This window comes from Oncorhynchus gorbuscha, linkage group LG01 (assembly GCF_021184085.1).
Source record: "Oncorhynchus gorbuscha isolate QuinsamMale2020 ecotype Even-year linkage group LG01, OgorEven_v1.0, whole genome shotgun sequence".
NCBI classification, from domain to species: domain Eukaryota; kingdom Metazoa; phylum Chordata; class Actinopteri; order Salmoniformes; family Salmonidae; genus Oncorhynchus; species Oncorhynchus gorbuscha.
Genome location: NC_060173.1, coordinates 34,046,660 through 34,168,555, shown reverse-complemented (window position 1 = coordinate 34,168,555; position 121,896 = coordinate 34,046,660). Strand labels below are relative to the sequence as shown.

The window sequence follows — 121,896 nt, the reverse complement described above, 5'->3', positions numbered from 1 at the left end:
GATTGGCCATTACTCTGATTAAAGGAGGTACAAGATATTCTACATATGACGGTTTGCCAATGGCATGAAGATGAAATAGTAGTCAAGTGAAAAGTACAGCTTGACAAATAACATGCCAGCAGATGAGATAGTTTAAGTGCAAAAGGTAAATAGCATTGAGCTGTCTTTTCCTGAAGGTCCCCTTTACTCCCACAGTAATGCTACTTAACAAGTATAGGGCAGACTGAGCTACAGCTATAGAGCTGAGGGAGTTAATAGAACCAGTCATTATTATGTCACCTTGTTGTAATATGCTTCCCCCCTCGCCAGCTCCCAAGCAAACACTCTCACAGCTGTGCATATACATGTAAATAAGTGTATATGCATAAGTGTCTGTAGACGTGTCTTATGTATCTTTCTCTCTCCAATGAAGGTTGCTGTTTATTTATGTAATATGAATATACAAATGTGCCAAATCCAGTTCTTGTTCAGATCCATTCTGAATCCCATGTTTATACTGTAGAAAACCTTCTGTACAAAACAATATACAATATTGTTTCTCTCTGATAGTCCCTTGTAACTGGTGCCATTAAACTATTCAAATTTCAAATAAACATTGAATAAACATTTTAAAATGGTCTTCTTGTGGTTTATGGCTCTTCAATGCAAATTACACTTTTTTCTTATTTTTTTAAAGCTCAGATTATATAGTGCCATCTACAGGGAACATTACACATTCCATGCTTTTGGGTAAATGGAAGTACAGTATTAAGGGCGTGGTTCAAAACAAATCAACACAATTTCCCATGTTTACCTTTTCCAGAAAACAGTTTAAAGCAGTATCACATTTAGGAATAATTTATGAGCCTTTATTAAAAGTGGAAAACTTCACGTCAGAATGGATAAGAAATACTGCTAAAGAAGCAAACAAACAGTGATAATCCAGTGAAAAAAAATGAAGACTATTGAAGACGCTGTACAGAAACACACATTCGTCAGTTAAAATGAAACAAGTAAATCATTTATAAGTAAATTGGAATCAAATTGAACCCCAGTCTCAAATCCTCTACTAACTAGGAGTTTCCTTGCTACTCCAAAATCCCTCTGTTAGACTCCAGGTATGGCCAGGAGTTATACTCCTACAGTACAGAGAAGGCTGGTTTGAGGAATGGCCGGCTGTTTGTTTGTGGTGTGGGGAGGGCCATAAAGCCGGGCCTCCTCCCCACTGGGCCTGCTGCTGAAGGCCTTGAGCCCCGCCCTGCTGCTGACGCACGCCCTGCTGCTGACGCACGCCCTGCTGCTGACCCCCGGCCTTTAGATCCACCTCTGGAGTTGGACCCTGTCCACGACCCATTGTTGCTGTACTTCCTACACCAAGAGACAGGAGTACAGAGAATGAAACGGGTAAATGTAGATGCCAGATAGTATTCGGAATCAAAGTCTGGCATGAAATAACTCAAATATACAGTTGCAAGTACACTGCTAAAAAAAATAAAGGGAACACTTAAACAACACAATGTAACTCCAAGTCAAATCAAACTGTCCACTTAGGAAGCAACACTGATTGACAATAAATTTCACATGCTGTTGTGCAAATGGAATAGACAACAGGTGGAAATTATAGGCAATTAGCAAGACACCCCCAATAAAGGAGTGGTTCTGCAGGTGGTAACCACAGACCACTTCTCAGTTCCTACGCTTTCCTGGCTGATGTTTTGGTCACTTTTGAATGCTGGCGGTGCTTTCACTCTAGTGGTAGCATGAGACGGAGACTACAACCCACACAAGTGGCTCAGGTAGTGCAGCTCATTCAGGATGGAGCATCAATACGAGCTGTGGCAAGAAGGTTTGCTGTGTCTGTTAGCGTAGTGTCCAGAGCATGGAGGCGCTACCAGGAGACAGGCCAGTACATCAGGAGACGTGGAGGAGGCCGTAGGAGGGCAACAACCCAGCAGCAGGACCTCTACCTCCGCCTTTGTGCAAGGAGGAGGAGCACTGCAAAATGACCTCCAGCAGGCCACAAATGTGCATGCGTCTGCTCAAACGGTCAGAAACAGACTCCATGAGGGTGGTATGAGGGCCTGACGTCCACAGGTGGGGGTTGTGCTTACAGCCAACACCATGCAGGACGTTTGGCATTTGCCAGAGAACACCAAGATTGTGGACAGGTCTTTTATACTGATAACAAGTTCAAACAGGTGCCATTAATACAGTTAACGAGTGGAGGACAGAGGAGCATCTTGAAGAAGTTACAGGTCTGTGAGATCCAGAAATCTTGCTTGTTTGTAGGTGACCAAATACTTTTTCCCACCATAATTTGCAAATAAATTCATAAAAAAATCACACAATGTGATTTTCTAGATTTTTTTCTCATTTTGTCTCACAGTTGAAGTGTACCTATGATGAAATGTACAGGCCTCTCATCTTTTTAAGTGGGAGAACTTGCACAATTGGTGGCTGACTAAATACTTTTTTGCCCCACTGTATGTAAAAAAAAAGTATTTAATACAAATATTTCATTCATTCAGATCTAGGATGTGTTATTTTAGTGTTCCCTTTGTTTTTTTGAGCAGTGTATATAGAATATCGCTAGAATTCATTTGAAAAAACACAAAAACACAAGTACAGTTGAAGTCGGAAGTTTACATAAACTGAATTTAAAGGTGTTTGGCTAAGGTGTTTCACAATTCCTGACATTTAATCCTAGTTACAATTCCCTGTTTTTAGGTCAGTTAGGATCACCACTTTATTTTAAGAATGTGAAATGTCAGAATAATAGTAGAGTGATTCATTTCAGCTTTTATTTCTTTCATCACATTTCCAGTGGGTCAGAGGTTTACATACACTCAAATAGTACTTGGTAGCATTGCCTTAATTGTTTAACTTCTTGCGACGAGCCATCCCGGATCCGGGATCGTGAATACAGCCTCAAGCTCATTACCATAACGCAACGTTAACTATTCATGAAAATCGCAAATGAAATGAAATCAATATGCTAGCTCTCCAGATGAACGTGGTACCTTCAGGCGTTTGGAAATTGCTCCCAAGGATGAACCAGTCTTGTGGAGGTCTACATTGTTTTTTTCTGAGGTCTTGGCTGATTTATTTTGATTTTCTCATGATGTCAATCAAAGAGGCACTGAGTTTGAAGGTAGGCCTTAAAATACATCCACAGGTACACCTCCAATTGACTCAAATGATGTGAATTAGCTTATCAGAATCTTCTAAAGCCATGACATTTTCTGGAATTTTCCAAGCTAAAAGGCACAGTCAACTTAGTGTATGTAAACTTCTGACTCACTGGAATTGTGTTACAGTGAATTACATGTGAAATAATCTGTATGTAAACAATTGTTGGAAAATGACTTGTGTCATACACAAAGTAGATATCCTAACAGACTTTCGACAAATTTCTTGTTAACAAACTATAGTTTTGGCGTAGGTGAAAAATAAGTTTTAATGACTCCAACCTAAGTGTATGTAAACTTATGACTTCATCTGTGTGTGTATATATATTAATTACACACACAAACAGTACCAGTCAAAGTTTGGACACACCTTCTCATTCCAGGGTTTTCTCTATTTTTTAAACTATTTTCTACATTGTAGAATAATAGTGAAGACATTAAAACTGAAATAACACATGGAATCATGTAGTAACCAAAAAAAGTGTTAAAAAAATAAAATTTAAAAAAAGACATTTTAGTAGCCACCCTTTGCCTTGATGACAGCTTTGCACACTCTTGGCATTCACATGGGGACCGCCACTGGAAAGGAAGACCCAGAGTTACTTCTGCTGCAGAGGAGAAGTTCATTGGAGTTACCAGCCTCAGAAATTGCAGGCCAAATAAATGCTTCAGAGTTCAAGTAAAAGACACATCTCAACATCAACTGTTCGGAGGAGACTGAGTGAAATCAGGCCTTCATGGTCTTTGCTGCAAAGTAAACACTACAAAAGGGCACCAATAAAATAAAATACTTGCCTGGGTCAAGAAACCCGGGCAATGGACATCAGACCGGTGGAAATCTGTCCTTTGGTCTGATGAGTCCAAATGTGAGATTTGTGGCTCCAACTGTTAAGTACATGTATTAAGTATCCCTATCACGGCGCCATCACTCTTATTAGTATGCCTGCGCGGGGTTGCCATTACCTGAGTGCAATGGCAACCATGTATTGTGGAAATAGGGTTTAGTAAACGTTGTTTAACTGGAACCTAGTTGTGTCATTTTAAGTTTGTCATCTATATTATTCTACATAAAATAGTAAAATAAAGAAAATAGTAAAATAAAGAAAAAGCCTTGAATGAGTAGATGTCCAAACTTTTGACTGGTACTATATATATAAAATGTAATCCTTTTTAGATGTAATTTTAAGGCAGCAAAATGTGAAGACTGTACTCATAAGCAGGTGTGTAAACTTTCACTCGTCACTGTATATGACTGAATATAAGATTTGACATTTGACACATAACACTAACCCTTTAGAGTTGGAGTTTGTATATCCTTTTCTCTTTTTGGATTTCTTGAAGGCGGAGGCCTTTTTCCTTTTCGCTCCTCTGCCGTTGTTACTGTTGAAATAACTGGAAGATCCAGCATCGTCCTCATAACAGTCCTCCTCGTCGTCTCCGCGGCCTCTGCTTGTGTCTATCCATGCCATAGTGGAGCTTCCTTCAGTGGTGTCAGACTGCTCCTCCACTGCAGAGGGGTTCAGTCAGACAGACACATGTTAACACAAACAAACTACACTACAGGTCCAACACAGCAGGGCACAGATATCACTGAGTAGGAACATGAACATATGAAATCCAGTATTATCGAGTTGTATAGGACATGCTTTCCCCAGTATGGTCACTCACCAGGTAGCTTCCACTCAGAGTATTTCTGCAGAAGAGCGATGACATCTGCTCCATACTTCTCCAGTTTGTCCTCCGTCACACCATCAATCGTCAGCAGCACATCCGGGTCGGCCGAGAGAGTCTCTGGGAGAAGGAAACAGTTTTAGAACAACGACTGGTTATTGGAAGTCTACCAATATAATGTTAGGTAAACACTTGCTTGGTCTAGAAAGGAATATGAACATGAATGAAATACAACTAGACTAAAAAGTGGTGTATGCTCTCAGCACTCACCGGCTATCTTCTTCAGGGTGGCAGTGGAGAAGATGTTGTAATAGTGAATGCCAAAGACTTTGCCCAAACTCTTGCACAGATCAGTGAGCTCCTGCAGACACTTCTGGACCATCTCCTCGCTCTTGGAGACATCCTTGGCCACAGCAGTTTTGTGCTTCCTGATGCTGGAGGCACTCTCGGTCTCATAGAACTCCACCTAGGACAAGGAAAAATAACTGTCCCCATTTCTACTGCAGGGATCTCACAAACATAACTAAATATGTGAAGCTAATAACGAATGAAGAACACGTTCACAACAGTTGTTGACGTATCGAATGAGAACTAAGTTTATGGACCAATATAATAAGCTCACCTGCATGTGTCCCCCGAGGACATTGATGGCTTTGGGTCCAGCAGAGATGTAGGCCACTGCCTGGCTGTTGGCTGTGATGTACAGGTCCTCCACCAGAAGGTGATCCAGAACCAGCTTCTTGAACAGCCGGTCAGCGTTGTGTTTGGAGTAAGCCTTTCCCATCGCAAACATCCCTGACTGGACACGGGCGGTTTTAGCACCTGTCAGAAAGCATTGTTGAGTTTCTCTCAGAAACACTAAACATACAGTAATTTTTAATCATTCAATTAAGTGGTGCTCTAATTTACTGGTTACCCAAGAAAATGTCCACCAACATGTTCAGAGTCAGTCGGTTTTGGTTCGCAGATTTGCTGTATCTGGAGCCAACTTTTTCACAATTCTCCTGGACAAATCTCACAATCTTCTTCACATCTTCAGTCACGTTTCTTGCTTTGTATTGCTGAAAGTGAAAAATAACAACCAGTTTGACTAAATAGAAACATTTCAAATTCAAACATGAAACATTATAACCACATAGCTGTAAAAATACTGCAGTGAAATAGAACAAGTGCTGAGTCAAGGAAAAGGTTAATAGTAATAATGGGTTTATTATCAAGGGTTAACTCTTACATTGGGTCTGGCACAGTTATCACATATGACATCAGGGTGTTCCTTGCAGAAGCCTGGGTTGAACTTGTGCTCTCCAAAGTAAGCCAGCAACTGTATCCTTCGGCAGTCCATCACGTTCTCACAGAAATGTACCATACTGTGCAGATTGTTCAAGTGAGTGGCTTTGGTATGGTGGTTTCCATCTTTGTCCACTGTGATCAAAACAGAGTGGACATTTTCTCAATATCACTTTCACACTTTGACATACAGGATTTTAGACATCATCCATAGAGCTTTCCATACCTAAATGAAATGTTCCAATACGTGATATATAACCCATACAAAATCGCAGACTATTATTTGTAAGTCTATATAGTCAAAATTCAGATTTGTACTGGTGAGGATTCTCTTGATGCGGATGACGTCAGAGTAGGAGTAGAAGAGGATGCAGTGAGAGATCTCTCCGTCCCTGCCTGCTCTGCCTGACTCCTGGTAGTAGCCCTCTACTGACTTGGGGAGACTGGCGTGGATCACATAGCGCACATCAGGCTTGTCGATGCCCATGCCGAAGGCTATGGTGGCACACATGACCTGGAGGACAGGGATACAACATTAACTCTGGGTTAATGATAGCTCAAGTAGTATGAAGGTGGTTAGTGACATTAACGTGTAAACATCTGTTAAAAATCACCTCACCTGGCAGCCATCCTGATTGATCCATTTGGTCTGCACATATTCTCTGTCTTTGTCATTGATGCCTGCATGGTAGGCTAGCGCTAATATACCAGCTCTCTGAAGACTGGCAGCCATGTTGTCACAGTCATTACGGGACAGGCAGTACACAATGCCAGAATCACCTATACACAAGGAGTAAAAACCAGTCATGATCCCAGTCCTCAAAACACTTCATTCCACTAGCATTAAAAACCTCTGACCAAGTGAGGGAGAACACGAACGTGGATAATTCTTCTTGATCCAGTCAATGCAGTCCTCATCTACCTTCTTGGGTTTCTTGGGTAACACAGCATATTTGAGGTTGTTTCTGTTGAAGCTCATGGTAAACCTGAAAGAGAAATGACACCATGAGGAACATTCATACAAACAGCTGCTGTATGTTTGCATACAACAATACTACAACTGCACTGGTGTTTTTTCCCAGGTAAGGCACATCTTAGAGCACATACACCTGAGGCTGGGTCATCTGCAACTGATTGAGGATGTCCTTCTGGACACGGGGGGTGGCAGTGGCGGTCAGGGCCATGATCGGCACTTTGGGGAACTTCTGCCGCAGCTCGTACATCCGCTTATAGTCTGGCCGGAAGTCATGGCCCCACTGAGAGAAACAACAGGGCATCAGGTTCATCGCCTCCCTCTAACACCTAACATTAGACCAGATAAGGCATCACATATAGGAACCTACCTGACTGACACAGTGAGCCTCATCAATGACAAAGCGTGCTAGAAGACCTCTCTCATACAGGTTCTGAAGGGCACTGATCATCCTGCCACTCGCACACACCTGGAGGAAAACAGATAGAAAAACATGTCTGAATATAGCATTTCCCATTAGAAGAGGTTGATAACAGCATTACTGGTTAAATTATTTAGTTCTTACCTTTTCAGGAGTTGCATAGAGCAATTTAATTATGGGGTCCTTCTTGGACAGCTGCAAGTAGATCCTGGCTGCTTCACTGTCAGTCTTCTCACCAGACAAACTTGTGGCGGGAATCTAAAAACATGCAAGGATATTTAAAACACATTCTAAGCATAGGGTGGCAAGAATGTGTACATTTCATACTTCACACTGTGAGCAGTATGTAGAAAACTTACATCCAGTGTAGTGAGTTTCTGGACCTGGTCTACAATAAGTGATTTCAGTGGTGAGATGACCACAGTGACTCCTGCACACACACAGGCCGGCAGCTGGTAGCAAAGACTTTTACCCCCTCCTGAAAAACAGGAAATAACAAAACACATCCAGCACATTATCTAATCAACATTTTCTGTTCATACCTACTAAATATTACATATCTGCAAAGTCAGTTTGGGTTATTTGAATCAATGCATTAAAAGGCACTTGTTGTATACTACAATATTACAATTGGCATTGATTCCCCACTCACCTGTTGGCATCAGGACAAATGTGTCTTGACCTAACAACGTAGCATTAATGGCTTCCAACTGATTGAATCGGAACTGATGGAGACCAAAGCGCTTGTGGAAAATCTTCATCATCTCTGGACAGTGGGGGAAGTTGAAGCCTCTGAAGCGATCGTGAGCAGGGTTTCTGTATGTGGGCTCTGCAAATTATTAGATAAACATGTGTCTGTCTGAGCTACAGACCAAGTAATCCATGTAAGAAAAACTAAAAAACATTTGTTTAGTAGAAGGAATAATCCAATCTCAAGGCTGCCCTATAATGAATGTACTTGCCAGGAGAGGTGATTTTAGGAGGCTTGGCCACAGGAGCTGGTGTAGCTGGTTTCTTCTGCCATGTTGATGTACTTGGTCCTCCCTCACGCACCGCTTTAGAGATAGAACTCAAGTCCTGCCTTGACGCTGAGGAGCTTGGGGGTTCAAAGTAGTCAGTGATATCTGAATCATTGAAGTCATCTATGTCAAAGTCATCAATGAAGAAATCGTCTGGCTCCGTAACTGCTGGGGCTTGTGCCACAGAGGCTTGTGTACCGCTCTCCCCAGTCATTTGTACAGCAGCTGCCGGGCTCTTCAGTGAGAAGAAATTTGACTGAGCCACATCACAAATTTGTTTTTTGAAGATACCGTAATTCAATGGAGAGTCACAATTACTTTGGCCTGTTGTGGATGCTTTCTTCTTGTCTCTAGTGAAAATAGGATTTTCCTGAGTGCTGGGTCTCCAAGAGATGCCTGGAGTCTGAACATTGATCATACAGTCAGAGTCCTCAAAAATACTACTGTCGTAGTCCACAGATATGACTGAGGACCTCCTGAAGGGAAGGGCTTTCATGGAAGAATCTCCTTTACCCTTGGGCAGGCAAGTGGTGGAAGACATGACACTTGGAGTAGCAAAGGAAAAAGTAGTCTTTTCACCGAATCTGGATTCCAAGACAGTGCTGTCTGGCTGTTGTGTCCTTGAAGATGTGTCACTGCTGCCAGTAGCAATTATCCTTTTCCTGATGGTAAAAAGGGTGATATGACTAACAGATTAATAGATGTCACAGTAGAACTACAGCTGAAAATTAATCTACAGTAGTTGTCCCATATAAAATAGCTCAGATTAAATTAATTACCTATGAGCGCGCTGCAGTAAGAGCTCTGTCCCACAGGACAGGCCTAATAGTTCATGATCAGGGATGGAATCCACCAGAGCACAGATGGACTCCATGATACTCAAGAGCTGATCTTCAGACTTTGGATTGGTGACTAAAGGGACAAATAAAACGAGGACTTAATACAAGAGAATTATATGCAATGTTCACTGGAATTATAAAAACATACCAAAACATCTGGCTTAAACATAAGCCATGTTATTCACCTTTTCTTTCTTTGAGAGGACCATCAGACACTCTTTGCAGGCTCGACACTGACCCTCTTGTTGATTCAGGAATGATGTCTTTACGGACTGCAGACTTCAATCTGTTGTGATCATAAACAACGCTTACCAAGTAGATACAGTGCCTTCAGAAAGTATTCATACCCCTCGACTTATTCCACATTTTGCTGTGTTACAGCCTGAATTCAACATGGATTTTATTTTCTCACCCATCATCTACACACAATACCCTATGAAAAAGTGAAAACATATTTTCAGAAATGTTTGCTAATTTATATAAAAATTAAATACAGAAATCTATTTACATAAGTATTCACACCCCTTTACTATGACTCCAAATTGAGCTCAGTTACATCCAATTACCATTGACCATCCTTGATGGACTCCAATCAAGTTGTAGTGACACCTGTGGCTCATTCAATTGTTTGGACATTATTTAGAAAGAAACACCTGTCTATATAAGGACCCACAGTATCACAGAGCAGAAACTATACCATGAAGTCCAAAGAACTGTCCGTAGATCTCCAAGACAGAATTGTGATGAGGCATATATCTGAGGAAGGGTATAAAACTATTTCTAGAGTGGTGAAAGTTTCCAAGAAGATAGTGGTTTCCATCACTGGGAAATTAAATATGGAAGTACCCAGGCTCTGCCAAGAGCTGGCTGTCTGACCAAAATGAGCAACTGGGCAAGAAGGACCTTGGTCAGGGAGGTGACCAAGAACCCAATCTGCCAGAAGCAGAACAGTCTCTACAGCACTTAACCAATCTGGGCTTTACGGGAGAGTGACCAGACGGAAGTCACTCCTGAGAAAAAGCAAATGACAGCACACCTGGAGTTTGCAAAAAGGCACATGAAAGAAAGAGCATAAGGCAAAAGATTGTGGTCTGATGAGACAAAAATATAACCATTTGACCTGAATGCAAAGCACAATGTCTGGAGAAAGACAGGTGATGAGATGTGCCTGGTTAACACCATCCATACCGTGTAGCATGGTGTTTTCAGAATCATGCTATGTGGATGCTTTTCAGCGGCAGGGACTGGGAGACTTGTAAGGATAGAGCGATGAATGGAGCCAAATACAGGCAAATCCTTGATGAGAACCTGTTTCAGAGTACAAACCACCTCAGTGGGGCGAAGATTTACATTCAAACAGGACAATGACCCCAAGCATACTTTATTTTTTATTTCACCTTTATTTAACCAGGTAGGATAGTTGAGAACAAGTTCTCATTTGCAACTGCGACCTGGCCAAGATAAAGCATAGCAGTGTGAACAGACAACAGAGTTACACATGGAGTAAACAATTAACAAGTCAATAACACAGTAGAAAAAAGGGGAGTCTATATACAATGTGTGCAAAAGGCATGAGGAGGTAGGTGAATAATTACAATTTTGCAGATTAACACTGGAGTGATAAATGATCAGATGGTCATGTACAGGTAGAGATATTGGTGTGCAAAAGAGCAGAAAAGTAAATAAATATAAACAGTGTGGGGATGAGGTAGGTGAAAATGGGTGGGCTATTTACCAATAGACTATGTACAGCTGCAGCTATTGGTTAGCAGCTCAGATAGCTGATGTTTGAAGTTGGTGAGGGAGATGAAAGTCTCCAACTTCAGCTATTTTTGCAATTCTTTCCAGTCACAGGCAGCAGAGTACTGGAACGAAAGGCGGCCAAATGAGGTGTTGGCTTTAGGGATGATCAGTGAGATACACCTGCTGGAGCGCGTGCTACGGATGGGTGTTGCCATCGTGACCAGTGAACTGAGATAAGGCGGAGCTTTACCTAGCATGGACTTGTAGATGACCTGGAGCCAGTGGGTCTGGCGACGAATATGTAGCGAGGGCCAGCCGACTAGATTATACAAGTCGCAGTGGTGGGTGGTATAAGGTGCTTTAGTGACAAAACGGATGGCACTGTGATAAACTGCATCCAGTTTGCTGAGTAGAGTGTTGGAAGCAATTTTGTAGATGACATCGCCGAAGTCGAGGATCGGTAGGATAGTCAGTTTTACTAGGGTAAGCTTGGCGGCGTGAGTGAAGGAGGCTTTGTTGCGGAATAGAAAGCCGATTCTTGATTTGATTTTTGATTGGATATGTTTGATATGAGTCTGGAAGGAGAGTTTGCAGTCTACATTAACATTTTACATTGAAGTCATTTAGCAGACGCTCTTATCCAGAGCGACTTACAAATTGGTGCATTCACCTTATGACATCCAGTGGAACAGTCACTTTACAATAGTGCATCTAAATCTTAAAGGGGGGGTGAGAGGGATTACTTATCCTATCCTAGGTATTCCTTAAAGAGGTGGGGTTTCAGGTGTCTCCGGAAGGTGGTGATTGACTCCGCTGTCCTGGCGTCGTGAGGGAGTTTGTTCCACCATTGTGGGGCCAGAGCAGCGAACAGTTTTGACTGGGCTGAGCTGGAGCTGTACTTCCTCAGTGGTAGGGAGGCGAGCAGGCCAGAGGTGGATGAACGCAGTGCCCTTGTTTGGGTGTAGGGCCTGATCAGAGCCTGGAGGTACTGAGGTGCCGTTCCGCTCACAGCTCCGTAGGCAAGCACCATGCTCTTGTAGCGGATGCGAGCTTCAACTGGAAGCCAGTGGAGAGAACGGAGGAGCGGGGTGACGTGAGAGAACTTGGGAAGGTTGAACACCAGACGGGCTGCGGCGTTCTGGATGAGTTGAAGAGGTTTAATGGCACAGGCAGGGAGCCCAGCCAACAGCGAGTTGCAGTAATCCAGACGGGAGATGACAAGTGCCTGGATTAGGACCTGCGCCGCTTCCTGTCTGAGGCAGGGTCGTACTCTGCGGATGTTGTAGAGCATGAACCTACAGGAACGGGCCACCGCCTTGATGTTGGTTGAGAACGACAGGGTGTTGTCCAGGATCACGCCAAGGTTCTTAGCGCTCTGGGAGGAGGACACAATGGAGTTGTCAACCGTGATGGCGAGATCATGGAACGGGCAGTCCTTCCCCGGGAGGAAGAGCAGCTCCGTCTTTCCGAGGTTCAGCTTGAGGTGGTGATCCGTCATCCACACTGATATGTCTGCCAGACATGCAGAGATGCGATTCGCCACCTGGTCATCAGAAGGGGGAAAGGAGAAGATTAATTGTGTGTCGTCAGCATAGCAATGATAGGAGAGACCATGTGAGGTTATGACAGAGCCAAGTGACTTGGTGTATAGCGAGAATAGGAGAGGGCCTAGAACAGAGCCCTGGGGGACACCAGTGGTGAGAGCGCGTGGTGAGGAGACAGATTCTCGCCACGCCACCTGGTAGGAGCGACCTGTCAGGTAGGACGCAATCCAAGCGCGGGCCGCGCCGGAGATGCCCAACTCGGAGAGGGTGGAAAGGAGGATCTGATGGTTCACAGTATCGAAGGCAGACGATAGATCTAGAAGGATGAGAGCAGAGGAGAGAGAGTTAACTTTAGCAGTGCGGAGCGCCTCCGTGATACAGAGGAGAGCAGTCTCAGTTGAATGACTAGTCTTGAAACCTGACTGATTTGGATCAAGAAGGTCATTCAGAGAGAGATAGCGGGAGAGCTGGCCAAGGACGGCACGTTCAAGAGTTTTGGAGAGAAAAGAAAGGGATACTGGTCTGTAATTGTTGACATCGGAGGGATCGAGTGTAGGTTTTTTCAGAAGGGGTGCAACTCTCGCTCTCTTGAAGACGGAAGGGACGTAGCCAGCGGTCAGGGATGAGTTGATGAGCGAGGTGAGGTAAGGGAGAAGGTCTCCGGAAATGGTCTGGAGAAGAGAGGAGGGGATAGGGTCAAGCGGGCAGGTTGTTGGGCGGCCGGCCGTCACAAGACGCGAGATTTCATCTGGAGAGAGAGGGGAGAAAGAGGTCAGAGCACAGGGTAGGGCAGTGTGAGCAGAACCAGCGGTGTCGTTTGACTTAGCAAACGAGGATCGGATGTCGTCGACCTTCTTTTCAAAATGGTTGACGAAGTCATCTGCAGAGAGGGAGGAGGGGGGGGGAGGGGGAGGAGGATTCAGGAGGGAAGAGAAGGTGGCAAAGAGCTTCCTAGGGTTAGAGGCAGATGCTTGGAATTTAGCGTGGTAGAAAGTGGCTTTAGCAGCAGAGACAGAGGAGGAAAATGTAGAGAGGAGGGAGTGAAAGGAAGCCAGGTCCGCAGGGAGGCGAGTTTTCCTCCATTTCCGCTCGGCTGCCCGGAGCCCTGTTATGTGAGCTCGCAATGAGTCATCGAGCCACGGAGCAGGAGGGGAGGACCGAGCCGGCCTGGAGGATAGGGGACATAGAGTCAAAGGATGCAGAGAGGGAGGAGAGGAGGGTTGAGGAGGCAGAATCGGGAGATAGGTTGGAGAAGGTTTGAGCAGAGGGAAGAGATGATAGGATGGAAGAGGAGAGAGTAGCGGGGGAGAGAGAGCGAAGGTTGGGACGGCGCGATACCATCCGAGTAGGGGCAGTGTGGGAGGTGTTGGATGAGAGCGAGAGGGAAAAGGATACAAGGTAGTGGTCGGAGACTTGGAGGGGATTGCAATGAGGTTAGTGGAAGAACAGCATCTAGTAAAGATGAGGTCGAGCATATTGCCTGCCTTGTGAGTAGGGGGGAAGGTGAGAGGGTGAGGTCAAAAGAGGAGAGGAGTGGAAAGAAGGAGGCAGAGAGGAATGAGACAAAGGTAGACGTGGGGAGGTTAAAGTCGCCCAGAACTGTGAGAGGTGAACCGTCCTCAGGAAAGGAGCTTATCAAGGCATCAAGCTCGTTGATGAACTCTCCGAGGGAACCTGGAGGGCGATAAATGATAAGGATGTTAGTCTAGCCAGACACCTAAGTACTTATAGATGTCCACATATTCAAGGTCGGAACCATCCAGGGTGGTGATGCTAGTCGGGCATGCGGGTGCAGGCAGCGATCTGTTGAAAAGCATGCATTTGGCTTTACTAGCGTTTAAGAGCAGTTGGAGGCCACGGAAGGAGTGTTGTATGGCATTGAAGCTCATTTGGAGGTTAGATAGCACAGTGTCCAGTGACGGGCCGAAAGTATATAGAATGGTGTCGTCTGCGTAGAGGTGGATCAGGGAATCGCCCGCAGCAAGAGCAACATCATTGATATATACAGAGAAAAGAGTCGGCCCGAGAATTGAACCCTGTGGCACCCCCATAGAGATTGCCAGAGGACCGGACAGCATGCCCTCCGATTTGACACACTGAACTCTGTCTGCAAAGTAATTGGTGAACCAGGCAAGGCAGTCATCCGAAAAACCGAGGCTACTGAGTCTGCCGATAAGAATATGGTGATTGACAGAGTCGAAAGCCTTGGCAAGGTCGATGAAGACGGCTGCACAGTACTGTCTTTTATCGATGGCGGTTATGATATCGTTTAGTACCTTGAGTGTGGCTGAGGTGCACCCGTGACCGGCTCGGAAACCAGATTGTACAGCGGAGAAGGTACGGTGGGATTCGAGATGGTCAGTGACCTGTTTGTTGACTTGGCTTTCGAAGACCTTAGATAGGCAGGGCAGGATGGATATAGGTCTGTCACAGTTTGGGTCCAGGGTGTCTCCCCCTTTGAAGAGGGGGATGACTGCGGCAGCTCTCCAATCCTTGGGGATCTCAGACGATATGAAAGAGAGGTTGAACAGCCAAACCAATGCTGGAATGGCTTCAGAACAAGGATATGAAGGTTCTTGAGTGGCACAGCCAAAGCCAAGACTTGAATCCCACTGAACATCTGTGGAAAGATTTGAAGATTGCTGATCACCGCCACTCCCCATCAAACTTAACAGCGCTTGAGAAAATATGCAAGGAAGAATGGGAGAAGATCTCCAAATCCAGATGTGCAAAGCTGATAGACATTTCCAAGACGACTCAAAGCTGAAATCGCCACCAAAGGTGCTTCTACAAAGTATTGACTCAGGGGTGTGAGAACTGTATTTCATGTTCGATACATTTACAAAAATGTATAAAACATGTTTTCACATTGCCCAGGGATGCAAATTGGTGAGGGGCCCAAAAAGGTGACACTTTTCTTGAGCACTAAAACATGCAAAAACGTCCCTGCTAGGGGGAAATGCAGGTTAACCCTGGTGTTGTTTTAAGTGTCAAAAATGACCCGCCACAATGTTTAACAGCAGAGAAAACCCCCAAGTGATCTTTTTTTCCAACTTGAAATGAGATGATGTTTCTTAGAGTGACCCCAACATTAGAAAAAGTAAAACATCGTCTTTGTTCATATTTCCATGAAAGCTGTACACCACCAGGGTACAAAGATTGTCTTAGGGTCATTAATGACCCGGTAGTTCTAAAATAATTTACTCACCATAAAAACACACATGATAAGAAATTGAGATTATGCTACTGATTTAACTCAGCCAGCAGGTAATGAAGAAGATCACCATGGTTGGCAGTTAGAAAGAACAAACCTGAGCTCCCCCCTGCACGCCTCGCAACAAGGAGGAGAGAGGGCTTCTCACCAAAATTTGCCTTCACCACCACTCCAGTTTCTTACCTCCCAAAGAGGAACAAGTATGTGGTCCTCCTGAGCACACTGCACAAACAGCTTAGATCAGTGATCGTGAGGACAGGAAGCCAGCCATAATCCTGGACTACAACCACAACAAAGGAGAAGTGGACAACCTGGACAAGATGATTGGAACTTACAGCTGCAGGAGGATGACTAACTGCTGGCCCCTGGTCATCTTCCATAACACCATTGATGTCTCCTCATACAATGCCTTCATGATATGGAACAAGTTCAACCTTACCTGGATGTCTGATAAGTGGACAAGAGGAGGGTGTTCCTGGAGCAGCTGGGAAAGGCACTTGTAACCCCACACATTCAAAGAAGGGAGCACCTCCCCGCACAGCAGCCTCTGCAGTGCTTGTGAAAGATGTTCATGGGGCTGAATCCTGTCCTGATCCACCTGAGGCTGCAGCCAAATTCTGCCCCCCAAAGAAGGACTGTAAAATAAATACTATTTCCTGCACGTGAGAAATACATATGTAAAGTCCATGCACACACACTTGCATACTGTCCTACATGTGCTAATTAGAGTTGATTGATTTTTTTTATGTTCTTCATGTTTTTGTTTTGTATCTATTATCTTAGTTTATTGTTGTTGTTTATACACCTTGTGGGTGGGGGCAATGGTTTTTAAAAAATGGAAGAAGACTAGTATTTTGTAGTTGAATTCCTCATTTTACTGTATAAGACAATATCACTGTTGCCAAAAACGTTCAAGAGTTATTGTTCCCCATCAATAAAATGCATTCAAAACTTATTTCTGCACATTTCTGCTACAAAAGTGCTATCTCTTTCTAAAAGATGTATGTTTAGACCTATGCAGTACCTCAAACAATAATAATCCTCTACTTTAGTAAAGAAAACAATTATGACAGGTGTGTTGTAACAGAAATGAGTGGTGTCCACTGATTAAATGTAGTCTTTCTGCATTGTGAAGAGGGAAAACCCCAATATTCACAAAGTGTGTGATGAATGATAGGTTGCTTCTTCATGCAAAATAGATTTGGGGTTTAAAATTAAATTAAGCTGCTTTATTTTAGGGGTTTAGAGAAGGCGGGTCATTTTTGACCCTTAGGACAAGGGGAGTATACAGAATGTTAAAACTATTTAAACAACAAAGAATATGATTAGTCTGTAAAAAAAAGTGGCTAATGTGAACCTAACTCACAGCTAAAAAATGTAAAGAAAGCAAGCCAATGTTATTTGTTGCATAGACTTTACTGCAAATGACACACAAGTCTTGAGAAAAAAACTATACCTGAATATTGCAGTTAGCCATGACAGCCTTTATAATAGAATGCTTGTGACCCTCAAAGTCTGCTGCCTCAGTTTGTATGATGGAAATGTGCATATACTCCATGTTACAGATACAGGTATCCTGTATCTGTATCTGTATCTGTATCTGTATCTGTATCTGTATCTGTATCTGTATCTGTATCTGTGTGTGTGTGTGTGTGTGTGTGTGTGTGTGTGTGTGTGTGTGTGTGTGTGTGTGTGTGTGTGTGTGTGTGTGTATCCTGTGTTATTTTCTCTCTTTCTCCCCTCACAGGTGAAAATCATCACTCCCCAATCAGTCAACAATCAATCATCAATCAGAAGACACACCTCCTCCTGTTTCATACCCAATCACAGTTCCTTTCCCTTGGTTTAAAAACCCCATCGATTGTTTGCTCTAGAGCTCAATCTCTCTGTAAATGGCATGTCTGTAGGTCTGTGTTTCACTCTCTCGTTTTGTTTGAGCACCTCCATAGCACTTTGTCATCACCTGTGAGTATTGTTTTGGTTATGGTGTTTGATTGCTGGTGGGAAAAGGGGAAACCAAGACAAGTCGCCCATGGGCATACACTAGCCGTAGGTAGACTTAAATACAGTAGTTAGAACTGGGCGGACCACCCACTGTATTTTTGATTAGTTAGTTAGCTATTGTTAAAGTAGGCTAGTCTAGCTTAGGGGTGTTTTTGAATACTTGTTGTTTCTTTCCTTGGGTCCAGCTCAGCCCCTTTGCCTGCTCCCCCCCATTACCGTGTGTTTACAAATAAACCTAGAGTTTGACGGTAGATTTCAGTTGTTGTGGTTATTTCATTCTCACTTTTACTTTGTCACAATTATAATTTGCATGAGTTATGTTAAGGGTCTCATTACCATCCCCCTAGACTGTCGGGCCAAAAGGGATTCGTAACACTCCAGAATGTTATGAAGTGATCAGATGAATTGCAAAGTCCCTCTCATGCAAATGAACTGAATCACAAAAAACATGTCCAATGCATTTCAGCCCTGCCACAAAAGGACCAGCTGACATGTCAGTGATTCTCTCTAACACAGGTGAGTGTTGACGAGGACATGGCTGGAGATCTGTCATGCTGATTGAGTTCGAATATCAGACTGGAAGCTTCAAAAGTTTCCTGCAAGGAAAGACATGCAGTCATCATTGCTTTGCACAAAAAGGGCTTCACAGGCAAGGATATTGCTGCCAGTAAGATTGCACCTAAATCAACCATTTATCGGATCATCAACTTCAAGGAGAGTGGTTCAATTGTTGTGAAGGCGGCTTCAGGGCGCCCAAGAAAGTCCAGTAAGCACCAGGACTGTCTTGTAAAGTTTATTGAGCTGCGGGATCGGGGCACCACCAGTACAGAGCTTGCTCAGGAATGGCAGCAGGCAGTTGTGAGTTCATCTGCATTCACAGCGGGGCGAAGACTGAGGATGGCCTGGTGTCAAGAAGGGCAGCAAAGAAGACACTTCTCTCTGGGGAAAAACATCAGGGACAGACTGATATTCTGCAAAAGTTACAGGGATTGGACTGCTGAGGACTGGGGTAAAGTCATTTTCTCTGATGAATCCCCTTTCCGATTGTTTGCAGCATCCGGAAAAAGCTTGACCGGAGAAGACAAGGTGAGTGTTACCATCAGTCCTGTGTCATGCCAACAGTAAAGCATCCAGAGACCATTTATGTGTGGGGTTGCTTCTCAGCCAAGGGAGTGGGCTCACACAATTTTACCTAAGAACACAGCCATGAATAAAGAATGGTACCAACACATCCTCCGAGAGCAACTTCTCCCAACCATTCAGGAATAGTTTGGTGACTAACAATGCCTTTTCCAGCATGATGGAGCACCTTGCCATAAGGGGCGGCAGCGTAGCCTAGTGGTTAGAGCGTTGGACTAGTAACCGGAAGGTTGCGAGTTCAAACCCCCGAGCTGATAAGGTACAAATGTCGTTCTGCCCCTGAACAGGCAGTTAAACCACTGTTCCCAGGCCGTCATTGAAAATAAGAATATGTTCTTAACTGACTTGCCTGGTTAAATAAAAAATTAAAATAAGGCAATAGTGATAACCAAGTGGCTCGGGGAACATGGCCAGGAAACTCCCCAGACCATAATCCCATTGGGAACTTGTGGTCAATCCTCAAGAGGCAGGTGGACAAACAAACAAGAATGGGCTGCCATCAGTCAGGATGTGGCCCAGAAGTTAATTGACAGCATGCCAGGGCGGATTTCAGAGGTCTTGAAGAAGGGTCAACACTGCAAATATTGACTCTTTGCATCAACTTCATGTAATTGTCAATAAAAGCCTTGTAATTATACTTCAGTATTCCATAGTAACATCTGACAAATATCTAAAGACACTGAAGCAGCAAACATTGTGGAAATTAATGTCATTCTCAAAACTTTTGGCCACAACTGTACACTTGTTTAACAAGCAGCAACTCTTTCACCTAATTCTCTCATTCTGATTAATCACATACTGTAGAGGGAAAACACGAGTTCACAGATAACTAGCTAACAAACTTAACTGCTAACATTTCACAGATCGCCAGGGTCAAGTAAGCAACTAACACATAATATATCTTGAGGAACAGCAAGGAGTTGTATAACGTTACCAGTTAATACTATAGCAAATTGGTTAGCTTGCTAACGTTAGATGTCTGACTTTATTAGCCAGCTAATTTTCACACCATATCTGAACAAATAATTGAGGCTAAGTTGGCTAATGTTGGTCAACATTTCTCTGGCTAGCTAACAAATAAGTATCTTGCTAGCTGGATCAAATTAACAATGCTAACAGTACTTGTTCAACAACACTTCCTCCCTCACCTCAAACTTTCCAAACGCCAGTTTTTATGAAGTACGCTTCATCACCTTCTCACCCCCGTCTCCATGGTCAGGCTTCTCAACTACCTCTTTACTATCGTTTAGGGGACGCGCTGCTGTAAGTTAACTGGCAAACCTATGGATACAAACTGCCTTTCCACTCTTCCGCTGTCTTTCCAGTACACACGGGCGCTGATGCTCTAAGTAGCACATCGGATGTCTCTTCAGCCACGTGCTGCATTCTGTTATGTGAACGATTGGCAGAGCCTTGGACACAGCCAGTATTGCGCATCACTCATTTGCATACAACCAGTAGTCATCCAAAGCCCCCCCCCGGAAAACTTTTCTAATCGGATCTACACGAATCACGTAGGTCACCTATTTTGGATTCAAAACTGCGAATTTCCCCTGAAAGGTGACTAGTTTGCCTCCCTGATTACCATTATGGGGAATTGTGTGTAGATCGATGGATGAAATTGATTTCTCATTTTGAATTCAGGCTGTAACAATAAAATGTGGAATAAGTCAAGGGGTATGAATACTTTCTGAAGGCACTATATAGCTTGCTGTACAACAGACAATTGCATTCACACCATCAGTTCAAGTCATACATCCATTAAAGAAATGTAAAACATAAGACTAAAATGCAACAGATGAATGTACACATGAACAGCAGAAACTTACCTTGTTTCCTTTATAGAAGTAGAATGACTGAAATCCTCTGGACTTGGGGAAGGGGGGATGAAATCTAGGTCTCCATCTAGCTCGGACTTGTCATCAATGTCTATAACATCTGTCTCATTCCATTTAATTTGATGATCTGCGGAAACATTTTGGGAGATGAGTTGATGTCGTTTCAATGCGGACATAATTATTTACCAACACCCTGCCAAGATGTTCATCCTGAAAATAAAACTCCACCCCAAAACTATCTTTTGGTATATGTTTTATTCAACCATTGTTAATAGTCCCAAAGTGTTTTGCATGTTTTCAAGATACAGCTGATATGACGCAGAATGCCGAACCATATGATGCAAAATGCACCACACCAGCTGTATTTCTGTTAGAGGTCGACCGATTATGATTGTTTAACGCAGATACAGATACGATTTTTAAATGTATTTTTATTTGTAATAATGACAATTACAACAATACTAAATGAACACTTATTTTAACTTCATATAATACATCAAATTCAATTTAGCCTCAAATAAATAATGAAACATGTTCAATTTGGTTTAAATAATGCAAAAAAAGTGTTGGAGAAGAAAGAAAGTGCATGATATGCAAGAAAGCTAACATTTAAGTTCCTTGCTCAGAACATGAAAACATATGAAAGCTGGTGGTTCCTTTTAACATGAGTCTTCAATATTCCCAGGTAAGAAGTTTCAGGATGTAGTTATTATTGGAATTATAGGACTATTTGATTTCTTATCGGCACTAGTATTGCCAGTGTAACAGTATAGCTTCCGTCCCTCTCCTCGCTCCTCCCTGGGCTCGAACCAGGAACACAACGACAACAGCAACCCTCGAAGCAGCGTTACCCATGCAGAGCAAGGGAAACAACCACAGGCTCAGAGTGAGTGACGTTTGAAATGCTATTAGCGCGCACTAACTAGCTAGCCATTTCACTTCGGTTACACCAGCCTCATCTCGGGAGTTGATAGGCTTGAAGTCATAAACAGCGCAATGCTTGATGCACAACGAAGAGCTGATGGCAAAACACCCGAAAGTGCTGTTTGAATGAATGTTTACGCGCCTGCTTCTGCCTACCACCGCACAGTCAGATACTTAGATACTTGCATGCTCAGTCAGATTATATGCAACGCAGGACACACTAGATAACATCTAGTAATATCATGAACCATGTGTAGTTAACTAGTGATTATGATCGATTTGTTTTTCATAAGTTTAATGCTAGCTAGGAACTTACCTTGGCTTACTGCATTTGCGTAACAGGCAGTCAGTCTCCTTGTGGAGTGCAACGAGAGGCAGGGCGTTATTGCGTTGGGCTAGTTGACTGTAAGATTGAATCCCCTGAGCTGACAAGGTGAAAATCTGTCATTCTGCCCCTGAACAAGGCAGTTAACCCACCGTTCCTAGGCAGTCATTGAAAATAAGAACGTGTTCTTAACTGACTTGCCTAGTGAAATAAAGATTAAATAAAGGTGTAAATAAATAAATAAATAAATCTGTGTCCAAAAATACCAATTTCTGATTGATATGAAAACTTGAAATTGGCCTTAATTATTCGGCCAATCCGATTAATCGGTCGACCTCTAATTTCTGTATGTTGAAAGCTATACATCTTGAAAACGTGATTGCTGATATGCAAAACATTGTGGGACTAAATCAACAATACACTCATGAAACAGTTTTGGAATGTAGTTTTCCTTTAAGTAGGTGACCTCCAGCTTACAATAAATGTGTAAAGGGAAAATACTTGGACCTGAGACACTGATAATTGGACCTGAGCAAGGCTATATTTTAAGAGTACTACTCACCTATCTTTTCAACTGGACCGGGTGCAGTGATGTTCTCATCTTCACTGTCACTCAGCACAGACTTGGCTTGATAAGCGGAAGGTCGTCTTCTAACCATTTTAATGGGAGAATCCTCCACCTCCCAGTGCTCCCACTCTGCTGGATCCTGGATGGGATTGTCTCTTGGAGCAGTACTGGCTGACTCCGAACCATCTTGTGAGTCCTTCATTGTGAGAGTACATTGTTCTGTCCCATCAAGACTACACTTATTTCTATGACGGCTGTTGGTCTTTGTATTCAGCGCTCCTAGAGGGACATATTTGTCTGATCTGTGTGTGTTAGTATCCAATTGTTCAACACTGGAAATAGGTGTCACCTTGGCACACCTACCTGAGATCCCTGGGCTTGGTAGAGTACTTTTGCCCTTGACAGGGGTTTCAAAGTCATCAAAATCATCCCATCCGTCCAGGGGAATACCAAAAGAGCTATCAAGTCCTGTGGGTTTGCTGCCATTGCTACCTGTGATCAAGCTATCCGATTTGGTCAAAGCAGGAGAGATCTTTGCAGCAGACACAGCTGGGATGGGTTTCCTTCCCGAAAAGGGGGTTAATACAGGACTGATGGCTTCATACTTGCTTTTGGGATTGACTGAGGAGAAGTTGATTTTGGCGAGAGGTCTTTCGGGCTTGGTTGAAAACGTCAAAGGAGGTTTAATTACTGCATTATCATGAGGAACATTGACACTCCTGTTTGTTAAACCATTTGAGCTGTTTACCTTAGTGTGAACTTCCACCTTGGTGATACCTGATGTGGACTTCTTTTTGAAACAAAATGTCCTGCAAAGAAAAGTGAAGTCATTATAGCTAACTTTTTACAAGGAAAGCTTGTAGCTCCAATGTCCACAAAATTATTACATTTTAGTAATTTAGCAGACTATCTAATCCAGAAAATCCTTATCTGGAAAGCTACCTACTTTAGTCAGTATATTGTGCAATGAGCAAGACACCCCCAATAAAGGAGTTGTTCTGCAGGTGGGGACCACAGACCACTTCTCAGTTCCTATGCTTCCTGGCTGATGTTTTGGTCACTTTTGAATGCTGGCGGTGCTTTCACTCTAGTGGTAGCATGAGACGGAGTCTACAAACCACACAAGTGGCTCAGGTAGTGCAGCTCATCCAGGATGGAACATCGATGCGAGCTGTGGCAAGAAGGTTTGCTGTGTCTGTCAGCGTAGTGTCCAGAGCATGGAGGCGCTACCAGGAGACAGGCCAACACATCAGGAGACGTGGAGGAGGCTGTAGGAGGAAAACAACCCAGCAGAAGCCTTTGTGCAAGGAGGAGCACTTCCTGAGCCCTGCAAAATGACCTCCAGCAGACCACAAATGCACGTGTCTGCTCAAACAGTCAGAAACACACTCCATGAGGGTGGTATGATGGCCCAACATCCACAGATGGGGGTTGTGCTTACAGCCCAACACCGTGCAGGATGTTTGGCATTTGCCAGAGAACACCAAGATTGGCAAATTGGCCACTGACGCCCTGTGCTCTTCACAGATGAAAGCAGGTTCACACTGAGCACATGACAGACGTGACAGTCTGGAGACGCCGTGGATAACGTTCTGCTGCCTGCAACATCCTCCAGCATGACCGGTTTGGCGGTGGGGTGGGCCAGTCATGGTGTGGGGTGGCATTTCTTTGGGGGGGGCCGCACAGCCCACCACGTGCTCGCCAGAGGTAGCCTGACTGCCATTAGGTACCGAGATGAGATCCCCAGACCCCTTGTGAGACCATATGCTGGTGCAGTTGGCCCTGGGTTCCTCCTGGGTTCCACCGAATGCAAGACAATGCTAGACCCTCATGTGGCTGGAGTGTGTCAGCAGTTCCTGCAAGAGGAAGGCATTGATGCTATGGCCTGGCCCACCCGTTCCCCAGACCTGAATCCAATTGAGCACATCTGGGACATCATGTCTCGCTCCATCCACCTCATCAGTTGACCCAAGACTGTCCAGGAGTTGGCGGATGCTTTAGTCCAGGTCTGGGAGGAGATCCCTCAGGAGACCATCCACCACCTCATCAGGAGCATGCCCAGGCGTTGTAGGGAGGTCATACAGGCACGTGGAGGCCACACACACACTACTGAATCTCATTTTGACTGGTTAAGGATATTACATCAAAATTGGATCAGCCTGTAGTGTGGTTTTCCACTTTAATTTTGAGTGTGACTCCAAATCCAGACCTTCATGGGTTGATACATTTGATTTCCATTGATAATTTGTGTCATTTTGTTGTCAGCACATTCAACTATGTAAAGAAAAAAGTATTTAATAAGAATATTTCATTCATTCAGTTCTAGGATGTGTTATTTTAGTGTTCCCTTCATTTTTTTGAGCAGTGTATATTCTGGTAATCCGACCAATTGATGAATATGATATGTCAGTTCGGTTGTCATCTGAGACATTCTCTACAGTACAAACTCTACAGTGGAAAGTCTACACATCAGAGTTATCGGATTCACATGGAATTGTTGTTCAATTTAAATGTTTGAATATGAAATTATTCGTGATGGGATGAAATGTGATTTTAGCTTCAAAAATGTGAGATTTGGGGTTTCATAAATTAGGGCTATGCTCAATCAGTGGCCCGCCCCTGTGAAGGGACATGGGCTATACAACTTTTCAAACACGCCCTCCTCTCCCTTCCTATATAAAGCCTTGATGACAATATAACCTCCTGTTCCGAGGACGACGGTCCGATGTCAGAATGGTTCAGATAACTACAGAACGAAGCCAACATCAGCGTGAGCTTAGGTTGCGAATGGTATGAACGTTGAACTCTCACTACAGAAGTGATACCTCCTAGCCGTTGAGTTAGCAACAGCGGCTGCAAACGAGGGTTAGGAAGGAACAGACAGAGTATCCAGTCTACCTCACAACAACGTTACTACAACATATTCATCTACCACCAACCTACCGAAGCGCAGCTCAGTGTAAATATTTATTGCATTTCCCTTTTCCAAATGGGCGGTAATTTAGAATGCATAAGATACTGTATTTACGATAGCACAGCTTCGCCCTTTGTCCCTCAGTCTTCCTGCTCTTTCACCAAAACCCAGCCCCTTTTCTTTTGTGTAACAAGCAGTCATATCTGTTCCGCCTAGGGACGTTTTCCTTTATGATGTAATTTGTAATCAAGTTATGATTTAATTATGTGTAATTCTGTGTGATTAGTTAGGTATTTAGTAAATAAATAATTGAACCCAATTTTTGTACTGCTGATTCAACGTGTTAGCCAGGGTTCGTGCAGATAACTAAGAATTTACAACTTTCAGATTAGACTGAATTAAGATGAAGATTAATATTGACTGCTATTGATGTAAAATATTACTAGGTCTTTAAGAGTTTATTCGGAAGATAACAGCTCTATAAATATTATTTTGTGGTGCCCGACTCTAGTTAATTACATTTACATGATTAGCTCAATCAGTTAATATTACGGAGAAATTATTTTTATAGAATAGCATGTCATATCACTTAATCCGGCATAGCCAGACACGACAGTAGCGACATTGAAAATCTTTGTGGAAATCTGTTGCAGCTCAAGTTGACTACAAAATCTGCAATGCTCTCTATGCGCTAGCAGGCAAGCTAGCAAGCAAAATAAGCTACACAAAATAATACCACTGACAATATCAGCATGTAAAGTTAGCTGTAAAAATCGCATAAACAAACTACACTATCAATTTAGTAGGCTACAATCTCACCATGTTCAACCTGCAGATCAATGTGCCTCACAGAGTGGAGTCTGACATTCTCAACAGCAGAAATACTTTTGAGGAGATGCCACATCAAAGGCCACGCGGTGCATTCTGGGCAATTCTGGGACAAGGAGCGCTCTCCTTCAAGGAGTAAACAGGAGTCTATTGGGTGCCAGCTCAAAAATCCAACAGTAGCACCAATTTTGTCAACATGTACAAAACTACAAATTTTTCAGAGATGTGAGATAACGTGCCATCTGTAATATCGTATAGCTTTGTAATCGTGAGATTATGTACTCTCGAGAAAAATAGCCACTTTTCGACACACAATTTTCTTTCAGGCAAGTCACACTGAAACGTGTATGAGAGCATCAGCTGTTCCAGACGACTGTGTGATCACGCTCTCCATAGCCAATGTGAGTAAGACCTTTAAACAGGTCGCAGGGCCAGACGGATTACCAGGACGTGCGCTGACCAAAAGATCCACAGATGTTGATATAAAATTGTGCCGGAAGGAATGGCAGCAGTTTTACGGGCGTCCAACCAATTGTGTTATTATGTGGGGGTTTTTTCACGATTTTTGTAAAAAAAATTTTTTTATTTATTTTACCCCTTTTTCTCCCCAATTTCATGGTATCCAATTGTTTTTAGTATCTTGTCTCATCGCTACAACTCCCGTACGGGCTAGGGAGAGACAAAGGTTGAGTCATGCGTCCTCCGATACACAACCCAACCAAGCCGCACTGTGCCATCCAACCTGGAAGCCAGCCGCACCAGTGTGTCGGAGGAAACACCGTGCACCTGGCAACCTTGGTTAGCGCGGACTGCGCCCGACCCGCCACGCTGTTGTGCGATGAGACAAGGATTTCCCTACCGGCCAAACCCTCCCTAACCCGGACGACGCTAGGCCAATTGTGCGTTGCCCCACGGACCTCCCGGTCGCAGCCGGTTAAAACAGAGCCTGGGCGCGAACCCAGAGTCTCTGGTGGCTGTACTGCAGCGCCAGCTGTGCACCCTTAACCACTGCGCCACCCGGGAGGCCCTTATTTGTAAATTATTTTGTACATAATGTTTCTGCAACTATATTTTATGGCAGAAAAGAGCATCTGGATCAGGACAGCGATCACTCACTGTGCATATTTGTAAACAACAGCTGGTGCACAAAATCTAAGGAAGTCTCTAGATTTTGCTCACCTGAAGTAGAGTATATTGTGATAAATTGCAGGCCACACTACTTGCCTAGAGAGTTCTCAGCTATACTTTGTGGCTGTTTATTTACCACCACAAACAGATGCTGGCAATAAGACCGCACTTAGTCAGCTGTATAAGGAAATAAGCAAACCATTCACCCAGAGGCGGCGCTCCTCGTGGCCGGAGACTTTAATCAGTTCTAATCAGACTTTAACCTGTTAAGTCGACCCCCACTTTTTCGAACATTCTGTTAAAAATCGCGCAACATTTCAGCGCCCTGCTACTCAGGCCAGGAATATAGTATATGCATATGATTAGTACGTGTGGATAGAAAACACTCAGACGTTTATAAAACTGGTTAAATCACGGCTGTGACTATAACAGAACGTGCGTTTCATCGAAAAGTGCAGGAATATCTGATCACTGAAAATGGAAATAAATATCCATCCGCGACTTTAAGGAATTGTTCAAAGTGAATAGAATTAAATGAGGCAGAGGTTGCAGTGCCTACAGCTTCCACACGTTGTCTAGTGTCTTGTCATTTGATTCGCAATTGATTCTTGGTCTAACCGAATCAAGGGAATCGATTCCCTCCGGTCTCCGACCGGATGTTTTGGTCGAGCTCTCTCAAAGACATTTTTCCGAAAGAGACACCTATAGAATTGACATCGCCTCCTGATGAATTTTATCGCTTATTAACGTGTACTAATACCTAAAGTTGCATTACAAAAGTATTTCGAAGTGTTTTGTGAAAGTTTATCATAGACTTTTTGAATTAAAAAAAATGACGTTACGTTATGAAACGCTATTTTTTTTCCCGTTTATCACACAGTCTTCATAGATCGATATCTAGGCTATATATGGACCGATTTAATCGAAAAAAAGACTCAATAGTGATTATGGGACATCTAGGAGTGCCAACAAAGAAGATGGTCAAAGGTAATGAATGTTTTATATTTTATTTGTGCGGTTTGTGTAGCGACGACTATGCTAATTATTTTGTTTTCGTCCCCTGCGGGTCTTTTGGGGTGTTACTTGCTATCAAATAATAGCTTCTCATGCTTTCGCCGAAAAGCATTTTAAAAATCTGACTTGTTGCCTGGATTCACAACGAGTGTAGCTTTAATTCAATACCCTGCTTGTGTATTTTAATGAACGTTTGAGTTTTAACTAATACTATTAGCATTTAGCGTAGCGCATTTGAATTTCCAGAGCTCTAGATGGGACGCCTGCGTGCCAGGTAGGACCAAGAGGTTAATCAGTTCTAAACTTAAAATCAGTTCTCCCATCTCTATCAACATTCTAAAATCACCTGTACTCCACACAAAGACATGTACAAAGCTCTCCCTCGCCCCCCATTTGGTAAATCCGACCACAACTCCATCCTCCTGATTCCTGCGTACAAGCAAAAATTAACGCAGGAAGCACCAGTGACTAGGTCTATAAAAAAGTGGTCAGATGAAGCAGATGCTAAACTACAGGACTGTTTTGCTATCACAGACTGGAACATGTTCCGGGATTCTTCCGATGACATTGAGGAATACTCCACATCAGTCACTGGCTTTACCAATAAGTGCATTGAGGACGTCGTCCCCTCAGTGACTCTACTATTATAACCCAACCAGAAGCCATGGATTACAGGCAACATTCGCACTGGGCTAAAGGGTAGAGCTGCCGCTTTCAAGGTGCGGGAAGCTTACAAGAAATCCCACTATGCCCTGCGACGAACCATCAAACAGGCAAAGCGTCAATACAGGGCTAAGATTGAATCATACCACACCGGCGCCGACGCTCGTCGGATGTGGCAGGGCTTGCAAACTATTACAGACTACAAAGGGAAGCTGTTCCGGATGACTGTGTGGTCACACTCTCCGTAGCCGACGTGAGTAAGACCTTTAAACAGGTCAACATACACAAGGCTGCAGGGCCTGACTGATTACCAGGACGTGTGCCCGGGCATGTGCTGACCAACTGGCAGGTGTCTTCACTGACATTTTCAACATGTCCCTGATTGAGTCTGTAATACCAACATGTTTCAAGCAGACCACCATAGCCCCTGTGCCAAAGAACATAAATGCAACCTGCCTAAATGACTACAGACCAGTAGCACTCATGTCCGTAGCCATGAAGTACTTTGAAAGGCTGGTCATGGCTCACAACACCATTATCCCAGAAACCCTAGACTCACTCCAATTTGCATACCGCTCAAACAGATCCACAGATGATGCAATCTCTATTGCACTCCACATTGCCCTTTCCCACCTGGACAAAAGGAACACCTATGTGAGAATGCTGTTCATTGACTACAGCTCAGCATTCAACACCATAGTACCCTCAAAGCTCATCACTAAGCTAAGGAACCTGGGACTAAACACCTCCCTCTGCAACTGGATCCTGGACTTCCTGACAGGCTGCCCTTAGGTGGTGAGGGTAGGTAGCAACACATCTGCCACGCTGACCCTCAACACTGGAGCTCCCTAGGGGTGCGTGTTCAGTCCCCTCCTGTCCTCCCTGTTCACTCCAACACCATCATTAAGTTTTCAAATGACACAACAGTAGTAGGCCTGATCACCGACAGCGATGAGACAGCCTATTGGGAGGAGGTCAGAGACCTGGCCAGGTGGTGCCAGGACAACAACCTCTCCCTCAACATGATCAAGACAAAGGAGATGATTGTGGACTAGAGGAAAAGGAGAACCGAGCACACACTCATTCTCAGCGACGGGGATGTAGTAGAGCAGGTTGAGGGCTTCAAGTTCCTTGGCATCCAAATCATTAACAAATTATCATTGTCCAAACACACCTGACAATCGTGAAGGGGCTATGACAAAGCCTATTCCCTATCAGGATAATGAAAATATTTTGGGGCATGGGTCCTCAGATCCTCAAAAAGTTCTACAGCTGCACCATCGAGAGCATTCTGACTGATTGCATCACAGCCTGGTATGGCAACTGCTCGGCCTCCGATCACAAGGCACTACAGAGGGTAGTGCATAGGGCCCAGTACATCACTGGGGCCAAGCTTCCTGCCACTCAGGACCTCTTATACCTGGGGGTGTCAGATGAAGGCCCTAAAAATTGTCAAAGATTCCAGCCACCCTAGTCCTAGACTGTTCTCTCTGCTACTGCACGGCAAGCGACACTGGAGCGCCAAGTCGAGGTCCAAAATGCTTCTTAACAACTTCTACCCCCAAGCCATAAGACTCCTGAACAGCTAATTAAATGTCTACCCAGACTATTTGCGTTGCCTGACGATTAGCTAAGCAACCGCGTGACTCAGTATGACAACGTAAATGCGATTGGTGGACAAGTCTGCTGGGTGGAGTCGTTCCTTCATTCATTGGATTCTCCTTTCTATAATATATCTAGCAACGGCACCATGCAATGCACCCTGGACTAAAGAGGCAGACAAATAGGAAAAAAGAGCTAGACCCTCTGTTAAATTACATTTACTGAGGTAGAAATATAGCAAAAATATGATCAATGGCTCATTCGAGAGAAGACATCCTGAGTTATGACATCAGCCAGTACTGAAATCTGACATGTATGATAGATGTTTTCGCAATCTAAAAGTCGTATTCCTATTCACTTCCAGTGTCGTGAGAGCGACTATCACAGCGTTATGTCACACTGGCTGGATTTCTGCCTGCTTTAACGGCAATAACTCAGATACACATGAACATGAAATGACCAAGGGAATCGATATAAAATAATTTAGATGCACACAAGCAATATAACAATCATACATGTAGTACTGTGCATTTACCTTAGTCTGTTCTGCATTTAAAGGGTGTGAAGTGACTTCTGGTGGTGTGTCTTTTGGGGTATGTATGGGTGTCTGAGCTGTGCGCTAGTCCCTTAACTAAGACAGCTCTGTCATTTCAACATGTCAATCAATACCTCGCACAAAGTGATGCAGTCAATCTTCCCTCTACATGCATTTAATTCAATGTTGGCTCTCCTTGTACATTTATGGGCCAGCCGAGCTGCTCTGTTATTGGCCAAATGTAATTTGTCCCTCTTTGTGGCACTTGACACATGACTGGACAGTAGTCCAGGTGAGACAAAACTAGGGCCTGTAGTACTTGTTTTGTTGATAGCGATTTCAAGAAAGCAGCGCCTTACTATTGATAGACCTCTCCATGTCTTAGCTACCGTTGCATCAATAAGGTTTGACCACGACAGCTTACCATCCAGGGTTACACCAAGCAATTTAGTCTCCTCAACTTGCTCCATTTCCACATTATTCGTTACAAGATTTAGTTGAGGTTTAGGTAAATGACTTGTCCCAAATAAAATGCTCTTAGTTAGACTGCCTAAAAATGTCTAACGTTAGAACCGACGCATGCGCATGGACCAGAGTTCATTTGACCGTACAAAATAGTTATCGTATTTTGGAACTATTTCCGTGTTCACGTACTGGTCGGAATAGGAAACTCGTTAATGTCCACATATACAACTATTTAACGCAAGATGCCGTGGCAGTCAGACGTATTTGTCCTTCGTCTTGTCATGTCCCATGTATATATATTTTTCTTCGCATATCTTTTTACATTTTTCTAAACCCTTACTTCAAAATACTCTCCTGCAACCCGCCTCACCCAATGTGGTGTGGACCTGCTTTTTCTCTATTACTGGAATCTCTCCAACATAAACTAGCCAGCTAACGGTCATCAGCAAACCCCTAGCTCGGAAAGCTCTCGCCAGTTTGTACAACGCGATTCAACCAGAGCATACCGGACCTATTTTTCTCTCCATATCCCTGGATTCCTATCGCAAGCTCTGAACCCTCTCACCTTCCGACCTTCGCAGCTAACGTCCCCTGAATAATAGCTGTCTAGAGCACAACGGACTGTTGGCTTACGAGGCCCATCGAATCCATTCCGAAGCCACTAGCTAGCAGTAGAGGTCGACCGATTAGTCGGGATGGCCAATTAATTAGGGCCGATTTCAAGTTTTCATAACAATCGGAAATCTGTATTTTTGGGCGCCGATTTTGCAGATTTTATTTTTACACCTTTATTAAATCTTTATTTAACTATGCAAGTCAGTTAAGAACACATTCTTATTTTTAATAAAGACATAGGAACGAGGCAGAACGACAGATTTTTACCTTGTCAGCTCGAGGGATCCAATCCTGCAACCTTACAGTTAACTAGTGTTATATAAATATTCATACACATAGCTCATATATTATACAGCGCTAAGCTAATCTGCCTGACTCAAGTCATCTTATGTACCCCTGCTAAAACAGGAACTAGCTCACACAGCCAGCAATAAAACTACCCCCCTAACACTATCCCCTCAGCTTTGTTGTCTTACGACCCCGGGAAACAAAGACATTCCATCGCATGAACACATACACCCAGCCATAGTAAACTGCCCCTCTACCTCACGAACCCCTGACACAAACATCTCCTAGAATAAACACTCTTCTCCCCTTCTACTGGTCGGGTGCCCAGAACAGAAGACTGCTGTGCACCAATGGGGGCTTCTACTCTGGCTAGAGCGGGTCCGCCTCCAACCCTACGGGACCATTCAGAAGGCGTCACGACAAGACTCTACCTACTTTATTCTATGTATAAAAATGAATGTAACCTTTGTATAAGTTCTCTTTTTCACCTGACTCCTTACCGAGGTATATGAACTAGATCCGTGCACGTAAAACTGCAGGACAAGATATCTTTTGACCATTAAAATTGCCTTTTGTTACAACTGAAATCCACTCTGTCCAGCGCCTGTGATTTGGTCTCGACTCTCCAGTATTTAAATACTAACACTAGTCCAACGCACTAACCACCTGCCTCACGAGGAGACTGACTGTTACACGAATGCAATAAGCCAAGGTAAGTTGCTAGCTAGCATTAAACTTATCTTATAAAAAACAATCAACCAACGGCTGTCGTTGCTCCAATGTGTACTTAACCATAAACATCAATGCCTTTCTTAAAATCAATACACAAGTATATATTTTTTAAACCTGCATATTTAGCTAAAAGAAATCCAGGTTAGCAGGCAATATTAACCAAGTGAAATTGTGTCACTTCTCTTGCGTTCATTTGCACGCAGAGTCGGGGTATATGCAACAGTTTGGGCCGCCTGGCTCTTTGCGAACTAATTTGCCAGAATTTTAAGTTATTATGACATAACATTTTTTTTTTACCTTTATTTAACCAGGCAAGTCAGTTAAGAACAAATTCTTATTTTCAATGACGGCCTAGGAACAGTGGGTTAACTGCCGGTTCAGGGGCAGAACGACAGATTTGTACCTTGTCAGCTCGGGGGTTTGAACTTGCAACCTTCCGGTTACTAGTCCAACACTATAACCACTAGGGTACCCTGCCTTGAAGGTTGTGCAACGTAACAGGAATATTTTCTCATGGATGCCACCCGTTAGATAAAATACAGAACGGAATAAACGTTTTGTTTTCGAAGTGATAGTTTCCGGATTTGACCTAAGGCTCGTATTTCTGTGTGTTTATTATAGTTAAGTCTATGATTTGATATTTGATAGAGCAGTCTGACTGAGGGGTGGCAGCAGCAGCAGGCTCGTAATAGTCAAAGGTATATGGTTTAGAGAGAAATAGTCAACGCGTTATAATTCCTGTAATAACTTGCGGCTGAACTTGAAAGGGGTTCCTTCATTATTTTACCGTTCATGTCTTCCATAGAGAATGTCTTGATCTACTTCAAATAAGGTCTGTGTTTCGTGCAGGCTTAAACCACCTCAGCGTTTTAAGACCCGTGTAAATCTCACTAGGATAAGGTAACTTGTCAAAACATTTTCATAAATCCACTCTACAAAAAAATAATATTTGCTTATATTTAGCCAATATTGATCAGAGTTACCTTGTCCTATGGATATTTACACATATATAAAATTGGCAAGGTGGTGTAAGCCTACACAAAACACAGACCTTATTTTAAGTGAATCTAAAAATATCCTATGGAATAAATTAATGAAGGAACCGCCTCTCAGAATTTGCTTGGTGTCATGGGAATTATAACTCACACTTTGGTAGTCAATTCTTACCACGCCCATTATTAAAATAGGATTTCCTGCATATAGAAATTACAGTTTTTGTTTTCAACATTCATCACAGGTAACTTAAACTCTATTTTTATTCAAACAGTTGAGAGTATTTGTCTCCTAAGCAGACTCTTCAGTATCATTGTCACTTCAGAGCTGTGTGTGTTTTACAGATGGCAGAGAAAAGCAGAGCACCAGTGTGAGACTACTACATGGAATTGGCACCAGGCAAAGCAAGGTGTCTTATTTGTGATAAAGATGTAAGCATGGGGTCAGAAACGGCTAAATTAAAAAAATACCACCCTGTGGAATCACCTTAAGAACACCCATCCCAAAGCCCATATGTATTATATTAAGTTAAAAAAGTGTTCGTTGTTCATTCAGTATTGTTTCAATTGTCATTATTACAAATATATATATAGTTTCTACTTCTAAAAATGAACCTTTCCAGAAACAAGTCTCTCACCGTTGCCACTTGCTATAGACCACCCTCTGCCCCCAGCTGTGCCCTCGACACCATATGTGATTTGATTACCCCCCCATCTATGTCCTGAGCTCGTGATGCTAGGTGACCTAAACTGGGACATGCTTAACACCCCGGCCATCCTACAATCTAAGCTTGATGCCCTCAATCTCACACAACTTATCAATGAACCTACCAGATATAACCCCAAATCTGTAAACACGGGCCCCCCCTGTGCTCTGCTGTTTTCAACCAAGATCTCAACGATCACTTCCTCATTGCCTGCATTCGTAATGGGTCTGCGAGCAAACGACCACCCCTCATCACTGTCAAAGGCTCCTTAAAACACTTCTGCGAGCAGGCCTTTCTAATCGACCTGGCCGGGGCATCCTGGAATGACATTGACCTCATCCCGACAGTAGAGGATGCCTGGTTATTCTTTAAAAGTGCCTTCGTCACCATCTTAAATAGGAATGGCCCATTCAAAAAATGTAGAACCAGGAATAGATATAGCCCTTGGTTCACTCCAGACCGGTCTGCCCTTGACCAGCACAAAAACATCCTGTGGCGTTCTGCATTAGCATCGAATAGCCCCCGTGATATGCAACTTCTCAGGGAAGTTAGGAACCAATATACACAGGCAGTTAGGAAAGCGAAGGCTAGCTTTTTTAAACAGAAATTTGCATCCTGCAGTACAAACTCAAAAACGTTCTGGGACACTAAAGTCCATGGAGAATAAGAGCCCCTCCTCCCAGCTACCCACTGCTCTGAGACTAGGAAACACTGTTGCAACTGACAAATCCACTATAATTGAGAATTTCAAGAAGCATTTTTCTACGGTTGGCCATGCTTTCCACCTCGCTCCCCCTACCCAGGTCAACTGCCCGGCACCCTCCACCATTTCTCCTACACCCATATCCAGATAGCTGATGTTCTGAAAGTGCTGCAAAATCTGGACCCCTACAAATCAGCCGGGCTAGACAATCTGGACCCTCTATCTAAAATTATCTGTCAAAATTGTTGCAAACCCTATTACTAGCCTGTTCAACCTCTCTTTCGTATCATCTGAGATTCCCAAAGAATGGAAAGCTGCCGCGGTCATCCCCCTCTTCAAAGGGGGACACACTCTAGACCAAAACTGCTACAGACCCATATCTATCCTACCCTGCATCTCTAAGGTCTTCGAAAGCCAAGTTAACAAACAGATTACAGACCATTTTGAATCACATCGTACCTTCTCCGCTATGCAATCTGGTTTCCGAGCTGGTCATGGATGCACCTCAACCACGCTCAAGGTCCTTAACGATATCATAACCGCCATCGATAAGAGACATAACTGTGCAGCTGTATTCATCGACCTAGCCAAGGCCTTCGACTCTGTCAATCACCATATTCTTATTAGCAGACTCAACAGCCCTGGTTTCTCAAATTATTGTCTCGCCTGGTTCACCAACTACTTCTCTGATAGAGTTCAGTGTGTCAAATCGAGGGCCTGTTGTCAGGACCTCTGGCAGTCTCTATGGGGGTGCCACAGGGTTCAATTCTCGGGCCGACTCTCTTCTCTGTATACAAAAATGATGTCGCTCTTGCTGCTGGTGAGTCTCTGATCCACCTCTACGCAGACGACACCATTCTGTATACTTCTTGCCCTTCTTTGGACACTGTGTTAACTAATCTCCAGACAAGCTTCAATTCCATACAACTCTCCTTCCGTGGCCTCCAAATGCTCTTAAACGCAAATAAAACTAAATGCATGCTATTCAACCGATCATTGCCCGCACATCCAGCATCACTACTCTGGACGGCTCTGACTTAGAAGACGTGGATAACTACAAATACCTAGGTGTCTGGCTTCCTATTTCACAACAAAGCCTTCTTCACTCGTGCTGCCAAACATACCCTCGTAAAACTTACCATCCTACCAATCCTTGACTTGGGTGATGTCATCTATAAAATAGCCACCAACACTCTACACAGCAAACTGGATGTAGTCTATCACAGTGCCATCCGTTTTGCCACCAAAGCCCCATACACTACTCACCACTGCGACCTGTACTCTCTTGTTGGCTGGCACTCACTTCATACTCGTCGCCAAACCCACTGGCTACAGGTTATCTACAAGTCTCTGCTAGGTAAAGCCCCACCCTATCTCAGCTGGTCACCATAGCAGCACCCACTCGTAGCACACGCTCCAGCAGATATATCTCACTGGTCACCCCCAAAGCCAATTCCTCCTTTGGTCTCCTTTCCTTCCAGTTCTCTGCTGCCACTGACTGGAACGAACTGCAAAAAAAAAAATCACTGAAGCTGGAGATTCCCATCTCCCTCACTACATTTACATTACATTACATTAAAGTCATTTAGCAGACGCTCTTATCCAGAGCGACTTACAAATTGGTGCATTCCTCACTAGCTTTAAGAACCAGCTGTCAGAGCAGCTCACATATCACTGCACCTGTTCATAGCCCATCTATCTACCTCATCCCCATACTGTTATTTATTTAGCTCCTTTTGCACCACAGTATCTCTACTTGCACATCCACCATTCCAGTGTTTAATTGCCATATTGTAATTACTTCACCATGGTCTATTTATTGCCTTAACTCCCTTATTTGCCCTAATTTGCACTAACTGTATATAGACTTTGTTTTCTACTATATTATTGACTGTATGTTTTGTTCATTCCATGTGTTGTTGTATGTGTCCAACTGCTATGCTTTATCTTGGCCAGGTCGCAGTTGCAAATGAGAACTTGTTCTCAACTAGCTTACCTGGTTAAATAAAGGTGAAATAAAAATAAAATAAAAAACGACAGCTTGCGCATAAATAGGATAGTCCAACAGCATTATAACGTACATACATCATTTTTATGTGAGCAACAAATGAAGCCGGTCACAGAACCAAATCGGTCCAACAGAGCGTTGAAGAAGGCCGCCCGGATCTCCCAGGACCAGAGCTAACAGGTAGCTAGCTAGCTAACGTCATACAACTCCAGCTGGACAAACAAGATACTTACCCTGGTTTGGGTTTAGACAACGACAGTTTTCTCTGAGCAGCATTGCTATGTCTCTCGAGTTGTTCCTTCAAATTATTTTGAGGAAGATTGGACATCATCAGCTAGGCTAGCGTCTCAACATTAGCATTCATAATTACCGGCTAGTCTTGTTATTTCGCGAAACACCACTTGTGCAGTCTGTGGATGTATTATTGTCGTGGTCTATAAAATAAAACGTTGTCTACCTAGCTATAGCTAATTGACAAAAATAAATAAATTCAGCAACCAAAGGCAAAGAGTCAGTCTGTTAACGTGTTTTAGCGCCGTTTTGACTAAATGCTTTCCATTGGTTCAGAAACGGATTTCCTGTCACGGGTCTGGTTATCATGGGAAATGTAGTCAAAGATAGCTTTTCTTTCTGGCTACACGCAGAAAGGAATATACAGTATTTAAGCAATAAGGCCCGAGTGTGTGTGGTATATGGCCAATACAGACAGAAGAGGACTGGCCACCCCTCAGACCCTGGTTCCTCTCTAGGTTTCTTCCTATGTTCTGGCCTTTCTAGGGAGTTTTTACTAACCATCGTGCTTCTAATCTGCATTGCTTGTAGTTTGTGGTTTTAGGCTGAGTCTCTGTATAGCACTTTGTGACATTGGCTGATGTAAAAAGGGCTTTATAAATACATTTGATTTATTGTTCTTACGCATGATGCAATGCGGAGTCCCTGGTTATAGCCCCTTAGCCATAGTATTTTAACCATATACCACAAACCCCCAAAGTGCCTTACTGCTATTATAACCTAATTAGCAATGTAATTAGAACAGTAAACAAGTAGTTTTGCATCATACCCATATATTTAAGCAGTGTTTGACTTGGGCAGGTCACTGAAGCTGAGTACCAGCACCTTGCATTTTCTAACTCCTGTTCCTCTTATAGAATGTTAGCTCATGTATTGTGGGGCTCCTGCACCTAAATGTAAACAGTACCATTACCCAAAATCAGTATCAGCACTTATTTCAGTTCAAGCACTGGGCAATAAGGCCTGGGGGAAGTGTGGTATATTGCCAATATACCACAGCTAAGGGCTGTTCATATACACAACGCAATGTGGAGTGCCTGGACACAGCCCTTAGCTGTGGTATATTAGCCATATACCACAAACCCCAGAGGTGCCTTATTGCTATTATAAACTGGTTACCAATGTACAAATAAATGTTTTTGCATACCTGTGGTATATGGTCTGATATACCATGGCTTTTAGGAAATCAGCATCCAGAAGCCAAACTACCTGGTTATTTATTTTTTTACTCTGGACTATATAAACGGCATCATCACAGTCTTATCTGAATTCGAAATGTGTCGCTCATCAAATTGTGACAGAGAAATCAAGAAACTTTGTTCACAAACATGAAATCAGTTAAAAAAACAAAACAATTTCACATGATTAAAATCATAACAATCTTCATGTCAGCACAATAGTCTAATCCTGATTAAAAACAGTAGATGTACAGTGGGGAGTGTTTCTCCCAGTATATAATCAGACTCCCTGAGGTGGTGAGCAAACATAAAAATCAAACCATATCATTGATTTAAAAGTTTAACTGATAATGAAATCTTTGGCTCCATGTCCCTTTTTTCTACTCTTGCCCCCAATGCGTGCAGAATTCAACATTCACAGCATAGGAAGGGGATAAGATGAGCAGCCAGCCAGTCCACACATGTTTTTCCCACGCTCAATGAAGAAATAGCTGTGAAAACAGCACAACATACTGTATCATAACACTGATCTGTTACATAACATTGGGCCCATACTGTTCACAATGTTATTCTACTTTTGTCATTGAAGTCTTACCCTTTCATTCCCCAGCTGCTTCCCCAGGAGTTCTTCACTATCCAGTAGGGTGTGCCCTTCTCCTCACCATACCCCACAGCCAGCACTGCATGATTCACTGTGTCTGTGGTGTTGTGACACTCCATGCTACAATAAGAGAAGTGAAGATGCAGAATGCAAGGCCATGATTCCTATTTTATAGAAAGAAGAAGTCATGCACAATCTACATATTTATTTGTATTGCTTTCTGATGCTGGTTGTATGGTAGGTAGGCTACAGCTGTGAGTCCTGTTTTTAACTGTGCTTATTGGAAAATATGCAACATAGCTCTTAAAGCACAGATATGATCCATATTCTAGGTTTAACAAAATAGCAGAGTCATTCTTACCTGGTGTACACACCACCATCATAATGCATGAAATCAGAGGTCACCTCATAGGCAAGGCTGACAGGGTTGAATCTGGCCACTGCATCCAGCATACCCATTTCATCATACTGCAATGTAATAAATACACAATTAGCTGACTACCTGGGTAGTCAATGCACCAGATAATCCAGAGTAATTTGCATCTACTTACCTTTGTTATGTTGACTACATCCTTAACAAAAGCAGCAGCCAACTCAGTCTTGAACTTGCAAGTGTCATCCTTCAAAATGATTCCAACATTAATGATGTTAATATATCGTCACCGTTTGAAGTGCTAGTACTGTAGTTATAAAGATGGAATGGCTGTTTACATACATGTGCAGTGTATGGATAGTCCTCCTCTGTCATGATTCCCTTGTTATACTTGATGTACTCAAATGCTTGACTGGGGAGTCCGCTAAAAGATACATTTTTTTCAGAGCCTCAGTAAGAATCTAAGTGTCCAGTAAGACCAAGAATAGGGGGGAATATATATTACAAAGAAACGTGTTTCACGAGTGGTGACACTCACCCATTACAGCCGTGGTTGTTGAAGGCCTGAGCACAGTCCACTAGTTGCTGCTCTGACTGAACAATATAAAGGCAGCAGCAGTTGGATAAAATATACTTTTCATCATTCAAGATCAGAAATAGGACAAGAATTTAAATCAATTCCTAAATGTATTACGACTACTAGCCTTAAACACAATTGTAAAAATTGTATTGAATTGCCTCAGCAAAAGGAGGCCAACTTTCCTCCCCACTTAATTTTTTAGAATAGAGAAGTAGATAAGTATCTCACCAGTTGTAGGAGTTTCCCTGTTGCGATTGCTGTGACTGACTCCAAACAGCCTGTAGTGGAAAAGGTCCAGCAGCTACCACAGGGCCCCTGAACACCACAAATCAAAATCTACCTTCAGCACATACAGTGGTCTTCCACATAAGCATCTTTACCTTGCCAGATAATGCATGATTTATGTCATTAGAAAGTGCATCCTATACTGTATGTGTTAGGATACCTGGTTCTTCACGGCTGTGACATAGTGCCCCTTCTTTCTCCAGTCGACCGACTCTGGATATGGTCCATTGCTGCTCACATGACTCCCTTTAGTGGCAGAACAGTTCTAAGAATGACAGAAAGAAAGATTTACATTTGTTTTTCAAGTAAAAAATTCAAGAGAAGTATACATAACAGGAATATAAATACCTGGGGCTCAGTCAAGAGGAAAGATTTTCTGAATTCAGCAAACGTCAGGTCAGAGAACTGATTCAGTCCCACTAGGTAAAAAGGTCACATGTCAGAAGACAGAATTAATATGCCACACAGGAGGTTGGTGGCACCTTAATTGGGGAGAATGGGCTCGTGGTAACGGCTTCCATGTGTTTTATACCATTCCATTAGCTATTATTATGCAGCCTCCACTGATCATACTCAAAGGATGTGGACAATTCTAACATCTGAAAAAAAACAAGCATCATGCAGTTATTCATACTTGTGAACTTGTGATTTCCTTCATTGTGATCGTCAATCCTCCTCTTGTTCTCAATGAAGATCTGAAGTCTGTGGTAGTACTCCTCCATCTCATACACCTTGCTGTACTACATGGATGACACAGTAACATCTCAATTCAGGTCACAGTGATTTTACCATTTTTTTAAATGTAGATACAGTGCATTTCAAAATGCATTAGATATTTTGTATTTAACCTTTATTTAACTAGGCAAGTCAGTTAAGAACAAATTCTTATTTACAATGATAAGACACTCTTCTATCTGTCTAGTTGCCTAGCTTATCAGTAATTCCATACACACTATTGCAGTTTAAAATAAAATGTATTCTATCTATAGGGCTTAGTATGATGAAAATATTCTCCAATATTTATTATTTTCAAACAATACTTTTTGCAGACAGATATGAAGAAGAAAAAACAGAAAACAACTTCCTTTTATTGTTGGCAAGTACCTGGTTTCGTGCCAAATCGAACTTACCTGTGACATCCATAACTTAAAGTCATATTCGCCTGTAAAGAAAACAGACAAGGGACATTTGATTTGAGATTGTTAAAATCAATAGGCTAAAAGCCATTATTCTATCAGTCGTTCTGGTCACAAATGTGATGTTGATAAATCAATTGACATTATTCATTTGAAAACGCAAATTTGGTATAATTTCGATTCAACATAGCCTAAAACAGATTCAATTGCAACTTACCCTCCTCGGAAAACGGATATAAAGAAGTAACAGAGTATACGGCAAATATCAACAAAACCAAGATCTTCATACTTCAAAGTTTGGTAAAGCTGTTCTCTTCCTGCAACAAACAGTGAGAGCAGTGAATGAACTAACCGAAAGTCACGAGGTTTGATCACTTCCCGACTTTCCCGTGACAGTGCAAAAGGTGACGAAATATACGCTGAACTTTTATTATACATAAATAAAAATTCAAATAAAGTTGCTGCAGTGTGTGTGTGTTTGTGTGTGATAGAGGTGGCAGAGAGAAAAATATAATTGTTTTCTCCACAAACACACTTGAGACAACAATGCCCCTGAGATAGAATAGATTTATTAGCAAGAGGTAATCAGGAAACATACATATTTTTTGTATTTTTATAAAACTGGAAATATTTCTCAAGCCGTGGAAATAAACATAAGGGTTGAAAGATAATTCTCATACCACTGGGTATTGCTAACAGCAAAACGTTTGTTAATATTTCATTTATAAGAGTATGTGCACGCATAAGTGTATACAGTATATATAAGTATATATATTGTTTTAATGTTGTCTGATACAGTGTTGCATGCCTGCCACATGAGCTTTTAATGTTTCTAGACTGTACATGGTAAAAATACATACAAATATTCACAGAATAAGCACTACATTACCATATTCCTGCTAAGAGAATGATTATAGACAGGATTACAGTATATGCAAAACACTTTGAAGTTGTCTTCTACCTCTAAGTCATGGTTTCAAAATCACAATTGTTGTAGCATTTTGTGTTAAAGCTTGGGATACAATGCTTGTACTTGACACTGTTCCACATTAAGAAATATGCAGGGCTGCATATACAAACTGTACAGAATACATTTCAGCAGGTGAATTAACAACAAAGTACAAAATACTTCCCTGTGTTAATGTATCGCCTTCCCTTATACTAATACTACAAAAATACCCTTTGAATGCTGCAGGCGGAGTAACTCATTCACTTACTTTTATCATACTCTTAACAATGCATTTAACAGAGTGATATACAGTCACGTTCCACAATCACTGGAACAGCAAAAGGACATAGATTGTCTTTGAATTATACAGTATAATAGCGGAACAACCTTGCACTGTACACAAATATCAAAGCCTAAAAATACTACAATTTAAGGGTTTTGCTTTATTTCTTTAAAATGTTCGTTGAAAGCAAACGAACATGTGGTTTAAAAAAAAGGGAAACAGCTACATATACAATGGCATGCTCCAAGAATAGCAGCAAAATGGTTAACATAATCCTCCCCAAACTCCCCACTGGGTACATACTGGTTGAATCCACATTGTTACCATTTAGTTTCAATGAAATTCTGTTGAACCAATGTGGAATATACATTGAATTGACGACTGTGCCCAGTGAGTCATAGTGAAACAAGATGTCACCACAAACTAATCATTGTCAAACTGGAAGTACACTTGTATTGGATATATAAGGTACACTGGCTTATTACTGTCCCTTCAAATGACATGGATTAATAGATCTTATTCTGCAAAACAAAAATGAAATCATGGCTACTAGACTTGAATTACTTTTGAAAATATATAGCATGGAATTTGATTTAACCGCCTGTTACAGTGAAACATGCAACAGTAATGAAATAAAGCTACAAATATTATTAATCATCTTCTAGGTTACAGTAGGTTGTTTTCACACAGGACTTCAAATTGTTTTCAAAACAAACCAGACTTTGCTGGTTCTTAGATTAAAGCTTGTGGTGTGAACATGCCCTTATGAGTTATTTATTTTCAGAGCAGAGTCAGTACTGTGCTGCAAATCAGTCACTTCTAAGAGCAGGTGTTTCTTGTAAGAATCATTCATGATGACAAGACAAAGCTCTGTGGTGCTAGTGGCTTTCACATCTCGGTCACAACTGTGACAGGATGACTCAAATGTTGATAGATAAAAGAAGCGGAAGCAAATCAACAAAGCAGAGTTGAGGCGGAATTGATAGAACAATTCAAGGAACACTCATTGGTTTAGCCACATCGATTTGGGGTAAGAAAATGTGAATGTTTTACCTGGTTTGATTTTTACAATGCTACATCAGTTGCAGATAAACACATATCTATTTGAGTAAAGAGAACAATCTTTGTACAATATGATCCTGGCAGCATGTGTGCTTACAGGAAGTGCAAAGTCGACAGTATGAAAAGATGTCAATCAGTTTAATTAGTTACAAAGGACATACCATTATACAAGATCATTGTGACTTTAGTTATCACCCTAGTAAGCCCAGTGAAATGGTCCTTGTTGCAGAGGAAAATGAAATATTTCAACAACGTGACGATTAAATTAACATTTGTACATAAGACTTCTAAAAACAATACACGTATCAGAGCAAACATGTTAAACATGACTTAACACCAGTTATTGTTTATGTCTACGACATAGTTCTTCAACAGAGCGTACACTTTGGGAAACTGTCATCCTCTTCAGTTGTTGACTTTAGGCTCAATTCTGAGAGAGGCTTCATACAGGCTTTCTTCATCCAGAACAGAACTGTTGTCCAGCAAATACTGTGCTGCCTAGACCAGGACAAATATACAGTTTCAGCAGGTTAGCTACAACTACGATAATCTATACGATGTGACAAATATGAACACTCAGGATTTCCCTCATGGCCATTGCTATTTTATTTTGTTTCTCTATATGTACAATATAAAACAAGTTAGCATGAAAGAGCTTTAAAAGTTTACCATTGGCTGATGATCAATCTTGTATGCTGTTTGCTGGAATTGTCTAATTTCTCTGATGATATGGGAAATCTGTAGAGAGGGAGAGAGAGAGAGAGAACAGAAGCCCTGTATACAAAGCCATAGAATACATTAATATCTCTGTAACATTACACATAGCAGAGACCGCTGACCATCCTCATCTTTGAGAAGTTGACTAATTTGTCCTCAGTGTAATTGGGCGTCCCCTCCTCAATGAAAGCCAGATCAGTGAGGTACATCCCCAGGTATGGTACACAGGGAGGGTCACAGCTAGAAGGAAGAGTAGGATGTCACCAATTTGACAATACTTTGATCGATCCACTGCCTGAATGGCCAGCATCATTGTCTGATACACATTGGCTTTTGTAGTTATTAGAACAACCAGCAGAAACACTCACTTCTTTAAAGCCTCTCTTAGGTTTTTGAACCTTCCCTCTGACGAAACCAACTTCTGCAGCTTGTCAATTACGGTTTTAGTCTGAGGGATAAAATAAAATACTGTTTAAAATAATATTATTTTGGAAAACACCCAGGTACAGTATAATCAACATAGTTTAAGTGATGTGTAATCTGTAATAAGCAATAATGATTCATGGAGGTCTGAGGTGTCATAACAAGCTGTTTATAATAGTGTATTGAAGTCCTAGTGCAATGATAAAATGTGTAATAATATTACTAGGACCAGGCTATGAGCCCTCAGTGAGCTGGGTGTGTGTAGTGGGAAATGTGGCCACCTGCTTGGACACTTTGAGCCAGGTCTTCTTGAGACGGAACACAGAGCTGCGGTTGAGGGAGGAGGTGATCTCCAGCACAGCATTGTAGTTATGGAGACAGCGGCAGATGTCCGCCACCGCCACCCACTTCTCCATCACCGCCACCCGTGTGGTCACATCGTCACAACGCAGGATCTCAGTGGCAATCAGGTTACTGATCTAACAGAGGCAAAACAGACAAGGAATAGCCATGTTCCTAATGTATAACAACCAAAGCCACACACTGTAATGAAAAGTGAAAATGTACAGTGGTACTATGTTGGGAGATGGGAGTTGTTGGCTGCATACATCATTGAAATGCTTTGTTGTTTTCATGATATATGGTGTCCTTTCATTCTTGTCATTCTTCATCCAGCCTTGACCAAAGAACTCTCTGTAAAACAATATTGGAAGATCAAGTAGAAAAACAATTTATTCTCATTAACACAGCATAGTTGTTGTTTAAAAATCACTGTGTGTCCCATATTGTATAGTGCATTCGGAAAGTATGCAGAGCCCTTGACTTTTTGTTACGTTACAACCTTATTCTAAATGTAATTAAATAAAACATGTTCCTCATCAATCCACACACAATGCCTCATAATGACAAAACAAACCACTTATTACAAATAAAAAAACATGACTTATTTACTAAAGTATTCAGACCCTTTGCTATGAGACTCGAAATTGAGATCCAGTGCATCCTGTTTCCATTGTTTGAGATGTTTCTACAACTTGATTGGAGTCCACCTCCTGTAAATTCAATTGATTGGACATTATTTGGAACGGCACACATCTGTCTATATAAAAGGTCCCACAGCTGACAGTGCATGTCAGAGCAAAAACTAAGCCATGAGTTCAAAGGAATTGCCCGTAGAGCTCCGAGACAGGATTGTGCCGAGGCAAAGATCTGGGGAATGGTTCCAAAATAATTCTGCAGCATTGAAGGTCCCCAAGAACACAGTGGTCTCCATCATTCTTAAATGTAAGAATTTTGGTACCACCAAGACTGAGAGCTGTCTCCCAGGTCAAAACGGAGCAATCAGGGGAGAAGGGCCTTTGTCAGGGAGGTGATCAAGAACCCGATGGTCACTCTGACATAGCTCCAGAGTCCCTCTATGGAGATGGGAGGACCTTCCAGAAGGACATCCAATCTCTGCAGCACTCCACAAATCAGGCCTTTATGGTAGAATGGCCAGATGGAAGCCAGTAAAAGGCACACGAGTGTTGCCAAAAAGCACCTAAAGACTCTCAGACCATGAGAAATAAGATTTTTTATTTATTGTTTAGCCCTTTTTCCTCCCCAATTTTTTGGTATCCAATTGGTAGTTACAATCTTGTCTCATGGCTGCAACTCCCGTACGGACTCGGGAGAGGCGACGGTCGAGAGCCGTTCGTCCTCCAAAACACAAACCAACCGCACTGCTTCTTGACACAATACCCACTTAACCCGGAAGCCAGCTGCACCAATGTGTCAGAGGAAACACCGTACACCTGGCAACCCTGTCAGCATGCACTGCGCCCGGCCTGCACGATTGGACAAGGACATCCCTGCCGGCCAAACCCTCCCCTAACCCAGACGACGATGGGCCAATTGTGCACTGCCCCATGGGTCTCCCGGCTGCGACAGAGCCTGGACTCAAACCCGGAATCTCTAGCGGCACAGCTAGCACTGTGATGCAGTGCCTTAGACCACTGAGCCACTCAGGAAGCCACCAAGATTGAACTCTTTGGCCCGAATGTCAAGCGTCACATCTAGAGGAAACCTGGCATGGTAAAGCATGGTGGTGGCAGCATCATGCTGTGGGGATGTTTTTCAGCAGTTGGGAATGGGAGACTGGTCAGGATCGAGGGAAAGATGAACAGAGCAAAGTACAGAGAGATCCTTGATGAAAACCTGCTCCAGAGCACTCAGGACTGGGGCAATGGTCACCTTCGACCAGGACAACAACCCCAAGCACACACAGCCAAGACAATGCTGGAGTGGCTTCGGGACAAGTCTCTGAATGTCCTTAATTGGCACAGCCATAGCCCGGTCTTGAACCTGATCGAACATCTCTGGAGAGACCTGAAAATAACTGTGCAGCGATGCTCCCCATCTAACCTGACATAGCTTTAGAGGATCTGCAGAGAAGAATGAGAGAAACCCAGAAGAAACTCTGCAGAGAAGAAACTCCCCAAATACAGGTGTGCCAAGCTTGTAGCGTCATACCCAAGAAGACCCAGAGGCTGTAATCACTACCAAAGGTGCTTCAACAAAGTACTGAGTAAAGGGTCTGAATATTTATGTAAATGTAATATTTCAATAATTTGCTACATTTTCTAAAAACCTGTATTTGCTTTGTCATTATGGGGTATTATCTGTAGACTGAAGACAAAAAAAAACAATTTAATATATTTTAGAATAAGGCTGTAACACTGAATACTTTCCGAATGCACTGTTATGTGTGTGTGTGTGTATCATCAGCTGTGTCACTCAGTGTCACTCACTCATATGGGATGACCTTAAAGACCAGGTGGTCCAGTAGGGTGAGCTGCTCTGCTATCTCCAGGGCAGAATGGCTCTCAAACGCTTCCGCCTTTCCTACTGACGCCTAGCACACACACAGAGCATCACCGGTAACCATTCCCAAGACATGAGGTATGAAAACTACTTCACTATATTCAAAAATTCCTGAGACACATACTTAACATACATAATGTATGTCAAGGAAAGATTGTCCTCCTTTGACTCAACTGCCATTTACACGTGCAGTCATCCCACTTACCAGCTGTGTCACCTCCTCCAGGCTGATCTGATTGTCACCTGGGTCCTCCTGTGTCAGGGTCCTAATAGACCATACAACAGAGTCAAGTATGTATTTATAATGTACGTGTTTCTCTTTACTCTGTACATAGAAGCCCTATAGAAGCGAGAGCCCATGTATTCAATAATAACAGAGTGTGTCCATAATTAATTACATTTTTTATTTCACCTTTAACCAGGTAGGCTAGTTGAGAACAAGTTCTCATTTGCAACTGGCCAAGATAAAGCAAAGCAGTTTGACACATACAACACAGAGTTACACATGGAATAAACAAACATACAATCAATAATACAGTACAAAAATCTATATACAGCATGTGCAAATGAGGTAGGATAAGAGAGGTAAGGCAATAAATAGACCAGGGTGGCGAAGTAATTACAATATAGCAATTAAACACTGGAATGGTAGGATGTGCAGAAGATGAATGTGCAAGTTGAGATACTGGGGTGCAAAGGAGCAAGATAAATAAATACAGTATGGGGATGAGGTAGATTGGATGAGCTATTTACAGATGAGCTATGGGCAGATGCAGTGATCTGTGAGCTTCTCTGACAGCTAGTGCTTAAAGCTAGTGAGGGACGAAAGAGTCTCTAGCTTCAGAGATTTTTGCAGTTCGTTCCAGTCATTGGCAGCAGAGAACTGGAAGGAGAGGCGGCCAAAGGAAGAATTGGCTTTGGGGGTGACCAGTGAGATATACCTGCTGGAGCGCGTGCTACGGGTGAGTGCTGCTATGGTGACCAGTGAGCTGAGATAAAGCGGGGCTTTACCTAGCAGAGACTTGTAGATGACCTGGAGCCAGTGGGTTTGGCGACGAGTATGAAGCGAGGGCCAGCCAACGAGAGCATACAGGTCGCAGTGGTAGGTAGTATATTGGGCTTTGGTGACAAAACGGATGGCACTGTGATAGACTGCATCCAATTTGTTGAGTAGAGTGTTGGAGGCTATTTTGTAAATTACTTCGCCGAAGTCGATAATTGGTAGGATGGTCAGTTTTACGAGGGTATGTTTGGCAGCATGAGTGAAGGATGCTTTGTTGTGAAATAGGAAGCCAATTCTACATTTGATTTTGGATTGGAGATGCTTAATGTGAGTCTGGAAGGAGAGTTTACAGTCTAACCAAACACCTAGGTATTTGTAGTTGTCAGAACCGTCCAGAGTAGTGATGCTGGACGGGCGGACATGTGCGGGCAGCGATTGGTTGAAGATCATGCATTTAATTTTAGTTGCATTTAAGAGCAGTTGGAGGCCACGGAAAGAGAGTTGTATGGCATTGCAGCTCATCTGGAGGTTAGTTAGCAGTGTCCAACGAAGGGCCAGAGGTATACAGAATGGTGTCGTCTGCGTAGAGGTGGATCAAAGAATCACCAGGAGCGAGAGCGACATGATTGATGTATACAGAGAAGAGTCCTCCGATTTGACATACTGAACTCTACTGGAGAAGTAGTTGGTGAACCAAGCGAGGCAATAATTTAAGAAACCCAGGCTGTTGAATCTGCCAATAATAATTTGGTGATTGACAGAGTCGAAAGCCTTAGCCAGGTCGATGAATACGGCTGCACAGTTATGTATCTTATAGATGGCGGTTATGATATCGTTTAGGACCCTGAGCGTGGCTGACGTGCACCCATGACCAGCTCTGAAACCAGATTGCATAGCGGAGAAGGTACGGTGAGATTCGAAATGGTCAGTAATCTGTTTGTTAACTTGGCTTTCAAAGACCTTAGAAAGGCAGGGTAGAATAGATATGTCTGTAGCAGTTTGGGTCTAGAGTGTCTCCCCCTTTGAAGAGGGGGATGACCGTGGCAGCTTTCCATTCTTTGGGAATCTCAGATGATACGAAAGAGAGGTTGCACAGGCTAGTAATAGGGGTTGCAACAATTTCGGCAGATAATTTTAGAAAGAGAGGGTCCAGACTGTCTAGCCCAGCTGATATGTAAGGGTCCAGATTTCGCCTCATAACCTGAGGAGGCGGTAGTGCCGGTAGGTACCTGATGATGTTGGCGGCTGCTTTCCTCTCCTGTGTCAGCAGCTCCGGGTCATGCATAACTTCCTCCAGGAAGGCTATCACCTTCAGCTTCAGCTCAGTGTTACTCTCAAAGTCCTTGGAGGTCACCACACACACACACACACACACACACACACACACACACACACACACACACACACACACACACACACACACACACACACACACACACACACACACACACACACACACACACACACACACACACACACACACACACACACACACACACACACGTTAACTGATTGGAAACCTGGACACTATTTGACCTTAGAAGTAATGACTATGTATCTGGAAGACTTACCTGAGAGTGTTTTGACACCCAGTGCCTCAGAACATTCAGGACTCTGTTGGTTGCAGCCCTTCGGATTACAAACTCTTTGTCCCCATTCCTCTGGTCTGTTGGGAACCCTGGGGAAAATGGATCAAATATGCCATGTAAATATCACACCTACATTTTTAATGACATATAGATTTTTTTCTCTCTCTTGAGAACAAAAACAACATTGAAGAGTTCATGCGTTTGAAAATGTGGTGTACACAAATTGTTCCATTGTGGACAAAACTGATGTTTAATACGCTGTGTACCTGTGCTAGCCAGGGACATGCGGCGGTACTTTTCCTTGGTGGGCGTGCCCTCATTGGCTCCTGCCGTGGCAATGGCGAAGGCGGAGGCTGCAGAGAGGGCACTGCGATTGTTGTTGTCCATCTCAGGGCGGCACGATGACATCACCGTGCCATTATTGTAGGAAAACAGGGAGAATTCTACAGGGAGATACAATATGGAGACAGTTATACTGGCTGTAAAATGCCATGAGATTCATTTTAGTGAACTTGATTGATGCAGTGTGATACCTTTACAATAAAGTAATGTAGGTATAAAATGGAGAGATCATAAAACAGAACTGCTGACATTATGACTGCAGTAGGACAGCCACAAAAAATATCCATTAAAGTGTCAGCTGCATCAAATGAATGCTCTTAATTGGTCTCTCACTACTACTTCAATAGGAACCGGAGGGAAATAGATGCAACTATAACCTGCTCACTGAGATTTAAGAGGTTGTTGACGACGCTTAGCAACTTAATGGATCTTACCCCAAAACGCATGATCTATTTTGGCTGTGTAATTCATATTGTGTAACAGGACAGATTTGTTCATTTATTTTGTCTCCAGTAGAGGGCAGCAACCCAAGAGCACCACATTCTATCCCGTAGTAGAGCATAGAGACCTTACATGAGGCTATGATATTCAAGATGGGTGTAGCTATATATAGCCACCAATATCAGCATAATGGAGAAATTGACTGGTTTCTCATCACACTGTCTGCACACTGACTGACAATATACAGACATTACTGTGTGATTAATGAACTAATCAAATCAGTTGAGCTTTATGATGAATTATATAAACCTGATCTGAGTCCTGTTAATGTAAATGATGTCAGATTTCTGTTCACCTTTGACTTGGTACACATTGGTACGGTCGTCTGGGAAGAGGAGGAGCTGGGTTCCTATGATAAGTTAATGGCGGTCTTCAACTATCAATCATCAATCCAAGATGGCGTAGCAGTCAGACGTCTTTGTCCTGTCGTGTCCCTTGTATATATTGTTTTACATCTTTTAAAATATTTTGCTTCTAAATACTCCTCTGCAACCCGCCTCACCCAATGTGGTGTGGATCTGCTTTTTTCTTAAAGTATTTATATTTACTTCGGATCTGGAATCCCTCAACTGAAGCAAGCCAGCCAACTACCAGCTATCAGTCAGCAAACCATTGCCAGCGGTCATCAGCTAACCTTCAGCTCGGAAAGCTCTCGCCAGTTCGAACATCGTGACGAACCAGAGCATAACGGACCTATTATTTTTATCCCCGGATTCCTACCGCAAACTGAACATTTTCATCTGGATCTTCCCAACTTTCCATCCCAGAGCAAGCACCAATTAGCTTGAAGCTAGCCTGGTCAGGGCTCCTGTGCTACCGCAGAAGCATACTCCTGGGCTACAATATCTGGACCCCTTCTACAGTCGGTACGGGGCACGGCACCCCGCAGATCCCCTACGACTGGAATACCGACATAATCTGCCCGAGGACTCCAACAGGCCCCTCAGGCTCGACGCCCACTGAAGGCCCATTCTGCTAACCAGATAGGCCTGCTAGCTACCTAGAGCTACTTGGAATCCCTACTAATTCCACGACTGGTCTATCGACGAAGAGGCAAAAACAGACTTACCCCCATCGCAACGTCCCCCAAAGGCTAACTTGCTAGCCCCTGCTATCTGCTTGCTTGCTAACCCGGTGTGCTAATTGCTAGTTTGCCGGCCCCGGTCTGCTAACTGCTAGCTTGCCTACCCGGTCTGCTAACTGCTAGCCCCTGCTAACTTCTTGCTTGCTAACCCGGTATGCTAACTGCTAGCCCCTGCTAACTGCTTGGTTGCTAACCCGGCCTGCTAACTACTAGCTTGACCCGGTCTACTAACTGCTAGCTTGCCGGCCCCGGCCTGCTAACTGCTAGCTTGCCCCGGTCTACTAACTGCTAGCTTGCCGGCCCGGTCTGTAACTGCTAGCCCCTGCTAACTGCTTGCTTGCTAACCCGGCCTGCTAACTGCTAGCTTGTTTAGCCCCGGCCTACTAACTATTAGCTTGTTAGCATCGGCCTGCTAACTGTCTGAATCGCCGTGTCCCCAGTCAGCCCAACCACTCACTGGACCCATATGTTCACTTGGCTACACATGCTTCTCTCTAATATCAATATGCCTCGTCCATTACTGTCCTGGTTAGTGATTACTGTCTTATTTCACTGTAGAGCCTCTAGCCCTGCTCAATATGCCTTAACCAACCATGTTGTTCCACCTCCTACATATGCGATGACATCACCTGGTTTAAACATCTCTAGAGACTATTGATCCCGGTGGACTCTCTTGTGGAATTCTGTTTTTTGTTCTTGTTTGTTTGTTTTTGAGTATCTTTTGAGGCTTTTTGTGCTATACCTTCCACCTTGTGGATTTACCTTTTTTGTCTTGGAGGATTACCTTTGTTCTTGTGGAATTCCTTTTGAGGTTGTGGAGTTACATGTTTTCCTGAAGAACTTCACTTTTTACTTAATTAAATACACCGTCTCAAGTACTGCTGTGTCTGCTTCATCTTCTGGGTTCTGCCGACTATTCGTGGCTCAGTTGGTTAAGTGACTGTTTCTCACTCCGGAGATCCGGGTTCATAACCGGGTCCTGACAGCAACAAAGCATTTTTCACTCATGTTGCCAAACATACCCTCGTAAAACTGACCATCCTACCGATCCTCCACTTTGGTGATGTCATCTATAAAATAGCCTCCAACACTCTACTCAACAAATTGGATGCAATCTATCACAGTGCCATCCGTTTTGTCACCAAAGCCCCATACACTACCCACCATTGCGACCTGTACTCTCTCGTTGGTTCGCCCTCGCTTCATACTCATCGCCAAACCCACTGGCTACAGGTTATCTACAAGTCTCTGCTTGGTAAAGCCCCGCATTATCTCAGCTCACTGGTCACCATAGCAGCACCCACTCGTAGCACGCGCTCCAGCAGGTATATCTCACTGGTCACCCCCAAAGCCAATTCCTCCTTTGGTCGTCTTTCCTTCCAGTTCTCTGCTGCCTGTTCTCTGCATGACTGGAACAAATTGCAAAAATCTCTGAAGCTGGAGACTCCCATCTCCCTCACTAGCTTTAAGCACCAGCTGTCAGAGCAGCTCACAGATCACTTCACCTGTACATGAACCCATGGAGGTACGGGCCACACATCCCCGCAGCAGAATGGCATCACCGGAGACAGCTGATGCTCTGTTCCCATTGCGGCTAGGAGGGGGCACCAGCTTCAGTGGTGTCCAGCACTTTCCAGGCTGGGGTCCACTAGAACAGCCCCATGACCTTCTGTCTCCCAGGGTAGGCGTGAGTATTCAATTATCATTCTCCGCCAAACCCTTTCTGGTTCCCATTTTGCTGGCTGTCCCTCAAGGGTTGTTTCTACAGCTCTAGTGGACTCCGGTGCCATGGGGAACTTTATCGACCAGGCCCTCGCCTCCTCCCTGAACCTAACTTCATACCCACTCGCCTTTCCTTTCCAAGTACTGGATATGCATCCATTGGGATCCGGCATAATTACGCACGCCACAGCACCACTCACCCTCACCGTGGGACCCAAGCACAAGGAAAGCCTTCCCTTCCTCATCACTCATCGTTGACCTGTACACAAAGTCCTTCTCGGCCTCTTGTGGCTCCAACTTCATAACCCAACCATGTCTTGGTCAAAGATGACAATCACCAGAGCACCTGCTTTCCCGCACCCTGTGGTTCCACATTGGTGGAGGGCCCTGTGAGTGTCCTCCAGCCCATCAATCGATCCTCCCGTATCGTTGGCCCTGTGTTTTGGGACATAGATGTGAATATCTGCCAGGGTCTGGAGAGGGAGGGCATCTCCAGATGGCATCTATGTCCCCACGTTGGTGAGAGATTGGCTGTTGATCTGGGCACACATCCCTCTCCTATGGACAGCCAGATATCACCCGCACCACCCAATCGCTTTCCAATAAATACTGGTGACTCACTTTGGCGCAGGACGTCACCCACTATGTCAAGTCATGTACTCAATTTAAATGTTCCCAGCATGCTCCAGCAGGGAAACTACTTCACCTTCCTGTGCTTCAGCAGCCTTGGTCACATCTGTCCATAGACTCTTTAACGTATCTCCTTTCCGATGGGTTTTACCACTATTCTGGTTGTTGACAGATTCTCTAAATCCTGTTTTATCCCTCTCTGGTCTACCTAACACTCTCCATGTCACCGAGGCACTAGTCCAGCAGGTTTTCCGGCACTATGACTTTCCGGAGGACAACATTTCCAACCGTGGTCTACAATTCATGTCGCGTGTCTGGAAAGTTTTTATGGAGAAGCTGGGGGCCACGGTCAGCCTGGGTATCGACCTCAGTCTAACGGGCAGGTGGAAAAGACCAACAAGGAGCTAGGGAGGTTCCTAAGGAAACACTGCCAGGACCGGCAGGTGGAGTGGGTCCGGTTACTTCCCTGGGCGGAATATGCTCACTTCGTCACTCCTCCAACGGGCTGACTCCCTTCCAGTGTGTCCTGGGATGTCAGTCGACCCTGACTCTGTGGACTCCAAGCCAGACAGAGGCCCCTTCAGTGGATGAATGGTTCTGGCATCAGGACCAGTGAGGCTCCCGTGTTCCATCCTGGTGATCACATCTTGCTCTCAACCAGAAACTTCCCGCTCTACCTGCCCTGGTGGAAGCTGAGACCCCAGTTTGTGGGGCCCATCAAAGTCCTCCGGAGGGTCATTGAGGTAACCTATCATTTAGAACTCCCTACCAACTACCAGATCTCACCCTCCTTTCATGTTTCCCTCAGGCTGGTGGTTCTTGGCTGCTGCCATCTCCAGTGACACCCCTCCCTCCCCTGTACATCGAGGGGACACCCACCTACGCTGTTATGTCCCTTCTGGACTCCTGACGTCGTGGGGGTCGGCTCCAGTACTTGGTGGACTGGGAAGGGTATGGTCCTGAGGAGTGCTCTCGGGGGTACTGCTCTCTCTGGCGGTCGATGTCACCAGTCTACTAACCACCGGTCCTGGCAACCTACATTGCACACATAGACTCTCCCTTCATAGAGTCTTTAGGCAGTTTTGGTTACGTTCAGTATGCTTCTCCTGTTTTGTATTTTTGTAATGTTGATTTTTAAACGTTTGGCAACTGCTTCGTGACTCCCTGTGTATACGTAACAACAATACACAAATACAATAAAATACAATGTGTGTGGACCTCCACATCCGGCTTCTTCACCTGTGTGATCGTGAGACCAATTAATTCCAATCGACTGATTTCCTTAACTGTAAGTAAAAATAAAAAAAATTCAGTGTACATATGATGTGGTTGAAACGGTATGTAAACATCAGTGTTCAATGACTATGGACCTAGGGCAGCAGTATCTACGGTGCAGGGTAGAGTACTTAAAGGCAATTTTTCGGTTGCCTGTAACTTCAACTTTTTTTTCAAGTGCATGCCAGAATAGCAGCAATAGCTGCTCAGTGAAACTACAGTTGGTAAGTACTGACTGTATTTTGACATTAAGCTGGAAAAGTTGGTGAATGGCTTCCTGGGCTTGAAAGAGAATTGTCATATTCAACATGTCCTGTAAAGACAGATTCTGGTTCAAGACTCAACCAACGGACGGTGTGAGTGGTGGCAAACTTGACGACTTGAGGGCAGTGGGTTCTGAACAACAAAGGTATACGAAAACTTTTGTGGTGGAATTATACCACAACCCAAAAAAAGCACTTTGGCGAATGGAAGGGGCATGTGCTCTGCACAGGTAGAGCCTTAGACCGGAGGGGATGGCTGAAGTTTTATAGGCTCCATACCAATTGTGCTAATATTGTTTTTTCATGTTTGTAACTTATTTTGTACATAATGTTTCTGCCACTGTCTTATGACCAAAAAGAGCTTCTGGATATCAGAACAGTGATTACTCACCTTTTTTGAGTCAGATGCAAAGGATTTACTGCGGCTCCCAGAACCAAATCCCAGTCATTCACATGAAGAGCAGACCCTGATACAGGAGCCGCAGATCTGGGTGCCTTGAGAATTTGTCAGCGAGTAGGTAACCCGCCTCTACCATCCGTCCTATTGGCTAACGTGCAATCATTGGAAAATGAACTAGATAAGCTCCATTCGAGACTATCCTACCAAAGGGGCATTAAAAACTGATATCTTATGTCTCACAGAGTCATTGCTGAACGACGACATGGATAATATACAGTTGGCTGGGTTTTCAGTGCATGGGCAAGACAGAACAGCTACCTCCGGTAAGACGAGGGGTGGTGGTCTGTGTCTATATGTAAATAACAGCTGGTGCGCAATCTCTAATATTAAGGAAGCCTCAAGGTTTTGCTGGCCATGAGGTAGAGTACCTCATGATAAGCTGTAAACCTCACTTTTTAACGAGAGAGTTTTCATCTATATTTTTGCAGCTGTCTATTTCCCACTACAAACCAATGCAGAAGTGCCGCTCCTTGTGGCCGGGGGACTTTAATGTAGGAAAACTTAAATCTGTTTTACCTAATATCTATCAGCATGTCACATGTGCAACCAGAGGGGAAAAAACTCTAGACCACCTTTACTCCACACACAGAGACCTGTACAAAGCTCTCCCTCGCCCTGCATTTAGCAAATCTGACCATAACTCTATCCTCCTGATTCCTGCTTACAAGCAAAAACTAGAGCAGGAAGTACCAGTGACTCGCTCAATATGGAAGTGGTCAGATGACGCAGATACTAAGCTACATGACCGCTTTGCTAGCACAGACTGGAATATGTTCCGGGATTCATCCGATGGCATTGAGGAGTATACCACATGAGTAATCGGCTTCATTAATAAATATATCAATGACATTGTCCCCACAGTGTTCGTACGTACTAGAAGCCATGGATTACAGGCAACATCTGCACTGAGCTAAAGGCTAGACGCTTATAAGAAATCTCACTATGAACCATGTAACAGGCAAAGCGTTAATACAGGATGAAGATTGAATCTTACTACACCGGCTCAGACGCTTGTCGGATATGGCAGGGCTTGCAAACTCTTACAGATTACAAAGGGAAGCCGAGCTGCCCAGTGACACAAGCCTACCAGTCAAGCTAAATCACTTCTATGCAAGAAACAATGAAGCATGCATGAGAGCACAAGTTGTTCCGGACGACTGTGTGATCAAGCTCTCTGTCGCCAATGTGAGTAAGAACTTTAAACAGGTCAACATTCACAAGGCCGCAGGGCCTGACGGATTACCAGGATGTGTGCTCAGAGCATGCGCTGACCAACTGGAAAGTGTCTTCACTGACATTTTCAACCTCTCCCTGACCGAGTCTATAATACCTATATGTTCCAAGCAGACCACCATAGTCCCTGTGCCCAGGGACCACCATAGCACTCACATATGTAGCCATGAAGTGCTTTGAAAGGCTGGTCATGTCTCACATCAACACCATCATCCCAGAAACCCTAGACCCATTCCAATTCTCATACAGCCCCAACAGATCCACAGATGACGCAATCTGTATTGCACTCCACACTGCCCTTTCCCACCTGAACAAAAGGAACATGAGACTGCTGTTCATGGACTATAATACGTTCATCAACATAGTGCCCTCAAAGCTCATCACTCAGCTAAGGACCCTGGGACTAAACACCTTCCTCTGCAACTGGATCCTGGACTTCCTGACAGGCTGCCCCCAGGTGGTGAGGGTAGGCAACAACACATCTGCCACACTGATCCTCAACACGGGGGCCCCTCAGAGGTGCATGCTTAGTCCCCTCCTGTACTCCCTGTCTACCCATGACTGCGTGGCCAAGCATGACTCCAACACCGTCATTAAGTTTGCAGACGACACAACAATGGTAGGCCTGGTCACCAACAACGATGAGACAGCCTATAGGGAGGAGGTCAGAGACCTGTCAGTGTGGTGCCAGGACAACAACCTCTCCCTCAAATTGAGGGCTTCGAGCAGGTTGAGGGCTTTAAGTTCCTTGGTGTCCACATCACCAACAAACTATCATGGTCCAAACACATCAAGACAATCGTGAAGAGGGCACGACAACACCTAAATCCCCTCAGGAGAATGAAAATATTTGCCATGGGTCCTCAGATCCTCAAAAGGTTCTACAGCTGCACAATCGAGAGCATCCTTACTGGTTGCATCACTGCCTGGTATGGCAACTGCTCGGCATCTGCCTGCGAGGCGTTACAGAGGGTAGTGCATACGGCCCAGTACATCACTGTGGCTAAGCTTCCTGCCATCCAAGACCTCTATACCAGGCGTTGTCAGAGAAAGGCCCTAAAAATTGTCTAGGACCAAAAGGCTCATTTAAAGCTTCTACTCCCAAGGCATAAGACTGCTGAACAGTTCATCAAATGGCTACCCGGACTATTTACATTGACCCCCTTTTTTTACGCTGCTGCTGTTCTCTGTTTATTATCTATGCATGGTCCCTTTAGCCCTACCTACATGTACATATGACCTCAATTACTAACCCATACCCCGGCACATAACCCATACCCCGGCACATTGACTCGGTACCGGTACCCCCATATATAGCCTCGTTGTTGTTATTTTATTGTGTTACTTTTTTTCCTTTAGTTTATTTAGCAAATATTTTCCTACTCTGCATTGTTAGTTAAGGGCTTGTAAGTAAACATTTCACCATAAGGTCTACACTTGTTGTATTCGGCGCATGTAAAACATTTGATTTGATTTGATCTGTGTACGTGCCTGGAGCAGGGACAGACAACAAAAGCCTTCTTCACTGACTGTTTTGTACTAAAACAATCTCGTTACCGGGGGCGGCAGGCTGGGAAACACACTCATGCTGTAGTTGCTATGACACAAGTATCCCCAACACCTACTCATTCCTAGAGCTGGCTTTCCCAGCATGTTCTTATTCTCGCCACGGAATTACAGTCTGCATGAATTTTATCTTGTGTGGCGGAGTTCATTGAACACAAAGTTTAGCATTCTTTGAGTGTATGCACATTGACAATTGAATAAGCGTAGAAAATACTTTATCTCTATCATGTTTGACTATTTCTAATAAAGACAGAGATAGAGGATATAACATAAATAGGGAAAATGCATATAAAAGTAACAATGAAAATGGGTGCTTTGATTTCTTAATTGTGACTCTGTTTCCCATGTAAAACAGGAGAGCATATTTAAGTTCTTGATAAATATGGCATTTTGGCTGAGGGGAGGACGCAGGTGGCATGCCAGCATGTGATCCAGGTGCTCTGGTATTATGGCACTGAGTGATAATGACACCACTGTGCAGTCTAGGACACAATGTACCTGAAGAGTTTTTGCATTTCAAGTTTTTGGGGGTGGTTGGCGACTTGATAGGAGACGTTTCTGGGTCTGCGTCATCGCTCTGGTTTTGGTCAATGTCACTTTCCTCCGGAACTGAAATATCTACAGTACACCAAGTGCAAAACAGGTCAGTACATACCACTTTCTAGACATGTCATGATTCAAATCCTGAGCTATATTCCTTTTAAGAAGCACCAATAAGGACATAACACCCCATCCCCCCCACTGCCCCTTAGCTGGATTACCTTGTTTAGACACAATGGTCTCCTCTGCCTTGTCTGTCTTGCCCTCTCCCTCGTCAGGGATCTTACTGGTGATGGGGCTGGTGACATAAAGCTTATTGATGTCCAGGGTGGTCTTGCTGAAGGGGGACATGGAGGAGTACATGCTTGCATAGCCGTTGGAGGAGCAGCTAAGGGCAGCCAGGTCCAGAGCCTTGCCCCCAGTGATGATGGGGATGTTGAGGGAGAGTTTACGGCGGCGGTTGGGGGATGATGTCTTGGTGATGGCCAGGGGAGGGGGGGAGGAAAACTTACGGCTAGCCCTGGGGGATTTGGGAGGCTCCCCATATAGGAGTTTATTGTTCTGACTGCTGGCGAAGAACAACTCCAGCGATCTGCAGCAGTAAAAAACAACACATTTTATTATAGTCAGAAGGATGTACTGTAGCTATGTACTTTAGCACTTCAGTGTGTTGCAAATAACAAGGAGATCAGAATGATCCATGTCTTTCTGTCTTGTATTCATAGTCCTGTGTGGCTCAGTTGGTAGAGCATGGCACTTGCAGTGCCAGGCTTGTGTGTTCGATTCCCACGGGGGACCAGTACGAATGAAAATGTTTGCACTCACTACTGTAAGTCGCTCTGGATAAGTGTCTACTAAAATGTAAATAATTCAATACATTGTCAACAGCAGAATGGTGCTTCTGCAGTCGTGCTTGTCTTTTTTGTTGCTGAAAACCTCTCCCACTCACTGCCACCCTCCTTGCGACCTCACGGGTTCCCATAAATAGCACAGCGAGTGACAGAGCAAATAGCCATGCTGCTGACACAAGCATCAGAGTGGCGGTGGCTTACAGAGACATGACAGGCTCCACATGAAAACATGCTGCATGGTGTGGGCATGGGGAGGGAGCTCCCCCTGATATGAGCCTGGGAGCTAGGCTCACTCTCCCGGGCCGGAGAAAGGGTCTGCTCTGCTCTGGTCGACAACATGCACCATAAATATTTCATACTATATATCCTCTGCAGAACAGAGAGGGTGGGGTCCTGCAGCAGAGAGGCCAGTTGCTAAGGTGACAGCGACAAAGCCCTGCTGAGACGCTCTTAGGCAGGCAGAAGAAGAGGCTGGGCCCAATTACTGCCTTCTCACACAGAACACACACCAACCACACTGACACACACAGACATGACCTCTACCCAGCTCTCCTCACCTCACCTTCCATCACACATACAGGCATGACCTCTACCCAGCTCTCCTCACCTCACCTTCCATCACACACACAGACATGACCTCTACCCAGCTCTCCTCACCTCACCTTCCATCACACACACAGACATGACCTCTACCCAGCTCTCCTCACCTCACCTTCCATCACACACACATGCAGGCACGCAGACACACAAACACGCGCCCACACACCCACCCACACACACACACAGTAAAGAAGTAATACTGTGGGCTGTGGAAAAAGAGCTGTGAGGAGATCAGTGGTGGGCTAGAGGAGAGAGAGGCAGCCAGAGGAGGCCAGAGGCTGCTGGGCCTGTCAGGGGATGTTATCATCACCAGCCCTAACTACAGCCCTCTTTACTGTGTAGGGGCCATGGCCATGCAAAAACACTGACAATGTATCATCTTTAAACAGCACTGGGCATGAGATAGATTTAGAGATTTCTCTGACTGTGTTGGTCAAAGTCTAGGCTAAATGGTAAAGCAGTAGCAGCTCTTTTATGGCCTTACCGGGCTGGGATGGCACTGATGGGCTTTTTGTAGATAGTGATGAGCTTGTCCAGCACCACATCGGCGCTGGTGAACACGCGGTAGGAATGCAGGAAGGTGTTGAGGAAGTCGATCGAGAGGAAGCGCAGGTCGGTCAATCTCTCTAGAAGTCTTTCCACACTGGCATAGCGGATCTGCAGCACCTTACATGAGTTCATCATCTTACTGAAACGGATGTCCACGTCATCGCAGTACAGGCTGGCGTCAGACCTGCTCACAGAAAAAACCCACAAACATATGAAAACACTACAACACACAAATAAAGGCACCATGATAATCCCATTGACTGTTTGGCTATAGTTGTGAATGGGGCTTACTTGATCATCTGTGGCACAGTGACTTTAGAGTTCTCCTCAAATGCATTCATCATAAGCCCATTGCAGCGGATGTTGTCTATGCACTGTAGGGGAGAAGAAGGGAAGGTTAAGGGAGAGGTGTGAGTACAGCCACTCTGCAGACAGACATCCAGGCCCCATGTCTTCCTGCTGGAGACAGACAGACATCCAGGCCCCATTTCTCCCTGCTGGAGACAGACAGACATCCAGGCCCCATTTCTCCCTGTTGGAGACAGACAGACATCCAGGCCCCATGTTTCCCTGCTGGAGACAGACAGACATCCAGGCCCCATTTCTCCCTGCTGGAGACAGACAGACATCCAGGCCCCATGTCTCCCTGTTGGAGACAGACAGACATCCAGGCCCCATGTTTCCCTGCTGGAGACAGACAGACATCCAGGCCCCATTTCTCCCTGCTGGAGACAGACAGACATCCAGGCCCCATGTCTCCCTATTGGAGACAGACAGACATCCAGGCCCCATGTTTCCCTGCTGGAGACAGACAGACATCCAGGCCCCATGTTTCCCTGCTGGAGACAGACAGACATCCAGGCCCCATTTCTCCCTGCTGGAGACAGACAGACATCCAGGCCCCATTTCTCCCTGCTGGAGACAGAGAGACATCCAGGCCCCATGTCTCCCTGCTGGAGACAGACAGACATCCAGGCCCCATGTTTCCCTGCTGGAGACAGACAGACATCCAGGCCCCATGTTTCCCTGCTGGAGACAGACAGACATCCAGGCCCCATGTTTCCCTGCTGGAGACAGACAGACATCCAGGCCCCATGTCTCCCTGCTGGAGACAGACAGACATCCAGGCCCCATGTTTCCCTGCTGGAGACAGACAGACATCCAGGCCCCATGTCTCCCTGCTGGAGACAGACAGACGTGATGCATGCAGAGTAAAGCAGAGCAGAGCAGACGTGCCTGGCTGATGTCACTGGTCCAGGCAGATTTCTCCTGCCGCGAGGAAGCCACCAGGATCACTGTGAATGACTGGCCTTCTTTAGGCTCCACCACGATTTTAAAGTCCAGGTGCTCCATGTCCTGTACACCCTTGTCTGGTTTGGCTTTGGGCAAAACAAACAGAGGTGAATAGAAGAAATGGGTCATTACCATGGCATAATGAGAGGTTTATTGTGCTTGTAAATGATGATGAACAGATGACACTTGCAGGGAGGCTATAGCTAGTATACTTCATAAAAGTGTAATACTAAACTTATCATATGTTATACTCTCCATACAGTAAGCATATGTACTCCATTTTTCAGTGAGGTAGGAATGAAACAGTGCGGTGCTTACACTCATCATCTGTCCCCTCGGGGTCTTCCAGAAGAGTGCAGTCAATAAGAGAGACCACGCCATTCTGAGAACAACATACAATATGCATTAGCACACTCACAACCACATTCCAAGAATCCCCTCCATTACTGAATAATCAATAACAATATGACTTACATTATTATGTAGCAACACATATAGACCTACAGATCAATAAAGAGAGTAAATCAGCACCCAAGTAATAAGGGATTCCTTAAGAGGATGTGTTGACTTCAATATCATAGGACCATCTATGTATTGTAATTGGTTTTGGTCCAGGATGCATTTTAAGAGATTGTATAGTAGGCTCAGCAGCCCAGGGCAGGCCCACCTTGGTGAGGTGCAGCTTCCCTCCAGAGCCCCTGGTGCAGATGATGACATGCTTGGAGAAGAGGAAGCACTGTCTCTCCCCTTCCTTCTTCAGAGTCAGAGAGCCCAGTCGCCCACGGGTGATCTTTCCCTTCTCACTCATTGGCACCTGGATGAGAGAGCCTGTATGGCAGAAGGGGGAGAGACATACAGCAGGGTTGTCCAGTTAGTGATGAGGGCTCACAGATTAACTGTACTGCAAGACTGGGAGAGGCCTCCTTCACCTGTTCAATGACTTTGGGGGATATATACATACTGTAAAGTTAAACCATATCTCTATATGATTTTCCTCTTCTTTATATGTCCATCAAAGTCTGTTGGGGATGTATGACATTTACAGTCCCTGACTCACTGTCAGATTGCCTCCCAACAGCCTGATTACCCTTGGAAATGAAAGAGTCAGCCCACTTTCAGTACATGCTATAAAGGCAGACAGGATTATATCGCCCAAGCCGCTGGTTAAGTCTTTCCTTATGGAGGCTCAGGTAGGCCTATGGAGGTTTGAAGTTGTGATAACACAAAGGCAGTCAAACAGTTGCGAGGTAGAAAATCCACCTCTATGATTCTGTCTTTATGTGGGATCTTGGGTTCCTTTGTGTATCTTCTCTCAGAGCTTACCTTGTCTGACAAACGTCTGGCTGGTGTCAAGGAGGATCTCGCAGCCCTCTACAATCATGCGCTCAATGGCCAGGTTCTTCCTGATGTTCTCTGTCTCACTCACCTCGTCATGCATGATTCTAGGGGCAGAGAGGTTGGTCTTTTCACATTTGGAATGTCAATGTATTCACTTTGTCAGTGTGTATGCATTCTGTACAGTAAGCATGGTAAACTGAGGTGTCCTGTTTGCTGCTTTGGCGCTATAAGGTGGTAGCGCAGGTATACCTGGACAGCTCCTCCAGCTTTGACTTGGCGTAGTCCAGACTTGTCCTCTCCACATGCTCATGTGGTGTGTGGGCCAGGAGCTCATGGAGAGTAAGAATGTAGCGGGGAATCTGGAGTGACAGAAAATTAATAGGGGCAGGTGAGTCACACACACTTGCATACAAGACACACACACACTGACACAGACACAAACACAATCAAACTCATTGCAGCAGATCAGTAGGGACTTCTATGTACATTCACAGTCATCAGCAGAAATGTATTACCAACACAGCAGAGTCCAAAGTAGACCCCAGTGGAGCAGACTGCACGGAAACTGCATGCCTTGCCAGAAAATAGCCATTATGCCCTGAGCTTCACAAACAACCAGTTTATGTGTTCAAGAAAAAAACAACAGGGATATTCATGTGAGACAAATATCTGCTCTGTTGTTGGTGATCAATGGAGGAGCCTTTGTCTGAAGAGAGAGAGAGAGCTGTTTGAGCTGAGAGACGGGGACTGGACAGTCAATGAGAAGACAGTGGAATGTACAGTACTGTATGCCTACCTGGAACATGGGGTAGGTGAGGAAGGTCTCCAGAGTCCTCTCCTCACAGTCTGGCTTGGCCTCATACTGCTTCAGCAGCTTGTCAAAGTCTCGGTTCTGTTTACAGTGTGCCAGGATCTGCAGACTGTATTGGTGGTTCCTCACAAACTCCTGGTAGATGTTCAACATTGGCAGCAGGATGTCAAACAGGTCAGCTGTGAATAGAGAGTACCAACAAGTGAATGAGAGATCGATAGATGATGTATGAGGTCAATTGGGACATATCATTATCATATTCATCCATCCATTAAATGACCCTGAAAAAAACACTTTAGTCAGCTTACCCAAAACTAATGTTGGCCAGCTTGCTATTCTTGCTTTCAATCCTTGGTAGAATATTTGATGCAGAAACATGATGGTCTCACTAAAGTAAAGGGGAAATTAACAAGATGTTAAGTGTCCATTCTGAGAAAAAATATACACTAGCCATAGTTAGGTGAAAAGGATTCAAATATGCAACAGTGAATATGCCTGTATGTGCAAGTGTGTTAAGATTTTATACCGCTGCACTTGCCTCTTGACAGGTCGTCATTGCAAATAAGAATCTGTTCTTAATTGACTTACCTATATAAATAAAGGTTAAATAAAATACAAAAGAAACATCTTAGAATGAGGCTTTGACACAGCATAATGCCATTACATCTCAGGGTTATTATGTTTTCATTATCCATCATAGTTTTAATGCATGAACATAAAATCCTACAGCATTGAGACAGTCATATCACTGTCTCCCTGAGAGAGGTGAGAGACAGCAGTGTGAGTGGTTAGCTTGGCGTGATCATCTACAGCTGCACACCTGTTGAGGAAGATGCTGCTGACGTCGTCATGGGTGATGGGTGGTTTCTTGGAGCTGGCGGCCATACGGAGCGGTCGGAGAAAATTGTTGACCAGGATGTGGAGCTGCTGGACGTACTCAGCCTCAGAGTCCAGCATGCTGAACACCACCTGGTTCCTCTTCCTCATGCTCTCGGCGTGGGGAGACCGGATGTAGTCCTGGATGATGGTCTTCCACTTCCTCCTGCACATCCAGCCTCGTAGGAAACTCTGCACCTAGCGGACCACGGGAATCAAAGGTGAGTTTCTTTCCTGCATCATTGGCAAATACACTGAAAATAGAGTAGAACATCTTTTGTGTAAATATGTACTTTTTTTATTTTCTTGAGTTCAGAGTCATCATCTTCACTGGGGTCGGCTGTTGGACTCGACTGGATCTTCCCATTGTCTTTGTGCAGGCCGGAAATCTGCCAGAGAGGACAGCCACAGACAAGATCCACCAGTCATCATCACTCACAACCTGCTCTCCAAGTTTCCTCCTCATTTGACAGCGTATTAACAAAGTGACTGTGTCAAATGCAATTAGAGGCTGTCAAAGCTGCCAGCTCTGACATGTGGTAGTGGTGGTGGCAATACTAACTCTGTTCACTTGGCTGATATCTTTACATCAGCACTCATTTCCATTGGTTAGAAATGCAGACTCATACTGTGTGATACTGTGCTGCTGTACATAAATGTGCTGCACAAAAGAGCTGGGAGCTACTCAGAACTGTCTGAAGGTAAGTGTCCCCATTTACTTTGTATAGGCTGAAAGAGTTTATTGTTATGTTTTTTTTGTGGGGGGGAGGGGGCACTCTGTATAATAAAGCCTTGTTCATGCATATTCAGCACACCATTTCATTTCAAGCCCCACATTTGCACATTAAAGTAACATGACTATTTGATCTGAAGAATACAGCAGGGAACATAGCTCTATTGGAGGGATTGCTTATGAGTGGAGATGTAGAGTGGTGGGTCTGCACACATCTCTTTGTGACAGAGCGGCCCTCTCAATCCTTCCCAATCTCTCTCTCTCTCTCTCTCTCTCTCTCTCTCTCTCTCTCTCTCTCTCTCTCTCTCTCTCTCTCTCTCTCTCTCTCTCTCTCTCTCTCTCTCTCTCTCTGTCTCTCTCTCGTATTATTCAATAATATATACACCAAGAAACAACTAGTACAGTCATTATCCATTTTAGTTCACTCAGATGACAAAATCCTAGAAATCTTGAGCGGTGCTCCTGAGAGATATTTCACTGTACTGTAGTTGCGCTAGATCCCACACACGCTCCAACCGCTTTCCTGTTAAGTAAAAAATAAACATAACAATCCCCCACTGAGGCAGAAGGAATCATAATGAATATTACCTCTGATTTTAGCCGTTCAATCTCTATTTCCCCGTCCTCTATCTGTTGTCGAAGTTGCTTAGCAACCGTTTTCTCTGTCTCCACGATCTGAATTAGATGGAGATACTTCTGCATGAGTGTCTCGTGCTCCGTGGCCAGGTTCCTGTAACTGTGGACAGAAAATACACACTCACACACACTGCAGCAACTCTCCACAGGCATGTTTCCATACTTTCAGAGGTACAGATAGACACACTCAAGACTGTATGCTCCCCCATGCAGACTGTATACATCCACCACTCTACCCCTGCCCTACATACACATGTGTACCCATACAGACCTCAGGTCTATGAACAGCCTCATAATGCAGTGGCGTAAATATTCATATCCTTTGTGCTCAGTGAAGTGTAGCTACAGTACATTGCTGCACATGTCTCAGCAGATAACCAACCAAAATACAGCAGGGCCATATTGATAAGAATATCCTCAGAGCAATAGACCACCAATCATCACAATGGCACTTATTATTTCACAACGATTATTGTACAGTAAGCTACATCACCAGTCACCCTGTTTCATTCAACTGAAATGACACAATACCAATTTACTACTTACAGTTCAATAACAACACCTGAAACCAGAGTATATCAGGAATACGGTTCAACATGAGCTGCATACAAACTATTACCTCAGGTGACACGAATGTTTAAAAATCCTTCTCAAGTTCCCCATACAGCATTTCCCCCCCAGAAATGTTCGGCAAAAACATTGCCTTAATGCTGCATGACAGTTCTATCACATCTCAACAGAGTCAAGTTGTACATTTCAAACCATGCATCATGCCTTATCTAAGAGATTACACCCATCCACACAGTAGACATCAATAATAGCACATGTGTGTGTTAATGTAGGTGTTGACTGGGTAGACAGGTTGCAGTAGAGGCCTGCTACCTGGCATGTGTTATTGCAGCCACCCATTCATCACCGTCCTTGACATCTTCTGTACGCAACTCCAGGGCTTTCTGGTTTTCATGGGTGAAATTTACAGTGAAGTAGTACTGAAACACACAGAAAAAAAACACATTACTACATTGCATGGGTAGAGCGGCATTTGGATTCTTTTGTTTTTTAATGTATGAGAAAAAGTATTTTCTCAATCCATAGAACTCTAAATGAGCTATCATATTATAACCACAAAATGCAACGAAAAGGTCAGACAATGCACAGTATAGCAGCTACAACACAAACATAGTTACACAAAAATAATATTTTAGCAGAAGATTATGAAGAGTATTTCTGGCCAAAAACATCAGTGTGCTACAGACACACATCATTGAAACCATGAACCCTCTCACAATCTAAGCTTGTGTGTACCCTTTCTCATTGCTGACATTAGGGGAGCACATTGCACAGATGAGGGTGGGGAAAGGAAACCCACATCCTCACCAACCAGCTCGATCAATGGGGATTTTAGTAGAAAGCCTCTCCTGACTGTCTGGCTGCCTGGCCGCTTAAACCGCCTGACCGCGTTACCGCCTGACCGGCTGTCTGACCGCCTGGCTGCCTGGATGGCTACGGATCCCAGGAGGAAAAGCCATAAGACATGTAAGCTGGAGGCATTGCCAATTACATAACTGTGCACTACCTGTTACCTAGCAACTCCACTCTGTGCGAATGGATAGGCTCTTAGCACTACTTGTCTCACTCCATTTTAACTAAGCTGGCCTTCTCTACGCTGAATACCCCAGCACCAATAGGTCTGTGTACGAAGCATCACAGTCACTTAACGATCATTGACCATCCACATTATCTGGTGGATTAAAAGTTTGTTTCAGACCTTGCCAGACCCTGTTTTGTACATATAGTACATTTCTTAAATGCTGTACATTTAAATCATTAAAATGTTAGCTGACATAGGCTAATTGAGTGATTGTCAGTGTCCAACATAAAAATAGGAAAACTGCTGATGCATAACCACATTTTGAAATTACACCTTGGGTATTCTACTATTCTAACACTCAACAATAAGTACAGACCCTGATTGACTTCCTAAAAAAAAACATTGAAAGTGTGTGTGTTGTGATTCAACATATCCTAACTTTTCTATCCTCAAATAAGAATCTCAGTGCACCTTTCTTTTGAAAATATACACCAAATACACCAAAACACACAATGATTGGCACAGCAAGATAGGAAAAGATCAGCGCTGCTTGGCAAAATAAGAGCCTGCATTATCACATCTCACACATTGGAATCACACTCAAGGTTAAAAATGTGACTCGTAGTGTGTACTTTGGCAGCAGCCATGTTGAGCGAATGCCCATCCTAATCTTTAGCCAACAGGAACCCATCAACCTGCACCTCATCACTATTTATGGCTGAATGGTATTCATCCTTCCTTCAAAGATAATCGGATCTATTTTTTTCAGGGATGCATGCTTGTTGTTGTTGTAGATTTCCTTCATCCTCTCTAAAAGCAGAGAGGCTTGTTTAACACACAGCCTTGTTTAACACACAGCCTGTTTAAGACACAGCCTGCTTCATGCTTTATGTTTACAGCTGAATCACAACACACACACTTTCAATGTTTTTTTTAGGAAGTCAATCAGGGTCTGAACTTATTGTTGAGTGTTAGAATAGTAGAATACCCAAGGTGTAATTTCAAAATGTGGTTATGCATCAGCAGTTTTCCTCTTTTTATGTTGGACACTGACAATCACTCAATTAGCCTATGTCAGCTAACATTTTTTTTAGATAGTTAAGAAAAAACAGAACAGAAATACATCAGCCATCACTGGTTGCCGAATGCTGTAAAATGCAGCTGTTCCCCAATGGGCCCTGACCCCTCTGAGGTAGTGCAAGGAACACATTTACAACAGATAGCGGTTGATTGTGTTAATAGTGGAAGGGAGTGGAGGCACGACAACACACAGATACTCTCTGCAGTTCCCTGCAAATAGGGTTGCCATATGAACCATGGGCTAAAATACCTTATCGTCGTTAGATAACGACATTTGGGGATGAATTTAACGTGGGAATAAACCCTCAAATCCAGAATTGTAATGAGTTAACAGATCAAAGGTCATTCAAACTCCTGATTTTGATGCAAATAGAAGAAAGGCAAAAACGTCTACTGACCTGTCATTCTACCTGGGGCATTAACACTCTCTTTAGAAAGCACAGGCACACGTCTTTCTGAGCTTTCATCAATATGGTGGCCCCTTAAGCTGTCAAACTTCACAACGACCTGCATCATTGAATTTTACTTCACAGTCAAATTTTGACTAAAGCTGCCAATGTGTGAGGGCAGAAATGAGGGTGAGATAAATATGGTTATATGAATAGTACATGACTATTGAAGATAATATTTCGTTTAGGACTACTTGGCATCAAAGGATCTTCCCTCTGGGACGAGTCCACTCCCCTAACCTATTTTAATCAACTTTCATATTGTATTTTGTCTCCGTTGTTCATTCAGTTAAGCCTTAAACTCGATTGAACTTTAAAAGTCTACATCTCAAATCCATTGTCACAGATTTAGGCGGTTGACTGTCTCTGTGCCATACTATTTCTTATCATTCAGGATGAACTTGCAAACAAGGTGCATGGTCTATGGTTATGCATACTCATAAGGCATACATACACTGCTCATTCTTCTATATTAATGAAATTACGTATCATTTATTATTTATTGCTCATCGCTCACATTGACTGGCCAATGAATACTCACTAATGTGAGAAAACGGTGGTGTTCATGTTTTTGAATAAACAATTACAATGAGAAGTAATGTATGTTGGCTTGGAGATGTTATTAGGATGCAATGGGGTGTGACAAATATATTCTGAGCTATGTAACATTGTATTGAGTTGTGAACAGAGCCTGTTGACTCTGGCAGCTATGGAGTAAGACAGAGGAGAAGGGATCATTCCTTCACAAATACAGACTCACAGACTATCAAAACAACATTATAACCTTGTGTTTCGTTGTAGTAAGCCATCCAATGATCATGTTGAAAAGGATGGATCAAAAGATTCCTGACAAATTCCTCTAAAACAATTTGCACGTTCATGATATAAGGAGTTTTCAATCTCTAATGAGGGGAACTGGGAGAGCAAAATATTAGCCAATATGCCACATATTGCTTTGTCAGCACAGGGACAGCTGTTCACAGGAAAGGCCTGGACTCACTTTGGACTGCAGCCTATACAGTCATGGATAGGGACTGCAGCCTATACAGTCATGGATAGGGACTGCAGCCTATACAGTCATGGATAGGGACTGCAGCCTATACAGTCATGGGTAGGGACTGCAGCCTATACAGTCATGGATAGGGACTGCAGCCTATACAGTCATGGATAGGGACTGCAGCCTATACAGTCATGGATAGGGACTGCAGCCTATACAGTCATGGATAGGGACTGCAGCCTATACAGTCATGGATAGGGACTGCAGCCTATACAGTCATGGATAGGGACTGCAGCCTATACAGTCATGGATAGGGACTGCAGCCTATACAGTCATGGATAGGGACTGCAGCCTATACAGTCATGGATAGGGACTGCAGCCTATACAGTCATGGATAGGGACTGCAGCCTATACAGTCATGGATAGGGACTGCAGCCTATACAGTCATGGATAGGGACTGCAGCCTATACAGTCATGGATAGGGACTGCAGCCTATACAGTCATGGATAGGGACTGCAGCCTATACAGTCATGGATAGGGACTGCAGACAGAGCAGAACAGATGTAAACAGAACTACTAGCAGATAGAGCCTCAATCCAATGATCCTACACACAAAACATTCCACAATCATTACATCATTCTTCATGTGCACAATATTAACTTTCCTTTTCAGTAATAGAGAACACTAAGATTGCAGCACCATTAATTATTCTGTTTTTCATGACTGTTTTTTGGAAGGAATGTTAAACAAGATGAGCCATATAATAAGATGAAAAGTATCAGTTAACCATCTTATTGAAGTAAGGAAGTAGGATCTTATGGCATCTACTTCTACAGGTTTAGGCTTCTGCAGAATTGTAAATCATATGTTTCATTAGTTAAAAGTACTGGAGAGGAAATATATGTTTTAGCTACTTTGCAACTACTTAGCATGTTAGCTAACCCTAACCCTTTAACCTAACGCCTAAATTTAACACTAACCTTAACCCTTTAACCTAACTCCTAAACTTAACCCTAACCTTAAAGTGCCTCGGATTTACTAACAGAATAATACAAAATGCTCTGAGACCAGGTTGCAGCCTATAGGAAATGGGTGATGAACATCCACAAATTAATACATACTATATGAAACGTAACATATCATACTAAATGGAGTGTCTCGGATTTACATAAAGAATAATACGAAATGATCTGAGACCAGGTTGCAGCATCATAGGCCCACAGTAGAAGCCAATCAAGACAAACGATTATGTTTTATTTTTTCTTCCAGATTTGAACAGCCTCATCCTCTGATCCCAATGTGAAGGAATAACTCATCCCATTTCTCTGAGAGCAAAATACAGTGTACCAAAACATAAAAACAATAGTGACGAAGACCCCATGCCCGTTGTTTTGGCGTACGGTCTTGTTACTAAACAATATTTGCTGCAGACTCAGTTGCCGAGGTAGGATTCTATTAATAAAAACAGTGCAAGAGTTATATCAATACGTCAAACTGTGATATTACGTCAAATATCCGCAAGATGGCGACGGTGGTACGCAATACCTTTAGCGCAATTTTGTTGAAAAAAGAAAACAGTGTCACCAAACTTCACTGTGAGATAACATTACATTGGTTTGACAATAATAGTTCCATGTCAACCACATGTTTTATTTAAACATGTAGGCCTGTAGACCATGTAGAAATACATTGTTGCCAATAAATTGCCTGTTTTTTTTTGTCTAAAATAATCAACCCTATATAGGCACAATGCAGCAAAACCGAATTAATACTTGTTAATAAAATACAATAAAAACAATGCAGAAAACTGCGAGGCAGCTCGGCATTCAATTAGGTGTTTATAATGGAATCATTAATCCGATGCATAGATTACATAACACACGCACTCTGAGCAAACAGTTCTTCATTGAATATGATAGAGACCAACTGTAGGTTATAATTTAACTGGACTGTAATGTAATACTTGCTGTGGATAAAGAGGGATAGGATAAATAGCATAAATAATGGGGGGGGGGGGTACTTATCCCCCCAAAATATATATGCTACACGTACTCATAACGCTGAACCGTCTGATTCACATGATAACCTGCTTTCAACCTCATGAGGATATCTGCACGCCGGTAACTCGTGCATCATTCATGTTTATTTAATGACAACCTATAACTTTACAGTCGTAAAAAAAAGACAAATGAAACAACGTTGTGAACTTGTATGTGTGTTATTCCTACCTGCTTTTCTAAACACTCTTTGGATGATTGTGATGGTTTAGGTGACGGCGCTCTGTCACACACACATCCCTCCAACAGGTATAATCCCGCAGGTCGAGAGCTGGACTCGCTCTCAAAATAAAACAGCATATTTTGTAATAAAGCGAACCACTTTGTGTGCCATTTTGTGTTGTCTGAGCTCCTTTTGCTCAAGCAACCTCGCCTCGTACCATCCTTCTTTGCCAAAAGACCCAGGTAGGTGACATGACCATCATTCAGTCGTATTCCTTTCTGCATTTTTATAAGGAGACTTTGGTTAAAAAAGCTACTTGTTCCTTACATCCTCTTAAACCCGGTTCCCAGACAGACGTGGACTTTCTGATTGCGGACAAGCAGTAGTCCGCTCTGCCCCTGCATTTACCATGTTGGCATGAAGTACAAAAAGAGAGAAACAAAACAAAGAACACGGATGTATCATCCTAAATTCGTTTAGGATATTTTAGGGCTTCATTTCCCACATTTCTACACACAAATAAAGAAAAAACAGACCGACTATGAATTTAAACGGAGACGGGCAAAGGAAGATAATTATAGCGTGCGCGATGTGGTTTGTCGTATTCTCACGTGAAATCTCCCGAAAACAGTGAGCTGAGCGAGACAGCGAAGTCACGTGACGTATCTTCGGGAAAACACATTTCAGAACCTTGGACAGCGAATTCAAAACAAGTGAAAGTGAAGCCGTCGCGTGAGCAGTTGTTTTCATGCAAGACATACTTTAGTTCTCCTGACTACTCTCATTAACCAAACATGGAAGTTGTATTATTCGTGAATTAACACTACTTTTTGAATCTAATGAGATGGAATTGTAACTCCCTGATACTCAGAGAACGAAAAGCATACGTTTCACAGGGCAGTCAGATAGTGAAAGTTCATTACCCATGGGATAGACTGTAGTAGGCAGGTGGTTGGCTATATAAGGGTAGGTCTTAAGTCCATGTGATTCACAAAAATGCCTACTATAGACCATTTTAATTGTTTAAAAATTCATAGAGCAGTTGGCCGCCTTGAATACACACTTGTAAAGGTCAGTCTTATTCACTGACATACATCAATACATGGTTTGCCTTGCCATTGCATTAATGTAATCAACTTGGTTAATGACAATGTCGATTGGACATAAATCTTGAATTTCTTTAGCCCATGCTTGGCAACTTATTCAAGTGGACCCACCTGACCAATTCTCAGTGACTTTTATTTCCTTGCAAAAAAAGATGCTGTTTTGTTGCTGTCAGTGCTATTGCACTCTCAGCCTACCTAACAAAGGTTTGGTTGCAGTAAATGATGGTCCAGTGACAGAAGGCAGAGGGTTGGAGAGTGCTGTCCCATATTACCCCTCTGGGGTTAGAGTTGAATGTTTTCAAAGTGGCTATCATAACACCACAGTAATCAGCACTATTTTTAAAATAACACTAAACTGATTGATTCAACAAATTTACAATAGCACAATAACAGTGGCAATCAACTATTTTTATATTTAGAATATTACATGTAAATGGAACTGGCTTTAGCCTACTGTATAGAATTTTAGCATTGGCACAAATCTGGCACTTCATTTGTTGCAGATCAAAGTGATTATTCTAGCAGAATAAAAGGAAATCCGTTCTCTTCACTTCACACATAATGCAAAGCGCTGGATGGAGCAGAGTTCCTGTTTTATACACTAAAACCGGGGCCTCCTTCAGAATCTGTATTAAGATTATGCTAATAGACTCTCGTCCATCTTTCCCTAACACGGCTCTCCTCAGCCAGCCAGCCAGCCAGCCAGGTCCACACGTACCAGGGTGGCAGAGACTATCACTGAGGGCTGTTTGCTTTGCCCTGTTCTGTCTGCGTCATACACATTCCTGCTGCATTCTCCTTCACCCCCCCCTCTCTCTCTCTCTCTCTCTCTCTCTCTCTCTCTCTCTCTCTCTCTCTCTCTCTCTCTCTCTCTCTCTCTCTCTCTCTCTCTCTCTCTCTCTCTCTCTCTCTCTCTCTCTCTCTCTCTCTCTCTCTCTCTCTCGCTCTCTCTCTGCCGCTCACGAACCATCACTGACTTATTGCAAACATAATAGGCTGTTCACAACCGTGGCACACCCATGAGGAGGTCATTGCATCCCTTTAACCTATACAGTAGTTTAAACAGCCTTCATTGCCCTTTGGTAGCTGTCTTGTATTATAATTCATTGCTTTGATTAGTCCCAGGGCAGCAGATTCTTCACAGCCACTCCATAAGAGGCTTGATGACAACATTTTCAAACACAATAAATATGATAGTGCCTCATAAACATAATAAAATGTAATATGTTTCTGAATAATGATATTCGAAGTCAGCACTTCGAATGGTCCTTCTGTAGCTCAGTTGGTAGAGCATGGCGCTTGTAACGCCAGGGTAGTGTGTTCGATCCCCGGGACCACCCATACGTAGAATGTATGCACACATGACTTTAAGTCGCTTTGGATAAAAGTGTCTGCTAAATGGCATATATATATATATAGATGATAAAAAGAGCAACATCACAATGACTCTATTTAATTATTGGATTACTTTAGCTATTTAAATCCTTTACTGTGGGACCTAACCTTTATTCCATTGGCATTATTCAAGTATAGGACTTTTACAGTTCATTAAGGTGTTGGAAATCAACACCAGTGATATACTGTAATAGAATGAGAAATATTTGGGTATGTTTCAAACCAGTGAACAGGAAATACTTTTACCCTCTGCTCCCCAATGCAGAACATGGTAGGTGTTGGATGGATACTTTAAAGTTCATTATTGCACAAGGGATCTAATTTAGCCTGTTTTCATTGCTCCATAAAAAGGGAGGCACAAAAAAAACTGCAGTCCAGTATCAGATAGATTGGCATGACGATAAATTCTGAGCATTGCTCATTCATTTATGTACACTACACTGTTTACAACAATTCATAATGGTATTCCATAGCTCACCGTTTTCATTATTATCAGGGAACCCATTATCTGAGCTTGTTGGAGTCATTGGCATAATGTCCTGTGGCTTGTGCTAGTTCTTTGTCACAGTGGTTATATAGCTGAGCTACAAAACATGTTGTAGCACACTGGCAATATGCCTCTCTGAGCACCCAATTTGTTTCAAAGGCCAGCCTTTAATGTGGTGCTGTCAGTCATTTAAATACTTTATTTATGACTTCATATCTGTTGTTATTTGCTTTCTCGCAGATCCATTCTATTATAAATCCCTCTCTTCTCTAAGGCAGCTATTTAAGCAGACCTTATCCTCTATGCTTCCAATTAGCTATTTATGGGGACTGATATTAATCCAAAGTCATATTCATTGAATGGTTATATAAACCGTACAATGTAAAAATACAAAATAAAGTAGATTTGAAGAAATAAGAGCAGATGACTCCCTTTGCCATAAATTGAGCCAACGTAAGCTTAAGGCACCTATCATCAACCAATCTTTACGGACCCTTTTTTAAACATTTGCATAGACGCACATGTGAGAAGCTGATAACATTGGGTGCATTGTTAGTATGCTCTCCTGGAGCCAAGCTCAGGGCCAGGTGAAACCAAGCTCAGGGCCAGGTGAAACCAAGCTCAGGGCCAGATGAAACCAAGCTCAAGGCCAGGTGAAACCAAGCTCAGGGCCAGATGAAACCAAGCTCAAGGCCAGGTGAAACCAAGCTCAAGGCCAGGTGAAACCAAGCTCAGGGCCAGGTGAAACCAAGCTCAGGGCCAGGTGAAACCAAGCTCAGGGCCAGATGAAACCAAGCTCAAGGCCAGGTGATACCAAGCTCAGGGCCAGGTGAAACCAAGCTCACGGCCAGGTAAAACCAAGCTCAGGGCCAGGTGAAACCAAGCTCAGGGCCAGATGAAACCAAGCTCAGGGCCAGGTGAAACCAAGCTCAGGGCCAGGTGAAACCAAGCTCAGGGCCAGGTGAAACCAAGCTCAGGGCCAGGTGAAACCAAACTCAGGGCCAGGTGAAACCAAGCTCAGGGCCAGGTGAAACCAAGCTCAGGGCCAGGTGAAACCAAGCTCAGGGCCAGATGAAACCAAGCTCAGGGCCAGGTGAAACCAAGCTCAGGGCCAGGTGAAACCAAACTCAGGGCCAGGTGAAACCAAGCTCAGGGCCAGGTGAAACCAAGCTCAGGGCCAAGTGAAACCAAGCTCAGGGCCAGATGAAACCAAGCTCAGGGCCAGGTGAAACCAAGCTCAGGGCCAGGTGAAACCAAGCTCAGGGCCAGGTGAAACCAAGCTCAGGGCCAGATGAAACCAAGCTCAGGGCCAGGTGAAACCAAGCTCAGGGCCAGGTGAAACCAAGCTCAGTGGGTGTATTCTGGCTCCATGAAACATACACAACACAGTGAATCATTGAGCTTTGAGCCCTCAGCATGTGCACCACTTGTCCGTTTAGAGATGCCTCTCTACTGCCCCCTTCAACAGATTCATAGCAGAGAAAAGCCATGTCTGGAGCTCCAATCGGGTCCGACTAAACTGCTGCTCTCAGGCAGAAGAGACCCCCCTCCCCATACACCAACACACTGTCTATAACCTACTCCCACATACACACTCCCTACAGAGGGGAGATGGCACATGTGCTCGTCTGTCAATATAATAAAACGATGATCAGCTTGCTAGCTGCCTCTTTAAAGTCTGATTTAACCCTCAATTAACATTTAGAATTGTAAATGCACATATTGATTTAAAGGCAAACATATTATTGTCATGATCATACACAATCTTAATCTTTTTGTGAAGTATATATTTATCATGTTTTCCACAAGCGTTAAAGTAGTCAAGATGAAGGCATGGCCATTGTGGTTCCTATATTTTTCACACTGAGATCCAAGGGATGCTGCTCTTGCAGTATCTCTACAGAACCCCCCTCTCAGTGCTGTGGATGAGACAGGGCTACTCTTAATGACATGATCCAGCAGGCTTCTAATTCACCATACTCCTCTACAACGATATTCACTAATTACTCATTCTTTTTTTAGAAACAGCCTGCTTGGTTTTACAATGCCCCTCCTCATGCTCATTGTCTGCTTCATCATATTCATACTTAGGGTGGCTGGGGTGACAGCACTCCCAGGCTCTTATTGAAACTGAGTAAGCAAAACATTCAAATTAACATTCAAATCACTGAAACGTGATTTTCCTATGAAGAATCTGGAGAGAGAATGGAAGGTATAGAGCTTGGTTAAGGTGCAGAGGACGAAATGGTATTTAGAAAGCTGCATTGCAGTGATAATGTGGCATCATAATCTGTCTGAATTTCGTCTTCTGTCTCTGTCAGAGCTCACACTGGGAGTCCAACGATGCCAGCACATTAGCCCATGATTTCTGGAGGCTAGACAGTACAGTAAGACCAATGTAAAGTAACGATCCACACAGTTGTCATTTGGATTGGTTTTGACTGGTGTTGACTGACCAATCAGCTGTAACCAAACAACCCTCACAGTGACAGATGCCAGAATACACAAAAGTGGTAAATAACACTTTTAACTAACCTGGATCATGCTACATGTGTGACCATGTAGCTGTAGTATTGTGTGCTGTTCTGCAGACTAAACTGTTGATACACTGGTCATTTTCTGAGGCAATATTGCCGATCAATGTTGCTGGCAACAGAATGTGCCACAAATGCTAGAACTTTAGTATCTGGAAACAGTACCAGGGAAACTAAACCAAAACATGAATTGCTCTCATACCTTGTCCATAGACTGCTTACAGGGTAAGGAAACCAACGTGTAATTTATACATTTGGGTGAACTATACATTTAAGCTAGCTAACCAGCTAGTTAAACACACAAAAACCTCAAACTTTCAAAAACAAAAACACATTTTCTTAATGAATTTAGCAGACGCTCATATCCAGAGCGAATTACTATAGTGATTGCATACTAGTCCCCCGTAAGAATCAAACCCATAACCCTGGCGTTGCAAGCATCATTCTCTACCAACTGAGCCACACAGGATCTGTAAGTGTAGATATAGTGTCTTCAGAAAGTATTAATTCCCCTTGACATATTCCACATTATGTTGTGTTACAACCAGAATTCAAAATGTATTAAATATTTTTTTTTCACCCATCTACACACAATACTCCATAATGATAAAGTTAATATTTATTTTATTTTATTGTTTCCACATTTATTGAAAATGAAATATAGAAATATCTAATTAAGTATTCACACCCAAGAGTTAGCACTTTGTGGAAGAAACTTTGGCGGCGATTACAGCTGTGAGTCATTTTGGGAAAGTCTCTAAGAGTTTGCACACCTGGATTGGACAATATTTGTCCATTATTCTTTTTTAAATTCTTCAAGTTCTGTCAAGTTGATTGCTGATCATTGCTAGACATCCATTTTCATGTCTTACCATAGATTTTCAAGTTGATTTATGTCAAAACTGTAACTAATAATAATAATAATAATATATGCCATTTAGCAGACGCTTTTATCCAAAGCGACTTACAGTCATGTGTGCATACATTCTACGTATGGGTGGTCCCAGGGATCGAACCCACTACCCTGGCGTTACAAGCGCCATGCTCTACCAACTGAGCTACAGAAGGACCAGGCCACTCAGGATCATTCAATGTTGTCTCGGTAAGCAACTCCAGTTGTGTTTCAGGTTATTGTCCTGCTTAAATGTGAATTTGTCTCCCAGTGTCTGTTCGAAAGCAGACTGAACAATATTTTCCGCTAGAATTTTGCCTGTCCTTATAGCTGCATTCCGTTTCTTATTATCTTAAGAAACTCCCTTCCTTTCCGATGACAAGTATAGCCAGAGCATGCTTGTAAATATGAAGAGTGGTACTCAGTGATGTGTTGTGTTGAATTTGCCATAAACATAATGCTTTGTATGCAGGACAAAAAACACATTTCTTTACCACATTTTTTGCAGTATTACTTAAATGCCTTGTTGCAAACAGGATGCATGTTTTAGAATTTTTTTATTCTGTATAGGCTTCCTTCTTTAAACTCTGTCATGTATGTTATTATTGTGGAGTAACTACAATGTTGTTGATCCATCCTGTTTTCTCATATCGCAACCATTCAACTGTGTAAGTGTTTTAAAATCCCCATTGACCTGATGATAAAATCTTGGAGCAATTTCCTTCCTCTCCGACAACTGAGGTTCTGCTTTTCTTTTCTTAGTAAACCTTGTGTCCTTTTCCTTTGTGTTCTTGAACGTAGCCCTGTTTCTTTGTGTTCTGGAACGTAGCCCTGTCTTTCATTTTGTTAATTGATTTTCAATTGTGTTTGTTTCGTTTCGTTGGTCTCATCAGCTCCCTATTTAGTTCAGTTCTTTCTGTTTGTATGGTTGTGTGGAGTTATTGTTTGGTTTTGACTGCCTACCTATGTTTGACCATTGCCTGCGACCACGATTCCTGCCTTCTGTGAAGGCTTAATAAACATCTACCACGCTCTGCGTGTAAATCTACACCATTTTCTCCCTGAGTATTCATTACAGAATACCTCAACCAAAGAAAATGTAATGGATTCAGCGGAGCTACAGCGGCACCTGAACCAGCAAGAGGAGCTTATCCTCTTTTGGGTAGGGGGCAGTATTTTCACCTCCAGATGAAAAGCGTACCCAAAGTAAACTGCCTGTTACTCAGGCCCGGAAGCTAGGATATTCATATAATTGGTAGATTTGGATAGAAAACACTCTACAGTTTCCAAACCTGTTAAAATAATGTCTGTGAGTATAACAGAACTGACTTGGCAGGTGAAAACATGAGAAAAATCCATCCAGGAAGTGGAATTATTTTTCATGTGGCTGTTTTTCAACTCAATGCCTATAGAGAATCCAACGGGTTAGGAATCAGATTGCAGTTCCTATGGCTTCCACTAGATGTTAACAGTCGTAAGACATGGTTTCAGGCTTTTATTTTGAAAAACGACGAGTAAACAGCATTTTTGGTCAGAGGACAGAGGACCTTTGCAGACCTGATTCGGCGCCCTCGTTATTTTTCCTTTCTACTGATAACGGTATTGTCCAGTTGAAATATTATTGATTATAAAGACAATAAACAACCTGAGGATTAATTATAATCGTTTGACATGTTTCAACGAACTTTACCGGTACTTTTAGTATCTATTCTGCCTGCTGTGACCGCCTTGGAGCCATTGGATTACTGAACAAAACGCTCTAACAAAACAGAGTTTTTGGGACATAAAGAGCGACATTATCGAACAAAACGAGCATTTACTTTGTAACTGGGAGTCTTGAGTGCAACCATATTATGTGATTCAGCCCCCCTAAGTTAATACTTTGTAGCGCCACCTTTTGCTGCGATTACAGCTGTAAGTCGCTTGGGGTATGTCTCTATCAGTTTTGCACATCGAGAGACATTCCCATTCCTCCTTGCAAAACAGCTTGAGCTCAGTGAGGTTGGATGGAGAGCATTTGTGAACAGCAGTTTTCAGTTCTTTCCACAGATTCTCGATTGGATTCAGGTCTGGACTTTGACTTGGCCATTCTAACACCTGGATATGTTTATTTTTGAACCATTCCATTGTAGATTTTGCTTCATGTTTTGGATCATTGTCTTGTTGGAAGACAAATCTCCGTCCCAGTCTCAGGTCTTTTGCAGACTCCATCAGGTTTTCTTCCAGAATGGTCCTGTATTTGGCTCCATCCATCTTCCCATCAATTTTAACCATCTTCCCTGTCCCTGCTGAAGAAAAGCAGGCCCAAACCATGATGCTGCCACCACCATGTTTGACAGTGGGGATGGTGTGTTCAGGGTGATGAGCTGTGTTGCTTTTACGCCAAACATAACGTTTTGCATTGTTGCCAAAAAGTTCAATTTTGGTTTCATCTGACCAGAGCACCTTCTTCCACATGTTTGGTGTGTCTCCCAGGTGGCTTGTGGCAAACTTTAAACAACACTTTTTATGGATATCTTTAAGAAATTACTTTCTTCTTGCCACTCTTCCATAAAGGCCAGATTTGTGCAATATACAACTGATTGTTGTCCTATGGACAGAATCTCCCACCTCAGCTGTAGATCTCTGCAGTTCATCCAGAGTGATCATGGGCCTCTTGGCTGCATCTCTGATCAGTCTTCTTGTATGAGCTGAAAGTTTAGAGGGACGTCCAGGTCTTGGTAGATTTGCAGTGGTCTGATACTCCTTCCATTTCAATATTATCGCTTGCACAGTGCTCCTTGGGATGTTTAAAGCTTGGGAAATCTTTTTGTATCCAAATCCGGCTTTAAACTTCTTCACACCAGTATCTCGGACCTGCCTGGTGTGTTCCTTGTTCTTCATGATGCTCTCTGCGCTTTTAACGGACCTCTGAGACTATCACAGTGCAGGTGCATTTATACAGAGACTTGATTACACACAGGTGGATTGTATTTATCATCATTAGTCATTTAGGTCAACATTGGATCATTCAGAGATCCTCACTGAACTTCTGGAGAGAGTTTGCTGCACTGAAAGTAAAAGGGCTGAATAATTTTGCACGCCCAATTTTTCAGTTTTTGATTTGTTAAAAAAGTTTGAAATATCCAATAAATGTCGTTCCACTTCATGATTGTGTCCCACTTGTTGTTGAATACAGTTTTATATCTTTATGTTTGAAGCCTGAAATGTGGCAAAAGGTCGCAAAGTTCAAGGGGGCCGAATACTTTCGCAAGTAACTGTATATCGCTATTTCTGACTTTAGTGACTCCTCTACTCGGCTGGTAAATGTTTGTATACTTTTTTACACAGGGCGCTGTCCTCAGATAATCACATGGTATGCTTTCGCCGTAAAGACTTTTTGAAATCTGACACAACGGCTGGATTAACAAGAAGTTAATCTTTAAACCGATGTATAACACTTGTATATTTTATGAATGCTTATTATGTGTATTCCTGTATTTCTGAATTTGGCGCTCTGCAATTTTACTGGATTTTGGCCAGATGGGACGCTAGCGTCCCACATACCCCAGCCTATCGCTACTCCTCCAATGCCAGGTATCGTAACCTATCGCCCTCCTTTGTTCAAACCCATGCCTGGAAAATATAACAGTTCGCCTGGGAAATGTCAGGGATTTCTGATGCAATACAGCAAATACATTAAGCACAACCCAACTATCTTTGCCAATGACGAGCAGGGTGGATTTAGCTGTCTCTTCTCCCAGGAAAAGCCCTGGATTGGGCCACCGCCATATGGACTGCCAACAGCACAGAACTCGGATCTGAGACCCATTTCCACATCCTCATCAAAGTTATTCGGGCACTCTTCCTCCGGTTGTCCTATAGAAGACCTCCTCATAGAACTTCAACAAGGACGCAATTCAGCTGCTGAGTATGCCCTCAAGTTCCACACCATGGCTGCAGGGAGTGGATGTAGTGAGGCTGCTTTACTTACTGTCTACCGATGAGGGCTCAACAGGGAACTTCAGGCGGAGCTGGCCTGTAGAGGTGACCTTCAGGATTTAAATCCAAACATTCGTCTGTCCATCTCCATCACCCACCTCATCGCCGACCGCTGAAGATCTCTGCCACCCAGGAACACCAAAAATCTCCTTCCATGATCCCGTCCGAGTCTTCCAGAGCACATGCAGTTGGGCCATGCTCCTCTCCCGTGTATCGAACATCAAAAACGTTGCCTATACAGTGGAGGGAAAGATCAATACTTGTCAATACTTTCTGAAGGCACCGTAGCAAGCGATCTGTGTCTAGCTAGCAAATTTAACCAGTTTGACCCATTGACTATATATGCGCTTTAATTAGCATGCTTATCGTTTAGCATGCACCCCAGCGTGGATATTTTTGTCAGTTAAACATGACGAACTGAACACCGTATGTACACTCAACAAAAAATATTAACATAACAGTTTTAAATACTCTATACTTACAGTTCATATAAGGAAATTTGTCAATTTAAATCAATTCATTAAATCAAATCTAATTTTATTGGTCACATACACATGGTTAGCAGATGTTAATGCGATTGTAGCGAAATGCTTGTGCTTCTAGTTCCGACCGTGCAGTAATATCAAAAAATTTCACAACTACCTCATACACACAAGTGCAGGCTGTCAAATAAAAGGCACTCTTTCGATAAAGTTATTTCGGGCTATAATGAAAACGTGTCAGTTTGTCACTTTCAAGAGGTTGGAGTATTAACAAGTTCAGCTATTTAAGACATTGGCTTGAATCTAGGTTGGGTCTTCAGATTTCTAAATAAGTTTCTGCCACCATCCAGCATACTATACCGTCCAGCATACTATACCATGCAGCATACTATACCATCCAGCATACCATACCATCCAGCATACTATACCGTCAAGCATACTATACTGTCCAGCATACCATACCATCCAGCATACTATACCATGCAGCATACTATACCATCCAGCATACCATACCATCCAGCATACTATACCGTCAAGCATACTATACTGTCCAGCATACCATACCATCCAGCATACTGTATCGTCCAGCATACCATACCATCCAGCATACTATACCGTCCAGCATACTATACCGTCCAGCATACTATACCATGCAGCATACTATACCATCCAGCATACCATACCATCCAGCATACTATATACATACTATATGTCAGCATACTATACCGTCCAGCATACTATACCATGCAGCATACTATACCATCCAGCATACCATACCATCCAGCCATCAAGCATACTATACTGTCCAGCATACCATACCATCCAGCATACTCCAGCATACCATACCATCCAGCATACTATACCATTCAGCATACCATCCAGCATACCATCCAGCATACTATACTATCCAGCATACTATACCATCCAGCATACCATACCATCCAGCATACTATACCATCCAGCATACTATACCATCCAGCATACCTTACCGTCCAGCATACCATACCGTCCAGCACACTATACCATCCAGCTACCATACCAACTACCACATCGTACTGTCCAGCATAACAGCTACCATACCATACCGTATGGCATACCAGCTACCATACCAACTACCACATTATACCGTCCAGCCTACCAGCTACCATACCAGCTACCACATCATACTGTCCAGCATAACAGCTACCGTACCAACTACCACATCATACCGTCCAGCATACCAACTACCATACCAACTACCACATCATACCATCCAGCAAAACAGTTACCATACCAACTACCACATCACACCATTAGAACCTAATATATGGATTTCACATGACTTGCGATACAGATATCCATCTGTGGGCCATAGATACCTTTAAAAAAGGTAGGGGGGTGGATCAGAAAACCAGTCAGTATCTGTTGTGACCACAAATTGCGTCATGCACATCTCCTTCACCTTTTTTTTATTTTACCTTTATTTAACTAGGTAGGCCAGTTGAGAACAAGTTCTCATTTACAACTGCGACCTGGCCATGATAAAGCAAAGCAGTGCGACACATACAACAACACGGAATTACTCATGGAATAAACAAACGTACAGTCAAAAACACAATAGAAAAATCTATGTACAGTGTGTGCAAATGTAGAAGAGTAGGGAGGTAAGGCAATAAATAAGCCATAAAGGCAAAATAATTACAATTTAGCATTAAACACTGGAGTGATAGATGTGCAGAAGATAATGTGCAAGTAGAGATACTGGGGTGCAAAAGAGCAAGAAGATAAATAACAATATGGGGATGAGGTAGTTGGGTGTGCTATTTACAGATTGGCTGTGTACAGGTACAGTGATCTGTGAGCTTCTCTGACAGCTGATGCTTAAAGTTAGAGAGGAAGATATGTCTCCAGCTTCAGTGATTTTTGCAATTCGTTCCAGTCATTGGCAGCAGAGAACTGGAAGGAGAGGCGGCCAAAGGAAGTGTTGACTTTGGGGATGACCAGTGAAATATACCTGCTGGAGCGCATGCTACGGGTGGTTATTGCTATGGTGACCAGTGAGCTGAGAAAAGGCGGGGCTTTACCTAGCAAAGACATATAGATGACCTGGAGCCAGTGGGTTTGGCGACGAATATGTAGCTAGGGCCAGCCAAGGAGGGCCATGTCACAGTGGTGGGTAGTATATGGGGCCCTGGTGACAAAACAAATGGCACAGTGATAGACTATATCCAGTTTGCTGTGTAGAGTGTTGGAGGCTATTTTGTAAAATACATTGCCGAAATCAAGGATCGGTGGGATAGTCGGTTTTACGAGGGTATGTTTGGAAGCATGAGTGAAGGAGGCTTTGTTGCGATGTAGGAAGCCGATTCTAGATTTACTTTTGGATTGGAGATGATTAATGTGAGTCTGGAAGGAGAGTTTACAGTCTAACCAGACACCTAGGTATTTGTAGTTGTTCACATATTCTAAGTCAGAACCGTCTAGAGTAGTGATGCTAGTTGGGCGGGTGGGTGCGGCCAGCAATCAGTTGAAGAGCAGGCATTTAGTTTTACTACTATTTTCACGTCCGGATGAAAGCGTGCCCAAAGTAAATTGCCTGTTACTCAGGCCCCGAAGCTAGGATATGCATATAATTGGTCGATTTTGATAGAAAACACTCTAAAGTTTCTAAAACTGTTAAAATAATGTCTATAACATAACTGATTTGGCAGCCGAAACCCCGAGGACAAACCATCCAGGGAAAAAAATATTGAGGTCATAGTATTTCCCATTTTTCTATTGAAAGCCCTATTTAATAGTAACCTGGTTGCAGTTCCTATGGCTTCCACTAGATGTCAACAGTCTTTAGAAATTGGTTGATGTTTTTCTTTTGAGAAATGAAGAAGTTGGGCTGTTCTTTGGAAGTGTCCCTCCAAGTGGACTGTTTGTTGCGCGTGAACTGGAGCGCGCTTCACATTGTTTTTATCCGTTATTGAAAACAGTATATTCCGTCTTAAATTTTATCGATTATTTACGTTTTAGGATACCTTAGGTTGGATTAGGAACGTTGTTTGAAATGTTTTGACCAAGTTTACAGATAACTTATTAGATACTTTGTAGTCATGTTGGGCGAGTTGGAACCAGTGTATTTCCGAATCAAACGCAACAAATAAATGGACATTTGTGGGATATAAAGAAGGACATTATCAAACAAAATGACCATTTGTGATGTTTCTGGGACATTTTGGAGTGCCAACAGAAGATGATCTTCAAAGGTAAGGCATTTATTATATCGTTATTTCTGACTTTTGTGTTGCCACCTGCCTGGTTGAAAATTATTTTCATGTGTTTGTATGTGGAGTGCTGTCCTCAGATAATCGCATGGTCTGCTTTTGACGTAAAGTCTTTTTGAAATCTGACACTGCGGCTGGATTAACAAGAAGTTAAGCTTTATTTTGATGTATTACACTTATATTTTCGGTTATCTTGAATATGGATATTTCTGTAGTTTGAATTTGGTGCTCTGCAATTTCACTGAAAGTTGTCAAATCGATCCAGCTAAATGGATTGGCGTGCAAAGGGATCACTAACAGGTTAACTTGGCTTTAGAAGATTTTAGAAAGGCAGGGAAGGATGGACATAGGTCTATAGCAGTTTGGGTCTAGAGTGTCTCCCCCTTTGAAGAGGGGGATGACCGCGGCAACTTTCCAATCTTTGGGGATCTCAGACAATAGGAAGAGAGGTTGAACAGGCTAGTAATAGGGGTTGCAACTATTTTGGCAGATCATTTTAGAAAGAGAGGGACCAGATTGTCTAGCCCAGCTGATTTGTAGGGATTCATATTGTGCAGCTCTTTCAAAACATCAGCTGTCTGGATTTGGGTGAAGGAGAAGTGTGGGGCTTGGGCAGGTTGCTGCAGGGGATGCAGAGCTGTTGGCCGGGGTAGGGGTAGCCAGGTGGAAAGCATGGCCAGCCTTAGAAAAATGCTTATTGAAATTCTCAATAATCGTAGATTTATCGGTAGCCTCAGTGCAGTGGGCAGGTGGGAGGAGGTGCTCTTATTCTCAATGGACTTTTACAGTGTCCCAAAACCTTTTGGAATTAGTGCTACAGGATGCAAATTTCTGTTTGAAAAAGCTAGCCTTAGCTTTCCTAACTGACTGTGTACAGTTGATAGAGTTGATTGTTGCCTGTGGAATGTCCCACCCCTCTTCAATAGCTGTGCGAAGTAAGTGGATATAGGCTGGAACTGGGACACACTGTCGTAAATGTTGGTCTGGTGAGTATGTAGGCCAACTGGGACATTTTCAGCTTCCAGAAATTGTGTACAAATCCATCCGACATGATGTGAAGGCGGTGGGTGAATTGCACGACAATGGGCCTCAGAATATCGTCAAGGTATCTCAGTGCATTCAAATTGCCATCAATAAAATGCAATTCTGTTCATTGTCTGTAGATTATGCCTGCCCATCCCATAACCCCACCGCCACCATGGGGCGCCTTTTTCACAACGTTGACATCAGCAAACCGCTTGCCCCCACATGACGCCATACACGCTGTCTGCCATCACCGGGATTCATCTGTGAAGAGCACATTTCTCTAGCATGCCAGTGGTCAAAGAAGGTGGGAATTTGCCCACTGAAGTCGGTTACGACGCCAAACTGCAGTCAGGTCAAAACCCTGGTGAGGAGGACGTGCATGCAGACGAGCTTCCCTGAGATGATTCTGACAGTTTTTGCAGAAATTCTTTGGCTGTGCAACCCCACAGTTTCATCAGCTCTCTGAGTAGCTGGTCTCAGACGATCCCGCAGGTGAAGAAGCCGAATGTAATGATCTTCATCTGTTGTTTGTAGAAAGTCAGACCGAAATGCAGCGTGTAGGTTACTCATGACTTTTAATGAAGCTAATACAGTTCATGAAATAACGAAGAAGAAAACAACAAACGAATGAAACTAATACAGCCTATCTGGTGACTAACACTAAGACAGGTACAATCGCCCACAAAATACAACGCGCACTCAGGCTGCCTAAATACGGTTCCCAATCCGAGACAACGAGAATCAGCTGACTCCAATTAGGAATCGACTCAGGCAGCCAAGCCTAACTAGACACACCGCTACAAATACACACTCCTAATTAATACAAACCCCAATACGAAATACAACATATAAACCCATGTCACACCCTGGCCTACCCAAACATATAACAAAAACACAAGATACAATGACCAAGGCGTGACACCGAATGTGTAGGTCCTGAGCTTGAGTGGTTACACGTGGTCTGCGATTGTGAGGCCGGCTGGACATACAGCAAATTTCTCTAAAACACTTTTGGGGGTGGCTTATGGCAGGGAAATTAACAATAAATTATTTTGCAACAGCTCTGGTGGACATTCCTATAGTCAGCATGACAATTGCACGCTCCCTCAAAACTTGAGACATCTGTGGCATTGTGTTGTGTGACAAAACGGCACACTTTAGAGGGGACTTTTGTGCCCAGCACAAGGTGCACCTGTGTAATGATCATGCTGTTTAATCAGCTTCTTTGATATGACACACCTGTCAGGTGTATGGATTATCTTGGAAGAATAAATGGTCACAAACAAGGATGTAAACAAATTTGTACACAACATTTTAGAGACATTGTTATGCATATGGATAATTTCTGGGATCTTTTATTTCAGCATGGGACCAACACTTTACATGTTGCGTTTATATTTTGGTTCAGTTTATTATTCATGTAACATGATCGAATATTGCAGTGAAGAAACATTTGAGATGTGAATGGCCAACATTTCACTCCAAACGGGAGGTGATTTTCTCTTACTTCAGCTCGAAAAACGTCCATAATTTTTCCCTAAAATATTTGAATGGCAAACTGCTCACATGACCAATATCTGTGCTCGGATTGAGGATTTTTTTTAATACAAAAATTCAGAAGAATAGTAGAATACACAAGGTTCAATTTTGAAACTTTGTTGTGCGTCAGTAATTTTCCTCTTGTTATATGTCACTTACGGACAATCACTCAATTAGCCTGTCAGTGATTTATTTTGATTGGTTAATTAGTCTAGTTAGTCTAGCCAGATATCTAAACTTGTAGTAATAACGGGGCCCCCATTGATTTTGTTAGGACAAGCTCCCTCAGATATCATATTAACATGATATAAGTTATGGCACAATGTGTAGAATTGCAGGAAGTTAGCTGTAAAACTGCAACAACAAAAAAGTTGTGTAAAGCAAACATATTTGTTTACCTTTTGTTCATAAAATATTTTTTCAGTTAACAGATTTCTCCCTCCATACCTATTCAATTATAATTATTCATCCTGGTGCTGTTATGCAGGTGAATGAGGACCCAAAAGCGACTTGGCGAAAACAGAGTCTTTAATCCAGTAAAGTAAATATTCAATACTCCTAGACAAATCGGAGCGGTAAATAAAGCATAAAGAACAATTCCACTCGTAATGACGAGAACAGACTGGAGACTCGATCATAAACTGCAGGTTGCCTCGGGAAGGCACTTGACCGTAGCAGACTCAGACACCTGCTCACCACGCAGCATCTGAGGGAAACACGACACGACAGGGCGATACAAAGACACAGCACGGTGAACAATATACAAGGATCCGACAGGACAGAAACGGAAAACAAGGGGAGAAATAGGGACTCTAATCAGGGGAAAAGATAGGGAACAGGTGTGGGAAGACTAAATGATTGATTAGGGGAATAGGAACAGCTGGGAGCAGGAACGGAACGATAGAGAGAAGAGAGAGAGAGAGGGAGAGAGAAAAAGGGGAACGAACCTAAAAAGACCAGCAGGGGGAAAACGAACAGAAGGAAAAGCAAAATGACAAGACAATATAAGACAAAACATGACAGTACCCCCACTCACCGAGCGCCTCCTGGCGCACTCGAGGAGGAATCCTGGCGGCAACGGAGGAAATCATCAATCAGTGAACGGTCCAGCACGTCCCGAGACGGAACCCAACTCCTCTCCTCAGGACCGTAACCCTCCCAATCCACTAAGTATTGGTGACCCCGTCCCCGAGAACGCATGTCCATGATCCTACGTACCTTGTAAATAGGTGCGCTCTCGACAAGGACGGGAGGGGGAAGGAAGACGAACGGGGGTGCGAAGAAAGGGCTTGACACAGGAGACATGGAAGACAGGATGGACGCGACGAAGATGTCGCGGAAGAAGCAGTCGCACAGCGACAGGATTGACGACCTGGGAGACACGGAACGGACCAATGAACCGCGGAGTCAACTTACGAGAAGCTGTCGTAAGAGGAAGGTTGCGAGTGGAAAGCCACACTCTCTGGCCGCAACAATACCTTGGACTCTTAATCCTACGTTTATTGGCGGCTCTCACAGTCTGTGCCCTGTAACGGCAAAGTGCAGACCTCACCCTCCTCCAGGTGCGCTCACAACGTTGGACAAACGCTTGAGCGGAGGGAACGCTGGACTCGGCAAGGTGGGATGAGAACAGAGGAGGCTGGTAACCCAGACTACTCTGAAACGGAGATAACCCGGTAGCAGACGAAGGAAGCGAGTTGTGTGCGTATTCTGCCCAGGGGAGCTGTTCTGCCCAAGACGCAGGGTTTCTGAAAGAAAGGCTGCGTAGTATGCGACCAATCGTCTGATTGGCCCTCTCTGCTTGACCGTTAGACTGGGGATGAAACCCGGAAGAGAGACTGACGGACGCACCAATCAAACGACAGAACTCCCTCCAAAACTGTGACGTGAATTGCGGGCCTCTGTCTGAAACGGCGTCTAACGGGAGGCCATGAATTCTGAACACATTCTCGATGATGATTTGTGCCGTCTCCTTAGCGGAAGGAAGTTTAGCGAGGGGAATGAAATGTGCCGCCTTAGAGAACCTATCGACAACCGTAAGAATCACAGTCTTCCCCGCAGACAAAGGCAGGCCGGTAATGAAGTCTAGGGCGATGTGAGACCATGGTCGAGAAGTAATGGGGAGCGGTCTGAGACGACCGGCAGGAGGAGAGTTACCTGACTTAGTCTGCGCGCAGTCCGAACAAGCAGCCACGAAACGGCGCGTGTCACGCTCCTGAGTCGGCCACCAAAAGCGCTGGCGAATAGAAGCAAGAGTGCCTCGAACACCGGGATGACCAGCTAACTTGGCAGAGTGAGCCCACTGAAGAACAGCCAGACGAGTGGAAACAGGAACGAAAAGAAGGTTACTAGGACAAGCGCGCGGCGACGCAGTGTGCGTGAGTGCTTGCTTAACCTGTCTTTCAATTCCCCAGACTGTCAACCCGACAACACGCCCATAAGGAAGAATCCCTCGGGATCAGTAGAAGCCACAGAAGAACTAAAAAGACGGGATAAGGCATCAGGCTTGGTGTTCTTGCTACCCGGACGGTAAGAAATCACAAACTCGAAACGAGCGAAAAACAACGCCCAACGAGCTTGACGAGCATTAAGTCGTTTGGCAGAACGGATGTACTCAAGGTTCTTATGGTCTGTCCAAACGACAAAAGGAACGGTCGCCCCCTCCAACCACTGTCGCCATTCGCCTAGGGCTAAGCGGATGGCGAGCAGTTCGCGGTTACCCACATCATAGTTGCGTTCAGATGGCGACAGGCGATGAGAAAAATAAGCGCAAGGATGAACCTTATCGTCAGACTGGAAGCGCTGGGATAGAATGGCTCCCACGCCTACCTCTGAAGCGTCAACCTCGACAATGAATTGTCTAGTGACGTCAGGAGTAACGAGGATAGGAGCGGACGTAAAACGTTCTTTTAGAAGATCAAAAGCTCCCTGGGCGGAACCGGACCACTTAAAACACGTCTTGACAGAAGTAAGAGCTGTGAGAGGGGCAGCAACTTGACCAAAATTACGAATGAAACGCCGATAGAAATTAGCGAAACCTAGAAAGCGCTGCAACACGACACGTGACCTTGGAACGGGCCACTCACTGACAGCTTGGACCTTAGCGGAATCCATCTGAATGCCTTCAGCGGAAATAACGGAACCGAGAAAAGTAACGGAGGAGACATGAAAAGAGCACTTCTCAGCCTTCACGTAGAGACAATTCTCTAAAAGGCGCTGGAGAACACGTCGAACGTGCTGAACATGAATCTCGAGTGACGGTGAAAAAATCAGGATATCGTCAAGGTAGACAAAAACAAAGATGTTCAGCATGTCTCTCAGAACATCATTAACTAATGCCTGAAAAACAGCTGGCGCATTGGCGAGACCAAACGGCAGAACCCGGTACTCAAAATGCCCTAACGGAGTGTTAAACGCCGTTTTCCACTCGTCCCCCTCTCTGATGCGCACGAGATGGTAAGCGTTACGAAGGTCCAACTTAGTAAAGCACCTGGCTCCCTGCAGAATCTCGAAGGCTGATGACATAAGGGGAAGCGGATAACGATTCTTAACCGTTATGTCATTCAGCCCTCGATAATCCACGCAGGGGCACAGAGTACCGTCTTTTTTCTTAACAAAAAAAAACCCCGCCCCGGCCGGAGAGGAAGAAGGCACTATGGTACCGGCGTCAAGAGACACAGACAAATAATCCTCGAGAGCCTTACGTTCGGGAGCCGACAGAGAGTATAGTCTACCCCGAGGAGGAGTGGTCCCCGGAAGGAGATCAATACTACAATCATACGACCGGTGAGGAGGAAGGGAGTTGGCTCGGGACCGACTGAAGACCGTGCGCAGATCATGATATTCCTCCGGCACTCCTGTCAAATCGCCAGGTTCCTCCTGAGAAGTGGGGACAGAAGAAACGGGAGGGATGGCAGACATTAAACACTTCACATGACAAGAAACGTTCCAGGATAGGATAGAATTACTAGACCAATTAATAGAAGGATTATGACATACTAGCCAGGGATGACCCAAAACAACAGGTGTAAAAGGTGAACGAAAAATCAAAAAAGAAATAGTCTCACTGTGGTTACCAGATACTGTGAGGGTTAAAGGTAGTGTCTCAAATCTGATACTGGGAAGATGACTACCATCTAAGGCGAACATGGGCGTAGGCTTGTCTAACTGTCTGAAAGGAATGTCATGTTTCCGAGCCCATGCTTCGTCCATGAAACAACCCTCAGCCCCAGAGTCTATCAAGGCACTGCATGTAGCACCCGAACCGGTCCAGCGTAGATGGACCGACATAGTAGTACAGGATCTAGATGGAGAGACCTGAGTAGTAGCGCTCACCAGTAGCCCTCCGCTTACTGATGAGCTCTGGCTTTTACTGGACATGAATTGACAAAATGTCCAGCAAGTCCGCAATAGAGGCACAGGCGGTTGGTGATCCTCCGTTCCCTCTCCTTAGTCGAGATGCGAATACCTCCCAGCTGCATGGGCTCAGTCTCTGAGCCAGAGGAGGGAGATGGTTGCGATGCGGAGCAGGGAAACACCATTGACGCGAGCTCTCTTCCACGTGCTTGGTGACGAAGATCTACCCGTTGTTCTATGCGGATGGCGAGAACAATCAAAGAGTCCACACTGGAAGGAACCTCCCGGGAGAGAATCTCATCTTTAACCACTGCGTGGAGTCCCTCCAGAAAACGAGCGAGCAGCGCCGGCTCGTTCCAGTCACTAGAGGCAGCAAGAGTGCGAAACTCTATAGAGTAATCCGTTATGGATCGATCACCTTGGCATAGGGAAGCCAGGGCCCTAGAAGCCTCCCTACCAAAAACTGAACGGTCAAAAACCCGAATCATCTCCTCTTTAAAGTTCTGGTAATTGTTAGAACAATCAGCCCTTGCCTCCCAGATAGCTGTGCCCCACTCTCGAGCCCGGCCAGTAAGGAGTGAAATGACGTAAGCAACCCGAGCTCTCTCTCTAGAGTATGTGTTGGGTTGGAGAGAGAACACAATATCACACTGGGTGAGAAAGGAGCGGCACTCCGTGGGTTGCCCGGAGTAGCAAGGTGGGTTATTAACCCTAGGTTCCGGAGGCTCGGCAGACCAGGAAGTAACAGGTGGCACGAGACGAAGACTCTGGAACTGTCCAGAGAGGTCGGAAACCTGAGCGGCCAGGTTCTCCACGGCATGACGAGCAGCAGACAATTCCTGCTCGTGTCTGCCGAGCATGGCTCCTTGGATCTCGACGGCAGTGTTACGAGCGTCTGTAGTCGCTGGGTCCATTCTTTGGTCGGATCCTTCTGTTATGCAGGTGAATGAGGACCCAAAAGCGACTTGGCGAAAACAGAGTCTTTAATCCAGTAAAGTAAATATTCAATACTCCTAGACAAATCGGAGCGGTAAATAAAGCATAAAGAACAATTCCACTCGTAATGACGAGAACAGACTGGAGACTCGATCATAAACTGCAGGTTGCCTCGGGAAGGCACTTGACCGTAGCAGACTCAGACACCTGCTCACCACGCAGCATCTGAGGGAAACACGACACGACAGGGCGATACAAAGACACAGCACGGTGAACAATATACAAGGATCCGACAGGACAGAAACGGAAAACAAGGGGAGAAATAGGGACTCTAATCAGGGGAAAAGATAGGGAACAGGTGTGGGAAGACTAAATGATTGATTAGGGGAATAGGAACAGCTGGGAGCAGGAACGGAACGATAGAGAGAAGAGAGAGAGAGAGGGAGAGAGAAAAAGGGGAACGAACCTAAAAAGACCAGCAGGGGGAAAACGAACAGAAGGAAAAGCAAAATGACAAGACAATATAAGACAAAACATGACAGGTGCTGAGTGAATGTGAGTTTATATGTGCTGTAGCAGCTAATTATATAGCTAATAGTCTATGTTTTTGTAGATCGACTGAGGTATAGGAAGCTACAGCAACCAATGTGATAGTGGCTGCTTTTTTTGTTGCTGTTCTCCAAATAGCATTTGAGAGTTTTTAAATTGAATAGAAATGCAGTAAATTAGCTTCCATTTTCTTAACACCTCCCCAGACCTCACTAAAACTCAGACCCTGGCTATGGCCCTGGCAGCAACCATTGCTGGCAACATTGCTCGTCACTATTGCCTCAAAACATTGCTAGTGTATCATCAACTTAAGAAAAGCGGAACGGTTGGGTGTAGTAAAGTAAGAGATGGTATTTTGAATCTTGTATAATTGAAGTCTGCTCATTCTTGCTGATGACCAAACACAATGTGGTAGGCAGGCATTGCTCCCACGGCTGCTCCCTCTCAACTGAGGCTGATTCTCTTCTGTCAGGACATATTAGTTGGCCTGCCAGTCAGAAGTGATGTTGATGGGTGAGGGAATGTAGAGACCCAGAGAATGCTGGCCTGATTTTGTTGTTATTCTTGCTTGTTACAGTACCAATGACCATGGCACAGTAAGAAAAAACTGTTTGGATTTCATAATAATTGTATGTTATTTTACTGTTACCAATAGTCACTGTACATCCACTGTAGTACAGTATTTCCTGAAGGGGCCGAGTCTTGCTCTGGGAACACAATGCAGAATTCATGTCTGCCTGGGTGAGCCCTCTGCAAACAAAAATACCTCTGATTTAGTTCCACTTCAATCTCACATCAGCCACTGGGACTTACTGTACTGTCCCTTAGCCATCTCTGACAATGGGAGAGACAGGCAGAGTCACCAGGTTGTTCAATTCACCAAATACATAATATATATAGTCACCTTCAAAATTATTGGCACCCTTTATAAAGATAAGCAAAAAATACTGAGAATACTGAAAATACTACTGAGCTACAGTGCCTCCAGAAAGTACGCATACTCCTTGACTTATTCCACATTTAGTTGTTTTTACCTTTATTTAACTAAAAAGTCAGTTATTAAGAACAAATTCTTATTTACATTGACGGCCTAGGAACAGTGGGTTAACTGCCTTGTTCAGAGGCAGAACAACCTTTCAGTTACTGGCCCAATGCTCTAATCACTAGGCTACCTGTCTCCCCACTAGCCTACAACCTGAATTCAAAATTGATTAAATATACATCTAAGTATTCACACCATTGAGTCAATCCTTTGTAGAAGCACATTTGGCAGCGATTACAGCTGTGAATCTTTCTGGGTAAGTCTCTAAAAGCTTTCCACACCTGGATTGTGCAACATTTGTCCAGTATTGTTTAAACAATTTCCAAGCTCTGTCAAATTAGTTGTTGATAATTGCTAGACAACTATTTTAAGGTCTTGTCATAGATTTTCAAGTAGATTTAAGCCAAGACTGTAACTCGGCTACTCAAGAACAATCACTGTCTTCTTGGTAAGAAACTCCAGCGTAGATTTGTCCTTATGTTTTAGGTTATTGTCCTGCTTATAGGTGAATTCATACCGCAGTGTCTGGTGGAAAGCAGACTGAAACTGGTTTTCCTCTAGGATTTTGCCTGTGATTAGTTCATTTCCGTTTTTGTCCTGAAAAACTCCCCAGTCCTTAACGATTACAAGCATACCCATAACATGACGCAGCCAACACTATGCTTGAAAATATGGAGTGGTACTCAGTAATGTGTTGTATTGGACTTTCCCCAAACACAACACTTTGTGTTCAGTTAAAAAGGTTAACTGCTTTGCCACATTTTTTGCAGTATTATAAACAGGATGAATATTTTGTTGCAAACAGGATGCATATTGTGTCATATTTGTATTCTGTACAGGGTTCCTTATTTTCACTCTGTCAATTACTCTGGCAATTGCCTAGTTCAATAAAGGTAGGAAAAAAATAGGTTAGTATTGTGGAGTAATTACAATGTTGTTGATCCATCCTCAGTTTTCTCCTATCACAGCCATTAAACTCTGTAACTGTTTTAATAAAAGTTACCATGGGCCTCATCACTCTGGCACTCAACGAACTGTATGGGGCCATACACAAACAAGAAACCGCTCACCCAGAAGCAGAGTTTCTGGTGGGCGGAGACTTTAACGCAGGGTGACTTAAAACCTTTCTACCTCCCTTCTACCAACACATCTCCTGCGCCACTAGGGGTGCTAAAACTCTAGACCACTTTTATTCTACCCACAAAAACGCCCTCTTTCTTCTGCCCTTTGACAAATCTGACCATGACTGCATTCTCCTGCTTCCTGTTTACAAACAAAAGCTCAAACAGGAGGTACCAGTGATGTGCTCAATACGAAAGTGGGTGGATGACGCAGACACGTGGCTACAAGACTGTTTTGCTAGCACAGCCTGAGATATTTTCTGGGATTCATCAGATAATATTGAGGAGTTTACCACAACAGTCACAGGCTTCATCAATAAGTGCATAAGACAATGTTGTCCCCACAGTGACTATAAGAACACATCCAAATCAAAAACAATGCATTACAGGCAGCATACGTGCTGGGTTGAATTCCTCTACTACCTCTGACAAGATATCAAACATGCAATAGGAGGAAGGTGGAATCATATTGCACCAGCTATGACACTCGTCATATGTGGCAGGGTTTGCAGACGATAACGGATTACAAAGGGAAATGTAGCCATGAGATGCCCGCGACGCAGAACTCCCAAAGGAGCTAAATGCTTTTTATGGTCGCTTCAAGGAATATAACACTGTGCCTTTCGTAAAAGCCCCTGCTTTTCCGAATGACTGTGTGATCTCGTTCTCCATGACTGATTTGAGCAAAATGTTTAAACATGTTTACAATCAAAAGGCCAGAGGGAATACCACGGCGCGTTCTAAAAGTATACGCAGACCAGCTGGCAGATGTCTTCACAGACATTTTCAATCTCTCCTTGACCCAGTCTGTAATCCCAACATGTTTCAAGCTGACCACCATTGTCCTTGTTCCCAAGTGCTCCAAGGTAACCTGCCCAAATGACTATTGCCCTGTAGCACTCACATCGGTAATAATGAAGTGCTTTGAAAGGCTGGGCATGACACACATCAATACCATCAATCCCAGATACCCTCGACCCAATTCAATTTGTATACCGCCCCAACAGATCCACAGATGACGCAATTTAAGTCGAACTTCAGTCTGCCCTCTCCCACCTGGACAAGAGGGGAAATTTACATTTACATTTAAGTAATTTAGCAGACGCTCTTATCCAGAGCGACTTACAAATTGGTGCATTCACCTTATGACATCCAGTGGAACAGCCACTTTACAATAGTGTATCTAAATATTTTAAGGTGGGGGGTGAGAAGGATTACTTTATCCTATCCTAGGTATTCCTTAAAGAGGTGGGGTTTCAGGTGTCTCCGGAAGGTGGTGATTGACTCCGCTGTCCTGGCGTCGTGAGGGAGTTTGTTCCACCATTGGGGAGCCAGAGCAGCGAACAGTTTTGACTGGGCTGAGCGGGAACTGTACTTCCTCAGTGGTAGGGAGGCAGAGCAGGCCAGAGGTGGATGAACGCAGTGCCCTTATTTGGGTGTAGGGCCTGATCAGAGCCTGGAGGTACTGAGGTGCCGTTCCCCTCACAGCTCCGTAGGCAAGCACCATGGTCTTGTAGCGGATGCGAGCTTCAACTGGAAGCCAGTGGAGAGAGCGGAGGAGCGGGGTGACGTGAGAGAACTTGGGAAGGTTGAACACTAGACGGGCTGCGGCGTTCTGGATGAGTTGTAGGGGTTTAATGGCACAGGCAGGGAGCCCAGCCAACAGCGAGTTACAGTAATCCAGACGGGAGATGACAAGTGCCTGGATTAGGACCTGCGCCGCTTCCTGTGTGAGGCAGGGTCGTACTCTGCGGATGTTGTAGAGCATGAACCTACAGGAACGGGCCACCGCCTTGATGTTAGTTGAGAACGACAGGGTGTTGTCCAGGATCACGCCAAGGTTCTTAGCGCTCTGGGAGGAGGACACAATGGAGTTGTCAACCGTGATGGCGAGATCATGGAATGGGCAGTCCTTCCCCGGGAGGAAGAGTAGCTCCGTCTTGCCGAAGTTCAGCTTGAGGTGGTGATCCATCATCCACACTGATATGTCTGCCAGACGTGCAGAGATGCGATTCGCCACCTGGTCATCAGAAGGGGAATAGGAGAAGATTAATTGTGTGTCGTCTGCATAGCAATGATAGGCTGGAGACCATGTGAGGTTATGACAGAGCCAAGTGACTTGGTGTATAGCGAGAATAGGAGAGGGCCTAGAACAGAGCCCTGGGGGACACCAGTGGTGAGAGCGCGTGGTGAGGAGACAGATTCTCGCCACGCCACCTGGTAGGAGCGACCTGTCAGGTAGGATGCAATCCAAGCGTGGGCCGCGCCGGAGATGCCCAACTCGGAGAGGTTGGAGAGGAGGATCTGATGGTTCACAGTATCGAAGGCAGCCGAGAGGTCTAGAAGGATGAGAGCAGAGGGAGAGAGAGTTAGCTTTAAGCGGTGCGGAGCGCCTCCGAATGGATACAGGGACAAGAAGATAATAAAGACAGTCTCAGTTGAATGACTAGTCTTGAAACCTGACTGATTTGGATCATTTGTCCAGAAGGTCATTCTGAGAGAGATAGTTGTTGGAGAGCTGACCAAGGACGGCACGTTCAAGAGTTTTGGAGAGAAAAGAAAGAAGGGATACTGGTCTGTAGTTGTTGACATCGGAGGGATCTTATGTTTTAGGTTATTGTCCTGCTTTTTTCAGAAGGGGTGCAACTCTCGTTTTCTCTTGAAGACGGAAGGGACATAGCCAGCGGTCAGGGATAAGTTGATGAGCGACACTTTGTGTTCAGGTAAAAAGGTTAACTGCTTTGCCACATTTTTTGCAGGTGCAAACAGGATGCATATTGTGTCAGGGTTCCTTAAGGGAGAAGGTCTCCGGAAATGGTCTGGTAGAGAGGAGGGATAGGGTCGAGCGGGCAGGTTGTTTTCACGGCTGTCACAAGACGCAATTGAGATTTCATCTGGAGAGAGAGGGGAGAAAGAGGTCAGAGCACAGGGTAGGGCAGTGTGAGCAGAACCTCGGTTTCTCCTTTGACAGCCATTAAACTCTGTAAGGATCGGATGTCATGGGCCTCGACCTTCTTTTCAAAATGGTTGGGGCCAGTCATCTGCAGAGAAGGAGGAGGGGGGAGGAGGATTCAGGAGGGAGGAAAGGTGGCTAAAACAGCTTCCTAGGGTTAGAGGCAGATGCTTGGAATTTAAAGTGCCCTTTACAAAGTGGCTGTTTAGCAGCAGAGACAGAGGAGGAAAATGTAGAGAGGAGTGGAGTGAAAGGATGCCAGGTTTACAGGGAGCCTGAGATATTTTCTGGGATTCATCCATTTACCCAGTCACAGGCTTCATCAATAAGTGCATAAGACAAGTTGTCCCCCTGTTCTGTGAGCTCGCAATGAGTCGTCAAGCCACGGAGCGGGAGGGGAGGACCGAGCCGGCCTGGAAGATAGGGGACATAGAGAGTCAAAGGATGCAGAAAGGGAGGAGAGGAGGGTTGAGGAGGCAGAATCAGGAGATAGGTTGGAGAAGGTTTGAGCAGATGGGAAAGATGATAGGATGGAAGAGGAGAGGGAATAGCGGGGGAAAGTATACGCAGAAGGTTGGGAGATGTCTTCGCGACATTTTACCATCCAGTCTGTAGGGGCACATGTGGGAAGTGTTGGATGAGTGCGAGAGGGCCCAAAAAGGATACAAGGTAGTGGTGGAGACTTGGAGGCTGGGAGTTGCAATGAGGTTAGTGGAAGAACAGCATCTAGTAAAGATGAGGTCGAGCGTATTGCCTGCCAATAACTACGTGAGAATGCTATTCATAGACTACATCTCAGCCATCAACACCATAGCCCCTCCAAGCTCATCACCAAGCTAGGGACCCTGGGACTGAACCCATCCCTCTGCAACTGGATCCTGGACTTCCTGACAGGTCAGCCCCTGGTGGTGAGGGTAGGCAACAACACCTCCCCTGACCCTCAACACGGGGGCCCCTCAGGGGTCTGTGCTTAATCCTCTCCCGTACTCCCTTTCCGCCCCCGACTGCGTGGCTGCGCACAACTCCAACACCATCATCAAGTTTGCTGATGACACGACAGTGGTAGGCCTGATCACCGATGGCGATGAATCAGCCTATAGGGAGGAGGTCAGAAACTTAGCAGTGTGGTGCTAGGACAACAACCTCTCCTTCAACTTCAGTAAGACCAAGGAGCTGATCGTGGACTATAGGAGAAAGAGGGTAGAGCATACACCCATCCACATCGACAGGGCTGTTGTGGAGCGGGTCGAGAGCTTTAAGTTCTGAAAAGATTTGGAATGGGCCCTCAGATCCTCAAAAAGTTTTATAGCTGCACCATCGAGAGCATCTTGACTGGCTGTATCACACTGTAAAGCGCTGTAAAGGGTGGTGCGGACAGCCCACTACATCACTGGGGCCAAGCTTCCTGCCATCTAGGACCTCTATATCAGGCAGTGTCAGAGGAAGGCCCGAACAATTGCAAAAGATTCCAGCCACCTAAGCCATAGACTGTTCACCCTGCTACCATCCAGCAAATGGTACCAGAGCATCAGCTCTCAGACCAACATAGCCAGACTGCTAAATAGCCAATTAATGACTCTATCTTCTACTGACCCTATGCACACTCACTAGACTTTATATACCACACGCTCACTCACACACACTACACGGTTACTCCCACACAAATCCCTCACACATTCAAACAATACATACACACACACACGTATACCGACACAACACAAACAAACATACACACACACGCACACTCACACACACACTTTTACACTGATAAACTGATAATACCCTGCCTTCATGTACAGTACATATCTGCCTCAAGTACCTCGTACCTCTGCACATTGATCTAGTACTGGTACTCCCTGTTTATACTGTAGCTCCATTCTTGTATATTTTATTTTATTCCTTGTGCTAGTTACCATTACATTTTGTATTATTAGTTTTTAAACTGCATCATTGGGAAAGGTTCGTAAGCAAGCAGTTCACTGTAAAGTCTACACCAGTTGTATTCGGCGCATGTGATAAATACAATTAGATTTGATTTTAAATTCACTGCTCGACTGATGGACCTTCCAGATAATTGTACAATATGTGTGGGGTACAGATATGAAGTAGTCATTACACACAGAGTAGGTCCATGCAACTTATTATATGACTTGTTTAGAAACATTTTTTACTCCTTAACTTATTTAGGCTTGCCATAATGAAGGGGTTGAATACTTATTGACTCAAGACATTTGCATTTTTTATTCATTTGTAAAAAGATTTTGATGTGTGCTTGGATTTCTTTTCTTGCTGGATGATCCACTGGAAGATCCACCTCCTGGCGGACGCAACCAGGCTTTTGGTTAAAATCTCCTGGTACTTGGAAATGTTCATAATGCGGTTGACCTTAACAAGGGCCCCAGGACCAGTGGAAACAAAGCAGCCCCATAACATCAAAGGCCCACCAGCATATTTTACAGTAGGTATGAGGTTATTTTCTGCATATGCATCCTTCTTTCAATGCCAAACCCATCACAGCTATTGTTTTGTACCCATTGTCTGATTTATGAAGGTAAACAACAATTTGTCTATTTAATTTGTGAGTTCTTTGCCTTTTCACATTGTGACGGATGACAAAGGGATTTTACATGCATGTTACCTCATTGTTATACCACAGTGAAACAGGAAGCCAAGGAAGGCCACAATGCAGTTAGGATTAATTTTAAAAAAGTGGAATGTTAATGGGAATTACATTTTGATTTTATTTATGAGAAGCTTTAGGGTGCCTAATTTAAAAAAAAGTATTACTTGTTAAACAAAATACATTTCTCTGAGCAATTGTAATGGTATGAAATTATATTTTACAAAATTTGAGCATAAAATACATCTCAGTATTTCTATTATTTATTTTATACAGTCTTTTTTGCTCATCTACATTTTTTATTAATTTGGAGGTGACCATGAATTCAATATCATAAACAATCACTTTACCAGCTCAAACTCCAAAGGATTACATTACAGATGTAGGATGTTAATTTGAGTCAGTTTGCTGCAGCATGAAAATAAATAACCCTGCAGCCACAGGAAATGTGAATTATTAGTAAATATACTACAAGTTTGTGTTTCCTGCTGTACAGGAAATTTCTCAGCATAAAAATAATAATCAAATTAAGATCCTACATCTGTATAGGCCGAAATAGCATCATTGATGATATATGAGTGATAAAGTATGGCCACATTTCACTTGCTCTGTTTAACCTACCCTTTGGAATAAAACAGTTATCCTGCAACAGGGTGATCAAATTAAGATCCTACATCTGGATATTAAGGATACTCTATATGCCACCATAATGTTCGGTACTTGTGTGTTTTTCTAACCTCAAACACAATCCTACACTTGTTTTTCTGCATGTGCAGTGGTTCTACTTTGTAAGTGTGTGGCGATGAAATCGTGAGCTCTATCAGAACGTGCTATTTCAGGAGCAGGGCATGAATTATAGAGGAAAGTGCCCAACAATGTATTTTCCCTTCCCAGTGACCTGAGTGCAGAAAGGCAGCTAGAGCCATCTGTGGAGACTGCATGTCTGTGACTAGTGACCATGTCCATGTCCTAGTGTTTCAGTGTGGAGTGGTGAGTTTCTTGGTGGGCTGGGAGGTGGCAGAGCCCCAGCTCTTGGCCGTGGCACAGGGCATTGTGTTGTGTGCTAGATACTGCCTGCAGGGTCGCCACCTGGCTGGTGATTCCTCCAATCAGCCAGTGTTGCACAGAGTGCCTCCACAGCGGGTCTGTAATTGAATTTCACACATGCCACACAGTCCACTTAACTGTTCAGTCTGCAAGGTTTATACTGCAAAAATCCTCAGTGATATGAGTTATTGGGTAAATGCTAAATGTACTGTAACTTTTTGATGTGTTATGAAATTATAGTAATATGTATGTTTGTTCTATAATCATGCTGGCATTTTGTATCATAGAATCATAAGCACATATATCTGTATATCCATTAATGTGCTTAAAAAGTCTTTCAAACTCTATTTTACATGTATAGCCTCAAGTAGACAAAAGTAGTTTAACTAGAAATGCAACATTAAAAGGTGCGATGTGTCAAGGTCCTTTGATTCTCTACTATTTGTCTCATTCATCCCGCAGCTGAAACAGTGTGTTATTTGGGATGGCACGACACACAGTGGGAAAGAAAACCTTCAAACCAACGTCCCAGACATGCAGTACACTGTGTGCTGCAAGCTTCTAGGGAAACATGTTTGCTATTTGGAAGGATTGTCATCGCCTCTTTTGGCTGATGTCTTATTTTGCCTAAACAGTTCAATTTTAAGGATCTGATATCCTGAACACTTATCCTCTTCCATGTTTGCTAAAGTTAAGAACAAACACATTAAATTGTCAATGGTGCACAAGGAAACACCAGTTATTTTGTACAGTAATTTAGCATAAATGTATCTTATCCAGCGATAAAATACACATTGCAATCATGCAAACAATTTAAATCTGAATACTGTATAAATGTTATATTCTTATTCTAGATATTTAACATTGTCTGCAATGGTTTATCAATGAGAATATGCACCATGATTTGGGGACCAAATGTAGAACAATTTCTGATGCATGAAATAATCCATCCTCCAGTAGCAGTTTTGCTATGTACTGTATTCTGTTCATTTTCAAATTGATTACACTGCATTCTAACTCTCTCTGCTTCTGTACCTTTAATAGGCTGAGGATTGGACAAAGCAGTCTACATGTTACACACTGTAGTTTTATGATGCACAATTCTAGAGTAGATAGATACAAATACCTCAAAGTAAGCCAATTATCAGTGACTGTGAATGGATACATTAATGCAGTGTGGCAGAGCCCAAGTAAGGACAGGCAGGGTGTTTTCAAGCTTCCCTCCTCCATCAGCTAATGTGAACTCAGAGGGGACATGCAAACACGTCCCTCCGTTATATAACCAGGTCCATCCTCCTCCCTGCATCCTCTACATCCCTGTTTGTGTCTTCTATCTGCTCTGGAGGATGGCTAGAGAGGAGTGGAGTGGGAGGAGATGGAATGCTTGATGTCGGTTGGCTCACACTTGCTCTCCTCCATCCTGGGAATGTGTGATAGTTGGAAATGTTCCATTGTACATGGAAGTCTTCTCCTCCCATATTCCCTAAAAAAATGGCATTGGATTCTTGCTTTGATCAACAAAAAATATGTCCAGTGCATCCCATAGCTGAATAATGTAACATACAATGGCCAGGGATATTAAAAGATTTGTTCACTGAAATGCCAAGACATCTCAGAAATGTAAAATGAGATATTGATCAGCGACTTAAGAACAACTATGCAATCCCTCAAGAACAAATGGTCCCTGGTCTTCCTTTATCTGTTCAAGAGTATCATGAACACAAACAATTTTGTGATGTGTTGATGGGGTTCCACAGTTGAGAGTTGGGCTCTTTAAAGGCAGGTGTTGGTTGTCACTGTGCTTATACTGGAACTGAACATTTGAAGTGTGCTAGGTATTAATTTTCCTTAATTTCAACTACAACAGCTGGCTGGTTTTAAGTGCGACAGCTAGGAATTTATCACACCTTGACATTCCAGTATTATTTACATCTGGTGCCTGAAATTAAGTGTATCGTCTTCATGATAAGTGGAAAATTGATATAGGAAAAGAGAGCAAAATCTACTGTAAATACCAGTCTTGAAGAGAGCATTTGCAACATAAATCAACTAGTCACATGTTTCGTAAACAACAGGTGTAGACTAACAGTGAAATTCTTCTCAAGAATGCAGAATACAATAAATAAATAAAAATAATGGAAAAAAATAGTAACACAAGGAATACATACACAATTTATTTTTATTTTTATTTCACCTTTATTTAACCAGGTAGGCAAGTTGAGAACAAGTTCTCATTTACAATTGCGACCTGGCCAAGATAAGCAAAGCAGTTCGACAGATACAACGACACAGAGTTACACATGGAGTAAAACAAACATACAGTTAATAATATAGTATAAACAAGTCTATATACGATGTGAGCAAATGAGGTGAGAAGGGAGGTAAAGGCAAAAAAAGGCCATGGTGGCAAAGTAAATACAATATAGCAAGTAAAACACTGGAATGGTAGATTTGCAGTGGAAGAATGTGCAAAGTAGAAATAAAAATAATGGGGTGCAAAGGAGCAAAATTAATTAATTAATTAATTAATTAAATACAGTAGGGAAAGAGGTAGTTGTTTGGGCTAAATTATAGGTGGGCTATGTACAGGTGCAGTAAGCTGTGAGCTGCTCTGACAGTTGGTGCTTAAAGCTAGTGAGGGAGATAAGTGTTTCCAGTTTCAGAGATTTTTGTAGTTCGTTCCAGTCATTGGCAGCAGAGAACTGGAAGGAGAGGCGGCCAAAGAAATAATTGGTTTTGGGGGTGACTAGAGAGATATACCTGCTGGAGCGTGTGCTACAGGTGGGAGATGCTATGGTGACCAGCGAGCTGAGATAAGGGGGGACTTTACCTAGACTATACCTACAATGAGCAATGATAGATTACTATATACAGTTGAAGTCGGAAGTTTACATACACCTTAGCCAAATACATTTGTCACAATTCCTGACATTTAATCCAAGTAAAAATTCCCTGTCTTAGGTCAGCTAGGATCACCACTTTATTTGAAGAATGTGATATGTCAGAATAATAGTAACGAGAAGGATTTATTTCAGCTTTTATTTCTTTCATCACATTCCCAGTGGGTCAGAAGTTTACATACACCCAATTAGTATTTGGTAGCATTGCCTTTAAATTGCTTAACTTGGGTCAAATGTTTCAGGTAGCCATCCACAAGCTTCCCACATTAAGTTGAGTGAATTTTGCCCCATTCCTCCTGACAGAGCTGGTGTAACTGAGTCAGGTTTGTAGGCCTCCTTGCTTGCACACTCTTTTTCACTTCTGCCCACAGATTTTCTATAGGAATGAGGTCAGGGCTTTGTGATGGCCACTCCAATACCTTGACTTTGTTGTCCTTAAGCCATTTTACCACAACTTTGGAAGTATGCTTAGGGTCATTGTCCATTTGGAAGAACCATTTGCGACCAAGATTTAACTTCCTGACTGATGTCTTGAGATGTTGCTTCAATATATTCACATAATTTTCTTCCCTCATGATGCAATCTATTTTGTGACGTGCACCAGTCCCTCCTGCAGCAAAGCACCCCCACAACATGTTGCTGTCACCCCCGTGCTTCACGGTTGGGATGGTGTTCTTCAGCTTGCAAGCCTCCCCCTTTTTCCTCCAAACATAATGATGGTCATTATGGCCAAACAGTTATATTTTTGATTCATCAGACCAGAGAACACTTCTCCAAAAAGTATGATCTTTATCCCCATGTGCAGTTGCAAACTGTAGTCGGGCTTCTTTATGGAGGTTTTGGAGCAGTGGCTTCTTCCTTGCTGAGCAGCCTTTCAGGTTATGTCGATATAGGAATAGTTTTACTGTGGATATAGATACTTTTGTACCGGTTTCCTCCAGTATTGTCACAAGGTCCTTTGCTGTTGTTCTGGGAATGATTTGCACTTTTCTCACCAAAGTATGTTAATCTCTAGGAGACAGAACGCGTATCCTTCCTGAGCAGTATGACGGCTGCATGGTCCAATGGTGTTTATACTTGCGGACTATTGTTTGTACAGATGAACGTGGTACTTGCAGGTGTTTGGTAATTGCTCCCAAGGATGAACCAGACTTGTGGAGTTCTAAAAAAGTATTGGCTGATTTATTTTGATTTTCCCATGATGTCAAGCAAAGAGGCACTGAGTTGGAAGGTAGGCCTTGAAATACATCCACAGGTACACCTTCAATTGACTCAAATTATGTCAATTAGCCTATCAGAAGCATCGAAAGCCATGACATCATTCTCTGGAATTTTCCAAGCTGTTTAAAAGCACAGTCAACTTAGTGTATGTAAACTTAGTGTATGTTAACCCACTGGAATTGTAATACAGTGAATTGTAAGTGAAATAATCTGTCTGTAAACAATGGAAAAATGTATTGTGTCATGCACAAAGTAGATGTCCTAACCGAATTCCAAAAACTATAGTTTGTTAACAAGAAAATGTGGAGTGGTTTAAAAAACTATTTTAATGACTCCAACCTAAGTGTATGTAAACTTCCGACTTCAACTGTATTAGCAATAATTTCTAAAAACCTGTTTTTGCTTTGTCATTTTAGGGTATTGTGTGTAGATTCATGAGGGAAAAAACAAGTAAATACATTTTAGAATAACGCTCAAACATAACTAAATGTGAAAAAAGTCATGGGGTCTGAATATTTTCTGAAGTCACTGTATGTTAAAGTTACCATGGGTGGTTGAAAAACGAGTTTTAATGACTCCAACCTAAGTGTATGTAAACTTCCGACTTCAACTGTACATGGGGTACCAGTACGAAGTCGATGTGCAGGGATTCGAGGAAATTGAGGTACAGTACCAGTCAAAAGTTTGGACACACCTACTCATTCGAGGGATTTTCTTTATTTTTATACATTGTAGAATAATAGTGAAGATATCAACACTATGAAATAACACATATAGAATCATGTAGTAAGCAGTATTTTATGTTTGAGATTCTTCAAAGTAGGCCCCCTTTGCCTTGATGACAGCTTTGCACACTCTTGGCATTCTCTCAACCAGCTTCATGAGGTACTGTAGTCACCTGGAATGCATTTCAATTAACAGGTGTGCCTTGTTAAAAGTTAAGTTGTGAAATTTCTTTCCTTCTTAATGCATTTGAGCCAATCAATTGTGTTGTGACAAGGTAGGGATGGTATACAGAAGATAGCCCTATTTGGTAAAAGACCAAGTCCATATTATGGCAAGACCAGCTCAAATAAGCAACAACAGACCATAATTACGTTAAGATATGAAGTCAGTCAATCTGGAAAATGTAAAGAACTTTGAAGGTTTCAAGTGCAGTCGCAAAAACCATCAAGCCCATGATGAAACTGGTTCTCATGAGGACCGCCACAGGAAAGGAAGACCCAGAGTTACTTCTGCTGCAGAGGATAAGTTCATTAGCGTTACCAACCTCAGAAATTGCAGGCCAAATAAATGCTTCACAGAGTTCAAGGGACAGACATATCTCAACATAAGCTATTCAGAGGAGACTGCATGAATATCAGGCCTTCATGGTCGAATTGCTGTAAAGAAATCACTACTGGGACATCAATAATAATAAGAGACTTGTTTGGGGCAGGAAACATGAGCAATGGACATTAGATAAGTGGAAATCTGTCATTTGGTCTCATGAGTCCAAATGAGAGATTTATGGTTCTAAACTCCGTGTATTTGTGAGACGCAGAGTAGGTGAATGGATGATCTCACATGTGTAGTTCCCACTGTGAAGCATGGAGCTGGAGGTGTGAGGGTGTGGGGGGTGCATTCAGGTAACATTGTCAGTGATTTTTTAGAATTTATAGCATGCTTAACCAGTATGGTTACCACAGCATTCTGCAGCGATACGCCAACCCATCTGGTTTGCGCTTAGTTGGACTATCATTTGTTTTTCAACAGGACAATGACCCAACACACCTCCAGGCTGTGTATGGGCTATTTGACCAAGATGGAGAGTGATGGTCAGATGACCTGGTCTCTGCAATCACCCGACCTCAACCCAATTGAGATGGTTTGGGATGAGTTGGACTGCAGAGTGAAGGAAAAGAAGCCAACAAGTGCTCAGCATATGTGGGAACTCCTTCAAGACTGTTGGAAAAGCATTCCAGGTGAAGATGGTTGAGAGAATTCCAAGAGTGTGCAAAGCTGTCATCAAGGCAAAGGGTGGCTACTTTAAAGAATCTAAAATCTAAAATATATTTTGATTTGTTTAACACTTTTTGGGTTACTACATGATTCCATATGTGTTATTTCATAGTTTTGATGTCTTCACTATTATTCTACATTGTAGAAAATAGGAAATAATTAAGTAAAACTCTTGACTGGTAATGTAGACATGTACATATACTATAGGTAGGGGTAAAGTGACTAGGCATCAGGATAGAAAAAAGACAGTAGCAGCAGTGTATCTGATGAGCTCAGAAGTGTGAAAGTGTGTGTGTGTGTGACGAATGAGTGCCTGTGTGTACATGGTATGTGTGTGTGAGTGAGTGTGTGTGTATGTGTTGGAGTCAGTGGTGGGAAAAGTACACAATTGTCATCCTTTAGTAAAAGTAAAGATACCTTCATAGAAAACATTTTATTTTTTATTTACGGATACGGATAACCAGGGGCACACTAACACATAATTTACAAACAAACCATTAGTATTTACTGAATCTGGCAGATCAGAGGCAGTAGGGATGACCAGGGGTGTTCTATTGATAAATGTGTGAATTTGAACTTTTTCTGTCCTGCTAAGCATTCTAAATGTCATGAGTACTTTTGGGTGTCAGGAAAAATGTATGGAGTAAAAAGTAAATTATTTTCTTTAGCAGTAAAAGTTGTAAAACACATAATTAGTGAAGTAAAGTACAGATACCCCAAAACACCACTGTGTCAGTGTGTTTTGGGTCAGTGTAAGTTTGTGTCAGTGTAAGTTTGTGTGATTGTGTGGATTGTATGTATGGGTGAGTGTGTGGGCAGAGTCTAGTGTGTATGTGCATAAAGTCAAAAAGCTATTTGGTTATCTATTTAGCAGTCTTGTGGCTTGGGGGTAGAAGCTGTTTAGGAGCCTTTTGGTCTCAGACTCTCTGCTACCGCTTGCTGTGCAGTAGCAGAGAGAACAGTCTATGACTTGGGTGGCTGGAGTCTTTGACAATTTTTAGCTCCTTCCTCTGACACCGCCTGGTATAGAGGTCCTGGATGGCAGAGAGTGATGTACTGGGCAGTACACACTATCCTCTGTAGCGCCTTGTGGCCGGATACCGAGGAGTTGCCAAACCAAGCGATAATGCAGCTCAAAATGCTCTCAATGGTGCAGCTGTTGAACTTTTTGAGGATTTGAGGGCCCATGACAAATCTTTTCAGCCTCCTGTGTTGATGTGTTTGGACCATGATAGGTCCTTAGCAATGTGGACACTGAGAAACTTTAAGCTCTCGACCCGGTCCACTACAGCCCCGTCAATATGAATAGGGGTGTGTTCGGCCCTCCGTTTTCTGTAATGCACGATAAGCCCCTTTGTCTTGCTCACATTGAGGGAGAGGTTGTTGTCTTGGCACCACACTGCACACCCCCTGTATTTGCAGCATAGATGAAGTGAGAATAGAGGACAATGTGCTATTAAGGTGGGCAGACACAGATTCCATCTGGAAGAGCCAGCAGGGCAATGAGACAGCCTCCAGGGGTTTTTACCCGTCTGTCCTCTCCAGCACTCAATCACCGCTAAATTAAATCTATGGATGACAGATGCTGCCAATCAGGGATGGGTTAGTGAGGTCAAATCAAGATCCATACGCTGACCTTTTCCTTAGCCGCTTCTTTTCAGAGTACCTATCAGTGCATCAGGGCTATCAATGGGGACTAATGAGTCTTAATGGTCAGATCCTGGCAGAGACCCATCACTTACACTACAGCTCAGAGCCTGCCAGGCCCAGGCAAGGTTACGGCGCTGTTGACGACCACTCTCAATAAAAATGCTATTATCTCAGCTGATGCAGAACATCAACAATCCCCCCCCAACATGAGCCTCCCCAAGTCATTGCTCTTCTTACTTGTCTGTGTGACATTTAGATCGGCTGTAGAGCAAATGCTGTTCATTTTACAGCTTTTGTGTGCCACTCCATAAATCCTGGGGATATTTTTCATGTCGGATCTATTGTTCCTAAATGACGAGTCATGGTTACAGCCAGCCATAGTGATTTAGCGGACAGTTGCAACACTGAGGACCTTGTGCCACCAAAATTCACTAAGTTGAAATTGCTTCTCCCTCAGTCATTCCCTTTCCCCTACTGATTCATATATGTTCATCAAGTTCATGCAAATTTAGCCTGATTACTGGGAATGGGCTCGAGATCATTGGATGTTCAATTCAACACGTTTACATTCAGGTTGTTTCTGAGGTATCTAGGAAGCTGATTGTCATACCATTGTATAACATTTAGTTTTTGCTTATCCTTCCCCTGTGTTGTATTATTCCTATATCAGGATGTACACAAAGGTGTGTAAAGTATGACACTTCACAATTTGGGTCCATTACACAAGAAAAACACATCAGGCCTGCTCTCATGCTTATATTGAAATGGAGCAATGACCTACGAAAATGTCAGCTCTCAGTAATGTTGAATTCTTCTCCCTTCAGGAAACAATATAGTGCAGTGGATATTTATGTCTGCACTTTGAACATTTAGATTAGTGGTTCCCAAACTTTTTATAGTCCCGTACCCCTTCAAACATTCAACCTCTAGCTGCATACCCCCTCCAGCACCAGGGTCAGCGCACTCTCAAATGTTGTTTTTTTGCCATCATTGTAAGCCTGCTACACACACACTTTACGATACATGTATTAAACATAAACATTTGTGTGAGTTTTTGTCACAACCCGGCTCGTAGGACATGACAAAGAGCTCTTATAGGACCAGGGCACAAATAATAATATAATAATAATCAATAATTTTGCTCTTTTATTTAGCCATATTACAATATAAAACTTTATTTGTTCATTGAAAATTGTGAATAACTCACCTCAGGTTATTGAGAAGGGTATGCTTGAAAGGATGCACATAACTCTGCAATGTTGGGTTGTATTGGAGAGTCTCAGTCTTAAATCATTTCACACACACAGTCTGTGCCTATATTTAGTTTTCATGCTATTAAGGGCCGATAATCCACTCTCACATAGGTACATGGTTGCAAAGGGCATCAGTGTCATTTAACAGCGCGATTTGCCAAGGCAGGATACTCTGAGCGCAGCCCAATCCAGAAATCTGGCAGTGGCTTCTGTTTCAATTCCATTTTCACAGAATTGCTTGTTACGATTTCAATAAGGCTCTCTTGTTCAGATATCGGTATGTCGACTGGAGGCAGGGCATGAATAGGATAACGAATCCAGTTGTTTGTGTCATCCGTTTCGGGAAAGTACCTGCATCATTGCGCACCCAACTCACTCATGGGCTTCGCTATATCACATTTGACATTGTCAGTAAGCTTGAGTTCATTTGCACACAAAAAAACATACAATGATGGAAAGACCTGTGTGTTGTCCTTGTTAATGCACACAGAGAAGAGCTCCAACTTCTTAATCATAGCCTCATTTTTGTCTTACACATTGCATATAGTAGCAGAGAATCCTTGTAATCCTAGATTCCAATCATTCAGGCAAGACAAAATATCACCCAGATAGGCCAGTCATGTGAGAAACCCGTTATCATGCAAGCGGTCAGACAAGTGAAAATTATGGTCAGCAAAGAAAACTTTAAGCTCGGTTCTCAATTTTAAAAACGTGTCAATACTTTGCCTCTTGATAACCAGCACACTTCCAAAAGCGTTACATGATCGCTGCCCATATCATTCCATAGTGCAGAAAACAAAGTTAACCATTTTCACTGTGTTGTCCAAAACGTCTTTCCAGCTGTCAGGCATTCACTTGGTAGCAAGAGCCTTTTGGTGGATGCTGCAGTAGTGTACCCAAGTGGCATCGGGAGCAACTGCTTGCACACGCGTTATCACTCCACTATGTCTCCATGTCATGGCTTTTGCACCATCAGTACAGATACCAACACATCTTGACCACCAAAGTCCATTTGATGTCACAAAGCTGTCCAGTAAAATATCCTCACCTGTTGTTCTGGTTTCCAATGGTTTGCAGAAGAGGATGCCTTCCTTAATTGACCCCCCATAAACATAACGGATATACAGTATACCAGGAGCTGTGTGCATAGAATTCACTGGCTTGTATGCGAATGTCACGAGGAGACCAAAGCGCAGCGTGGTGTGAATGCATGATTTAATGATTGATGAAAAAAACACAAAGTACACTAAAACAAAAAACAAACAAACAAACAAACCAGACCAGACCAGACGAACGTGACCGCTATAGAAACTGAGTGCTAACATGCCACATAACATAGACAATAACCCACGAAATACCCAAAGAAGATGGCTGCCTAAATATGGTTCCCAATCAGAGACAACGATAAACAGCTGCCTCAAATTGAGAGCCAATCTAGGCAACCATAGACATACATAAACACCTAGATGGTAAACAACCCCATAAACCTACAAAAACCCCTAGACAGTATAAAAACACATACATCACCCATGTCACACCCTGACCTAACCAAAATATATAAAGAAAACAAAGAATACTCAGGTCAGGGCGTGACAGTACCCCCCCACAAAGGTGCGGACTCCGGCCGCAAAAACCTAATCTGAAGGGGAGGGTCCGGGCGGGCCTCTTTCACGGCGGCGGCTCGGGTGCGGGATGTGGACCCCGCTCTACCTCAGTCTTGGCCCACTTAGGTGGCGCCTCAGGAGCGGGGACCCTCGCAGCGGGCCCCGGACTGAAGATCATCGTAGAGAGCGCCACTGGACGGAAAGGCGCCTCTGGACTGAGGAGCGACTCTGGAAGCTCCGGACAGGAGGGAGACTCTGGCATCGCCGGCGTGACAGGCGGCTCTGGCAGCTCCTAGCTAGCTGACGGTTCTGGCAGCTCCTGGCTGGCTGACTGCTCTGGCAGCTCCTGGCTGGCTGACGGCTCTGGCAGCTCCTGGCTGGCTGACGGCTCTGGCAGCTCCTGGCTGGCTGACGGCTCTGGCAGGTCCTGGCTGATGGCTCTGGCAGCACCTGGCTGGCTCACGGCTCTGACACCTCCTGGCTGGCTGACGGCTCTGACAGCTCCTGGTTGACTGACGGCTCTGGCAGATCCGGACAGACGGGAGACCATAACAGCGCTGGGCAATAGGATGGCTCTGGCAGCGCTGGACAGGCGGGAGCTCCTGTAGGGATGAGACTGAGAGACGGCCTGGTGCGGGGGGCTGCCCAGCGCTGTCATGGTCTCCCGTCTGTCCGGAGCTGCCAGAGCCAGTCAGCCAGGACCTGCCAGAGCTGGCTCAGAGCTCTGACAGCTCCTGGCCAGCCAGCTCTGGCGGCTCCTGGCTGACTGGTGGCTCTGGCGGCTCCTGGCTGGCTGATGGCTCTGGCAGATCATGGCTGACGGCTCTGCCAGCTCCTGGCTGGCTGACGGCTCTGGCAGCTCCTGGCTGACTGGCGGCTCCGGCAGCTCCTAGCTGACTGACGGCTCTGGCAGGTCCTGGCTGACTGATGGCTCTGGCAGGTCCTGGCTGACTGACGGCTCTGGCAGGTCCTGGCTGACAGACGGCTCTGGCAGCTCTGGACAGACGGGAGACCATGACAGTGCTGGGCAGTAGGACGGCTCTGGCAGCGCTGGACAGGCGGGAGCACCTGTAGGGATGAGACGGAGAGACAGCCTGGTGCGGGGGGCTGCCACCGGAGGGCTGGTGCGTGGAGGTGGCACCGGATAGACCAGACCGTGAAGGCGTACTGGAGATCTTGAGAGCAGGGCTGGCACCATCCGCCCTGGCTGGATCCTCACCCTAGCCCGAAGGATGCAGGGAGCTGGGATGTAGCGCACCGGGCTAAGCACGCGTACTGGGGACACCATGCACTCCACCGCATAACACGGTGCCTGACCAGTACAACGCCCGCCACGGTAAGCACGGCTCGGAGAACTGTAACGCCGAGCTGGCACAGGACGTGCAGGGCTAGGGAGGCGCACAGGAGGCCTGGTGCGTGGGGCTGGCACAGTCTTCACCATGCGGCTAGCACACACCTCAGGACGAGTATCTCCCCATTAACTCCTTCACTGTCTCTGCGTCGCTCACCTCCAATACCGCCCTGACCGGCTCTGGTTCCATCCTTGGCTCCTTACGGTAAGCAGGGGAGTTGGCTCAGGTCTGACTCCTGACTCTGCCACACTCTCCCTGTGCCTCCCCCCAAGACATTTTTGGGCAGCCTCTCGGGCTTCCAGCCGCGCTGCCGTAATGTCTCCTCATACCGGCACCTCTCTGCTTTCTCTGCCTCTAGATCTGCTTTGGGGCGCCGATATTCCCCTGGCTGTGCCCAGGGTCCTTCGCCGTCTAGAATCTCCTCCCAAGTCCATGAGTCCTGCATTCTTTGCCGCTGCTGCTGCTGGCTGTTACCACGCTGCTTGGTCCATTGTAGGTGGGTTATTCTGTCACCATCGTCGTATTGAGGAGACCAAAGCGCAGCGTGGTGTGAATGCATGATTTAATGATTGACGAAAAAACACGAAGTACACTAAAACAAACAAACAAACTAACCAGACGAACGTGACCGCTATAGAAACTGAGTGCTAACTGTAACGGCGTTCTTCGTTTGTTGAAAGAAAGTCGGACCGAAATGCAGCGTGGTGGTTACTCATGTCTTTAATGAATGAATCGCGGTACATGAAATAACTGATACAAATATAAAACAACAAAACGGAACGTGAAAACCTAATTACAGCCTATCTGGTGAAACTACACAGAGACAGGAACAATCACCCACGAAATACAAAGTGAAACCCAGGCTACCTAAATACGGTTCCCCATCAGAGACAACAAGAATCACCTGACTCCTGATTGAGAACCGCCTCAGGCAGCCAAGCCTATACTAGACACACCCCTAATCAACCACAATCCCAATGCCTACAAAAACCCCAATACGACAATACAATAACCCCATGTCACACCCTGGCCTGAACAAATAATTAAAGAAAACACAAAATACTAAGACCAAGGCGTGACAGAACCCCCCCCTAAGGTGCGGACTACCGGACGCACCTCAAAACCATAGGGAGGGTCCGGGTGGGCGTTTGTCCATGGTGGCGGTTCCAGCTCGGGACGTGGACCCCACTCCATTAATGTCCTAGTTCCTCCCCTTTGCGTCCTGGGATAATCCACCCTCGCCGCCGACCATGGCCTAATAGTCCTCACCCAGAACCCCACTGGACTGAGGAGCAGCTCGTGACTGAGGGGCAGCTTGGGACTGAGGGGCAGCTCGGGACTGAGGGGCAGCCCGGGACTGAGGGGCAGCTCGGGACTGAGGGGCAGCCCGGAACTGAGGGGAAGCCCAGTACTGAGAGAAAGCCCAGTACTGAGAGGAAGCCCAGTACTGAGATGAAGCTCAGGCAGGTAGTAGGCTCCGGTAGATCCTGGCTGGCTGGCGGATCTGGAAGATTCTGGTTGACTGGCAGATCTAGCTGCTCCTTGCAGACTGACAGCTGCTTGCAGACTGACAGCTCTGGCTGCTCCATGCAGGCTGACAGCTCCTTGCAGACTGACAGCTCCTTGCAGACTGACAGCTCTGGCTACTTCTTGCAGACTGACAGTCTGGCTGCTTCATACAGACTGACAGCTCTGGCTGATTCATGCAGACTGACAGCTCTGGCTGCTTCATACAGACTGACAGCTCTGACTGCTCCATGCAGGCTGACAGCTCTGACTGCTTCATACAGACTGACAGCTCTGGCTGACAGCACCCTGCAGACTGGCAGCTCCTTGCAGACTGACAGCTCCTTGCAGACTGACAGCTCCTTGCAGACTGGCAGCTCTTTGCAGACTGACAGCTCTGGCTGCTTCATGCAGACAGACAGCTCTGGCTGCTTCGAACAGGCAGGAGGCTCCGGCAGCGCTGTAGAGGAGGAAGGCTCTGATAGCGCTGAACAGGCGGGAGACTCCGACAGCTCAGGAGGGAGGGAAGGCTCTGATAGCGCTGAACAGACAGGAGACTCCAGCAGCGCTGTAGAGGAGGAAGGCTCTGATAGCGCTGAACAGGCGGGAGACTCCGACAGCACAGGAGAGGCGAGGCGCACTGTAGGCCTGATCCGTGGTGCTGGCACTGGTGATATTGGATCGAGGACACGCACAGGAAGCCTGGTGCACCCATAGACAAACCTAACCAAAATATATAAAGAAAACAAAGACTACTCGGGTCAGGGCGTGACAGAGAAGCAGTAATTGTTTCAAAACATCTCCTGCCATGTCACTGATGCATTGTGAAACAGTGTTGTTTGACATAGGCATTGGCAGCTTTTATACATGTCTTACTACTCGAAAGTTGTCCGAATTCTCGTTCAAAAAAATCCTGTGGATTATTTTTCAAATTGGCATGTTTTGTTTCTAAAAGTCTGTGCATGAGTGAAGGTTTAATCTAGTTGTGAGATAGTACTTTTGCACATATAACACACTGTGGCTGAGGAAAGGCACTACTCCCAATATAAGTGAACCCCAAATCAATGTCGATCTCATCCTATTTGCGCCTCTTCGAAGGTCCAACATCGCTGTCTGTAGTTCGGTGCTTTCCCGGGTAAGGGGGCAGTAGCTCTTCGGCTGAATCAGATTAACAATTGTCAGTGTCCATGCTGGCTGGGCTAACAACAAATGTAGAATTATTGATGCTATCATTGGATGTGCTCGTAGAAGCAGAACAACTTGATGTTGACAGGTGCAGCTGTAGTACTGCTGGTAGTAGCTGTATGCTGTCCTAGTAGTAGTAGCAGTACTACCAGTAGAGCTGGTATGTGTCTCTATGGACTCGGCCTTACTTTCTTTCAACCATTTATCAATTTTTGAGCAAATGGAATGAGCAGCAGCTAACTTTGGCTACATACGGACCGTTAGTGGAATTCCTGCAAGAGAGTAACAGTTAAAGTGATTTGATGTTAATTATTTGACTAGGCTACCTGTATTTGACATTGTGTTGTTATTTCACTGAACACTAGATGGTAGAGGTGGGACTAAGTCATTGTTTTACAAGTCACAAGTAAGTCTCAAGTCTTAACACTCAAGTCCCAAGTCAAGTCCCAAGTCAAGACAGGCATGTCCGAGTCAAGTCTCAAGTCAAGACCGTCAAGTATCAATTCTCCAGTCCTTTCGAGTCCTAAACAAGTCATAATGTGCTCTTCACCAAATCTAATACCATTTGATATTTTTAACAAGAGTAATAGATAGTATATTACATTTACGCAAATAATGAATGCTTTTAAAAATATCTATACATTTATTTCTCCCCCCAATAGTGATTGACTATTTAGGATCGCTCTGGAGCGAGGCGTGTACACAATCGCCCAACCTTAACACACACTCTCTCTCTATCTCTCTCCCTCTGTGTGTGTGGTTGCAGTAGGCTATATTTATTTATATAGCCCTTCATACATCAGCTGATATCTCTCAAAGTGCTGTACAGAAACCCAGCCTAAAACCCCAAACAGCAAGCAATGCAGGTGTAGAAGCACGGTGGCTAGGAAAAACTCCCTAGAAAGGCCAAAACCTAGGAAGAAACCTAGAGAGGAACCAGGCTACGAGGGGTGGCCAGTCCTCTTCTGGCTGTGCCGGGTAGAGATTATAACAGAACATGGCCAAGATGTTCAAATGTTCATAAATGACCAGCATGGTCAAATAATAATAATCACAGCAGTAG

The 121,896-nt window shown here is 43.9% G+C and overlaps 3 protein-coding genes across 4 annotated transcripts; all 3 read right to left on the bottom strand.

The window, feature by feature from the left end:
- Window positions 1-821: 821 nt before the first annotated feature.
- blm (BLM RecQ like helicase) lies at window positions 822-39,218 on the bottom strand. 2 transcript variants are annotated; one of them, XM_046350997.1, is made up of 22 exons: window positions 38,105-39,218; window positions 23,426-23,486; window positions 22,672-23,335; window positions 20,852-20,987; window positions 9,563-9,663; window positions 9,318-9,450; window positions 8,482-9,200; window positions 8,172-8,348; window positions 7,879-7,997; window positions 7,664-7,777; window positions 7,469-7,567; window positions 7,233-7,381; window positions 7,005-7,111; window positions 6,745-6,905; window positions 6,444-6,639; window positions 6,070-6,260; window positions 5,755-5,899; window positions 5,461-5,660; window positions 5,109-5,304; window positions 4,836-4,958; window positions 4,458-4,674; window positions 822-1,347 (listed from the first exon to the last, which is right to left on the bottom strand). In XM_046350997.1, the coding sequence occupies exons 1-22, from the start codon at window positions 38,200-38,202 to the stop codon at window positions 1,119-1,121; spliced, it is 4,335 nt and encodes a 1,444-aa protein (XP_046206953.1). In that variant the 5' UTR covers window positions 38,203-39,218; the 3' UTR covers window positions 822-1,118. The 2 variants fall into 2 exon arrangements, with proteins under 2 accessions (XP_046206953.1, XP_046206947.1); XM_046350991.1 differs by having other exon boundaries at window positions 22,672-23,486.
- A 145-nt stretch (window positions 39,219-39,363) lies between these two features.
- ctsh (cathepsin H) lies at window positions 39,364-42,686 on the bottom strand. The gene is made up of 12 exons (XM_046351010.1): window positions 42,533-42,686; window positions 42,310-42,341; window positions 41,814-41,919; window positions 41,528-41,598; window positions 41,340-41,444; window positions 41,123-41,209; window positions 40,853-40,908; window positions 40,657-40,738; window positions 40,493-40,561; window positions 40,303-40,409; window positions 39,936-40,061; window positions 39,364-39,831 (listed from the first exon to the last, which is right to left on the bottom strand). The coding sequence occupies exons 1-12, from the start codon at window positions 42,600-42,602 to the stop codon at window positions 39,756-39,758; spliced, it is 987 nt and encodes a 328-aa protein (XP_046206966.1). The 5' UTR covers window positions 42,603-42,686; the 3' UTR covers window positions 39,364-39,755.
- Window positions 42,687-42,864: 178 nt separating this feature from the next.
- Window positions 42,865-75,460, bottom strand: rasgrf1 (Ras protein specific guanine nucleotide releasing factor 1). The gene is made up of 27 exons (XM_046350978.1): window positions 74,853-75,460; window positions 69,389-69,495; window positions 68,459-68,606; window positions 67,431-67,526; window positions 67,082-67,335; window positions 66,570-66,649; window positions 66,247-66,440; window positions 65,700-65,809; window positions 65,436-65,554; window positions 64,780-64,940; window positions 64,431-64,494; window positions 64,056-64,198; window positions 63,111-63,193; window positions 62,755-63,003; window positions 61,041-61,411; window positions 60,778-60,897; window positions 51,470-51,646; window positions 51,186-51,292; window positions 50,844-50,956; window positions 48,817-48,877; window positions 48,539-48,642; window positions 46,358-46,442; window positions 46,031-46,228; window positions 45,695-45,774; window positions 45,449-45,566; window positions 45,279-45,347; window positions 42,865-45,107 (listed from the first exon to the last, which is right to left on the bottom strand). The coding sequence occupies exons 1-27, from the start codon at window positions 75,126-75,128 to the stop codon at window positions 45,015-45,017; spliced, it is 3,780 nt and encodes a 1,259-aa protein (XP_046206934.1). The 5' UTR covers window positions 75,129-75,460; the 3' UTR covers window positions 42,865-45,014.
- Between the last annotated feature and the right edge of the window lie 46,436 nt (window positions 75,461-121,896).

Bases quoted from the DNA above. Each gene is read 5' to 3' on its own strand.
- rasgrf1 (XM_046350978.1), bottom strand. From the start codon at position 75,128: ATGCAGAAAGGAATACGACTGAATGATGGTCATGTCACCTACCTGGGT. The intron at 63,194-64,055 runs GCACGTCTGCTC...TCTCCCCTACAG, and splicing joins GGACCAGTGACATCAGCCAG to TGCATAGACAACATCCGCTG. The intron at 61,412-62,754 runs GTAAGGCCATAA...TTACTGCTGCAG, and splicing joins ATCAGTGCCATCCCAGCCCG to ATCGCTGGAGTTGTTCTTCG.
- blm (XM_046350991.1), bottom strand. From the start codon at position 38,202: ATGATGTCCAATCTTCCTCAAAATAATTTGAAGGAACAACTCGAGAGA. The intron at 9,664-20,851 runs GTAAGTTTCTGC...TGATCACAACAG, and splicing joins ACTTCTATAAAGGAAACAAG to ATTGAAGTCTGCAGTCCGTA. The intron at 4,959-5,108 runs GTGAGTGCTGAG...TCCTTCTCCCAG, and splicing joins CACCCTGAAGAAGATAGCCG to AGACTCTCTCGGCCGACCCG.
- ctsh (XM_046351010.1), bottom strand. From the start codon at position 42,602: ATGAAGATCTTGGTTTTGTTGATATTTGCCGTATACTCTGTTACTTCT. The intron at 40,410-40,492 runs GTAAGTAGATGC...ATTACATTGCAG, and splicing joins ATGTAGTCAACATAACAAAG to TATGATGAAATGGGTATGCT. The intron at 40,062-40,302 runs GTAAGAATGACT...CTCTTATTGTAG, and splicing joins GATGGTGGTGTGTACACCAG to CATGGAGTGTCACAACACCA.